Source organism: Rhynchophorus ferrugineus, unplaced genomic scaffold (genome assembly GCF_030347505.1).
Source record: "Rhynchophorus ferrugineus isolate W39M unplaced genomic scaffold, kcgeb_rfMv2 rfM8, whole genome shotgun sequence".
Classification (NCBI taxonomy): Eukaryota; Metazoa; Arthropoda; class Insecta; order Coleoptera; family Curculionidae; genus Rhynchophorus; species Rhynchophorus ferrugineus.
The window spans coordinates 427,213-571,391 of NW_027472587.1; the positions used below are offsets into that span (position 1 = coordinate 427,213).

At 31.5% G+C, this 144,179-nt stretch overlaps 3 protein-coding genes and 1 long non-coding RNA gene across 17 annotated transcripts; 1 reads left to right on the top strand and 3 right to left on the bottom strand.

The window, feature by feature from the left end:
• Positions 1-1,445: 1,445 nt before the first annotated feature.
• On the bottom strand, positions 1,446-109,468 carry LOC143201430 (uncharacterized). 14 transcript variants are annotated; one of them, XM_076412502.1, is made up of 4 exons: positions 62,924-63,042; positions 61,670-61,892; positions 7,137-7,274; positions 1,446-2,121 (listed from the first exon to the last, which is right to left on the bottom strand). In XM_076412502.1, the coding sequence occupies exons 2-4, from the start codon at positions 61,770-61,772 to the stop codon at positions 1,946-1,948; spliced, it is 417 nt and encodes a 138-aa protein (XP_076268617.1). In that variant the 5' UTR covers positions 61,773-61,892; positions 62,924-63,042; the 3' UTR covers positions 1,446-1,945. The 14 variants fall into 14 exon arrangements, with proteins under 14 accessions (XP_076268617.1, XP_076268613.1, XP_076268608.1 ...); XM_076412498.1 differs by lacking the exons at positions 61,670-61,892; positions 62,924-63,042 and adding an exon at positions 109,290-109,468; XM_076412493.1 differs by lacking the exons at positions 61,670-61,892; positions 62,924-63,042 and adding an exon at positions 95,785-95,962.
• On the top strand, positions 42,545-43,697 carry LOC143201445 (uncharacterized). Its single transcript, XR_013006950.1, has 2 exons — positions 42,545-42,651; positions 43,507-43,697. It is a non-coding gene; the product is annotated as an uncharacterized LOC143201445 (long non-coding RNA).
• Positions 109,469-112,450: 2,982 nt separating the features above from the next.
• LOC143201393 (juvenile hormone epoxide hydrolase 1) lies at positions 112,451-120,053 on the bottom strand. Its single transcript, XM_076412410.1, has 5 exons — positions 119,826-120,053; positions 116,084-116,570; positions 114,283-114,537; positions 113,990-114,224; positions 112,451-112,772 (listed from the first exon to the last, which is right to left on the bottom strand). The coding sequence occupies exons 1-5, from the start codon at positions 120,012-120,014 to the stop codon at positions 112,550-112,552; spliced, it is 1,389 nt and encodes a 462-aa protein (XP_076268525.1). The 5' UTR covers positions 120,015-120,053; the 3' UTR covers positions 112,451-112,549.
• Positions 120,054-125,185: 5,132 nt separating this feature from the next.
• On the bottom strand, positions 125,186-139,229 carry LOC143201417 (juvenile hormone epoxide hydrolase). Its single transcript, XM_076412460.1, has 5 exons — positions 139,025-139,229; positions 134,435-134,918; positions 131,735-131,989; positions 129,341-129,581; positions 125,186-125,601 (listed from the first exon to the last, which is right to left on the bottom strand). Exons 1-5 carry the CDS (start codon positions 139,205-139,207, stop codon positions 125,388-125,390), a joined length of 1,377 nt encoding a protein of 458 aa, XP_076268575.1. The 5' UTR covers positions 139,208-139,229; the 3' UTR covers positions 125,186-125,387.
• Positions 139,230-144,179: the final 4,950 nt, after the last annotated feature.

Consider the following 144,179-nt stretch of genomic DNA (forward strand, 5'->3'; position numbering starts at 1 on the left):
GAATATCAGTAATTTATTCACAGCAATAAGATCATTTTAATGTAAGTATTTACTATTTTATGTGCCTTTAATTTTGTCTAGTGCAATTAACGTAATATCGAGGTAAATAATTATTTGATTTGTTTATTGTATACATGAATCCCCATTAATTTTTCTTTTTTCAGTTACCAAATAATGTATAAAATTCTATTTAATATAATGGGACTGATTTAACCATACAGGTGTGCATTAAGTCAATATATGATACTACAAGATTCGAATGCCAACCAGACAGAAGAAATAGGCTTCTAACTGAAATCTCAGAACATTCCCTGCTGTTTACTACTGAATGACCATATATTCTCCCAACAAAGATAAATATTAATTAAATTGCAGCCTTCAACAAGTATCAATCAAATCACATCATGGTTAGATTTCGAAAAGCCAATATAAAATATCTGCTTTCTTGTGTATCGAATAGTTCGATGGGCTATACTTACTAGGTTAAGGATAAGACACATATTTGATTGAACAATGTGATTTTAAGTTTTTACAGCTTGGTATGTGTGTTATAGTAATCAGAAATTTTAATAATTACGAACAATAGTTACGTACAGACAATGTATGAACCATATAGAAGAAGTAAGTAAAGCTGAAGTCAAGTAAAAGAAACTATGCAGAGATCTAGTTTAATAATTCATAGGAAAACTTGATATGCTAAAGCATGTCTAAATACAAATTCTGTAAATTACTTGATGACGTATTGTAGTTACACATGTTTAAAAAATTGTAAGGCTATTATTAAGATGAACTTTAAAATTGTAATTTGTACATTTTATTTACCCAAATATGACAAGGTAATTAATTTGATACCATACAGAACTGCTAAAAGTTTTAAATCATCAAACGTCCATAATGAAATATATATAAATTAAACTTTCTGTTGTGTTTTAGTTACTATCAACTATATAGTGTAGATAAGTATTTTGGTAGCCCTGTTAAATAAATTCGCATCTATACCGTGTGTGTCTAGAATACTCAGTCCCTTCAATTGTATAAAAGTTTTAATATACTTTTTATAATTATTATTTCAGTTTGGGTCACACAATATAGTCACGACGAATCGATATTTGCCTTGAGAAATCATAATTAAATTTTCTTACCTTATCTCGCCGTTGTGTGCATAAAACAATTCTTTTAACTGTGAAAATAACTCTAAATTGCTGAAATGTTGGAATGCGAAAATGATGGTTAGAAGACGGCAAGTGACGTCAATGTTTCGTAGCGTTTCTGATTGCTGTTTGACTTGACATGGCGAATTTTGAAATGTTTTGTTGTTATTTCTGGTATAATCTTACTAATCCCACTTTTAATTTTAAAATATAGATATTTTTAATAATCTCCCTATTACATCGTCATCTAGCCTATTCTATATAATAAATTAAGGTAGAAAAAAAGACGGTATAATCACTTTAACTTTTAATTAACAGTAAATGAGATTTTTATTTACATTTCATAAAATAAACTAACGTCCTCTTATAACAGTTTAATACTATTCCATTTTTTGTAAGTAATAATAAAAAAATACTTATAAATATTATTTACAATCACAGTGACATCTCGTGTGACGTACGCTCGTGATATGGCGGATTCGTTAAAGTCACATTCTTGAATACATTCTTGCTCACAAATATTCAAATGTAATTATCATTAATTAAATCGAGGTAGTAACATATATATTGTTGCATGTCCATTGAACAGAGATCGCCCTTTTTCCATTTTTAATCTCCTTTGACGTGAAACAATATACTATCCCACCCAATATCTAACGATCGCTATCTATAAATAATACTATATTGTAGGCACCTTAACAGCCTTCACAGTTCCTGTTCCGACTAAATAATTTATGATAATGTCGGAACAGTTGTTTTTGGATCACAACTAAACTACACTTATAAGTTACAAGCTATTCAGTTCGGTTTGGTATCGCTGGCTGTATTTGCGGAGTTGCTGCTGACGATGTTGCAGCTGCTGAAGACGAACTGCTTGTGCCCTGCGAAGCAGCTACTTCTGTTTGAAAAGTTTTCAAAGAATTATCTTGCGCCATGGCTATTTTTATAGCTTCTTCGTATGATGGTGGAGCTGTAAAAATGATAAACATTAATTTCAGGAAGTAACAACAACAAAAAGGAAGGACAAAAATAAGGAATAAGTAATCGTAGTAACATCATTAGTTTTTCTGCAACATATTTTGCAGGATACAATATTTAAATTTATAGATTTTATTAAATACCAACAAGGTGCTGGAATTTTTCCTTGACATTGACATTTAAAAATATTGGTGTAGGTTAGGATTATTCAGCTATAATGCTTTAAATTTTAATAATATATAATATGTTATAGGCATAGAGAAACAGGGATTTAACTTCATAGGAAATTTTGGAGAATGTCGCTACTTTTAACTTATTACTTGCTTTAATCGCTAAGCTATAAGCCCCGATGGGATCTGATTGGCTCACTTCATTTCTATGGTACGTTTGTTGTTTATGTATTTTGAGCGCCATTTTCAGTATGGCTGACTTATGGCATAATGCGTTTAGAGATTAAATTATTAGTTCATTAGTATATATAAGTAGGTAGTACACATTAAAGTGAATTATCGGTCTAGGAAGTGTGGATGCACAGATAGTAAAGAAATGCAGAATCGTTTTCGTTCGAAGAAGTATTCGGCTGTCATTAAAAAATGGTTGATAATGTTAAAAATCCCAAAACGATTGGATTAAGTATCGAAGAAAATTTATGATCATTACAGTATGTTTTGTTGTTGTAAGTTGGGGTAAATTTATTGCCCACGTAAGAACAAATTTGTTAAAGTGTCATCAATTTAATAACTACCTTGAGGGGTTTATTTGATTAAAGAAAAAAAAAGTGCAATTATCCAATAAATATATTGGTTTAAGGCTACTTAACCGACATGGTTTGTTCTGAATCTAGTATGTTTTAGAAATCATTTGAAGAGCTCAACATAAGTTAATTTTTTTCATCTCATTGGCTTTTAGGTAATTGTAAAGAGGATGAACATGATGAGGGCTGTAAATATTTACATTCTATACTAACAGGGATGAAATGAAAATACTATCAGCAGGTCTTGAGCTATCTTCTATTTTATTCAGAGATTTTTCCACGCCGATAACACGTTATATCAATTTTTTTTGAAAGCCACAATGTTTTTTTGAAAAAAAGTAAATTAAAATTTTTCAATTGTACATTCCATAATAATATTTCAAATAAATTGTTAAAAATAATAACAAGGTGCGCAATATACTTTTGAGTAAAACAGGTCAACAGAATTTTAATAGTGAAATACTCAAAGTTTGCGTTCAGTATAAGAAAACAAAACGACGTAACATAAATATTTATATTTTCTATATATATTTATTTTTATAATATATTTATATTTATTTATTATTATAGATTATATTTATATGACAATTAAACATTTTGTCAAGGCTGTCACGTGCCAAACATTACTAATGAGCCAATCAAATGTCTTCACAGTTAAATATTTCTCTTACAGGTGCCTATAATGGAGATTTAAATTGGCCAATCAAATTATTTGAACGGCCAATTATGACGCGCTCTGGATGTTGGGCCAAGCAAACTACGCCAGAGTCCCCTATTGACTTACATCTCTATTACTCTACGGTTATATGTTCTCTAAATTACAATAACCTCTCAATGTTTTTTAATTACTATTCATTACATTACATATGCTTAGTAGAAACATAATTTACAAATGAATGTATTTAGCATTGTTCTATTGTACTTGCATCAATACACAAATGAGATAAGATGAATACTCGCCAAACAAAAATTAAGCTAGAATTAAGAGTAACACTTATACAAGTTCGTGTGGTTTGGTTCTCTTTAAACTTCTGATTTTGCTGTTGTTGTAATTTAGTATCCTTAATTCATATTTTAAGACCAAATCTTGGATAACCTCCTAGATCCCTTTCATTTTGAGGTCTTCTTCTGCTTCTTCTTCTTCGTCAATTAATTGAAGAATTTTTCGTGTATTATTCCAACGCCATAAGTTCAAATAGGCTCTATAATTGACCGATTGACCGATTGACCGAAGACTGGGCAACACACTGTTACACGCCTGGTGATTTTATAAGAATCAGGAAACTTTGTTTAAAAATGCTATCAAAAAGAAGTGAAAGGAATTAAAAATGAAAAAATAAATGAGAGAAGAATTAACTGGGCAGTCGACAGCCTGTATTAGTTTCCAGTTGAGTTTTAATAAGTAAAGTATTCATCAACAACGCTGAGTCCATTGAATAATTAAGTGAAAACATATGAAATAAAATATTTTATTAACTAATTGTCAGGGAAAGTTTCCTCTGTAGGTACAAAAAGTAATCATTTCATTTGTACAGTGTAATACAGTACGTTGAACTATGTAGGGTGTTTTATTTTTTAATATACTTTGAAACTATATTTAGAGAGCGCTTGGACCATTCTCTTAATGTTTATGGATTAAAGTGACACGAACAACTTAACTACGGGTAACACTAACTTCTACTAAAAAAATTATTAGTATGTAGAATCATTAAACTACATAGCAATATGTAATGTGCCAAAAGCACCTTTAAAGTTCAATAATATGTAGAAAAATAAGTAGAAGAAAATTCGAATGATAACATACATTTTGTAGAAATATATTTGCTAAATGTGACAAAAAGAGCCAAAAAGTTAATTTAGATGGTTACTAATATGGTTATTAGAAGAAATAACACTAAAATTATTCGATGATAGTGAATAAAAAATGGATATAAAAATGTTTTTAAACACTTTATCTAAATTTTATGTATTTTTAGTTTTGAAACTGTATTGGATATCACAATTATCTCACAATAAAACCTTCATTATATATTATAAAAAATAAATTCTTCAAAAATTAAGCCATATTTGCTTAAAATAATATTAAATTACTACAGTGTGAATATCAAATATATATTTCATTTTCCCATTTCTCCGTAAAGTATCTGGTGTAGCTTGTTTTCCGGTTTGATCTATTTTGTTGTTTTATGTGAAGTGACCGACAGTAATTGCCCATCATCTTGATACTCCATTATCTTTAGGTCGTCTTCATCTGTCGTCCTAATCAAATATTGCTCTTCTTATTCCTTGTTCTCCTCAATCACATCACGTAAGTTTTCAGGAAAAACGTTAAAATGGTTTTGCATGAACCGAACTTTAAGACTCATGAGATTAAAAGTTTTGAACTAGTTTATAATATAGTTAACATAGGTTTATAGTCAAGGGGTGCACAATGCACAAAGAATCTCAAAAGCTTAATCACACAGCTTCATTAAATTATACCCAAACTTCCTTTGCCTATATATTAGTCGTTGCTTCGAAGTTGGAATCGAACATCGATTTTAAAAACTATTACGTCAGTTTAGATTCTAACCATAAATATTTAAATCATTCACCATATTTAGGGAAAGCTTTTGCAGTTTTTTCGTTAGGCCCAACTTTATAGTAAGTTTTGTTCATGAAGCTTATATATTTTCATTATGTTAAAATACCCAGTTTTTGGTATTGATCTGTTAAAATATAAGAAATTGCTGGATGAAAATATTTTTTTTATTGCTTTCGGAAATTATACACCAAATAATTTAGAAATTAATTAAGTTCATTGAAAAAATGATTAGTGCTTTATAAATTATACAAATGAAATATATTAACATGTAGCAACTCACACATGTTGTGTGGATATAATATATCACGGTTCTTAAAGGAATACTAAATGAAGTAGCAGTGACTTTTTAGTAATATAAAGGGAATTTCTTCATATGCAAATCACCATCACAATAAAACATCTTTCTATTATTTAAAAGGATTATATCGATTATATCGGTTATTGAAATATATCGATTACGTTCAAGATTAGTTAGAGAGAAATGGAGATTTAACTTTATAGGAAATTTTGGGAAAATGCTTCGCCACGTCGAACATGTAGATTTTGCTACTTTTAACTTTTATTTGTTTTAAGCGCTATGCTAACAGCCGTAACGGGATCTGATTGGCTCACTTCCTCTCTATAGCGCTTTTATTTTTTATTTGTTTCGGGCGAAATTTTCAGTGCGTCTAACCTAAGAATTCTCGATCTAGAAAGTGTTGTGTACCCGGATGCACAGATAGCAAAGAAATGCAAAATGAAATGTCTGTCTTTAAAAAATGGTTGATTGCGTTAAAAATCCCAATCATGAAGGATCAACCATCAAAGAAATTTATAATCGTTACAGCGTGTTTTGTTATTGTAAGTTGAGATACGTTTATTCATTTTAGTAATCATATAAAATATCAAATATTTATTTTTTAATTTTAGAAATTAATCCCTTTCCGAAAGAATCTACACAAACAGCCATATGCTTTTATTCTTGGAAATATATTTGAAAGATTATCGTTGAAACTCCACTAAAATAATAGCTCCTGAATGCAAACCTTTTAAGGAAGGATTAACCAAAGTTCTATACACCAGGAATATTGATGTAAAGCGATTCAAGAATTAAATAGTGCTTACATTCTTTGCCCAAATGAGCACAAATTTCTTAAAGTGAATTAAAAATGTAATAATTACTTTGAGGGGTTAATTACATTAAAGAAAAAAAATGTGTAATTATCCGAATAAATAAATTAGTTTATTTTTTACAGATTATATTTATTTCATTCGTTGAATTTTATTTAATAAATTTATTTCAGAAATTAAATTGTTTTTTATTTAAATTTTATTGGTCAGTTAACCGTGACGTGCCAAACTTTATCAAAAAACCAATCAATTGTCTTTACAGCAAAATATTTTCCTTACAGGTGCCTATAATGGAGATTTAAATTGACCAATCAAATTACTTGATTGTCCGACTTAATCCCATCTGAATGTTGGGCAAAGCAGAAAGTTTTTCCAGAGCCTCCTATTTAGTTTTCTATCTATTACTCTATGGTTAGCATTACCATTTGATGCATTTTTCTTTGCAAAATTTTACCTTCAGGACAGTCAATGATTTAAACACTAATTATAAGTTATAGCATTTTTTAAATTATTTTTTTTAGAACTTTTACAATACATTTACAATAGATCAGAAACCTACCATCATCATATTTTGGTGGCTTGTTTAATTCATTCATTATAGTGATGTGCTCTAGTGAAACGAAGGCATCAGGATGTCGTTGTTCCTGGCCTTGAACTCTGCTACTAATATTGAAGACATTTTGGTCCTGCGGTTGGGCTGAAATAAAAAAAAATTGTTAAATACAGTCAAATCTCAAGAGTTTATAAAATTAAGCGAACTTGTGACTTGTAAATAGGAAAATCTTTCTTATCTCTCTTATTCTCTTTATCTATATCACGTGAAGTTTGATATTCATAATAATGGAATTGTTTCAACTCAGTTGTCTTTATAGTTTATAAGCATGATAATATAATAATTGGAAATCATTTAGTAATTTTGTGAAAAGTGCGTGGAATATCCCAAATAAATAAAACACTTATTGAATACCTTAATATATACAGTAGATATTTAAATATTTTAAAGTTTTATTTATAATTAAATGAATATATATATATATATATATATATATATAATTAGATGAGGACTTTCAGGTTGGGGTGACATTACTGACCGTTAACTTTCAGGTTAAAAATACAGAAAATGTATTGATTTATTGGAAGAAAATCACAATTATCATTACTTTTATATATACCTAGATTTAAGCTATTATAATGAAAAATTATAGGTTAGTCGAAAAGGGTCAGTAACAATGTAATAACTAAAAGAATATATTTCTAAAATTTTTGGCGTCAATGTATATCTAGAGACTGATTTTCTGGCTTGCAAGTTGCAACTATGAATGTTTATAGTTTGGACCACTTGTGTATAAAAGCTAAAACAGCCAGCTTTTCAATGTCATTTGTATTGCCGTCAATTGCATCAACATCCAAAAAATAAGGTACTCTGCAGAATGAAGCTATAAAATATATCATATTCATCAGTTACATTCTACGATATGTTTGGATATCAGAATTTCTGTTAATTCCCATTCATCAATTAATGAACAACATTGACCTTCGACAATTTTGGAATATTTGTCATGTATAGAGGTGTATTGACACACATTCACACACACACACATTCTACAACAGGTTCTTTATTAATATGAATAACAGGTGATAGTACGTCAGTTACTATTTTTAACAAACACACTAATTTATTTTGTATCATTATAAACTCTAGATATCTGGATATTCGATGAATGTGTACAGGCAGTAAAAGAATTACATCAAGCGAAACTGATCGGTCTCGAGTAATACCGCAATGTTAGGAAAAACCTAAAACTAGAAAGATAAACTTACTGGAATGGCATAGGGCAGATTTGGAAGTAGCTGTTTCTAAAAGTGAATATCAGAAGTTATAAAAACACTTACGACATTGATGTATGATAAACCAACAATAAAAATATATCTCTTCATAAAATCATTTCGCACACAAACAGTTCACTTTGAAACAGACACGTCTCAAGATTGGAATGGTCTATCTCTGTACTGGATATGTCTATCGAAGAATAAGTGAACGAATTCCTCACAGACGTATGTCAGTGAGGCAAATTGGTTGAGAAGTAGATTACCTGGGCGCCGGCTATGGATTAATGATGAGATTCATTGAATTCATCTGTAAGTTGACCATTTGTAGCTGTGTTTAAGCTAGGTAAACCTTGTTGAGATATCTTTTAGTTATCCTTGGAGCCTTTCACTTTGTCGAAAGCGAAACATTTAGTAAATATATATATATATATATATATATATATATATATATATATATATATATATATATATATTAATTAAAGTAAATATATATATATATATATATATATATATATATATATATATATATATATATAATTATATATAATTAATTATATATAATTAATTAATCTTATTAATTAATACATAATTATATATATAATTAATCCTAATTAAATTGAAAAATCATGTGGTTTGTTTATGTCTCAGTGCAATATTATGTTTACATTTAAAGCAAACGGTGAAGATCTTTAAAGTTTTCTGATATTTTGCAAACGAATATTTACGTATTTTTATAATATTATATCTAGATAAATACAAACATATTTCGTTAGCTGTTAAATAGTAGTTAATAACCAGAGCTAATATCTAATAAACAACTTTAAAACGTGCGTACATAAGGTCACGCCATTTCTTATTGAATTTTATTATTAACTGGTAAATTATGTTCAAATAAAAAGTCACATGCTCTGTACAGAACAGTTGGTGTTAATAACCAGTCCGATCCATCGAATTTTCACTATCACAAATTACAATTTTTTTAAACTTTGTTTTGAAAATCATAGCCTCATCTTTTATTTAATATTATTATCTTTACATTATTGTTAGAGTACAAACATTATTTCGTTCGCTTTACTATTACATACTCCATAACCGAAATAATGATAAGGATAAGTAAATATTTTGTTTGTCAATTATTTGGTTCCATGAAAGACAAATATTAATATCAGAAAATAAATATTTCCTATACTGACGATTTAGAACATGTTTTAGTATGAATACATAACTTATTATTTAATTTTTAATTGCTAATTTTTAAGTTTCCGTTAATATCTTAATAATACTAATGTTGTCTGACTCAAAGTATCATATCTTTTCCTATTCAAATTTTGAACTTCGATTTGAAAAAATTACAAATAGGTCACATAATTTGCTTTTAGGAACATATAGATTATATTAATATTGAACTATGCATTTATTTTAAAGGATTTGGAACATATTGTGTTACTCTGTATTGAAATGAATCGGGTACATTTGTAACTAGCTTCATGTTGAAGCCTCATCCACTTTTCAGCTTTCCAGTGTGTGTCATTTCGTCAAATTAATGCTTGATTTATTGTGAAAAGTCGGTACAGTGTATTTTATTCAAAATATTGTCTATGTATAGCCACATCTCGAAAGAACGAACATATCATAAGAACTGAAGCACTGCTCAGATAGGTCACCACTCATATGTGGGAATAAGTTTTAACAGAAGGAGTAGGTTTGGAGAATACCCATTTTAATGTTTCCACATATATTTTCACCGGTTTCTCAATAAGTGATCGAGAAATCGTTCTAATAATAACGTTCTTGCTCGGATCAAACGCATCAATTGTTGTCGATAGCTGATTCCCATTAAATGTTTAATGAAGTAATGCCTTCATATCCTTGTCTTCAATTTTTTTTCTGTCCAAAACGGTCTTCGTCTTCGGTGTCTAATTCACCATTTTTAAAACGTCAGAACCAGTATATACGTGTTGAAATGGATGGAGCATAGTTGACATAAGCTTCACACAGCACAGTTCGATAACCTTCAGCTGCCTTTTTGTTTAAAATTGAAGTAAAAATGTAAAACTTCCCACAAATTCGATTTACTCGGTACAAATTTAAATATTTTCAACGCACTGAAAGTATTTTGTTCACACTTCGACGAAATGACATATACTGAAGAATAAAATCTGTTAGTGTGGCTTTATATAAAAGTTGGTTCCAATGTACCCAATGCGACTTTGTGGCGGCTTAGACAACCAGACATACTGCACAACGCGCAAAGCCCAAAAATAAAACCGACAACAGCGAAGGGTATTTCTTCTTCTTATACTTTACACTGGCCGATTGCCAACTGGTGTAATTGGCACCATCGCATTCGGCCAGGTATAAATCCAAATTGCAACCCTCGAAAAACTCTCTTTCTCATTTTTCCGCTGTCAGAAGAAGTGCCCCTTGTGTCGTGCCGGACCATTGTCTGTAAACAAAGAATTCCACGTGGTCCTTGTTTTTACTAAGTTATTGTGTGGGTTGCATCGCATAGAACCCACAAATTGGTGACCCCGACGTGATTGGAAAGCAAGGTAGGAGCATTTTTCGGCAAAACATTTTTCTGTTTTTCTGAGCACTGTGCTAGTCCACGTGATTACCGACACGACGCCAAACCGGCTACATTATTACACAAGAAAAGTCACAACAGCCTAAGAAGAGAACATGGAGAAAGAAGCAGCAACATCCGCAAAATACCGATACGTGCTATCAAATTTAGAACCTGATTTGGTGGACCTCGTGGGAGATATTCTGGATGACCCACCCAAGACCGGGAAATACGAGGCCCTGAAAGATAGACTGATCAGCCTCCATTCGGACTCCGAAGACATGCGAATTAAGAAATTACTACGCGGGCTACCCATGGATGACATGAAACCGTCGGCTTACCTACAACGGATACGCAGTCTAGGCGGGAAACAATTCCCAGATGCAATAGTCAAACGCATTTTTCTGGAGCAATTGCCCGAACAAGTGAAGACAATTTTGGCGATAAACGATGGGACCAGTCTGATCGCGCTTGCTGCAATGGCCGACCGCATAATGGAATCGTTGGAACCGACTATATCCCAAGTACGAGCAACGCCGGCGACGATGCCAACACCGCAAGCGTATTCACAACCGGATAACAATAGCCAACAAATAAATGAACTCACGAGAATGGTGCAAGAACTACGGCAGGAAGTGAAGGAAATGAAAGCACGACCACAACAGCGTCAACACAATCCACGACAATATCAGAACAGACGCAGGACCAGTAGTCGAGAATGGACACCACGACGAAACGCGGATCAAACGATATGTTTCTACCATCAAAGATTTGGTTCCGAAGCGTATCGTTGCACACTCCCATGCAGCTGGAAACCACCGCAGAAGCAGTCGGAAAACTAAATACTCCAGCGCGTGTCGAGGCAGCCGCTGGGGTTTCCGCTACGAAACGCCTCCTAATCAAGGACATCAAAACTGGCACGCGATTCCTTATAGACACTGGTGCCGACATTTCAGTGCTCCCCAAATCGTATTCGAGTTACGCGAGCCCAACGAAAAAAACTCTATGCTGCCAACAAAACTGTGATTAAAACATATGGAGAAAAACGGATGACGTTGGATTTCAATCTAAGAAGACCATTCCTTTGAACGTTCGTTATAGCTGACGTGGCCCAACCGATCGTGGGAAGCGATTTTCTTCACGAATTCGACCTATTACCCGATCTGCGAAACCAGCGACTCATCGACCGTAAAACCAGCCTCACCTCCATCGGACAAATCTCGCAAGATGCACGGACGCCGACCATTAAAACCGTGAATGGCGAAGCCGATTTTCATAAAGTTCTCGAACAACACGTGGAAGTAACGCGACCAGCCAAGATCCGGGAACCGAAGCACAGTGTCAAGCACCACATTATAACACGCGGGCCCCCATGCACCGCTAAAGCACGACGGTTGTCACCCGGAAGATACAAAGCAGCTAAAAAGGAAATCGAAGAATGGATCGAAGATGGGATTGTCAGTCCATCCAAGAGCCCATATTCCAGCGCAATTCTGTTACGGAAAAAGAAGGACGGTAGCTGGCGAATATGTGGTGATTACAGAAACTTGAATAATACAACGATTCCGGATAAGTACCCAGTTCCTAATATTCAAGATTTTGCACACAAACTCCACGGCTGTACAGTTTTTTCGACGTTGGACCTTCAAAGAGCCTATTTTAACATTCCAATGGCCAAAGAGGACCGTGAGAAGACTGCTATAATCACGCCGTTCGGCCTTTTCGAATTCAACGTGATGCCATTCGGTCTAACAAATGCAGGACAGTCCTTTCAACGATTTATGGACAACATACTCCGGGGACTGGATTTTGCGTTTTGTTATATAGACGACATACTTGTGGCATCCAAGACCGAAGAAGAACATCGAGACCACCTGAACCAGTTGCTGGATAGGCTGAAGCTCCACGGTTTGACGCTGAAGACCGAAAAATGCGTCCTAGGTAAACTATCAGTAGAATATCTTGGACACGAAGTGAACGCCAGCGGTACCAAACCATTGAAGGATAGAGTCAGGTCAATCCAGGATTTCCCGAAGCCCCAAACAGTCACAGAACTCCGACGGTTCCTGGGTATGATCAATTATTATAGAAGATTCATCCCACATGCAGCAGAACCGCAAGCATCACTTCACGGGCTCACGGCAGGCGCAAAAAAGAAAGACAAAAGACCCGTAAAATGGACCCCGCAAACAGAAGCCGCATTTGCAGAATGCAAACAACAACTCACCAAGGCAACCTTACTGGCACACCCAATGGAACAAAGTAAACTTTTCCTCATCACCGACGCATCTGATTCAGCGATGGGCGCCGCACTAGAACAAATATCAAATGGTAACAGACAACCACTTGGTTTTTTTTCTAGAAAGTTCTCGCAGACACAAGCGAGATACAGCACCTACGACCGAGAACTACTGGCGATATACGACTCCATCAAATTCTTCAAACACATGATCGAAGGCAGGGAGACGGTGATATTCACAGGTCACAAACCGTTAACCTACGCTTTCGACCAAAATCCAGACAAGGCATCACCACGGCAGCAGAGACATTTAGATTTGATCGGACAATTCACAACAGACATCCGACACATCGAGGGACTTAAGAATAATGTCGCCGACACATTGTCCCGTATTAACGACATCACCATGCCCGTCATAGTTTCTACTGCAGATATCGCACGTGAACAAGAACGAGATCCCGAATTACACAAACTGTTGCGAGAACGGATGTCGTTGACGTTGAAATCAATCCGATTGGACAATACAGAAGCAACAATATATTGCGACGTGTCGAATGCCACCATTAGACCATATATCCCGCAGACTCTCCGGAAGAAAATATTCGACGTCGTCCATAACACCGCACACGGAAGTAGCCGCGCAACCCTGAAGAGCATTGCCGACAAATTCATATGGCCCGGTATGAACAAGCAAATCAAGCACTGGTCTCGCACTTGTCTGCCGTGCCAGCGATCGAAGATTGGCAGACACGTACGCAGAGAGCCTCTTCATATTGCCATACCGGACGAGAGATTCAGCCACATTAACATCGACATTGTAGGACCGATGCCGACATCTCAAGGTTATCGATACTGTCTTACAATGATCGACAGACTAACACGGTGGCCTGAAGCAACACCAATTAAGGACATATCTGCAAGCACCATAGTCGACGCATTCTTTGGAACATGGGTAGCCAGATTTGGAACGCCAAAGAAGATAACTACAGATCGAGGATCGCAGTTCGATTCTCAATTGTTCGATGCACTTGCTAAAATGATAGGAACTCAGACCATCAGGACAACAAGCTACCATCCGGAGGGAAACGGACTGATCGAACGCTGGCATCGCACATTCAAATCAGCTATAAAAGCCCATCAAACAAATGATTGGGTCAAGGTACTTCCCGTGATAATGTTGGGACTGAGAAACAGTTTCAAGGAAGATTTGCAAACGTCAGCAGCAGAAATGACATACGGGACCACGTTACGATTACCCGGTGAATATTTCACCGAGGAGGAACCACATCAAGATCCCAGAGTTTTCCTCGAGCATCTTCGGACCACCATGCGAAAAATCAGACCTCAAGGCACAGCACACCATATCAAGCCGCGAATTTTCACACACAAGGCGCTCCACGAATGCACTCACGTTTTTGTTCGAGTCGACCGTGTCAAGAAACCCTTAGAACAGCCATATGAAGGGCCGTATAAGATAATAAACAGAATTAATGAACATTGTTATAGGTTAAACATCAACGGCAAAGACACAGAGATCAACATAGACCGACTGAAACCTGCATTCATAGAGGCTGAAGAAACGAACAACAAAGAATCGGAATCATCTATTAGAACGTATCCAGGACCCAAAACAAAGCGCGTCACATTCGCTCCCAATCTAGGTCGCTAGGGGGGGAGTGATGTGGCGGCTTAGACAACCAGACATACTGCACAACGCGCAAAGCCCAAAAATAAAACCGACAACAGCGAAGGGTATTTCTTCTTCTTATACTTTACACTGGCCGATTGCCAACTGGTGTAATTGGCACCATCGCATTCGGCCAGGTATAAATCCAAATTGCAACCCTCGAAAAACTCTCTTTCTCATTTTTCCGCTGTCAGAAGAAGTGCCCCTTGTGTCGTGCCGGACCATTGTCTGTAAACAAAGAATTCCACGTGGTCCTTGTTTTTACTAAGTTATTGTGTGGGTTGCATCGCATAGAACCCACAACTTAATATACAGTAGCACCATCTGTTGAAAATTAATTAATATACCTATCGCTTAGTTTCGAGTCATTTTTTATTCACGGCACATTAATTATATCAAAAATGGACATAAGAATTGTGTTTACAAGATTCGCTGACCTTTGACAACGTTAAAACTGCGTATCATTTAATAAGGATTCCAAAATACTCATATTTATAAATTGAAATCTTTCTATGTAGTTATTTATTAATAACGTTGGTTTATTTGTTATTAAATTAAAGTTCATTAACCACAAATGTTTATTAAGAGGCCATTGTAATTTACGATCTTGAGTGAGGTAAACAAGTGGATGCATGGATGAAATAAATTACGAAAATCTAGTAGATGCCGGTTTTTCAGACAAACGGTGATCGAACAATCATGTGATACGCGTGATGTAATGCATTTCCATATTTTAAACATATTTTTCAAGGATTTCATTATTCTTCGTCAATAGTAGTTTACTATGGATGTATGAAAATTAATTAAAATCTGTAGTTTTGTTTTGCTTTGTTATGGAAAATCCAGCATTGTCAGTTTACATATAATTAAGTTAAGTTAAGTTTAAATTCCCTGTCTGCTCATCTTTAAAATTACGTCGATTCAGTTCTACGATGCTAATCTTAAGAACCTGATTCATGGCGTAGTGGTTAAAGCAATTTCACGGCCGTTTCACTAAAGTCATTGGAATCTCGTTACAACTGGGTGTATTTTTAGTTTATGCTTCTTATTGTTTATGGGCAAGAATTTATAATGAAAGAGCAACCATCACCAGTCATGTCAGTAATCAGGCTAGGTAAGACCAGATGTATTCTCCAACGAAGTCCTAAGGTAAGACCACCAAACAAACACTTGGGATCATTTTTGGCGTCAATGCGATATATATAATAATATGATGTATGTAATAGTAATGTTTCTCCGGATTTTTACTTGATCCAATTTTCATTGCACATAGTCATTCCTTTAAAAAATAACGCTTTTCAGGGGATTTATCTGTAAAATTTAAATATCCGGAATAAGAGCACGAAAAGCACTTCTGGCCTCCGTACCTCAATACCATAAACACAATTTTAGATTTTTGGAATATGTATTTTCAAGACGCAATAACTTGACGAATATTGAATGACGCTGCCCTTTATTCAGTACCTTTTAGCCACGCTATAATATGGTTTTATCGGATAAGTATTACTAGAGATAGGCGATTTTAAATATCACTATTAGAAAAAATCTAAATTACTTTTTCCCAAACTTATATTCAAATTAATTCGAATTTTTAATCCTTTTGTTGACAAATAAATTATCAGTACTTGAAAATCAATTTACGCATTTGTTCAGTTTAGATATTTTCGTTGATCGTTGATAATTATTAATGACGGAAAATCCTGTTATTTAAAAATTAATCAGAATTTATACAATTTAATAACACATTCTCATGTTTGCCAGTTAATATTATTTTTCAATACATTATTCAATATTAAAGAACTTTAAAACCATAAATTCAAATAAAAAAAATTAGTTGGCCTTGGATGAACTTATAAACTATGAGTGCACGAAACAAATGCATACATTTCATATCTGAAACGGTATTAGAGGCATCGTCCTTAATTTAATGAATCGAGCAGTGTTGTCACGTTGACATTAAAATCGCCAAAAAAACTACTTGTTTGTTTGCATACGACTATTGTATAAATCGATATATCGCGTAGTATCTATTGTAAATTAAAGGTCAATAAAAATATAACAATAAAATGACTTCCGTAAGAATGAATAATGGGTTAATTTGAATACGGAAGATAAATATGTAATATTTTCAATTCCGAGAATAATCTCGTATATATGTATAATATATAATGTATATAAATAGATTGTTGATAAATATACTGCAATTTTAACCACAAATATTCAGTAAACATATAAAACAATATTAAGTAAATTAAACGGTTAACTGAGTTAACCACTCAGAAAAATTAGTTTTATTGAAAACAGTCTTTTATATACCGCAAACTGCGAATCCTTAGAAAGGTGTTTAATGGCGATGCTATTTAAGAGCAAATAGATTGCAATGATTATTTATTTTAGAGTAAAGTAACCAAAAATCTAAATAGATCAAAGTTATATGGATTATATAAGTCTATAAAAGGCTAGAATGTGTTACAATGAATGAGGGTGGAGACACTCATAACGAAAATCTTAAATGATGACAATATTAGCCTTATTACTGCAAAAGGTATTTCAACAAAATGAAAAGAAAAGATTAACACAAAAATTCTCTAGGAGTTTATTTAGTTACAGGACAGATTTTAAACCACATTCCATATAAAGCAATCGTAAAACTTACACATTTAATTAATACTCTTTTTTGGATTGAATCATGTACCTAAGATATGGAATAGTGGAAGCAATAATGATACCTAAACCACCCAAAAAAAGTAATCCAATCGAATGGATCTGTTCTATTTATCTCCAATAATTACAAACCATTTTAAAAATTCCACTTAAAAGATAAAGTATAACGGAGAATTACTCAACAATATACCGAACTCAAAGAATTATAAACATTATTGAATATGAAGAAAAAATAGTCTGTTTTGGGATTTTTCTTGATATGGTACAGCCTTTTGATAAATTATTGCATAAGAGAGTTTAATAAAGTAAAGAAAATGTTGCTCAAACAATTAATTAGCAGAATAATTAAAGCCTTAGTATAAATCTCGGAGTTAAACACGTGAGACTTCTCCTAGAAGGAAATAGCTCTTGGGACAGGTTATTGTGTCAAATACACCGCTGGTGTCTCAGTTCAACATAATAAATAGCTACTTTTGCTAATTATACTGAATGTAATATGAAGAAGAAGAAGTTACAATATTAAAAACATCATTAAACATAATTCGCATTGGGGTAAAGTAAGGACGAATTAAATTGAATGAGAAATAATATATAATATAATATAATATAAAATAAAATCTGTCATTTCAATTTCACAAATAAATGAAACCAACTTTAGAACCAACCTCTTTTAGAATAAATAATAAGTAGAGGAATTTGAAGCTGGTTTCAGAACAAAGTGCTGAAGAATACTTCAGAAATAATATCCGTAGAGCCTTAGCCAATGGTCATGAATAAAGACTTTTCATCACCCTAAGAAGATTAAACCAATGATACCCATACTGGCGTCAACAAGTTACAAAAGAAAGATTCAAATGTAGAAATCTATTTTTTTAATTTGTATTAATTAAAATTATTTATTTAAAAATATATTTATATTTTTAACTCACACATTATTACGGAAATGTTCGTTTATTTGTCTACTTTTCTAAAAAGATTTAAGCTTTATTGATAATAGACCGTGCTATAAAATATGTGTGTATGAAAAATGTATAAATTGGGACTGGTTGTTTCTAGTGAAAACAAACTAGTGGGTGATATGGTGATTCATATTTTTTTGGCAAAAACAACCGCGTTTTGAATGCGAGCTATATAACGAACAAATAATTTCTGTTAATATAAACTTGTTCAAAATCATCCTGTATACATAAATATAAATTTGTCTTTTTACAAATTAAACAATTTATAGTAACACAAGATATAATTAATTATTAATTCTTGAGATTGTGGGAAGATGCAAAGTATTTTAAAATTAAGTACATGAAACAACAGTTTATCATTTAATGTTCCTGAATTATATTCAGTGTATGCAGACGGTAATCATGGAACGCTCAAAATTCTATTTTCGATATTCAATACTTTTTGTTATTTGATTTGAAGAAACCTGTTGTCGAAATCTATGAAATAATTTTATGATTATGGTGTTGGTAATGTCGATTCTGTTGTAGTCGGTTATAACAATTTCAAAGTGGTTATTTTGATGTCAATAACAAAGAACGGTCTGGAGGAACAAAAATATTTAAAACCAATGAATTGCAAGACTTATAGAAAGAACCCCCAGCTCGAACACTCAAAAAGCCTTCAGATAGCTTAGCAGTAAATCAATCAACAGTTTTTATACGCTAACATGCACCGAAAAAGACCTAAAGGAGGGAAAGTAGCTACTATATGACTTCAATGAAAATTATGTTTCAGTTTATTTATTTCAAAATTATTCAATTATTATTTCATTATTATTTCAAAATTACGTCAAATATTTATTTATATATGACGGAGTCAGCAAGGTAATGTAATATGAGCTACTAAAACCGATTTAAACTACTGAAGCAAATGTCTATCGATGCAATTTGAATAAGTAGAACTATATATTGTTGAAAAGAAGATCAGTAATAGCGATTAACAGACGCAAGGTCATTTAAGACCGCAAGAAGGATGCACCTGGAAGTTCTGCTGCAGCCAATGTTTTCCCAGACATTGCACCTTCTGATTGCAACTTGTTCAGAGAGTGGCACACCGTTTCGAATGCCAATAAAGTGCAAAAATTGATCGCTGTCACACCAACATCATACCTGTAACACGTTATCGCCATGTTGCTAAAAAAATGGGAAAATGTTATAGTAAACGATGGAAAATATTTTAATTAATATATTTTCCGCTAATTTTTCCCAATAACAGCCTATTAAAAGCGAAAAATGATCAGAGAGCCATCCACATTTATGTTGGCAAGGTTAATCAACAGTAATACAACACAAAAACATGAGAAGATAATTAAGTTAATACACAATAATATATAATAATACACAGTAATTTATTAAAGAATTTATAGTCATAAAATGTGGATGAAATAGATAATGTTTTTTCTTTAAATTATCGTTCGATGCACACCCAAGAATATTGAATTAAATATTAATTTAGAGTATATTTTAATTATTAAATCACAAAAACATCTAGAATTGTATAATCAAAAGGACGTTTCATCTTCATTTTAAAACAAATCATGAAACGTGAATGAAATAACAGGTCAATTGAAAAGTACCCGTGTATAAAAAATTTGACATCTGTCGGATCATTTGTTTGTGAATTATATCATTTTGAGTGAAGCATCTTTTGTTATTGTGGCAAAAATGGATAAAAAGAAATTTCGCTTGTTGATAAAATATTGCTTTTTGAAGGGATAAAATACAATTGAAACAAACAATTGGCATAATGCCGAGTTTCTGGACACTGCCCCAGGAAAATCAACCATCAAGGATTAGGTTAGACGTGCTGAAATGAGCACCGAAGATGGTGAACGCAGTTGACGCCCAAAAGAGGTTGTTACCGTCGAAAACATTTAAAACATCCACAAAGTGATTTTAAATTACCGTAAATTGAAATTGAATGAAATAACAGACACTCTAAAGATATCATCTGAACGTGTAAATCATATCATTCACGAATATTTGAAGGTTATGGCGTCTGTATTTTGGGATGCGCATGGAATAATTTTCATTGACTACTTTTAAAAAGGAAGGACCATCAACAGCGACTATTACATAGCGTTATTGTACCGTTTGAAGGACGAAAATGCCGCATATGAAGAAAAAGTGCTGCTTCACCAAAACAATGCACCATGTCACAAGTTAGTGAAAAACCATAGAAAAAATCCATGAATTGGGCTTCGATTTGCTTCCTCATCCACCGTATTCTCCATATCTGGCCCCCATCGACTATTTTCTGTTCTCAGATTTCAAAAGAATCTGTGAACTGAAGAGGTGTTCGCCGAAATTGAGGCCTATTTTGAAGCAAAGGACAAATCGTAGTCCAAAAATGGTATCGAAAAGTTGGAGGGTCGCTATAATCAGTGTATCACCCTTGAAGGGAATTATGTTGAATTAAAAAAAAATAATTTTGCTAAAAAATGGGATTTACTATGGTAGGCCGGGGACTTTTCAATTGACCTGTTAGATAATGTTTTTTCTTTAAACTATTATTAAATTTGCATCCATAAATATTGAATGAAGTATTAATATAAAGCTTAATTTAATTTTTAAATAACAAAAACATACCTAGAATTATGCAATCCAGAAGAGGATTCATTAACTAATTCGAAATCATGAAATATGGATGAAGTAGATAATGTTTTTTCTTTAAAGTATCAGTAAATTTACGCCCAAGAATATTGAATGAAGTATTAATTTAAAGTCTAATTTAGTTATTAAATCACAAAAAAATACCTAGAATTATGAAATACGAGGTTTTGTATTCATTTTAATATAAATTATAAAACGTGGATGAAGTAGATAATGTTTTTTGTTTAAAGGATCATTAAATATACACCCAAAAATATTGAACTAAATATTGCTATAAAGTTTAATTTAATTATTAAATCACTAAAACCTACTTAGAATTACATAATAGAGAAGATCTTTTATACTCATTTTAAAACAAATCATAAGACGTAGATGAACTATCATTAAATGCACCGCCAAGAATTAAGTGCTAATTTAAGATTTAATTTAATTATTATATTACCAGAACATACCTAGAATTACATAATCGGGAAGACACTGGTACTGACCATAAGCTTTCTCGTTTTTCTTCAGGCGACACTGTATGCAGACGTAGAACAAAAACGCGAATGTCAATCCCACAAAGACCCAAAACATAATCATCTCGAACCGAGCGCGAAACCGAGAAAAACTGACGTTTCCTGACGAAATCGGTACCGATCCGCGCCAACTTTGTTTTTGTAAACAGTTCTCGCGCTAATTAACGTGAATGACTTTAATAAATAAGAGATATCCAAGAGGCGGAATGTGATTACGTTTCCCGAATCGCCTAATATCTTTACGACGAAAGATAACGGCTGAGTATCGCGACATAAAGTTCTCAAATAAACATCAACCGAGAGAAAAAAATGAATGGCGCGCTTGTTTTCATGCAAAACGCATAGTCAACTTGATCGAGCGAAGACCGTATGTTATCACGGCGTGAGTGCGGTGATTTATTCTTCAATCGGCGCTAACTATTAAATGGGACGAAACTATCAAGCGATGGAGAGCACATACGGCCAGGTCCCCGAATTTGTCGCCGCAGACAACGTTGTTGTGCCTCCTTTAAAGCAATATATTTCACTCCTACTATGATAAACAAACAGCTATCATTTTTCTTTGTCCGGACCACTTGATTAACCTTTATAGTTTAATTAGTATGTTACAGACAACCGTGTTATTAGTATACGGATTGGTCGAGTGGAATATCCGTTATATTCTATTTATAATTTTTTTTTCAATAAGGGCGGATTGATAATAAACAAGTCCCATATTCGAAATATATTAGGATTTGTGTGTATTTTGATTAACGATATAGGTGAAAATGCGAAATATTAATTAAACCAATTGTTAAACAACATTTCTCTATATAAAACAACAGTTTGTATTTGGTATTATTGATTTAGGATATGCAGACGCAAATCATGGAACGCTCAAAATTGCATTTTCGATAATCATTATTTTTGTTGGTTAATTTGAAGAAACTCCATCATGTTCCGATTGTTTAGAGGTGGTGATTTTGATGTGAATAGAAAAAACGGTCTGGAGCAAGACTGATTGGACGAGAATCTAGCTTAAACTTTCAAAGAAGTTTCAGACAACTTAGTACTTAATGAATGAATTCTTTGCAGACTGTACTACTTGGTAGACATGATCCAAAAGGACGCTATCGTACGAATTGACTAAAAATGTAATTTTAAACTGTTTTAACCAAAAAAATTTTTTTTTCGTCACATTGTATTGAAACTGATGAACATTTTTTACTATGACCATCCCAAGCGCAAGAGTCATGGGTCCAGGAGAGGTATTCACATGAACACCTAAGCAGAGTAATCATTTCCATAAAATCTTGACGTGCATATAGTGACATCAACAACTTGTAGTGTAATATTAGTTACTAAAACTGAATGAAACTGTTACTGCAGATGTCTGCCAACGTCAATTAAGCAAACCAAATGGCGTATTTTCAAAAAAAATACCAGAAATAGCAACTGTAACTGACGTAAAGTCATCCTCTTGCATGACAACGCTCAGCTACAAGTAGCAAGAGCTATGAACGATACTCTGTTGTAGTTCGAATGGGAAGTTATAACGCACCACCTAGTTTACTCACCTGGTGTAGTACCTCCTGAGTACCACTTATTCAGATCGATGATACATGAGAATGGTTCCGAGATTCAATATCTTCCAATCTAACATCATACAATCGGAAATGTGAGAAAAAGTTAGAAATAGTAGAAAACTATGAAAAATGTTATGAACAATATGTATTGTACCAAAATTGAAGCATCCGAGTGGCTGAGTTCTTGTATAATAATTTTAATATATATTATTGACAACGTCTTCTTCTACCCAACAGTGCAAATGTATTTGTGATCTTAACACGCTCTAAAATACGGTTGCTATGACTTCCAAGTTACTATGATTTAATTTTACCATTATCAAAGTATACTCAATTGAGAGTTAAAATATTCTACACCCTTTAAATTGAAATATTTACAGCCTCTTTGGCTTCAATTGCTTATCGTGGTACCATGCATATATTACACCCTTTAAACAACAATAGATTATTTCATCAAAAATTATTTATTCAATATTTTGCGGATCATACATATTTTTATACATTTTCTTTAGTTTCATTTTAAACTAATTATTTTTAATCAAAAAATTTAAGTTTCTTGATTATTAAACTTGATTGATTCGTTATATTTATCAAACTATATTATTTTATTGTTTAATATATTATTTATTATTTTTATTATTTAGTTAGTTTAAAATTGTCATGGATTGTGAATTATCTGTTGAAAAATATAAAATATTTTAGGTTGAGTAATAAATAATAATCAATTTAATCTGGTGGTTCATTCAATACTCTTAACATAAACAATTATTAAACTATATTTTCAAAGATTTAGGGAAATTTTTTTATTTATTTTAGATTCAAAATGATTACTAGAATGTAATGTATTGAAACAAACAATTAAAATAGCTCAATCAATCAGTAATAACCAAAAAGTAAATTGACAAGAAACTTAGAAACGCCTACCGACTGGCGAGTGACCAACTTTAGAAATCATCCCAGACACACAAATCACAAACATAAATTTACGACCATGCCCCAGCAGGATTCGAACCCGCGGCTATCTCAACAGTAGGAGGAACGTCCTATCGCCTTTACTACTGCGCCACAAAGCCGGCTTATTATTATTATTAGAAAATATACACCTTCCACCACATGTATATTTTGTTATATTTATTTATGCGAAAGCGTCAATTGAAATTAACGATGATAATAACAAAACCACAGTAGAGTTACTGTACGCATATAAAATATTGTTTATTTTAACAGAGTTTTTATATATTTTGTTATTATTATAACCATTTAGTCTGAATGTAAAACACTTAAAATAGTTATGCGCATATAGATAATATCGTATTCATTTCCTAAGTATAATGCGACCAGATAAGTGAAATTAGTACCAACGTTTCATGATACATAATAAAACTAAAGCGACAAAAATAGATCATGACGTTTAGGTATCAAAAAGCGGAGAAAAATTGTAACACATTTTGAGCAATTTTGTCCACAGTATTTCTAAATGCGTATTTCGATGTGATTAAGTGTGTGAGGTCTATGGTTAGCCAATCTTCGAAAATAAGGATGTATAAAAAGCAATACGTGACAATTTGTTGACAAAACCAGCAAAAACGCAAAGCAATATATATTTAATATAATGAGCTTCTTGTTACTAATAAGGTTGTTAAATGTTGCTAACTAAGATTTTCACAAGAGTTATCTTGTTTATAGTCTTAGTTATTAGTATTGTTTGATAAAGTAATTCATCAAATTTAATAAGCGGAATTGTCATATATAATACCACCAAAATTAAAAACAAATTTATGGTGAGATCTGATATATACTACTATACATATTATTTGTTCTATATTTGTTACACTATTATATTAACAAAAGTATTTCTAAATAAACACTCTATGGACTATTTCCAATAAAACAATTTAGACACCCACAGAGAAACTGATGGAATATGATATTAGGAGAATATGGAATGTTAATAAATAAAAACAAAACGAAAATACCTCAATATGAAATCAGTAGAAGAATATATAGAAATAAGACAACCAGTGGGTGGGAACCTTTAGAGCACATGGAGGAGGCAAGAAGGCAAGAAGTACAGAAAATGAAAAGGCGACTTAAACGAACCTGATATAAATGTATCAGAGAAAAATACTTTAGAAGAAGAAAAAACTTCGTTGCAGCAAAAAACAAGATACAAAAATAGAAGGAATTTGTACGTGAGAAAGAGATACAGGCAATAGACATATAATACACCAACAGTATTAAATGGCAACAGAAGAAGCTTTTGATTACATAATATAATAAAATTAAGTATCATAAAACAAAAACAGATCTCAGCATCAGAAAATTGCTTAATTATCTCTTTTAACTAAATGACAGTTAAAATCATTACAGTTCGCAAATTAAGATATATTAAATTTAGAAACCTATCTTGTTCCTTTTAATTTAAATGATCATATATGTTTTCGATTAATACAAATAATATAATTGATGTAAATAATGATTTATTGTATATTTATATTAGATATCCAATCATATCAAATCTGTTATGTATCCGAAAATACAGAAAGATTTTAAATGAAAATTGAGAAGCTGAATGAAAAATCAAGAAAACTTTTCCTTCATATCGAAAGTCACTGAGTGTTCATTTCAATTGTTGACTAAGAAGATAAAAATACGGTATTTTACACTTTATATTGAGTTTATACGGTTGTAAAATCGTATTAAAATAGTATTATGACAAAAATAGTATTGACTTATTATTTCAAGTTAATTTGTTGTCTTATTTTACACTAGCAGCTTGCTGTGGTGTTCTTGATGCCAAAGTTTTGCCTTGGACGATCTCGTTTGAACAACAAATTTGAAGATGCTGATATTGCAATTCCGTTAGATTGTGACTCAATTTCAATGAACAAGAACTTGCGGCCCATCTAAAAGTCACGTAAAAAGCTATTTTCAAGTTTTTTCTTCAAATAAGAGCTAACCGAAAACTGAGGGAATTTATTATGCCCTATTTTTTATTTGAAGCAAATGACCAATTAGCTCATATGATTAATACATTATGAGTAAGTCCAGGAAAAGCTAATCACTATAACGCAATAGGAAACGGATAATTGAAAACAGGTAGTTTTTCACTAATTCATCGCGCGTTACCACCGACTATTTTCGTGTGTGCGAACCTTGAGCGGAGCGTTGCTCTTTCTTTGTTGGTTGGCTGTAAAGGACGAAGAGAATAATCAGCGTGAAACCAGCGAGGAGTTTTTAGTAGAACATCTTTGTTTGGGGCGACTTCTTTTGTTTGGTGTCAGGTGTCCTGTTAGAACGATTGAATTATTAATACCTGATTACTTTTAATTGCGACATATTTATTAATAAACCAAACTGTAAATGAAAGTGACGCCGTCCAACCATAATTTTGTTGAAATTCATGTGTTGACTTAAATGTTTGAATTAACAATAAAAATTGCAACTTTACCTGCTAGAAAAACATATTTGTATGTGCATGGTTTTGCTTAAATTATATACTGATTTTTTACATCTATATATGTATATTTTAAATAAGTTCATATTAACTGATAATTAACTGAAGTTTTATTAATTTGACAATATAGTGAATATTCTTGCCGAAAAAGGTTCCCATTTATGAAACAGATCATTATAATTATTAATTAATGAACAATGTGGGGTAAAATCAAAATTCTTGTGGATTTATTTTCAATATATGTCGTCGAAGTGTGAATAAAAATGTTTTTCAGTACATTAAAGATGCCTGAAAACAAACAGACGAAGATTTGAAAGCATTACTTAATTACGATGAACCCATTAATGGGGATCGCTATCGACTAGAATTGATGCGTTTGAGTCGAACTCTAAGCGAAAAACGGCCGGAATACGAGCAAAGACACAAGTATGTTATTCTTCAGCATGCTAATGCTCGACCGAATATGGGAAAATGGCGGCTATCTAGCCATGGACAATACTTTGAATAGAATACATTGTACCGATTTTTCACAATAAAGATTCAAATTTTATAATATCCCTTAAAACTTAAACTTATACGTTTTGTGATGAATTTATTTAAATTATATATATGAAATGGTAATTAACAGAAAAAGTACAAAAAAGTTAAAATAAACCAAAGGCCCATTAATTTAGCAATATGCATTGGCGAATATTCTTGTTGAAAAAGGTTCCCAATATTGGAACAGGTTATTAGAATTTTAAATAATTAATAGTGATGGGCGTAATCGAATTTGTTGGGGATATTTGGCTACTTTACAGTCTCCTTGTTTGAATAAAACAATATTTTAGTTTTTTATATAATAAAAATTTTATACACTGTAGATCTTTTGAGGTTTTTGGTAGAAAATCTTAACTAAATGATTTTGTATCCAAGAGAAATCACAAGCCAACTTTTTATCATTAAGAATAGTAGTCAGATGGGGAGTAGTCTGGGCTGTACGGAGGATGCATCAAACTTATCACTCAATATCTCATATTGCCAGTAAATAATATTGGAGTAATGGAAGATAACGACTTTTTTATTAATAAACTTTGCCATTTTTTGCTTTACTGTTGGTTGTAAAGGGTTGAATTAATGCTTTGGATCTTCTTTAGTGTCAATGTGGTTCTGCAACCGTTTCTATCGGTTTAATCGCGATCTTTTTTGCGTATTGTTATCGTATATGAGCTACTTTTAATTGCCTTTAATTGAGAGTTTCAATAATTCGTTGATTGATGAATTTTGTTTTGTTTCAGTTCTGATTCACAAATGGAAATTCGGCATGTTACCTTTTAGTTGGTACCCTGTTTTATGAAAGTGATTAAAACCTCGCTATTTTAAAAAAAATCATGGCTTTTTTTCCATGATTGATAGACTGACATTGAATAAGTGTTACTAGAGATATTTTTTAACAATTTTAAGGCCATCTATCAGGAAAAACCGAAACTGATTTTTTTCCCAGTCTAATCTACAATAAGATAATCTAAATATACGCACTAAAGTTGTTGTAGTATTATCTATACTATCTATATTTTATGGACTTTTAAGAGTATATAAAATCGATTTTGTGTTTTAAGTATTTCTAATATTTTTAAAATATTTTTAAAGAAATAATTTAGAACATTGTCATTTCCTATACATAATATTAGATATTGTGATTATGAATTTTATTTTATTATTGTGAAAATTATTTAGTTTAGGTCAATTAGGATCGAGATCAGATTTTATTACATTACTTAACATGGTATGCTATTATTACCCAAACCCTAATATTGCTTAATAGTCAATTAATCCCAATAATAATTTACACAGTGACTTTTTAAGATTTTTATACAGTAATAAAACGTAATTGGTAATTTAAAATTTCAAATTAAAAAATAGTTCGGCAATGTTCACATATATATATTTTATTGTGATTAAAACTATTTCCACAAAACACCAGTTCTAATATCTGCATATAGAATGTTCATTGAGCAAAGAAATATTGAGTATTGGCCTACATTCTTCACCTAGTTTAAAATTCTAATCCTATTTAATTTAATAACAAGATCTTACAGTAATAGTGATTGTCATAACATAACAATGCTATTAGAGGTACAATAAAACAATGAAAAAAATAATCTGCAATAAAGTGTCCAATTTGCGGACATATTTACACATAGTGAATTATTTCTATATTATTGTTGTTAAATATCCGTTATATAACCCGTTATTAAAAGTTTCCCAACTAGAACTAGGAAGCTTTTTTATTTGACACATTTTATAAATAAATCAAATCTTACCAGTTTTTTAATCGATGAGAAAAAAGTTAATATTTTACGAATCATTCTTCAATTTACGTGGATTAAAATGCAAATCATGGATGTTTTTAATAATTTAAATGACTTAATAATACTGTTTGTTTTTCTATAGAGAATGATTATTAAGTATTCGCTATATCTGAAAATTATTATTTTTTTGAGATATAAAATACTTTGACTAAAATAGATATGTTTTTGTATTTATTTATTAATAGCACACCATTCAGCATAGTTCAGCGGATATGATGTTCCATTTATTTGATGTATATTCATAGTACCAGGGTTGTTATTTATAATCCATTACTTGAGATGATATGTGAACGCTTGTATTGTCGTCGTGGAGAATGATTTGCCTTTTCTTAAGCCTTTTCCGAAATTCCGAGAATATATTTAATAAAAAATTGTTGCATATCATACATCTGCCAAAACAAAATTCTTCTGTTAATTACCAATGCCTATCGGTACGTAACCAACGAAAAACTGCACGATGACCTGGATATCAAATGAATTTGCGAAGTTACTCAAGATTTCGCCTTGAAACACGAAAGAAGACTACTAAATCATACCAACGTGAAAGCAATACAACTACTGGACAACGCGCAGGAAATCAGAAGACTGAAGCGAACCAAACCATATGAACTTATATAAAGTGTATACCTTTAGTGTAAATTAAAGCTTAAGTTATTAAAATTTTATAACTGAGAAATACATATTGATGTATTTATCTCGCACTCGTCTTGCTTGTGAATTAATACGAGTACAAATGAAATGTAGTAATAAATTAATTTATAATTAAGATACCCTCATAGTCATTTATCCAGGATATGTCACCACGTGTTTTTAAACATTTTTTTGTACCAATCGGTACGTTGAAATAATATAAATAGCAACTGTAGTACTAACTTTCAAAAGTTGTGAGTCCAATTTCATTTTCAAAACAGTTGATAATTATTTTATGAGGAATTTGAAATATACTGTTGTGAATACTGGGCTTTGCTAGTGGTTACTTACTGTTTCGTAAAACAATTAAGAAATTCACAATATAGTTAAAAACAGTTTTGAGCGGCTTTTAAAGTAGCTAATATGTTTAACAAATCCGAGGGTAGTGTATTTGCAATTCTATGGCACACTGCTATTTACACGAAATTAATCGAATTTAATACATCAGTACGTAACACTGTATTTAGGGAATCTAGAACAAAAAAATTGTCAGCTGAGTGGAGAACAGTGGGTTAAAGTCATCCAAAACCACCAAGTCTAATAATAATCCTTTAAAATTCAGAATTTATAACATATTATGTTATTTTATTACATAATTATATTTACTATAAAATCATTCATTAAATAATTTTATTATCTATATTTTATATTTTTTACCTGGGTACAAAAATATAATAACTTTTTAATTACAGAACACATAAAGCAAATTGACATTGCCTTGAAACTGTTATAATTGTTGTTCTAACTGATAAACAAATGAGGGAATAGAAAAGGTCGTTTCATATATATAGTAAAATTACTTGACTTAATTATTGTCCTATTTTTTGTTAATTATATTCATTTAATTAAAATACACCGACTTATTTCTAATAATATTTTTTCAGTATTTCCAGATAATCAAAATATAGTAAGTTTAGTATACATGTTTAAATCGACCAAAGAGACGTGAAAACATAGGATAAGTGATTGGTATTTAATAATTAACGACACAACAAGCCCTAGCGCTTTTTTAAAGTCGAGAAAACAGAGCATATTAAGATAAAAAACTACGATAACGATTGATTAAGATAAACTAAATGGACATTATATTTCTATTATCAAGGATTGTCAATATTTTGTATTACTTAACATAAGCATTGTATTTTAGGAACAAATTATCTATAAATAGAAACTAATAACAGAAAATAACTGGATTTAAGGAACTGGACTAAAAATTTGGAGAAAATACTGCGCGCTCTATGAATTTTGCTCAGAGAAAATGACGATAAATATTAACAGCCTTTTCTTCGATATTTCTCTATATTTGACAATGGCGTTCCTATTTATATTTTTGGCCTACCATTGAAAAGACTTGAATCTTCATTTGAACACTTTTAGCACTTATATGCGAGAGTAAAAAAAATAGTGCCAAATCAGTGCTCACAGAGGATTTCATCAATTCGACCTTTTGGACAGTCAAATAGGTGGTTCCTTCAGCCGATGCGTAAGAGCTTACATTGCCAATGATCCTTCATTCTTTTTATGCATTTCACAAAGCAGTGCTGGCAAACAAATAATTTTGCACCGTTCAGAATTCGTAATTTTATGTTCTATGGCACGGTTGCCACATGTCTAGTTATTTGGAATACAGTGAATTGTTGTTTCATTTGAAGCTCAAACTCATATATTTATTTCATAGATTGTATACACAGTTTTTGATGCATCACTATTGTATTTCTTCACCGTTTCTTTGCACAATTCACACGAGCACCTTTTGAGTGTTTGTGAAATTATACGGGATCCAATGTGAACGAATCTTCTTCATAGCGAAATGTTAATAATTTTCACCAGTTAACTTAATTTTTTCGCCAAGGTAACATTTTCAAGTCACTTGAAATAAACAAGTTGTGCTCAAATAACAAAACGTTCTGTCTTCAGTTCTAACATTCTTACGTTATGGTTATAAAAGTCAAACTTAGTCAATTTGCAAGCGTCAAATGGATTTTAACAACACCTAGGATTGCCAAAGCTCAAAATATAAATATAGTCCTTCCAATAAAACAGTTATAAAAAAGTTAAATTAGTTTTAAACTCGGAGCGGATTGTGTAGACGAAGAGGTCTAATGGAACTTTAAGATATTATTTTTAAGAGAATACCAATTTTTAAGAGAAAAGGACTATTTGTTATTTCAATTTATGTATCTGGACGAGACATGGATATTTCAAAATGAAACATATGAACCAATAAAGAGTGTAAAGATTTGCAATAACAGTTGATGCAAAAAGGTAAAAGTTAAAATGACATAGGTTTTGTTATTTAGAATGTTTTTTTAAAAATTCATTGCTGATATATGTTTGTTTTTGTATTTCTGGTCTGTCGTTTTCGTCGCTTTGGTGGTGGAATTGTTAATAACTATCTGATAAATTAGAAATTAACTATTTGGTAATTCACATGTATAGTGACTCTGTTAGTGAAAGAGATTGAATGAAAATTTTGTTGTGGGCTTATAGCGGAATGCTGATAATTACCAACATAGAGCAATAAGAGCAGAAACAACTAAAGATGAATTTATAATTAATATAGGATAACCGTAGAATATTACACTGTGGAGTGTGAAATATTTATGTGCATAAATATGTGTGTAATTATTTAAAATATCATGAGCATTAGGTTAGAATTTATGAGGAGAAAATTAATACTAACTATTTTGCAGTTATGGTAAATACGTTAGAGAGAATGTAGTGATTATATACATAGGCAGTAACTGAAGAAACTCAGGAGAAATTCAGAGATATCAAAATGACTTAATAAGGAAACACAGGAATGGATTAAATATGCTCTCTAATGAAATTAAAATACATACACAAAACAATACTAAGCTACAAACTATTATGAATCTTAAATTATATGCAGTTTAAGTCCTTAGGAAATATATGCATTGGATGTACCACAATGTTAAAATAAATTAAGTTTGATAACGTTATTTGGTTACATTATTTTATTTACATCTGTATTCTGTTATGTCAGTGTCAAAATAAACCAAAACTTAAATTTGATGCGGCAATGTTGCATTATACATTTTGATGCCGTGCATTGGTTGTTTTATTGGAAGGGCTGTAGCAATCTTCGTAACCATACCGTCAAATTGTTCACTTACGGGTAGCTAATATTTTTATTAAAAATGCCAAATCAAATGCTTATTTTGAGAACAAAAATGGGAGAATGACGGGCAGTGGAAATAGCTTTACTAACGATTGTAATAATTCTAATTGTTCGAAAAGAACGTGTTAAATAACAGTGACAACAAACAGTGAAACAAACTTACCGAAAGGTTGCGCTATTCGGCAATAGCCGATCATATTATTTCTCAGTTTAATACGCCATTGCAGAAAAATGTACACCAAAAACATAACAAACAAACAGTACACGCTCCACATAAACTCCATCTCGAATTATATTCCTCGCTACGTAACCGAAAACAATACGGTAAAAACAAAAGTGACATCGATGTTGTGGTTTCGCTCCTCAACAATCATTAGCAACAATCACATTTGCCATCGAACCCAGCCGAGCACTCGTGAGCATTTACTCCAGCACCATTTTATATATAAAACAAACGCGTTATTGAACAATTTTGGAAAAAAAAACGGTTATTTGATATTTTTACGGTTCATTTGTTACCAATGCTACCTTGATATTGGAAAGCTACTTATATAATGACCGGGGGACTGATGGTTACCTTTCTATATTCCGGGAAATTTCAATCTGATTTATTAGTAAAAAAGCGATTAGTGGGTATTCCGGATAGTTTTGTATATTTATAGATTGCTATTGGTTTACTTGATAAATGAAAATTGTTGCGGAATATTCCCCTTCAACTGGTTTTTATTAATAATAATGAATTTTGATCTGTTTCATTATGTTTAGAATTAATTTTTTATTAACAATGGTGTCATATCTATTTTAATATAAAAGTTTGCGCGTATTATCAATTCATTATTCACATACTCGTGAAAAATTATAATATTCATTGAAATGTAATTAAAACTGTTTCAATATTGTATAAAGATTGATTTTTATATTATGAAAATTCTTTTAATGTATTTTACAAGTTGGTATGAAAAGATATCAATTGAAAATATTAAAATCAATTAACAATGATGCGATCCTCAGCACAGTTAATATTTAAAATTAACACTAAATGGATTGAAGTTTATTGACGAAGTTAATTCAAATCTTTTTCTTGGCCCATCACCAAAGACTGCCGTTTAATAATAGCTTCATTTGTGTTTATAGTTATAATAATGATTGTTCCGTATAGGTTATAGTTAAATAATATCGATGCAGTACATGGCCTGATATCGTCAGAACAAGAAACTTTTCACGACAGAAACATTCTTTGACCTTATGTGGTCAATATGCATTCAACATTACTTGAACAATCTCAAAGGTGAAACAGTCTTTTCAAAATTGTCTAAAAAATATGATATGTATTTAAAAAATATATAAATTAACTTCAAGCCACTCAAAATGAATGTATTTCCGTAAAGAAAATATCAAGAAGTAATAAAGTTACCTTGATAAATTATGAATGCTTGATCCTATATCTCGAAACATAAAAGGCAATTCCCATAGATCTGTTACATGCTTCAGTATAATATCATATTTTATCAGTTATATCACTTCCAATTCTCCCAAAATATGACGTCGATTATACATTGAAAAAATATGAATAATTTTATATATAATAATGAAGGAATAAGTTTCCTTATTGTTACTATTTTTACTTACACTAATATTTAATTGCTTAAGTGGGAATTTTAGGTCCTTATTTCTTAGGTCTTATTTGTTTTTCCTTTACGTTTTATCTGCAAGGCCTTTTTTTTAATGTGATGCTTTACCCCTTAATTATATCATTTTTCCATCTCTTTTGTCTCGACGAAACTGTTTCTGTTGTTCGTCACTCATATCACCAAGTTTCCGGTAAAAAATTAAGACGATAATGCAAAAAGTGAACTTTGGTGCTAATTAAATAACCAAGTATTTTGAACTTGTCTGTCGCCATTAGCTGGGATAAGTTTATAGTCGGTTAAGTTAATAAAGTTTTATGAAAAATATTTTAGTTTATGTTTCTTATGTTAGGTCAAGCGCCTTCGTTATTATTATATTTTTTATTTATAATGTAGGGAATCAGCAAACCATATAACACTGGAAATTACTTAATATTATTGAAAAAGTAGAGTAAAAAGTAAAATTTCTCATTATATTGATCAATTGTCACTAAATTACCATGATTTTCGTCCCATTATTTCTGATATTTTCAAAATACTGAAAGTTTTGTATATTTTATTATTTTTATATATTATTAATGGTCAAATATGATTAAAACAAAGGAATCGTAATGTTTAACTGGTATACTCAGCTTGAAATGAATGTAGAAGCAATAACACTCAAAATGATTCCATTGTAGATTTGAGATTTATGTTTGACGAAATTATATTAATGAAAAATTTAGGGTTTTTTATTGCGATTTTAAGCTTTATTGCGAATAAAAACCATACGTTTGATATATTATCATTTTTTCTTGTTTAATATTAATTCATTCCTTAAATATAAATGTATTAACTACAGTAACTGTTAAAAGAACGTTAACTGATAAAAAAATTGTAATGTTAACACAATATTGTGCTGGCAAAAAAAGAGTTTATTTTATATACAATATAATTCAAAATTTAGAATTAGTTATTATACTAAATATAATATGGGTACTGTTATAAACAAATGCTAGCTATACTTATTATTAAATTCAAGAACAACAACAGGCAAGAAAAATGTAAAGTAATAAAATCATATAAAGCATTTGTAGGACAGAATAACAGAGAGTAAAGACGACTTTTTACCTTTCAACAGCCTCTGCAGTTGCCTCTTTTTATACACCGAATAGAACAAGTAACATGTGATGTATATAATCACAGAAATCATACCCACTGTGATGCCGTCCATATTTTTTCTTTGTTCTTAAAATATATTCTGTAACTCTACTACTATATGCAATAAATAATAGCGATTATGTTGATTTATATATATAGTTGAAATATTATCTTATCAGGTAGTCATCGGAATCGAATAATTCGTAAATACTTCAAAGAATTTACTCAAGATCTGTCTGTGGTAAATAGGTAAAAAAATATTCTAGATTAATAATACACCGGACCAAAGAACAATGCTTATACATGCCGAGAATAAATGTCCACCTCCACGTTTAACCTTCGCACCAATTTAGTTGATATATTTCGTTCAAGCAATTTTTCTTTATTGATGTTTTTATTTGAAAAATTTTATTGCGAAAATCAAGGTTAAAGTAGGTGTTAAATAGGTCAAACCAATAGAGATCAATTAAGATGGGGTTTTTCAACAATTTCAAGTAATTAAACATAAAATATATATATATTCCTTAACAGTAATTAGTTATTCATTGATTTCATTATATTGCTTTATCCAATATTAGTTCGGTCCAATAATAAAATCAATAAAATGTTGAGCATTTATTGCGGTTGCATGTTGTCCTGTTGAAAAATAACCTTTCTGTTAATAAAAATGGTTATTAAATCATTCCAATTATGCTTATACAGTCTAAACTTCCAATCATGCATCTCCATTACTCTATTTAACAAATTACTGACAAGTTCTCTTTTTCTACAAGCAGTGAATGTGCTTCAACAATTCTAACGTAATTTATTGGGAGCGGCATTTTTTGCTGAACTGTGAAACTTAATTGTACTATTTGTATTATATTATCCACATATGAAATCAATTCTTAATATTTAAATATTTAATATTAGCCAGTCATTAGTTATTAATACATATTCTTATCATTTTATAAATTATTGTCCATATTTATTTTGTAAATAACGAAAAAACATCAAAACACTTTTAAAACAAATACAAGATTTACTGCGTATATCATTCACTGCATCTATCTATAATCTCTGCAATGAAACTCATTTTACCGTAGCTAAAAAGAAATAGAATGCTGTCCGATTGATCGGAACATGTAACCGAGTCATTCTGTAAAATTCAAAATTCAACTTTTTGTTGGTAGTGGGCAACCCTGTTGTCAAAGGTCTATAAAATTCTTCATTCACAACTTTAGTGATTATAATTAGAGGTTATAAACCGGCAAACTTTGTGAACTAATTTGATGTGGCAACATTGCCACGTCTGTATATATTTGAGCATTAAAAACTGACTTGATAGTAAGCATGATTAACTGTTATTCAAAGAAGGTTGGTCAATTGTGCAGACCAAGATTCATGCTGAAACCTTTCAAACTATTTCTTTTGTATTCTGTAACACAGTGAATTTTAACTATCAAAGCTTCAATGTGTCATTTATTGTTTTATTAATATAACAAAAAAACACTCTTGTTGTACTACTATTACTAAGCTTGACGGTTAAGACAACTTTGAAAGTGATCCCATTAAGAACCAAATATAATTTTGAACAAATTTAGTGCTACATGCACTAATAGAGTTTTTTAATTCACCTCAATGCACTAGCCAAATAGTTAATTGTGTTATATCAATCTGCAATTCTTAAGTTTTTTACATATTTTTTCTTTAAATTTAATGTTTTTAAATGTATAGAATTAAGAAAGCTTTCCGCAATCTTGCAGTTTTGGACGGATTACAGATAATGTGCCTGAAGACCTAATGAGGGGTATATATAAAAAACAATACATTTAGAACCGAATTTTATACGTATTTCAATAAATAAAAATGGTTCTAAAATCCAAGAACCAATTCTTAATGTCTTTAGGCTCGAATATTTTAAGATGCGGAATTACCAGCTAGAGTAAGAAATTGAGCAAAAGGTAGCAGCTCCTTTAGAAGGCATTTTTTTAAGTAAGATTTTTTAAATTGTTTTCTTAACACATTATATGTGATTCAACATGGTGGAACCTTAACCTTGTATGAAGTAAATCTAAAATGGAAGGGTACATAGCAATTTTCAGACCAACCCTAACATTCGTTTGCATTTGTATCGAAAAAAAGAGAGAAAATCACTACAAATAAAATCAGAAAAATCAGGAAGGTGTAACTAAATGGGCAGGATGAGTATAAGAAATAAGAAAATAACTCAATATTGAATCATTGGAAGAGTTTTAGTAGGAAAAGGACACAAATTAGTTGGACACTTACAGCATATAAAGAATACAAGACAGGTAAAGGGAGAAGTAAAGAGAGAAGAGAGGAAAAGACCAGGCCGAAACAAGAAGACCGAGCAGAGATAGAAAACTTTGAGGTACAAAAAGTGTTATTTAATTATATATTTTTTTTAATTATATAATATATAATATGATATGAAGGAGAAAATTATGTCTCTATCATTAGGAATTTGTATTAGTTCTAGAGTACTATGATTTCCACATTATTAACGATATACTCTTCGCAGTACTTGTAACAATTTTACTCATTAAATAATATGTTTACACAACGATGTCTAGATAACGGTTTATTAATAAACTATTGAATAGACCGATTTAACCCCTTGGTAACACAATTGATATATTCTGATTATAAATCCACTCGACCGATGTATATTTTAAAAGATTTATTCATACGTGCCCTAGATATTAAAAAACTACAAATACTACAAATATGTGGTAAAATAGACGGAAAAAATATGAAAAAAAATTAATAGATACTTGACTAACTAATCAGTCTTAATATCGGCAGATGTCTCTAATATAGATAAAATATATCAGTTTAAATATATAAGTGATGTTCAAGGTTTACAGTGTTTTATATAGTTTTATCACTTGATAATTAACAAACTACGTTCAATAAACGAGATAAAATCTGTTAGAATGTGAAACTATTTTTAATTATTAAGATAAGAGATTTTATTAAATTACAGTAAGAAAAAATCTCTCACTTGCATTATTGCGTAAAAAGGGACATAAAATCCTTCTTGGATGCCAATGATTTACAAGCTTCCAGATAAGTGTTAAATTTGATTTGATTCAACTATTGATATTTTAAAACTAACTTTAATGATTATATTATGAAAATTTTGGTTGAATAAAGAGTAAAGATGTATCAAAACTTTATGGTATTCTAAATTAATAAAAGTCGAATTATCATTGAACTTAAAAAAGGGGTGGATCCTATTTACGTCCTGGTTACTATGTTCGGCATTGAAAAGGTGCTGATAAATGTATAGTCTGATGAAAGCTGCCTCAAATGTGCATCTTGGGACGTCAAAATAATTGTTCTGAGAATATTGGAATTTGGAGAACATATCATAATTGATATCGTGATGTTTTATACATTTGACAAGAAAGAAAGTTTCCTTTCGCTATAACAAAATATTGTTAAACTATTATACTACGAAATCTTTTTGTTACAGATTAAAAATTTTATTAAAAACTAGTTATGAAATATGAAAATATAAAAACTATGAAATATACATGAAAAGCTAAACGATGAATGATGACAAGAGGCAAAAAAATATGGAAAGAGTTGAAAAGTCCCCGGCCTACCCGGCCTAAATACATTTTTATTCAAAATAATTCCCTTCAAGTGTGATACACTGATTATAGCGAGCCTCCAATTTATGGATAGAATTTTTGTAGTACGATTTGTCCTTTGCTTCAAAATAGGCCTCAGTCTCGGCGATCACCTCTTCATTCGACGAAAACTTCTTCCCAGCGAGTATTCTTTTGAAATCTGAGAACAGAAAATAGTCGCCGGGGGCCAGATCTGGAGAATACCGTGGATGAGGAAGCAATTCGCCCAATTTATGGATTTTTGCCTTGGATTCAACTTGTGACACGGTGCATTTTCTTGGTGAAGCAGCACTTTCTTTTTCTTCAAATTCGGCCGTTTTTTGGCGATTTCGCCGTGCAAATGGTCCAATAACTTTATGTAATAGTCGCTGTTAATGGTCCTTCCTTTTTCAAGGTAGCCAATGAAAATAATTCCATGCGCATCCCAAAATACGACGCCACAATCTTGCCAGCCGACTGTTGCGTTTTCTCACGCTTTGGAGCGGGTTTATCGTGTGCAGTCCACTCGGATGACTATCGATTGAACTTCGGAGCGAAATGATGGAGCCGTTTCACCCATTGTCACATATCGGCGCAAAAACTCGGGTTTATTACGCTTGATCATCTTCAAACACTGTCTCGAATCATCAACTTGTCGTTGTTTTTGGTCAAAAGTGAGCTCGCGGAGCACCCTCTTTATACAGAGCTTTCTCATACCCAAATAGTCGTGAATGATCTTTAGAATGTCTGCTTTTCATTCAATTTCAATTTACGGTCGATCAAAATTATTTTATGGATTTTTTAAATATTTTCGTCGGTAATAACCTCTTTTGGGCATCCACTGCATTCACCGCCTTCGGTGATCATTTCACCACGTCTAAACTTAGTATTCCAATCCTTGATGGTTGATTTTCCTGGGACAGAGTCCGGAAACTCGACATCAAGCTAAGTTTTTGCTTCAACTTTATTCTTTGCCTTCAAAAACCAATATTTTATCAACACGCAAGATTCCTTTTTATCCACTTTTTTCACAATAACAAAAGTTGCTTCACTCAAAATGCTATAATTCACAAACTAATGATCCGACAGCTGTCAAATTTATACACGTATCTTACGAGCATCGGGGCTAACTAAAAACATATGGATTTAATTCTACTAGCGCCATCTATGTCTCAGGCCGGGGACTTTTCAATTGGCCTGTTAATTTCTTTGTAGGTAGGACTCGACATACTAGTATAGCGACCTTGATGCATGTTTAATTTTACATCTTATAATAGCAGCCCACAAAATACTTAGAAAATATTATACCAAATATTGAACACGTGTAGTAAACGATAACGAAGATCTGCAATCCCGAGACGTTGATCTAGAATTTTATTGAAGGGTACTTTAGATCATTCAGCTATCATCGTTCAGTTCAGACGTGCCACCCTCTACATTGCCAGTGTCTAAGCGTCACTTTAAGTAAAACTACGCCGTTCCCTTTTATCTATTTTCATTTCGTGAGACTTTATATAACATCAATAAATCATATTCACATTATGTAAACCATTACTGTATATTTTCATCTTACATCGAGCAGAATAATCGCTAGTATACACTAGAATAATACCTAAATTAGTACATGTATAACCCAATAAGAAGGCAAAATGAGAGTATAAAAGATATAAAGAAATTTCATGTCAAGAAGATATAACTATATGAAAAAATGTTAATATCAGAAGGAGCTTTTGCTGATCGGGTACTGTACATGCGTACGGAGAACTGATATGATAGTCCAGACTAAGGCAATATGGAATGTTTGAATAAAAACACAACAAAAATATATCACTTTAGATACCTGTGAATAGAAGGAATTTAATGAAAGAATTGGAAAGTTTAAATTAATAGTTTTAGTATGAATGTTTCCTACTTTGCCATGAATATAACATTTATTAAGAAATAAAAGAGATCGAACGATTAATATATAAACCAAACTAGAGGTGTCGGCCTGCGAGAAAAATATCGATATTTAAAAAATATCGATATATCGTTTTCGATATTTTTACAAAAATATCAACAACGATATTTTTAAAATTTCTTTGAATTCCAATTTCACAATGTTTTTTATAAAGTTAAAAAAATATCGAAAAATATCGGCTGAAGAAAATACCGATATATTGGTCAAAAAAATATCGGCCAAAAATATCGATATTTTTTTCGCCATCCCTAAACCAATCTTAACGTTTGACTCTGGGTCATGTCGCAACTTGGTTGGTAAGGTCACTATGAGTGGATGATAGAGAAATAGAATTCTCAAACACAAAATGTAAACTAACACAATAACAAATCAATTAGTTTTTAAATTAACGTATCTATTTTATGTGTTACAATGCTCTTTTAGTATTGTGACTGTCAATATCCCTAATTAATAGGAAGTGAAGTTTGAAATTGTTTCCCTTATAGTATTTTTATGACAGTAATTATTAATTCTAACCCGTAACAATTATCAATCATTCCGAAGCATCCAAAACTAACTCCGAAAAAAAGATGCGACACACTGCACAGATTTAAAAGAAAGTAAGCTATTCATCGATTCCAAAAAATTTCTTTGATCATTAAAATACAAAATTTGATAATTTACTTCTTAAAATATGCCACACAAATATAAACATCATTCACAAACCTCTTCAAAAATATAAGGACCGATAATTTCTAGAGACATCTTAGTCCATACAATCGATGTAAGATCATGAATGGATTTCCAATGACATTTTATGATTTTATTCTTAAAGTTTGAAAGATTTAGATAATTACGATTGGAACTGATTCTCCAATATTCTGTCGGTCTCTGCTTCAATTTGACGTTTCATTTACATAACAAAAACATCGAATATTCTACCTCCATAGAGTAAGCCAAATGAACTTTAACTTTATTTTAAAATACCTTGTACAAAAGTCATGACAAAGTTTAAAGAGTCCATATATTGACTAATACGTTTAAGAAATATCTTTTATTAGTTAGATCGGAGTCCAGCCAATGTGTTATTTAAACAAACATATTCAAATGTTGGCAATTATTTTTATTTTAAGAGATGATTCAAAAGTTAATTGGAGCACCAATTTTAATATGTTTATGTATCATTTAAATTCTTGACAGTGCATGACCAAATATCTATGTGAAATAGTACGAATTATTTAACTGATAACATTTTTACAAACTAGGTGTTTGTCTGTTAAAATTTTTATTTGATAAGAAGATAAACAGCTACCTGTAGGTAATTCATGGTTATAGTTTAAGGTATTTGTGAGAAAATATAATCAGAAATGGGTTATTTACACCGTGGAAGTCCAATCGAATACTTTAGCCATTTAACATTAGAGTGAGTAAGTAAAATATGTAATATAATAAGATAAGAATTAATGAATAATATTTTGATCATTGATATCCATTAGTCACAATGCGAAGCACCAGCGTGAATAACTGCTAAACATTCTAAACTAAGTGTAAAATTCGATGGTTTTGATATTTATTTACTACAAAACTTTTTTACGAACAACTGCTTTACAAAATGTTGCCATTTATTATTACTCAGTTATTCAGCCAGATATTTATACGCCCGATCATGGAATGCTCAAAACTGCATTTTCGACATTTGTTACTTTCGTTGATCAACTTGAAAATATCTATTGTCAAAGCCCATCAAACACCTTTAGAAGCTTATAGTGATGTTGCTCCAGCATGCTTCAATTTTTGGGGTTTCGTTTCAATTCTTTAAAAATGGCGATTTTGATGTCAATTAAGAGGACGGCCAGGAAGACCAACAGTTCGGAAACAATGAATCTTGCTTAAACTCTCAAACAAATTTCATACTCATTTCCACGATACGATATCACTGCACTGTCATAAAGATGGAATGGACTTATGGATGGAAAATAATGGAAAATATTTTAATACTAAATTTTCTTATTAAATAATTTTAATATGAAATGTTTTGTGTGGTCCAACTAATGATAGTTCTGAGACCACTTTTTTATTGGATTGTTTGGATTGCCTTACAAAAGCATTTGATTGGCTAATTTCTATAACCCGACTGTTTGTTTCTATGGTTTGTTTGTGACGCCATTTTTGTGTGTCTGACATTGAGTACGATCAGCATTTTTGTGCCTTAATTATAATCACAATTATTTAATTATTATGTATCTCATTGTGTTCATATATATGTATATTGTTTTTTACAGGAATACAACAGAAGAAATCATGAAAATGTTACCTATATTTTAAACCTAAATTGTGATCAAATGGGGCGATGGCAAAATTATATTGAAGGCAAATACATATACAATATGAAATGTTTTAATAGAGAAGCTCTTGTTACCTTTTAAAAAGTTGTTTGTAAAGTACCATTAATTAAAAACTTAATTATTTCGAAGGAGTTCGTTTGCTTGAAACAAATGTATATCGGTTAAGATACTTATAATTAATATTTTTGGCTTAAGGATCCTTAACCGATATAGGTGGGATTTTTTTGTTTTATTTTTCAACAAGCATGTTAAAAAATACAATAAAACAAAATAAAATAATGTAATTTTTAGACTAACAAGATATGCCTGATTTTATAGACAAGATAGTATTGCACGATTGTTTTATTATATTTTTAATAGATCCTTAAGTTGTCCCTTTAAGTCGTCGAACTTGCTTTGATATTTTTTTTTGTTTTAAACAAGTAAGTGAAATATTAAGAGGCAACTTTCAGCCGTGCTGTTCTGGTTTCATTATGAGGGAACAAAAATATAGAAACTGTTATCTTATTAATCTTATTAATAAGTAAAGTAAAATCTTATTTAAAAAGTAAAAAGCGCTATAGATAATTTGGATTATATTTGCCAGCAGATATGTTGTGTTCTCAATTAGATTGCAGCCTTCTTTATATTTATCTCTAATTATTTTTTATTTATATATTTTTATTTCAATTTTGGTCAATAGAATGTGACGTCAGAAGTTAGTCACGTGATGTGTATGAAATCCCCAACTAATGAAATACCTTCCTATATAAAAATAAACAATTTTCGTTACAGTTACCTCTAATGGTAATTTAAACTAACCAGTGAAATACAGCAAGACGACGTTCTCAACGCCTTCCTGCTGAGCCAATACCAAAACAATCAGTAATTATATGTATTTATTTAGTACTCTATATAACATATCACCTATGGTCTTGACATATCCATACATTGACATGTCATATTGTAAAAGATTAAAAAAACTGATATAAAATATAGTCCAGGATCTAAGAATGCTTAACATTTAAGTAAATTGGTTTAAAAACGTTTTAGAAACATATTTTATTCTAATATGTTATGATTCGATTTCAATGAATTCACCAGTTGACAAAACAAGCTACCACTGACATAAGGCTTTAAAGAATTTTTAGCAAATAAATAGATAATAGCTTCTGTAGGGAGCGATTTTTCAAGGAAAGCTCCTATAATGAGTCGATACATAAAGTAAAGAATTTTGAACTTGACTGAATACTCTACAAAAATTAAATGAATAAAATATGATTTAAAATATATCAGTTATATTTAACGTTTTAACCATCGAAACATTCAACTGACATGTTTAAAATAATACACTCGTCATCCAAAGATAAGACAAGATTTTTTATTACATTTATTTTTAATCACATTATCGTTCAAGCGTAATTATATTATCATGAAATTATGATTTCCAGTTTCGGGTAACAATTTTATTAATAAACTGAAAATGAAGAGTTGAAAAACTCCTCATATATGTGCCGACATATTATAATAAATACGAGGTTTGATCAGCAGTCATCAGTTGATACTGGGTTGAAATGATAAGTTAAATAGAAAGTTGTATCGAAAATTATTTTTTTTTACATACCTTGTTAGATTTATAATTAAATTAACTGATGAGTTTTTTATTTTAACATTTATATGATAACTTTACCAAGTGTTAGATAATAATTAAAACTTGTTAAATAAAAATAAACAATTCTATTTTATTATGTTAACAAAAACAATTTTATTTAGTTAATAAAAAGTAATACATTATGTTGTTAAACTGAACCTCATAAAATCGAATAATTGGAAATACCAATCAATCATTGATAATTCGAACGATCTGATTGACGTGTTTTTTTTCATTCGATCACGAATACGTGCATTTGGTTATTTAAAAATGATTCAGACTGGTATTAACTTAACATTAGTATTTAAAAAAAAGTTCAAATAAAATATGTTTCATTAAATCTTTTTCAAGGAATATTAGGAATTATATGAATTTTTCTACAAATTAATATTATTCTTACCACGGGGAATTTTATGGAACCTACGGCAGCAGGTACAGCAAAGAGTTAAAATAGCCGCCGATATTATTATGGCAAACGTCACTAACAACAATTCACTGGATTGACTTTCATTATTCATTTCGACCGCGTTTTGGCAAAACATTAAATCATAAATAAAGCGTCTCGACAGATAAATATTTATTTAAAGAAAACCGTATGATATTTATCTTATCAGTACTTCGAAGAACATCCCCAACGTGTCAATCAACGTTCTTACGACGAATTGGCGGAGGAGCTCGTTTTAGCAAATTACGTGTTTTGTAGTTTCAGTGTTTCGTGTCAGATGACGCCTCGAGACGATGAAAGAATGATTTACGTTTGTATGTTGTACCGTTATTAACAATCTCAACTATTTAGTGGTCTAAGTATCTTTACGTACTTTTATATTCTAATGATATATCTATATTAACCTTGACAAGTTAAATAAAAATATCCTTTATAGTATCGTTGGTATAAACAACATACCATAAAACAAGAGAATATGTAAATAGAGTAATGGTAATGCTCTAGGAAAGATATAATTAAAATTAAATATAAATTTTTGTTAAACTCCTTAGAAACAGATAACTTTAAAGTCTCATACTGGATAAAGGTATTGTGCTTCGAAAATAGATATTCCAGAAGGCCATTTTGTTTACTAATGATGAAAGAATGTTTACGAGTAATGAGAAATGGACCCCATACGACAATAATGTGGCAAAAAATCAATAAATGCAGCATCAATAAATTCACAAACGACTGAAAAACCCACGCCAAAAAATGGTAATAAAGGATGTTTGGTGGGTTTGGAAAGGAATTGTTGATCATGACCTCGTACCTGCTTAAACCATTAATTCATCTCACTGATGTCAACAACTAAAGCGATTTTAGCAAGTGATTTAAAATAAACAGACAGATTTGTTCAATAGGAGAGGCATTGTCTTCTATCAGGATAATACTGCATCGCATATCTTTAGTAACTTAGTATAAATTGAGAGAGAGGTAAATATTTAGTTGATATTGGAGTTCAGACCTTGGTAATACCTTTTGTTCTAGTCACAATAAAATTTTCTTAAGGTGTAGAGTTATACTCAAGGCGTAGGAAACTTACTTGGTTAAGTATTTCGTTCAAAAAACTCATAAGTTTAACAATGGCGGTTTCATCAAAAAAATGATATGAGGTCATAGAACAAAACGCAACATATATTATTGATTTATGTTTGAAAATGAGATAAAATTATTGCAGTTTTATTTTATTATATTAGTTTATTTTCAAACTGCGTGTGTAATAGTGTAATAAGACTTGGATAATATTAATTACTCAAAATTGATTCCACTCTTGTTACTTTATTTTTAAACCAGATATATCTAATCATATTTTTTTGCATTTGATATATGTTGCAATTTGATATATATTACCGCATTCTTTTAATTTATAATATGTATTACACGCAACGAAATATTGTTAAAGTCTATTCAAAGTTGTTTTAGTAATGCGTCATGGATATTTTTTTCAGTTTTAATTCAGTTTGGCTTTGACATACAAAAAAAATCTAATCTATATAAAATAAGTGAACAAAAATGTTACCAAATATAATTTATTTTAACATTATACTATATCTAAAAACTACAGTTAATTATAGAGCCCCAATAATTTATAGATAAGAGTTAAAACACTATTGCTTCCAAGAATTTTGCATACGTCTGACAGCTGGTTGCCGTCCGGTTGTCAGATGTACACTAAATTATTCAAAATATTAGTTGTAATAATTATAGGTTATAAACCGGCATTTATTTTAGCACTTTATTTTGATAAATTTTAAGTCACTCCTTATTATATCATATTACTTTCTTTGAAAATGCCTAAAACAATAGATATTCAGGATAATAAACATAATTCACATAAGTCACATAATTTAATGATATTATTTTATATAAAATTGTCTCTCTGGAAAGTATACATAAAGGAATTAGGGACATGCAGCTTTTTGAGGGATGTAAGACATCCTTTCATACACTCTTACAGGGCATAGAGTTTAAATGGTGTAAAGATAACCCTCGGAGAGGTTTAATGGAACTTCCAGACATTATCTTAACTTTGAATATTTCAAAATGGTTCATTGTGGCACTCTTGGCAAGACAGTAACAAAAAAGTGTAAAGACAATAAAAATTGATGGAAAAAGGTAACAAATACAATATCATTCAATTGAGTTTTGTTGGTCATTATATTTATTGATAGTTAATTGCAGACATATTTCTGGTTGAGAATGATATTTAATTCTTCGGTTTGGATGAACTCGATAAAATTCATTCAAAGGAACTAATTGATAAGTGGTGGAATCGTGAACATGTTTTAGACAGATTAGAAATTAACAGTTTAGTTATTGAATTGGACAGTGAGTCGTAAAGTGAAAGTGACTGAAGGAAACTTTCAGGATATATGATAATGCTGTGCAATGTTGCAAATTCCAGACACAGAGTGATGAGAGTGGAAACAATTAAAGGTATGTGCATAATTAATTGAGTATAACTGTAGATAATGGTATTATAGGGCGTGAAAGATTTGTGATTTCTGCACATATATGATTGTAATTGTTCAAAATTAAACATAAGTATTAGGTTAGAACGTATGAGGAAAGAATTAATACTAACGCTTTTTTAGATATGGTAAATGCATTTGACAGAATTCACTGATTAATTTTCTCAAGAATGATGTACACAGGTAGTAGCAGAAGAAATAAAAATACAGTGATACCAAGATGACTTGCCAAGTAAACACACCATCGAAGGAAATAAGAACTAAACGTAAAAAGTAAATATGCCCTCGAATGAAAGTAAAATACGTTTCTCAGATATACAATTGTTAATTAGGTGGATTGGGCCTCCAGGGGATAACACTACATAAAAAAACGCGACTAGAAACTCTACCTCATGGATGGTGTGGCATAGAGTTAAATGTAAACAAAACAAATATAACCTACAAACTATTATACCGGTGTTCTTAATTGTAGTTTTAAGTCCTTCGATAATATATGTATTAGATGTACTATAATGTTAAAATAAATTATATTTGATAACATTTTTGTTCAATTATTTTATTTAGATTAGAATTTTCTTGTATGTCAAAGCCAAACTGAACTAAAACTAAAAGTTGATGCGGCAAAATTGTAATGTGTCGATGTCACAATATCATTATCCACGACGCAAAACTTTGAATAGACTATAAGTTTTCTACTACGTTAAAAGAATAAAGTTAAAAGTTAAAGTATGAAGTTAACTTCATACTCTTTACGGAATATTTAGTGTTACATGATATCATTGTCAAAAAAGCATAATGGAAATATATCGAATTATTCCATTCATTACGGTAAGCACGCTTCATCACAGCTTGAGGTATTTCTTTAAACAAGTTTGTAGTTTAGTGTATAGGCAAACAAACTTCCTATTATTTATTTTAAAAGGTTCGGCCACAAATCATGTTTAGCCGCATCTAGGCACTAGCACCTGGCAGATGAATCAATGAGATCTCGTTTTGATAGTTCTGTCAATTTCCCGTTGTTAAATAACTATGTAAACCGACAAAATTGCAGAATTGGAAGCAATCTTAGTTACTCTCAAGAAGTGTACAATGCATCAATCGATTCTTAAAAATATTCCTCTATTCCATAACTCTGATGCTATTTAATGGAATTTTTTTAAACCTAAATATATTAAAAATGTATCCAAATTCCCAATTTTTTATATATTGACTAAAGCTAGACTAAAGCTAAAGTTGAAGTAATTAATTAATCTTCTATTAACCTTCCAACCATATTTTCCTCCTATGCCCAAGCACATCAATTTTAGTCGGAAGCTTTGTACAGTTACATTTTTATCTGATGACTAACAGTTTTCAGTCAACTTTTCCAATGGTTGGTCAGACTTAACCCAAGACTTTTTATGTTTAGAATTGCTACAATAGAACCATTTATCATCAATGATGATAATCCAATTCATTCCTGAGATTTTGTACGTAATGAAGCTATTTTATTATCCTTCTTTCATTATTTAATCTTAATTATTCTTGAAATGATGTTTGGTACGAATCTTCATTGAGAAATGCATTCAAATTGTTATCACTTTGTTGATTGGCTATTTCTGTCTTGCCAATAAATATTCTCAATTTCTAATACGCGTACGTGACTTTCAATATATTTGTGTTATTCTATAACACTTTATTCTGCGCGAAATGTGATATATTTGATAATTTATTCAGGCTCTACATACATGAAATTGGTGTTTGATATAGTGCAATGGTGGGGAATAGCTGTCAGAAAAAAATATGAGTTCTATTTTAATTTGTGTTTCTATAAAAAAACAGTTTCCAAAAATGAGTACTATTTTACCTTCCTCTTATTTTATATATCATATCAGTTTCAGTATCAGTCATTTTTTTTATTCAAGTTTATTCGATTCAAAATATTGTAAGCCGGCTTGGTGGCGCAGTGGTAAAGGCCATAGGACGGTCCTCATATTCTTGCGATAGCTGCGGGTTCTAATATTGCTGGGGCATGATTGTAAATTTATGTTTGTGATTTTTTAAAATTAGTGATTGTTTTAGGCAAGAGTGTAAAATATGACAAAGAAAATGATCCAGGTCACGCCAGTAACCAGTCTGGGTAAGACCGGATGTCTTCTGGGAGGACTTCTAAAGTTTGTCACTCGCAGTCGGTAGGCTTAATGCTGAAGACCGTGGTTCCGAGTCCACGTTAAACTTTAGGTCCAGATAAACCCAAAGTTGGTAAAAGGAGACTTTAAAATATATTTTTTTAATTTTTCAAAAAATATTGTAATATGAATTATATAAAAAATTAATTGCTCTTTCAGGTCATTGAAGAATCAAGATGAAGAATGTCCTGGTATGTCGAAAACGTTTGAAGATCCGGAACTGCATAAGTTATTGAATGAAGACTCAACACTAATTCATAAACAATTTGCAGAAAAGTTGAATGTGAGTCACAATTTGTGAGCGATCTACTGCTTCAAAGGTATGAAAGGAAATCATTTGTACATAGAATAGTAACGGGTAATGAAAAATTGATTGATTTTGAACATACCAAGTGAAACAAACCGCGGTTATCGCCTGGTAAAAGGGCTCATCGGCAGCAGGTCCAAATCGCTTTGGTCGCAAGACCATACTCTGTGTCTGGTGGGACCAGGTTGGTGTTGAGTATTATAAATTGTTGAATTTGAACTGTGCATTGACCGAAAAACGTCCACAATACGCTCAAAGCATAATTAATAAAGTGATTTTGCAGCATGAAATACAGAAAAACCAGTGAAAGAAGTCTGGAAATCACTTGGATGCGACATTTTATCGGACGCAGAGTAGGGATGTCGACCAAGGAAAAAAATTTCGATATTTTGTTAAAATTTTAAAGAAATATCTATATATCGGCGAACACAAAATATCGATAACACACGCACAATTCACTTGATGTCCAACTGGAAGAAATGTCAAAACAAATGCTCAGGGACAAAATACCAAGAGGAGAAATCCAGAATTTTGCATATCGACATTTTACTTTAGAACTCAAAGTTCGATACTCTCATTTAGAATTATCGATACGATAAAAAAATTATCGAAAAATATCGGCCCAAAAATATATCGATATATCGATCCAAAACTATCGATAGTTTTCGGTATTATTCTCCAGACCTGGCTCCATTCGACTACCACCTTTTCGCATCGACAAGGCACTTGTTTTTGAATGCCATAATCAAGTAGCCAATAGTCCGAATAAATACATTTTAATATATCGATATATCGATCCAAAACTATCGATAGTTTTCGGTATTATTCTCCAGACCTGGCTCCATTCGACTACCACCTTTTCGCATCGACAAGGCACTTGTTTTGGAATGCCATAATCAAGTGGCCAATAGTCCGAATAAATACATTTTAATTAGCTATCCTGTTTTCTTTGGAAAATAAAACGGAAAGGAATTACCAGTACTACTGGTATTATCTTGCAAAATCATTTGATCGATTTTTATTTATATAAAGACGCACAACTGTCTTAGTTGTTTGACTCAATGGTATTAATTTCACCTTAATGGCAATTTTCTAAGATATAATATAACTTTAACGTATTAGAAACGTACTGATTTCAATTTATAGTGATTTTCCATAATACTTGGTTCGGATAGAACTGCCAAATCCGTGTCTTAATTTTTTCTAGTTCCTGCTACGTTAATTGTATAACATAACAATATTATCATACTTAAGCTCTCTAAAGCACTCTTGACAACTTCTTTCATTTATGATAGTGTTATCATGTGCTTCTAAATACACGATTTTGCTCAAAACTCAAATAAATGAATGGAAATAAATACTAAATAACTGTTACATTATTCTTTATTTTGAAGTCAAGAGACCCATTAATAACAAATATCTAATATAATACAACATTTAACAGAAGAAAGAAGAGCATCTAAATTGTTTGAGTGTTAAAATAATATATCTATATAAAGTTGGTTCGGAGAATATTACCTATATATATATTTTTGTTATTTTATCAGTCGAAATAACTTGAATGAGACGTTTTTCTTTTATAAAAAACGATGTGGAGATATCAATAAATGAGTAAATTTAATTTAGTAGCACTTAATAATAATAACAATAATACCGACAACAATAGTGAAATAACCTTACTTATTGTCAATCTCCTAGCTATCTGTCTTTGTCTAGTGTTTCGTCTACTAATCTGCCGTTTCGTTCTAGTTAACCATATCAAACATGACGATATTATCAGACAAATCAAAACACTACACACGCCACCTACGATTACTATTTCCGAATCCATGTTATTTTTAATTTCGTGTTAGTCGTCAGTGATCGAGAGAGAATCGTCCATGTATTCATCTCAGATCGCGTACATTACTATCGAACGCTCAAGAAAACATTTCGATCATTAGTAGTTATCTTATCACAATTCATTACTTATTCCACCACCTTGAACTGGGCATATTTAATATCTCATCACTTTAGAATACAGATTGTTGCATGTATATAGATAATAGCCCTAATGATTGTAAGATAACGTTGATTGAATTTCTGATACTATGTTGGATACATAATATTGTATATAACATATCGATATATCGGTCTAGAATATTAATATATCTATATTTCTATTAAAGCGCAATTAAATGCTAAAATCATTTTAGTCGTAAGCATTTATCAATTATTATAACATCTTTTCTATAAATGATCAATCAATAGCAGTATAAAATAAAAAAATCATTTATTATTGTTGTGTCACAAATTTACAAAAAGAATTTTAAGCCCAGTAGTTCGTATCATCCATTGAACATAAAAGCAATGATGTTGATGGTCTATTCTCATATAGCTGATTTCTGATTTAGTTTTAGTAGTCCCTGTCTTTCAGAAAGGTCCTTGAAAGGCATGCTTGTGGCCTCGATTTTTGGCCATTTTAAACTCATGGGTATATACACTTGCATTTCTCGCTACGTTTCGAGGACATTTACTTTTGTGTGTAAGCAAGACATTTATGGTGGTTCTAGATGTCCAATTTATCTTTAACTTTATCCTCTAAAGAGATAGATGAAATTGATGCCGAATAGCAGTTATATTCTGAAACATATTTTCTAATTCTTGACATCGGCTTAGCACAGGCATAAAGTTGCTTAAAATGCAGGTTTTTGAAACAAGGGTCTAGCAATGTCAAAAGTGCTTAATACATGCATGCAATGTATTAAAACTAGGCAGAACCTTTTCCTGTTCCAAATGTAACATCTTCAAATCATCGGAATTGCTAGAAGTGATCCTAAGTTTGTTTTATTTGGTCAAACGTACAACTCACCACAGGCACAACCAGCGTTAGTAACTATCGACTAAAAGCGACTTTAGTAATTTACTATTTTTTTACTATCGACTATTTCAGTAGTTATTTTCGTTCAGACCGATTTTACCAATTTTACTATCGGCTGTTTCAGTAGTGTACTTTCAATTACTATTTTCGGTTATACCAGTTTCATTAGACTATGTTAAATGTTGTTAAAAATCATATGCCAAATTAATACTATATATCTATACATAGTATATATAGTTTTATGTTTTGTTTGTAGTAATTTTGTCTTGCTTTTAAATAACAACATATTGCACATTAATATAACAGCATTTTGAAACTCTAGTTTTCAAGATGATCTAGTAATGTAATAGGCAAAACGAATAAAACTATGAATAATGAATAGTAAAATATTTTGATCCATGCAGCACAGAGAATCAACCAATTATCTTCGTCCTTTTCTCTTTGAAAATTAATATTGGAAAGAATTCGTACATCTCCATCTGTTATCACGAATAGTTCAACAATTTTGCCACTATCTGTTTCACTATTTCTACTATTTTCAGTCAATAGTTCCCAGCGATAGAAACAAATATTTTCCAGGTGAACATAAACCATATTTTTGATAAATATCGAGAAATAGTCGAGAATTAGGTCGGTATATCGATAATTATAGGTTTTTCGAAATATCATTTCATCATTAATTGTGCATGTTAAAAATAATGCACGAAGACAAGCAGTAGTTCACTTTAATTCTTCCTAATATTGTGTAATGAAAAATTACAAAATGAAAGAATATGGAGATGCGGCTGGAGAATTTTAACAAATTTTTGAATTTTTTTCATGTTTCATTAAAAATCTGATGAGCTTGTACTTTGTACTAAGAACACTAAAAGTGAACTGAAGTTGCTATGAACAAACCAAGTTTATAGGAATTTGAACAGAAGCGAAAAGAGAGAAAGTGAGAATAAAAAACAGAATTTAGAGGCACCAAAAGGTAGGATACCATTCCATACCCACTATAGCATTGATATTTACGTAAAAATAATGCTATTCAGGAGATTTTCAAAGGCAAACTGGCGACCGAATATACGGAACATTGCATTTTTATTCTAGCTCTAACATGTGATGAATGGATTATATAGAATTAAGGGTTTCGTTTATATTAAAATGGGATTGGATCGGCAGTATTACTTGCACAGTTGTTTCAACAAGTCGCCAGTTCTCAATTTTTTTTTTCGTTTTAAATCCTACTCGTTTCATAACTTATATACAGTGCTATATAAATTAATATATCAAAGTCACATAACGCAGAATCAGTGAAATAAAACGAATTATTTGAAAATTTAAATTACATGTTGTGCAAATATTTGGAATTATATTAGGTTATAAGAATATATCACAACAAAATAATTAATTGAATGTTATTGTGATCATGTATATAGCCCCTCCAATAAAACAATCGATGCAAGTCACAGATGACGTCGAATATACTGCCAAAATACTGCCAAAATACTGAAAAAATATGAATTTCTTTTTAAACTAGGACCGGATATATCCGTCTCATTTTATCCTTGTTAGAAAGGACAGAATGCTGTACGATGCGTTGTACTGGACCATGTCGCCAAATCTCTACAATATTATTTAAAATATTTGTGGTAATAATTAGAGATTATAATTTGACAAACATTGTAAATCAAAATTCTGTCAAAATAAATAAATACTATACTATGGATGTTTACACAAGGAACAGTAGTCTGTAGCAAGCATTCACAGCATCATTTTCCTTATTGTATCAACAATATCATTATTTTATATCCAAATTCTTTTATATGGTACATGGTTCATATGGTTCACTCTTATACAATTTTAACGCATTTAGAAGGTAGTAGAATGCATATTTATCGGTTAATTAATAAATGTTAAATTACACTGATATATATTTAATTAATTGTTATTGGTACTGATACGGTGATTCATTTAAAATCAATTTACCTGTATAAATTAAACAACAATAAAACCACTTCACAACGCACGTTAGAACTAAACAAATTTTAATTGGTTTAATCTGGTTTGGTTCTGTTTGGATACGTGAGCTTTTGGATTTTGATAGATTTTCCATATTTTGCTTTGTTATGAAGCAGCGTGTTCGTTGATTTTAAGATAGTATAAAGTAAATTTGTGATAAAAATTAATAATTTAATTTAACAAATATATTTTTAGAATTTGAACCACTTTTTAAATTGTTTTTTCATTAGAATTACTGAGTTGTTTGGATTTTTAAATTTAAAATATAAAATGAGGATAAACGGTTATAATAAAATTAAGAAATATATATTTTTCGACAGTTCAGTTAGTTTTTTACTTGCTTAGTTAAATTAATAATAATGTAACCAATTAAAACTGAAAAATAGTTCTATATCTTTATGTACATAATCCTTCTCTACGTTTCTCTGCCATAGGGGTGTTGGCCATTGAAAAAAACATCGATATTTTTAAGAAAAAACAAAAATGGCGAAATACTAGCCTAAAAAATATATGTTATTTCTAAATTTCATAAAAAGTAGTAATATTTTATATAAAGCTTTAAAATTTATTATTTAAGTACCAAAATTGATACTAATTTTAAGAATTGTTAAAAATTACATAAAAATATCGATATATCGATATATCGGACAAGAAAATATCGGCCAAAAATATCGATATTTTTTTCAGACTTTTGAAGTGAAATAAAAAAATTAAAGAATTTGTATGTTATTGAAATGAGCCGGATGGTTCGGATTCACAATTGAACTTGGAAATATTGCCGTGATAGTGTTCTGGAGTATTTTTTGATTTTGACATGGAAGAAATAAATAGGATTGTTTTTTTCTTTATTATACATTTACTCGTGAATCTTGTATTTTTATGTAGTCAAGTAGTTAAAGTTAGTAAGAGTTAAAACCTCTTATCACTATTGCTTTTAAGAATTTTGCATACGTCTGACAGCTGATCGCCGTCTGGTTGTCAGATGTACGCTAAATTATTCAAAATATTAGTTACAATTATTACAGGTTATAAACCGGCAAACATTATTTTAACACTTTATTTTGATAAATTTTAAGTCGCTCCGTAATGTACTTTGTAATAATATTACTATTTTTGAAAATGCCGAAAACAATTCAGGTTCACAAATTGATTGCGGATTTAACAGGTTATTTTGAAAAGGAACGAGATAACGGAGACAGTGATGAGAGTGGAAATAACTAAAGGTATGCACATATTAATTGAATATAACTGTAAAAAATAGTATTGTAGTGCGTGAAAGATTTGTGTGCACAGATATTATTGTAATTGTTCAAAATTAAACATAAGCATTAGCTTAGAATATATGCGAAAAGAATGAATACTAACTGTTTTGTAGATATGGTAAAAGCATTAGACATAATTCAGTGATTAATTTTATGAAGAATGGTATACACAGATAGTAGCAGGATAAATAAAAATACAATGATACCAAGATGATTTGCCAAGTAAACACACCATCGAAGGAAACAAGAAATAAACGTAAAAAGTAAATATGCTCTCGGATGAAAGTAAAATAGGTTTCTCAGATATACAATTGTTAATTAGGTAGATTAAGCCTCCAGGGGGATAACACTACATAAAAAACGCGCCTAGAAGCTCTATCTCATGGTTGGTGTAGAAAAGAGATCAGTGTAAATCAAACAAACCAAACCTACAAACTCTTTTACCTGTGTTCTTAATTGCAGTTTTAAGCCTTTCGATAATATATGTATTAAATGTACTATAATGTTAAAATAAATTATATTTTATAACATTTTTTCCAATTATTTTATTTTGATTAGAATTTTCTTGTATGTCAAAGTCAAACTGAGCAAAATCAGCAACATTGTAATGTTTTGACGTCACAAATATCCATGACGGTTTACTAAAAAAACTTTCAATAGACTATAGTGATCATTACAATCATTTAGCAAGATCTTCAGCAATCATAAAGGGACAATATGATATTTACAAAGAACAAGAAGAACACTGGTTCAGGATTAGTGGAGCGGAGTTAGTTAACTAAATTATGAAAAAATGATTAAATCTGTTAAAGTAACCTTACTTGCTATGCGAGCAATACGCCGTTGTCTCGCTTGCACCTGATAATATGTCTTTTCGTGCGAGAAAACCATATCAAACAGCACGAAAGTGCCATGCAAAAAAAATGCGTTAAAAACACCACTTATTATAGCTACATCAGACACCATGTTTACTATTTACGTGTACATTTAGTAAATATATGTTTCTCTACATTTGATCGCATTCATTGATTGCCGACCAATAGTTCAAGCAAATGTCAATCACTATTGGTTATCTTATCGTAAAAGAAAATTTATATCAGTATTTTATTATATTAGAGTCAGTGTGACGAGAAAATACGATATTTACTTGTCAACCACAGTCATTGTTACGGAATTATTTAAGTATTGAAAACAATAAAAGTTTCCGTTGAAAACAGAAACCTGACCGGTTTGTTTTTATTCTTAATGTTATATGTGTTTATTTATCGCTGCATTTACAAAACTATATGGTAGAGGAACGTTACCTAACAATACACCACGTATAATAAATATATTATCTCGTTCTTATCGCACCTAAAAGTTATCAATATCAATATTACATGTGTACCGGAAAATTTACAGAAACGATGTATAAAGAATTGTTTTTTCACCATGAACATATCAACATATCTACTTAATTTATGGAAAACATAGATCCAATAAATAAATATTAGGTGATCATAAAGTGTTTTTGTGCATATGGTGAGACCAACAAATTATAAAGTATTACTAACCGCCAAAACTGTTAGAATGAATCTGTTACTGCAGATGTGTTAGATGAATAAATAAAACGACGTATTGGTGCTAGAAAGATCAGCAGTAGTGAATAGCGACTGTCAAGTCATCTTCTTGCATGATAACACTCGTCCACACTCTCTAAGGATTCGTTGGGCCTTCTTGTTACAGTTCACATCGATGAATTATATTTATAGGAGGGATACTAACGTCATTCAGTTCAACATTCAGTTCAATACATGCAAGATTCTTTTAACAATCTCTGAAATAACAAGACCTATAAGACAAGCACGGTCTGGCGTACTAACGTCAAGATTATCACCTAGAGGTCTCACCTAGGCTTTTCTAGAAAAACACCGTTTCTGTTGATTCTTGGCATTTTATAAAATAGGATAATATAAATAGGACAGTGTCTGATAGATTAAATTATTGATTAAATTAAACAGAAATTAATAAGCTGAGCATTATGATTATAAAACTAACAAAAGGAAGTCAAACATAATACTTCTTCTCAGCAACATGGCAATCTGTTTCAAAACAATAAACCACTATTTTGTCCATCTACTAGACTATTATTATATTCTTATGTATGAGAGAGCTTCCACCAGTGAACGCAGCTCCCATCCCTCTACACGAATCTGTTGCTGAAACGGGGGATATCGCATCTCTTAAGCCTCAAGTCCTGTTCCACTCAGCGCCACTTGTCAGTTCATTTATATGTTACGCTGGTTTTCTGTGATATTTTTGCTATACCTAGATTCAGATACATATACTTGCTACTCATGCTTTGAGAAATATTGAGCATTTTCCTCAAAGCCTTTCTCTGAAAGCTTTCCTTTCCATTTGCTGTTGCTTATTGGGCCCCATAATCGAATACCGTATATCGAGATTGACTTGAAGATGAATTTGTATATCATCATTTTACTCTCGTTGTATAAATGGGATTGTCGACCCGTTAACCAATACAGACTACGGAGCCTACTGTCAAATTGTTTACGCTTGGACCAGATGTGCTTCTGCCAAGTTAACCTAGGATCCAAGTAAAGGCCGAAGTATTTTGTATGTTCCTTCTGCGGAATGTTTCCATTGAATAATTTTACCGACGGGCAGGTTTTCCTTCTCAGAGTATAAGTGACCGGTGTGGACTTGGTTTAGTTGCCTTTATTCTCCGTTAGTCAATCCATTTCTCGATTTTATTCAGATGACAGGACAACAGTGTCGTCAGCGTAGGTCATTATACTTCATCATGAAGCTTCTTCGATTAAGTTAAGATGAAAATGTAGAATAATATGAATATGGAAGTATCTTTTTGTTTTGTATGCCGGTCCATCATGTCACATTTTGTCAATTGCTTGAGTTATGCCCAAAAAGACAGCAGAGCATTATAGTCCCTTTTCCAGTTATCTACTGATAACGTCTACAATGTACGGATTACTTTCGCGACCGTTCCATGATCCTCACGAGATCCAAATTGATGACTGGGAATTATGTTATTTAGGTGCTCCTTCATTCTCTTTGGAATAAGTGTTTCCATTATTTTGCAAATTATTGGGAGGAAGATTATAGGTCTTTGCCAGATCTTATCCTGTGGTGGTTTTCCTGGTTTGGGACCATTACGACTTGGGCAATTCTCCATTGTCGTGGGGAACGCTCAGTAGTAAAGCAGGCACTAAATTGTTTTGACGAGGCACATGGTTCCCTTGTGCGGCAGATTTTTCAAGAGAGCTGCGCCGACAAGATGGTAGCCTGATGATTTTCAGTAGCCTAATAGGCGTTATTTGAGCTTTAGGCTTTATGGTTATAGATATTGCTGTCTAAGAAGCATATAACATGTGCAATGTTCATTTAATAAATTCTTCCTCTATAATGTTCAAATGATTCCTGCCCTATTTGATTGATTTTAGCTGTGGTTCTTCGATCTTTGTCTATAGATAAAGCTGTCTTCTGGTAAAATGAATAATTTTCGCAAATTTTATCTTTACATCTTGATGTGCACAATTTTGAAATTAAGTTCAATAATGAATTCAATAGGTCACTAATAGAAATTATGTAAACCCCAACCCTAAAAAGTCCGAGAGGCTGTTGGATCGTTAATTAATAATAAATAAAATAAATAATAATTCACTAATAACATATTTGTATTTTTTCTTGTAAAAGATGAAACGTTAAAGAGGCAGACTTAAATTGTTAATCACATTGTTGACGCATAGATGGCGATCCTTATAACAAAAATGTGGCGACTGCCACGACCCTTTAGGACACCACGCATTCGCCAACAAGTTCAAAGTTTGGCAACGCCGGCGGATTGGTACCATGTGGTTCCAGACTATAAAAGACCATCACGACGACGCCTCGCTCTCGATCCCGAACTTGAAGCGACATCAGCCGAAGACCATTTGGTTCTAGCTGGTCAATTTAGTAAACTAAAAAAACGTCTCGCTCTCTTTTCTTTTCTCCATCCCCTTGTAACAGTACCACTTCCACAGCGCTACCGTACTTCCTTCACCTTAACCTAATATCCTGTCAATTATGTATTTCTTCAACCAGTGTTTTCAGTTCTCGTGCAGATGCATTCCGAAAGTAGTAGTGAGTGATCGGACAAACAATCGCATTGACAACCACACATTTCGACCGACCGACCAGACGAACATTCCTACAAATACGTGGCTTTTGATGCAATGAAACTAACAATAACTTGGTACAGGAATTATAGTAGAAACAGGAATAACGTTTTATTTTCTGATTACAAAATCTGGTCCAATACGACAGAAGGGTAGTTCTTCTAACGGCGGGAAAAAGAGGAAAGAGGGTTTTCCGAGTTACATTTGAATTTATACCTAGCTGAACGCGATGGTGCCAATTACATCACTTGACACTCGGCCAGTATAAGGCATAAGAAGAAGAAATACCCTTCGGTGTTGTCGGTTTTATTTTTGGGCTTTACGCGTTGTAGTGTATGGTAGGTTGTCTAAGCTGCCACAAATATTCAAGTGGTTATTATTAGTTTTGAATTCGAAAATTGGCAAATAGTCCGTAGCCATTTATAGTATTTTTAGGATGCTTGTAATCAAATCTACAAATCACAGATTTTTATGTTTCAGTGTTGAATTGCCGACAAATTATATTATTAAAAGTTAACAGTTTATTAGATAAAAACATATTTATTGATAGTTCAATTCAATTAAATAGATAAAATTTATGAGTTGAACTTATATCTTTGTTTTTAAATATATATTTTAAATGTAAATATAATAGATTTTATAGCAGAGGTTTAACTCTAATATATCTGTCTGATATAAATGTCGAACAAACAAATATTTAATTTAGAATGGCGAGATCATTAATAATATAACTTACCACAACAATTTGTCTTGATATACTTGCGAACTTTATAAATGAGAGCTAAACACAATACACCAACGGATATTCCTACACCAATTCCAGGGTAATTTACAACCATTCCGATATGTTTCACTACAACAATACTTGGTGAAGATTTGATTGCTTCTATTTATCAACCTGGTCTTTCTCTATTTAATTTATTATCTAAATGTATTATACTTTGATTAAACCAAGATTCCTAAAAACAAAATGAATCACAAAAACTGACTTACATTGTCTATAAATAGAGAATCTAGTTATTTATATCAGTTGAATTGAGATAATAAACTCATAAACTCAAGTGTGTTCTTTCGATTACTTGGTTCTACAAACGGAAATTGGGTACCGTAAACTTAACGCAAATAACTATAGAGAATTTAATAAATTTGACGTTTAACTAAAGAAGGCGATGAAGTATTTTTTTAATGATGCGTGTGAAGTTTCATAGAGTTCTACCAATTTTCTTAGTTTACTTCTTTCGACCACTGGTTCCGGTCAATGATTCAAGAACATATGTAATTAACTTCATTTGAAGAAGCCAAGGATATGAACATGAACGTACATAATAAAGAATCATTACTTTATCGCCCAATACCTTATTGTTTCACAATACGTTATTTCTCTCTGCTAATACGACGTTTTTTAATTATGATTTTGAGATACTCAGGCATGACGATAAAAGAAATAATTATCGATCTTGACCTAAATATCCTAACACCAAAGTTCTCGTTGGAAATCAACTTAAGAAGACCCTGTATTCTGCTTCATCGATACTATAATAACATTGTTTCCTCATACAAGAATCTGTCACGTTAGTATGAAGGAATTAATATTTTTCAGCGACCTTTGATCACATATCGTTATTAATTTAATATGACCTCATGTTCTTGTTTATTCTATATACTTCAGCATCGCAACAGATCTCAGTAGTAGTTTAAATTAAACATTGTCGATGATGCTTTTCGATATTTCTTCTAACCTGACGTCTTACTCATTTTAAAATAAATAACAAGAATTAAGTAATAAAGTTTTAAGAATGTTAACTACTTCAATAAACTTTGTATGGTCTTACATGCCCTATGCGAGTCCATAAAATGATTACAATAAATATTTAAAAATAACGAAAGATATAATTTGACTGTACTTACATTACAGTGAATTTTAAGGTGATTTTATTGGAATAATCCTCGTAATCGGATACATACATAATTTGTATTAAATCGCACTCACCACAGCTATAATTACGGTTCTGCCTCAGCCTCTCCTGCACTAACACACTGATACCACTAAAGTTATGATTGCTGAGCATATCCTCTTGTATCTTGATGCGCTTTTGAAAGAATCCGTATAGCAGGAACATGATGATGATGAAAAACAGGAACAATATGTACACTTCTGCGGTGGCCGACATGACTAACTGGACGAATAAATACAATAAAGTTTGCCCACGCACACTTAGATCCCGTCCGGTGTTTAAGAGCAATTTAAAAGGTAGGAAAAGCCTTATGGAGAGTCGACCGACGGTTTCGTTCGATGTACTTGGTGGAACTTGATAACCTTATAATCTTCCTCCTCTTAATTATTAACTTTCACTGATAACTATGAGGAACGCGTAAACTGATAGATCCTAATGCAGCTATGTCCGATCTGATTTACAGAGTGCGATAGTAAAGAGTGACTGGTGATGTTATTATTAGCGTATAAAGATGTGTGGTACTGCTGAATGAAAAAGTAACGGGAACGATCTTAATTATTTTAATGTAATTTATAAGTTTTCGAATGATGATGGTTTGTTGAAGGATATTCGATTGACCTTAGGTAATACTAATTAATTTTGTACGGTATTGGTTTTTAGTGCATAATGGTTTTATATTATATTGTTAATTCTATTTTAATCTTTTCAAATAAATAATTGTGAGTTTAGAAAATACTATTCAGTCACTGTTTTCGTTTTTAATTATTATTTCTAATGTCGAAAACATTTTTCCTTCACTTTCGAAAACATTTTGCTAAGTTTAACTTTTTCAATATGGTTCATATAAGATCCCAAGTCTTTTTAAATTAAATTTTCGAGTCTCCTTTTTTACTGGCTAACAGAAGAAAATATAAAACTACAAAAGACACATCGGCAATTCACTCTTTAGGAATGCTCCATTTTCCAGAAATTAAGAAATCTTAGCGAAGACGAACAAAATTCAGCTGAAATATTAACTAAAATCAAAATATGAATATAAATTATAGTACAGGATGTGACCGAGATTTCACAATATCAACAAAATTACCAGGATAGGGTAAGTTTCAAAGCTCACACAAATGCTGAGAATGTAAAATGTAACCAGTTATCTAACGTGGTTTGGTAGGGTATATTATATTTGTATATATCAATATTAATGTATGTACATTTGATAAGAATATGTAAAGAATACTGATACTATTGAAGAAAATATTGTATATATTTGGGGTATGTAGATGCTACTATGATTATAAATACATATATGCTACTAGATGAAAATTACAGTTACAAAAGAAGAATCCAGAAACACAAGGTTTATTTAGTTAACACATTGATAGTGTGAAAAAACCAAAATGCACGAAAATACATCAATATTATGTGAATATACATAATTAAATATATGGACGCTGTTACTTCGATAATGAAATATACCTTATTTGACAAGTTTGTTTGGTTTGTTTATATTTTTTCAATACCGCAGATAAAAGCTTTTTATATTGATTATATTAAGTTAATATTAGTTATTTTAAGATAATTAGCGCGGAAAAAATATATATTAGCAAATTTAACCAAAAATAATATGTATCTACTGATGTGAGTTCATTTTTATTTTCCATCAAGTTTTTCAACTTTTAATTCCACTAATTGTCCCAAAGTACTGAAAGCACTGAATATTATAGTAGTATTGTGATGACTTTTTCTTCAAACAGAAACAATATCCTTAGCTAAATTTACTTCTCAGCGAAATACGAGCTTATAAGCATTAAAGGCGTCATATATAACCAAACTAAATTCAAATGCAAATTCCAAAAATTCAAATTTTATTATCACATGCGCTCAATGCTTGAATTGTATAGATATGAATAGGGTATAGAATTTACATCAACTTCTAGTTTAAACCCAAATATATAAAAATGCTAAAAAATCTAATAATATTTTATTTTTGCTGTTTTGTGAAAGAATATCAATATTTTCTTAAATCAGGGTCTTAATAACATTTTTACAGATTATCAATGTTTGATTTTTTGTGTGACCTAAAGTTTTTTTAATCGTGTTGATACACTCATATTCCTTTTTGCAACATTGACTTTTTATTTTTGATAACAATAAATTAACCAACATATTTTAAATGATATTAACAAATATGACCATCATGCATGCCTTCAAACCTTTAAAATATATCCTTGAAAGATAATAAACAATACAATAAACCTTAAGAAAAGCAAATTGTTTTGAAAAAGTTTAATTATATTTTAGTAATCTAAAGCAAGCGTATTATATTTTTCACAAGTTATAGTACTGTCATAATTATAATCCCAAAATTATTTTTTATGACACACCCCGATAAACAATGTTATTGCCATTGCATTATTAATCGTTAACGTTTGTTTGCTAAATGATAACGCCTAACTCTGAGCTGGGAATATTTCATACATGTTATTGTCTATATATTATTAATAACTAATACAATTTGGAGAATACGAGGGTTTTGTAACTGATGTAATACTTTTCTCATTAAATTTTGTGTTTGATAAGAGATGGCGCTATAGATTAAATTCATTGTTTTGTTTTTTAGTTAACTGTCAATGTGAACAATTGTTTGGCTAACGATTGATTGATAAAATAGGCGTCTTTTAATTTTAATGGATGGCACTTGAGTATATTCTATAATAATATATATCAAATGGGCTGAAAAGCCCCGGACCTAATACACAGATGGGGCTAATTTAATTGAATTCACCGCTTTTTTAGTTAGTACCAGCCTTGAAAAGAAAGCTGCCAAATTTTGTGATATTCTACTCATAAGTTTGTGAGTTATTATGCTAAGAGTGCCTCTACTTTTGTTATTTTCAAAACAATGGATCAAAAATAATTTCGAGTTTTAATATTACACTGCTTCCTGATGAGAAGAAATACCGTCTAAGCGAAGGAATGGCTTGAAAAGTATTATAAGGACTCCGCTCCATCAGAAACAACAGTAAAACATTTCTGACTTCACATGTGGTAGTAGAGACACCGATGATGCAGACCGCAGTGGTCGTCCAAATAATGTGGTAACACCCGAAAACATCAAGAAATCCACAAAATGGTTTTGAATAATCGAAAAGCTCTGCTCAAAGTGGATTCCGCGTTTGCTCACTGTTGATCAAAAACAAAAACGAATTGAATTTCGAATCGCTGCCACATCCACCGTTTTCATCAGATTTGACTCCCAGCGACTACTGGCTTTTCGCAGACATCAAAAAGATACTCATCGGTAAGAAATTTCGCTCGAATGAAGAAGTTATCGCTGAAACTGAGGTCTATTTGGAGGCAAAAGATAATTGTTTCTACAAATGTGATATTGAAATGTTAAAGCGGCGCTGGAATCATTGTGTGGCTCTCGATGGAGATTATATTGATGAATAAAGCCAATTAAGAATAAAAAGAAAACGCATTTTCTTTGATACGCCCGGGACCTTTCAGCCAATATGTTATTAGTAGTGCATTTCAAAGCTTAAAATTGAACTTTTCTAATAAAACGACAAATTTTATTAAATATCCAGACAATAGTTGTGCATCGTCTATGTTTTGTGACTTATGAAAATAATTAACAAGACAAAATTTTATTGTTTGATTTAATTAGACTCTTGGCGACAAATAATCAAAATACAATACTGGTTGTTGATGGTTTAGTAGTGAGAAGTGACTTCATTGGTATATAATATTTGATGCTAAACCAGTTATTTTTTGGTATAGAATTATCTTTGTGTGTTAATATTTCGAGTCAATGTTCACTATTGCGTAAACATGTGTAAGTTAAAATGGCCATTTTTTATTATATTACTACTTCTAATTTGACACTCACTATCCGTTAACAACCTAACAATTGGCAAACAGAAAACAGGCGGCGGTCGCGTTCAAAAATAATATTTTTGGAGATCCCGCTTTGTCACTGAAAACACAGTGTTATAAAAAACTTACACAATGGTAACATAAAAAATATAATATAAAATACAGCCCCCGTAAAGAAATCAAAATGGAATTTCCTTAATCAATGATATAATTAAAGAAGTTGTGAGTGACCTCAAGCAGTTTAATATGGTTTAACAATAATGTTTAATGAAAGATCCCTAGTATACCATTCTGTTGTGTTGATTAATTGTTATGAAAATCACTCATTTGTTCTGTTGCTAGTGAATGCGAACATAAAAGAGACGCTATTGATAATATATTGCAATTATGACAAGAATATAACATAACAGGGTCATGCACATAGATAGGGGCACTTTCGACAAATGTATAATTAAAACCGTCCTCATACAAAGCGGATGACAAATCAGAATCAGCTTGATATTAGCTCTATCAGGGAGTGAATATGAAATGTATAAAAACAGTTAGTAGTTTTTTAATACAAACATAATTTGTTACAATTATTTCAAATGAAACTATTAGTCTGAAAAGTACCGAAGAGGTCTAATGGAACTTCCGGATATTGTTTTTAAAAATATACAATTTTTAAAAACATTTAATAAAATGAAGGAAGAGTTATTTCAATTTGTGTATTTAGATGACACGTGGATATTTCAGAACGGGACCAATATACCCAATGGTTACTCATGACAAGATAGTAACGGAAATAGTGTTATGACATCAAAAGTTGATGCAAAAAGGTAAACGATGGAATAACAATTGATTAGGTTTTAATAACAATTCATTGCAAATATATTGTACTTCAACAGGAATGGTTAATAATACCTTCGGTTTGGATGAACTTAATCAGACACATTGAAGAAGAAATTGACAAATGATGGAATTGTGAACAAATGTTAGTTATTCGCTTGAATGAAACTTTTTGAATATAATATGATGCTGCGAATTTCTAAGATAGGGTGATGAGAGTGGAAACAAGTAAAGGTGAGTATACAAGTGTAATTGTTCAGAATATACATGAGCGTTTGGTTAAAATGTGTCAGGAGAGAAAGAGTAGTACCTATTCTGCAGGTATAGCAAATGTATTAAGGAGAATGCAGTGATTACATATATTTTTATGAAGAAAGATGTATCGGAATGCCTCTACAAGGAAAGACTGTACCGAAGGACATAAGAACTAAGCGTAAAAGGGAAATATGTTTTCTAATGAAAGTAAAATATATTACTTAGATATTCAAATGTTAATTAGGTAGATTGAGCCTCCAGAGGATACAACTACAAACGCGCCTAGAACTCTAACCCATAGGTGGTATAGACAAGAGTTCAATGAAAATATAATCAAACACAAACCTAACCTACAAACTATCAAAACTGTTTACTTTGGACAGACTGTTAATACTGGATAGATATGTTTAAATTTAATGCCATTTTACCAATAAATTTTTAAATTATAATGGTTTTAATAAAAAACTACTGCTATTTTCAAAATAATGGATAAAAAATTATTTCGTACATTGACAAATTCATTTAGATATTGATTTCTAACAGGAAAAATATTATTTAATCCTAATAGAGAAGTGAAGAGAAAATAATGATATTAATATAGTGTAATAATAATAGTCACCTACGGGAGAGGTAATAAACTAAAAATGCTTTCATGCACTTTTGCTTTAGAAGAGTTTGAATAAAATTTATCGCTCATTCCTAAACTAATTCCTAGTGTGATGGTATTTGTTGATTGTTATGCTGATACTGAATGCTCGAATGCTTTGATTCCTGTTATTTCGGAAAACACAAAAAAGACTACAACAAACTTTTTACCAAAACAAATTGAAATTGCTCGTGGTTGCTCACTTTTTAAGATATCAGAAGGTAAGAAAAATTTTCATAATTTTCCCATTTCTTTCGAAGGAGGTTTACTCTAACCTCACTGGAAACAACGCTTCTAAAATTTGGTGGGCTATTTGGGATAAAGATTGAGATAAATGAGAAAAAAATATTTCTTACCATTAGTACATACCAAAATCAAAAATATTTAAGCCAAAAGAAGAGATTATTTTATCGGAATGTTGGAGAAACTATGAATGCAGAAAGTTTCACTCTTGCAATAAGGGGTATTTGAGCAAAACTTAATTGTTATTGTTATTTAAACGTGTTATATATATTGAGAAATATGTCATTTATAACATAAAAATTATTAAAAAAATATTTTCGAAATTATTTTAATTGTATAATCTTTGTGCGAAAATGTTATTTAATCAACTTTATATATGCATTTCAAATTAAAATTTTAAACTAATACTGAATATATAAGTCAATTACATGAACGTTTGTCAGAGACACAAAAATTGCCATTTTTAGGGATCTACTTCTACACCTATGATAATGTTAATTAGAAATCAATATCAATGGATTAATCAGTATTAATCTCAAAGGATTGTTAAAAGAGTTGTTGGTTGTGTAATAGATAACATATTTCGGATTTTATTCTTTCACTTGCTCCGTTGTTTCTTTGTTGTTACTGTCACATCTTTCTTTGAATTTCTTCATTTGAATGTTGTATTTAATATTTAACTGTTCGTGTGAAAATAAATATTTTGAAATTTGTTTTAGCTTAAGCCCTTTTATTTATCTTTGTTCTTTGCTTATTTTAGTTATACAGGCGTCCATACAACATATATCTTTGTCACTGTATCCAGAGTTTTCTTTAATATTATATCCTATATATCATGTTTCATAGATTGGACCAAGATAAATTCCGAAGCTTCTTTCATAATTATCAGTGTGCATTTGTGTTAAATATTGAATGAAACAACTATTTTTTGACCTGGTTTAACCACATTGACCATAAGGATATTTAAATGGGACATTGAATTCTATCTGCCATATTCGCCAATTACTCAATAACCTGAATAGTATCTCATATCACAAGAAAATACCAGAAAATGGATTGATGTGTGGATAGTCTCAAAAGATCATACTCACTCTAGAAGCTTATTGTTAAAATTGTAACACAACAGTAAATTATAAGGAAATAGTCTCTTAAAAGTATATTTATATTTAATATATACCTATGTCTATAAAATTGCGTAGAAACACCACAGAAATCCCTCTCAAACTTTATACGGTAAGATATTCCACGTATTTTGACATGTTAAATGATAAATTATTTTTATTGTTAATGTATAGAAATAGATAACGCATGTGATCATCAATCAATTCGCGTGATAGTTGATGCCTCGTAAACAGTAAATTTATCTTAATAAACCGAATAAGCCATTATAATTAATAGAATTATATACACCATATAGTTTTCTGTTATTTTGGATAAAGACTCCTCAATGCTAAGCTATCAATTCACTAAATGAACAATATATTATAGGTAAGATAGTTAATAATTTTTGATCTTAAGTTTGCTCTAGGAAGCTTAAGCTATATATTGCTTAAGTTATATATAATTGAATAATCTTAAAGTTCAGAAAATATTTGGCCTGATAGATAAAAATATTGTAAATCAGCCGATATATTTGATGACGAAATTATCAGATGTATATCAGTAAAAAGTTGAGATATTTTGAAGGCCAATTGATTTATTTTTATATATAGATGCAATTTTTGTCTTGAGTACTGGGAATTCCATACAAATACTTATAATAACTTTGCAACTTACTTATTTTCAATTAATTTGTCTTATCAAACACATATATTATATGCATGTATTTTGACGATCATAGCGATATGTATTGGTAAAAACGAGTATCAATGTAAACAAATATTAAATTTGATAGTTTTAATAATAGTTGTTAATTTAGTATTATTGAGTTATTCAGTATAAACAAACGCTAATCTTGGTACGCTCCGAATTCATCCAACACTTTTTAGAGAATAGGTGATACTTCATATCCCAGTTGTCGTTTTTGGTTCTGATAGAGTTAGAATACAATAAACTGCAAGACTTATTGGACGAGAATTGGAAAAAAAATGAAGGTATCGACAAAACCTAAAAGGAGGGAAAACAGCTATTACATGAAATGACTGAAAATGTCATTTCGAACCGTTTTAAAATGCTGATTCTTTACTTGCCCGACAACAAGAGGAGTTTTCTATATCATATTGTAACTTGCAAAGATGGAAAAATTTCTACGACAAACCCAAGTGCAAAAAGTTATGGGTTGGTCTAAGAGAAGCGTCCATATGGTTTCGAAATGGTAAAGAAGTGTGAAAATGGATTAGTTATAGGATTTAGACATGTAGCCATAAAATGCCATAAAAATTTATCATGAGTACATGCAGGCACCTAATATTTGTTAAAAATCAACATAATACTACCACAATAAAATAATGTATCACCCGATACATTCAAGATTATGCATTAAAAACCAATTCAAATTAGTACCTCACCATATTCAAGGAATTTCGATCGATAGTCTTGTCGTGAGTGGTATTTTACGTTATGCTAATGAATCACGATAAAAACACGCGGCACATACTGGTCTTTAATAATCTAATGCTATCATAAGATGTATAAAACTTCACCAAACACAATGCACAATTGTTACTGACAAATCGAATGTTGTTTATTGTGATAAAGTCGAAGTAGAGGTCACCAACAACACAACCGCTTGACTTAAAACGAGTAAAAGTGAACGAGACAAATTATGTAAATTATACAGGAACAGGTAGGAAAAGCTCCAATGCAAATTAGCACCGATACACACGTACATACGTACATAAATGGTTAAAAATAGATACGTCAGTTTTTTTTTATTGTTCACTATATACTGAATAATATTTGTTTTACTAATACTACTATAAATTTTCGACATTATAAACTTAACGTCATTGACGAGTTAGTCGAGATCACTATACAGGTTGGTGTTAAAGTTCATATGTTTTTCATTTTTGAAAAGTGCCTATGTGTACGTTTTTTTAAAGCGAATTTATTCATGTAAATGTTATAACAACAATAACCATTATTTATAAAATTCATTTAATATCCGAGCTCTACTTATTTTCAACAGATTAATGGATGCAATTATGCGAAGAGATTAGTGTTCAATATTATGCTTCAAACTCCTTGGCTAATTTGAGGTTCGCTGATGATGGCGCTATATTTTCTGATACGACAGGTCAATTGAAAAGTCCCCGACCTACCATAGTAAAATACATTTTTTTTGTCAAACTTAGTTTTATTATTCAACATAATTCCATTAAAAGGTGATACACTGATTATAGCGACCCTCGAACTTTTCGATACCATTTTTTTAGTACGATTTGTCCCTTGCTTCAAAATAGGCCTCAGTCTCGGCGATCACCTCTTCATTCAACGAACATTTCTTCCCAGCGAGCATTCTTTTCAAATATCAGAACAGAACATAGTCGCTGGGGGCCAGATCTGCAGAATGCGGTGGTTGAGGAAGCAATTCAAAGCCCAATTCATGGACTTTTGCCATCGTGCATTGTCTTGGTGAAGCAGCACTTTCTTTTTCTTCAAATGCGGCTGTTTTCGACGATTTCGTTCTTCAAACGATCCAATAACGTTTTTGTTTTTGTTTTAACAATAACAAAAGTGGCTTCACTCAAAATGCTATAATTCGTAAACTAATGATCCGACAGCTGTTAAATGCATACACGCATCTTTTGAGGTCTCAGGCAGGGAACTTTTCAATTGACAAATAAAAAAAATAGACTCAAAAGTAGAAGGTAACATTATGCGACATTTAGTGAATAATATTCGATGATCAATGATGTAGGTTTAACGGGATTCTTTCGTGGTAAAGCCATCACTCCATAAGACTACTGCGATTTCTGGATGAAAATTTGAACTAATTTTGACAAGCTTTTTGTGAATCCACCTTTACTTCAGCACGACGAGTCTTGCAGATGCGATCAAATGATAGTCGGATATGACATGTCCAGATTATGCAATAGTCGAAGCGTCAAACCTGCTTGCGTCCTTAATATTACGAAGTTTCTAAAACATCTATAGTTTAATGCCTTTTTAAAAGACAACGTCTTTTCCATTGACCAAATCTGTCTCATTTTGATTTTAATAATGTAATTAATTAGTAAAATTATTTATCACAATATAATTAATTGTTTCCATTACAGACACTATTTCCATTACGTCACACTTTTATCTCAATTTTGTAGAAATTTTAATTCATGTAAAACTTATGTTCTGTCTATATCTTTTTCGTTTAGATCTTTGTTAATGAAAGCTTAATGAAGCTTTCCAAACAAATTAAATTGGATTTTGTCAGAATACAGAATACTACAAAATATTCAATATACCACAAAAATGTAAAAACATTTGAATGAGAAAAAACTCAAATCTTTCAGTAATAGATGAAGAGTAATGTCTAACATTGCAAGGAAGTTTTAATTGTCACTTTAAATTTTAATTCTCGGTTTTTAGTTGGCTGGTCTTTACTTTCATTATTTCTTTTTACTATTTGTGGTTTTAAAATTTCTGAATATTTGAATATCTTAAATAAACTCATAGTTTGTAACTTTTCCAACAAGAACAATAATTGCATTGTAATGCTAAAATTATGAACTACGTATTCGACAAAGGTTTTACCATTAAATTTCAAATTAACTGACTTTTCATAAGAAAGCACCCATTGAGTGAGTCAAAAAAATTATATATATTACATATATTTTATAAAATTTACCAAGTATAAACGCTCTATAGTATGGTATCATTGAATAAGTATGACCAGGGATATAAAACTTTAGAGCTATCTGTTAAACAAAATTGAAATTACTTTTATCTCAACCTTATATACTATAGTATTATATTGTGCCATATAATTAATTATTGCTTTAATCTGCCAGTATGAATCAAGTATTTTATGTCGTATTTTATAATTATGTGCCAATATAATTATTTGCGTAATGCTCCAATATAAAATGAGTTAAAAACATAGTCCTGAATTGACGTCAATATATATGCATACAAATATTTTACAATGATCGAAATGTCAATCATTGTGTTGATAACTATTAATTTCTTTCACTAAGCTAAACCGTCAATGAGAAATATTATTTTAGTGTCATACATTGTTTGTGTGAAGCTATTAAACTTGAGGGACCACCATCGCTGATACACACCAAAACATTGATTCGTTGCTCCTTTTTAATCAAAATTGAACCAACATAAACACCTTATGCTATTATTTTGTAAACGCTCTATTCGCTTGCTTTGGTTCCGTCAGATTTCTGGACATTTCTAAATCAGGAAAACTGCTTCGGGGCCAGAATCGAAGCAAAAAAGACTTTTATTTAAAAAATAGAGTTTAGTAACTGTTGGAAAAACCGTATCATAAAAGCACGTCTTGATATAAAGAACAAAAGCCTCCTATTCGCAATTATATTATAACTTTTATAATTATCGTAAACCCAATATTATTTGTCACCTAAAGACCGCTATAAATTTTATCACGAATCTTATATTCATAAAACTATATCAGGTTTTTATTTCAAAATTCCCAAATAATTATCATTTAAATGCTTGCAACAAGAAAACAATCAATAGACGTATATTGTTATTCCTTTAGAGTATATTGTTATTAAAACTCATTGTTTTTTTACTTGATACTTGGTAACAGTATTAATGTATGCCAACTGTCTTGAATTATGAAACATGATGTCTGACTGCTTTTATCAGAAAAACAAATAATATAAAAATACCAATTAAAATAAAACGATTGTTAAATTCATCACGCTGATTAGAATTAAAGTTCACAGAAACTCACACATATTTTTCTCGTTTATTCAACATTTAAGTTCATATTAAATATACATTAATAATATGGAACATCATATTGCGTTGAATTCAAAATTGTATTTATATTAATTCGAAAAATCGGAAAAGTATGGCTATAAAACAATAGCAGATAAAATAGAAGATATTATTCTAGTGATATAATTTAAATACTGTCTATATCATTGATAAACTATAAAATAAAAATTAATTATGTGGGACATCGTATGATAATGAGTTCATCGAATGTTTTTATTTCTAAATTTTATGTTACACATAAATAATTTTTAATATAATAATATACTGTTTTCTTAGTTATTTTTAATTTTTTTGCTGGATCACTAAACGATCATATCGAGCAAAATTATTAATAACAATTACTGGTGACATAAATATACAAAGGAGTGTAAATATGAATTAAAATAATGAATAAAACCATTTAAAATATAAATAAATACTTACAATCATCTGTCAAGCCGTTGATTAATTTCCTATTTCGCAAATCTCGTTTGCACATTCTTACCGCGACGCTCAAGATGAATAACACCAAAATGGCTAAGGGCAAGAAGTAGATGACTTCCATTTTTTCGAGCTGGTGCTGTAGCCATCGGAAAAGTACGAATAAACGGCCGGGAAGCCTTTGCGTTTGCAGCACACAGCGAATGATCAATGCGACGCCATACAATGGTGCGGAGAAACGATAAGATAATGCTAAATTATTTGAATAATAAAACTCTAAAGTTCCATCATATTTACCAGAAGATAAGGTAACAATAAAATACCTTGCTGTTTGTTATTTTGCCGCATGTCGGATTTTTCAGAAATGTTGAATTCGCGAACGCTTATGTAATTAAGGGTGTGTCAATTAAATATTTTCGGTTTTCCCTTATAGAACTCTTTAAAATCAAATACACTTATTTAATGAAGCTTTATTATATTGCTCTTGTTATAGTGTAACATAATATGGGTTAGTATTATAGTGTAACAGTCTGTGGAACAATCTAGATATGAATATAGATGCCTATAAATTAGTTTTAAACGATTTTTTTTTAATTTGAAGCTTTATTGTGAAAAATCGGTACAGTGTATTTTATTTAAAATATTATACATCGGTACCCGCTACTTTTTCTCATTTTTCAGGCAATTTATGGATTCTATATAGAAAGAACGATATATCTTTTGAGGAAATCTACGAGTCGACCCATTTTTTGGTATCTTCACGACTCATATGTTGGAAGAAGTAGTAATCAGAAAGGACAAGTTATAGAGAATACGGCGGGTTAGGCAGCACTTTCCATTTCCATAATTTCAAATATGTTTTCACCGGTTCTGCATTATGTGGTCGAACGTTGTCATGCTGAAGAGTAATATTGTTGTGTCTTTGTTCGTATTCCGGTCATTTTTCCAGGAGTGCTCGGTTCAAACGAATCAATTGTAGTCGATAACGATCCCATTGATGGTTTAATTAGGTTTTAGCAGCTCATAATATTCACCACACCAACCTGATTCAATCAAATACAGGACATTAGCTTGAGGCCACGGATATTCGGCTTTGCCATTGATGTTGATGCATGACCAGATGGTCCCCATAATTTTTTTTGCTTTTGATCATCGTGGACCCGCTTTGCATCACTAGTAACAAAGCGATGTCATAAACTTTTCCGATTTTGCCGTTGATTCTGCATTTCACACATAACCAAAGCCAAAAAAATTATAAATATCCAAGCTTTTGAATCATTCTCAAGTTCTTGAAGTGATTTAAAATAGTTTATTATATTTCTTTCAACAATTTTGCATATTATTATTGCATTTTACAGGGATCATCATTGAGTAATGCTTTCAAATCCTCGTTTTCAAATTTTTTAGCTGTCCAGAATGCTCTTGGTTTTCGGTGTCAAAATCACAACTTTTAAAAGGTTAAAATCAGTATTCACATATTAAAACCGATGGAGCATGGTTGTCATAAGCTTGACGCAGAATTCGATAACTTAATTTACTTAATTAATTCAATAACACTAATTCGGAACTAGCTACAACTAATTTAAAGCAAATCAGGTGCAAAAACAGGAGTAACATATAATATTAAAAAGAGAGATACAATTTAATCACGTATGAAAAGAGTCTATAGAATATTAACTAGACGCTGGCTATACATAGAAAAAATTAAAACTGGTCTGGTTACTGGCGTGACTGCGATCGACAAATTTCCTTGTTGAACTTTGCACTCCTGCCTTTTGGTCAAACATAATTATAACCAATCACAAACATAAATTTAAAACACCATACCCCAGCAGGACTGTTACCCGCAACAGTAGGAGGACCGTCCGGTAGCTTTGACCACTGCGCTAACCACCCTGTCAAGAAATTTATCAGTAAAAATTCTGACAAAAGACATATAATCGGTAGCTAGGCACAGAGGAAAAGGCTCTAGAATCAACGATAAATATTGACACTGAGAATCTGTTATAACTTTTTATAAAATGTCATTTTCTAATTTAATAATTAAAATTTTTAGTTCTACCTGTTTAAAGGAAATCCTAAGGTTTTTTCAAGACATTCTGAATTTAACACATGGGCTTAAAAGTTTTTTTTTGTTTTAAGTTGACTTTATTCATCAATTTAATCTCCAATAAGAGCCACATAATCGCTTGCTTTCCACTCAGAAGACAATCCTTTTGATTCCGGAGTGAAGTAATGGATCCATTATTCATCCATTGTCTCCTATCGACTTCAAAATTCCGGCCTGTTGCGTTTAAATATGGCCAAACACTGTTCAGTATAATCAACACATTCTTGTTTTTGGTCAACAATGAGCAAGAGCGGCACCCACTTTGAACAGAACTTTGCCATAGTCAAATGCTCATGCAATATAAAACCAACACGTTCTTTTGATATATTTACGATATTATCTAATTCACGCAACTTCACTATTCGATTATTCAAACGATTTTCTGGGTTTTTTGATGTTTTCTGGCGTTACTATCTCATTTGGTCGTCCACTGCGTTCTGAATTATCGGTGTCTCTACGACCACGTTTGAAGCCAGCAAATCAACATTTTATAGTTGTTTCTGATGGAGCGGAGTATTTATAACACTTTTAAAGCTATTGCTTCGCTTGAACTTTATTTTTCCCTTCAATAAGAAGTGTAAAATTAAAACGCATAATTGCTTTTGATCCATTGTTTTGAAATTAACAAAAGTAGTGTCATGAAATTTTGACATTAATTTACTAATTGAGAAAATTGTTAATGCAATAAAACTAGCGCCAGTTATGTGTTAGGCTCTGTACTTTTCAGCAAATGTGTTACATCTACCTAAGATTTTTTCAGTACAATTGACATCAAAATTCGGAATATTGCAATTATATTCAAATATAATAAAGTAATAATTAGTTATAAAATTATTAAATACACAATACTTCATTAATTACAATTCAGATAGGTTAATTCATATAGGTCAACTTATTTATAAATACAATTATAAACATTCAGAAATACTAAATAAACTATATCAGGAAATTATGATAGATATAAAAAATTTTAACCTGTGGGACTTTTCAATAATCAGTCACGCTAAGTTATGCATGAAATAAAAGCCAGAATATTATATAAGAACAACATAAATATAAGCCACAACAAATTATGGATAAACATTAATATATTCTTTTATCACTAGATAAACCCCAACAAATAACGTGATGTACAAAAACTCACTGCATCAATTTTTAGATAATGTATATTATTTTATTTAAAAATGTATATTATTTTATATAATATTATTAGATATAAAATAATTTAGGACTGTTAACTTTTAGCTTACACACCTTAGTTGAATGCTTATGTAGATGAATAATAGCAGAAATGTCACGTATTATTCCCTGATAAAATACGTTTAATTCTTTAAAATACAATAACTATTGTTAGTTTTAATTGCTATTGTTTAAAACAGGAATAATGAAGATAAGGCCTTTCTGACACAGTTTCGTAATCATGTTTATAGAATATTTCGCAGATAGTGAAATGCGTTTGAATAATGTGAAACTACCAGTGTTATAGGATCATTAGTTGACCAAGGCATTTATTAGGTGCTTGCATGTATTGCGATTTTTTTTTGCCTTGGAAAGACATTTAACGAGAAAAATTGGTACATTATATATTTATATATTTATCGCCTAAAACTTTTCCTCATCTTTCTGGCAACATGAGGAAATCACCTCCAAAGAACGATGTTCATACATTGATTCATTTTCGCACTTGTTCACATCTCAAAACCGTGTGGTCGCCAAGATATTCTGCATCAATCTGAATGAGTAGCTATCAGAAGGCACAGTGCCTGATGAGTACGCTGGGTGCGATTCATTCGAGCAGTAATAATGTATCATTTACAATACTTGCAACATATGGCCAAGCCGTGCTTTGTAAGAGAATGACTTAGCGTCTGTTACTCACTACAACTGGTATTTTTCACAACCGTACGTCTTTGAGGTTACTCCATTGACATCGATAGACATCTGCATTAACAGTTTAATCTTTCACATCATATGTAAACGTCTATAAACAGTTAATTTATGAACTGCTAATCTGTCTGAAAATTATTTGAGAGGTTGAACTGAGTTTTCTGCTATAATATTCATTGTTTTTGAATTCTTTTGAACCTCCAGTTCATTTTTTGTCATAATACATGTCATATAGTCATGATACCAAAATCACCATTTTTAAATTATTAAAACCATAGTCGACAATTGCGATATCGCGAACCAGCATCTTCACAACTTTCTAAAAGTATTTTAATGGCTTCTAAACATTTTCAGAACTTATTTGTATATGAAGAAGCTTACCACAAGTTTAAAATTGCAACAACTGTCAACTTTAAAAAAAAGTGTAGCAATATTAAAATGCAATTGGGCTAAATTTTGATGACCGTTCTTATATTTGGAAATGCAATAAATCCAAAAACCAATCTATATCAGGGGGTTTCCGAGAAGAAACTGCATCAAAATATATTAAGACAAATTTATAACATAATAAACCTAAACCTTAAAACTCCATCTGCTGGATGTGGTTGTATGGACAGTCTGTGCTTTTGTATTGCTCTTTCTCCATTCATAAAATAAATTTAGAAAAATTTTGGATCGGTATCAGGTATTGTAAACAAAGAATCAATTTGATGGAACACTAAGCTCTAAATCTGCAATGTTGGTTCAAAACTACGACCATTCTCATTTTAAACGATTTTAGTAGCTCCAAATAATGTCATTTAGTAGAAAGGACTGAGTTTACGTTTCACCTTTGTGCTTAAATACCTGACAACTTTTACATTTTTCCATATTGCCGATGACGACTTACGTATATGTGAAGAATAGTTCTATTTCAGCGTCATATTTGAATGTGGCATGTCTCTCGTTGTCTGAATCTATTAACTCGAAGACGTTCATTGTCTTGCTCTCGACTTTCATTTACACGTGTGCTTTCAACTTGGTCTCTTATATATTATTATTCGTAAAGAGTTCTTCCGTAGTTCTGGTTAACCGATAGTTACGGACTATTTCTCCATTATGTATACGTCGACCTATATTTTCTGTTCGGCCTCGAAGACATGGAATTTTGTTTTAATAAATACACAACAGATAAATATAGTTAACATTTCAAGTTAGCAATGAAAAGACTAAGTCAGCGAGGCCGGATGAGTATAATAGTGTTTATGGAAATTATGTTCCGTTTAGCTTGATGTGTCAAAGACAGCATGTTTCAATTTCAAGAGTCTTGATTTTTTACATAATAAAATATTGAATAAGCATATAGTAACCGCCATTATTGCGGCGGTTATCATGAAAATATCACATATATACGCTAGTTGAAATCAAATATAGGTAAATCCATTCCTGGAACCTTATCGCAGCCACCTACTGGGTCTAATTGTAGTTCTAAATCATTCTTGAATCCATATAAATGCACACAAAAAATTTAATCAAACTCGGTCCAACCGTTTAGGAGGAGCTCAATTACATACACACACACACACACACATATATACATATATATATATATATATATATATATATATATATATATATATATATGTATATATATATATATATATATATATATATATATATATATATATATATATTATTTTCAAGGTCACCGGTAAGACGGCAAAGTCAGAATGTTATAACCAGTGTAAGGCTGGTAACAAATGTTTCATTCAATTGAATTTGTCAGTCAATACTATAATAAACAGTTCTTAACTCTAGATTAACTGAATCTTTGACATTTTGGAAGTACTGAAAAATTAACAGCGGTGTTGTTATACTTACAGCAATCAACAAATTCTAGCCTACCTCTTGAACGATTATTATTGGCCCTTCGAGTGGTCTCTTTTGCACCTTTACAAGATAAACGCAGCAAGACACCGATAAATATCAGTATTACGAACACAGCTCCAATAGACACGTAAACTTCTGGTCCCATCGGTCTCATTGTATGTCCTTTTTACTGTTCGTTAAGCAATGTAAATACCGTAACAGAACGAACCATCTATTGATTCCGAACTAACTACCTCAAATGCCAAACGTGGATGTTATTTTTGGGAAATGATAACACGTATCGGCAGATTATAACATGGATTAATAGATGAATAATGTATCGAACGATAGGCCAATTTATTGCTGCTTTTGTAATAAGATAAATTTATTTTACGAATGCTTGTCGGTAAAATTATATTGTAAATCTTACTGAACGTTGATGGATAAAGATCTGACGATTCGTAATCCAATAAATACAGGAGATATGCGTTATTTTGAAAACAAGAACCGCATTTTCTAACACTATATATAAAACATTTAAAATTGATATTAAATACTAATCATAACTAATCAAAATTTGATGTGCAAAATTAAGTTTGTATGAAAGTAAATTGACATCTTGTTATAGTTACATATAAGCTAATAATATTTTTGATAATTTTGATCGAATAAGTAATATTTTCGGGGAAATAAAACAGTAGTAAAAAATAGAGATTGATTTGGAAAAAGTAATTTTAATAGTAGAGACAAGATATGCCTTAATCGAAACTAAAACTGTGTATTTATCTAACAAAATATGATTAATAGTGTAATTACTTTGAGGTATGTCGAATTATATATCTTAGAATAACGGCGTACAAAATACCCGGAAAATTATTTCAGAAGTTGAACATTGACCGGCACCTTAATTTTTTTTGCTATATTTGGTTATACGATAACGAAAATCTGGCAACCTCGAGGTTTCCGAGGTTTGGACTCGTAAATGGAGATTTCGTGCAACATGGCGTGTTTTAAGTGACGGTTAATTTTTTTCCTGTGATCCAAAATTTTCTCGCATTTTCATACATCTTGTCTTTCATTTTATTTTTTCTTCAACGGTTACGTTCTCAGAACATTTCGACCCTCATAAAATTCAGTTTTAGTGCTGGAAGAAATTTTCATACATTTCCTTCCATTTGTTTAATTAATTTCCCTAATTTTATTTTTTCGACAATTTTCTGAATACTCAGAACTCTTATCATCCAATTCTCACTATCTAATCAACAGCATTTCGACTAGATATTTCTTTCGGCGCTATATTTAAATCAAAATGTCTTCCTTCGCTCCCAGTTTCAATTTTATTGGCAGGCATTTTAATTTGAGAAGCTTCGGGCAGCTCCGGTCGGATACCGTCGTTACTTGTTTTCCTCGAATGCCGTATTATCTGTAGCTACAGATTAGTCACAGAGCAACCCCAGAAGCTAGGTACCGATTGCAGTCATCAGGTTTTCGCCGCGGCAGCAGAAATGTCAATGTCTCGCCATCGAAAAAAATGAGCTATCGCATGAGCGATACACCGAATCCTGCACTATGACTATGCAGTACTGTTCAAAACGTAATTTGTTTTCAACGTCGTCCGTAGACCACATTCAAGTGTCAGAGCTTATATCATTTTGTTTTTTGCTCACAAATCTGTTCAAGGCTTTCAACAGGCGAATATTGTAGCGACCTGGAGGCATGTCGATTTTTACATCTTATAATAGCGGCCTACAAGTTACCTAGAAATATCATTGCAGGTGTGGAGCACGTGCGGTGTAGCAGTAGTGACGACCGGTATACGATAACGATGATTTGGCAACGGCAACCCCGAGAATATCTGAGATTCATTGAAGGGTTTTTTGGTCATTCGGATCATCTTTGGATCATTCGGTCACTGACCATCATTCATTTCAGATGTGTTACCATCGATTTCCCAAGCGTCTCCCAGGTAACACTGCGCCGCTGCCCTTTTATCTATCGTATTTTTTATTTTTATTCAACGTTAATAAATAATGGTCATATCATGTGACTATCACTGTTTTATCTTGTCCTACCTCTATTCACCGAGCCATAACACCACCAAAATAGATTTCTCAAATATTTTTTTTTATATTTAGAGTAGGAATTGGTAATTTATTATTTATGATAAAAATGAGAAAATGAAATTAACAATTATAACTATTGGTGGAGTATGAAAGAATTCCTTGTCTATGTAGACTAATGCAAATAGCATATTATTTCGTGTTAATTTCGAAAATCTGCGTTTTTTACCATTGAAATCTCTTTTCTGTTTTCAAGGAAGGTTTCTATTGGGAAAAATTATACCGATAAATACTCAGAAGGCTTTATTTTTAGTCTTCATATTTGAGCTATAGCAGCGTATCTTTAACAACTCTTGCACACGTTACCGAACATTATAATGGGAAAGCTAATAATAGCTTAGCTTCTCTGCTAATACTTCCTATTGCTGGTGTTTTTTGCAATTTTTCTTTTAACATCCGCACATATTTGCTGTAACAGTTTCATTCGGGTTTTAACAACTCACAATACAGTACACATTGTTGATCGCACCATATGCTCAGCACCATATACAATAAATATTATTTTCTTGTCTGTCAATAAATCTAATTGGTAAAACGTGTAGTACAAAAGAATTTTCCTGCATATCTGTTGCTGCTGAATGCTGCTGTATCAAATTCAAATTATCCAGTGTTGGGCTCTAAATTACCCTCACAGAAATAAATTGGAAAATGTAAACATTATTTCATCCCATCTTAATCTTATGGTGAATTTTGGTGAAGCTAAAACCAATGATTTTCGCAAGTTTTTATAGAAGTATTTGTTTGTTACAATTTGGTATTCATAATTAACACGCAATAAATAATTTTTGATGCATGGTTTCTTAATATTTATGGTTACTTATAATCTATTTTTAGAAATAATAGACAATATTAGATAATATAATAAAAGATAATATCATAAAATATATGGAGGTATTAAAAATCATTCAAATACAATAATATTGAGATCTGTTTAAATTGAAGCTGGAAATCCATCTCCTCGTCATTTCAGGCATAAATTTACACAGGGTGTAACAAAGCTAACTTTTGCTTTCTGAAACGTTACATTACTATGAATAAAGTTGTCTATTTTAATAGTTATATGTGATATAACCTCGAATGATAATTCGAATTCAACATTTATCATATCGTTTTTTATTATCACGGTCTTCATTTTTTTAGACATATATTTGTTTACTACATTCAAAAGATCGTTTTTGCATGCTATATAAATCTATAAGGATTGAAGCATGAATATTTTGAGCTTATAATATCATGAGTAAAACCAGTACATGCATCAACACTATAGGTAAACCAAAATATCAATGGATTGAAAGCTCGTCTTGAGTCAATTTATAATAGCTTAACATGAGCTATTAACACGACACGACAACTAACATGACAATGTTTAAGTTTGTAGTATCAGTCCTGTTGTACATGAAAATATACTGAACAACACTTCTTGTATATATATTCTTGTATATAATACGCTAACGTCTATAACTAACTAGCTAAAGAGCTCAAAATGATATGGGTATCGCAATGCTCTATTTTCATGTATTAAATTAATATTCAGTAATATTAATATTGCTATTATTGTTAATATTGCTATATTTCCAAAAAAGCAACGCGCTAAGTGTGAAAGTAATAATAATTATACTATTTACAGATATCATAAAAATAATCTGTACAACGCAAATGTGGATTGAGTTTTATTGTAGTCTATGAATTTTTTCACAGAATATTTTATCAGAAATTCAGAAAATGTCGAATATTTGGAACAAACAAACAAGAGAAGGAAAGCTGTGAATCCTTAAGGAAACATGTGATGGAAATTTCAAAGCAGATAGTTGTGGAGGAAAAAAGATAGTTGGTATGAGAAAGAATAAAATTGATATTGCGATGAGAATAGAGAATCAGATAAATAAAAACGACATTTTAGTCAAGATAACGTTGAGAACACAAAACAATGAATTGAAATAGTTAAGAAAAATAAAATTTTAATTAGAATGGAATTTGAAATTTTAGAGGACCCAAAAAAAAGAAATTATAGAAATTAAGAAATTACTAAAACCATATCTAATAGATAAATAAAAACGACATTTTAGTCAAGATAACGTTGAGAACACAAAACAATGAATTGAAATAGTTAAGAAAAATAAAATTTTAATTAGAATGGAATTTAAAATTTTAGAGGACCCAAAAAAAAGAAATTACAGAAATTAAGAAATTACTAAAACCATATCTAATAGATAAATAAAAACGACATTTTAGTCAAGATAACGTTGAGAACACAAAACAATTAATTGAAATAGTTAAGAAAAATAAAATTTTAATTAGAATGGAATTTAAAATTTTAGAGGACCCAAAAAAAGAAACTAGAGAAATTAAGAAATTATTAAAACCATATCTAATATAGGACATGGACATTAAACAGTAACTATAGATAAAGAATGGATAACAAATAAACAAAAATTAAAGTTAGAAATTTTGAGTTGAAATAAGGAAGAACGTTAAAGATATGAAGACGCGGGGAAAGTGCGGCACTTCAAAGCAAAAGTAGCTTTATAAATATATATATATATATATATATATATATATATATATATATATATATATATATATATATATGTATATAAATATATATGTATATATATATATATATATATATATATATATATATATATATATATATATGTATATAAATATATATGTATATATATATATATATATATATATATTCATATATATATATATATATATATATATATATATATATATATATATATATATATATATATGGGGTATTAAACCATTCATTCATATACAAGTATATATTACCTCTAAATAAACTGCTACCAAACGGTGCCAGCCACATAAAAGCCCAGGTTGTACAACGATATAGGCAGTTCAAAAATAAAACACAAATGATGGTGAAGAAACATATCAAGGTGGCGATGGCGCTAATGGTCAACAGAAAGGACTCCATTATTTCTAACGGGAATGACTACGTGACTGGACGAAAACTGTTGCAGATTTTTTGAAGCAGTGTTTTATGGACCACCGCAGTTTACCACCTGATAAGATAATTTTTAATCAAACATCACGAATACGTGTCTTATTTTCGCTGGATTATATTGCGCAGATATAAAAAACTTTAATTAGTGATTATATTTAGAATTTAATAACCCGTAACTCTGTCGCGATATGCGTTAATTTAGAATATTTATTGGTATCATTTAACTCTTTTGTTACGTAATTATCAAGAGGAGAAATCTAGCAAAAACAACAAAATATAGCGGTTTGAAAATATGATTAGTTCAAAACTGGTTAGCCAAATGAAGCATTAAAATATCTTGGTTGATTTGATATTTAATTTAGTCTCTCCAAAGGTTTAGTTTTGAGGACCATCAACACAGACCAAAAAGTATTAACTAAAACTGAGAAAACCCTTTCGTCAGTAAAGCATTCCAAGGAACCCCAAAACAATAATGCAGAGTCAATTAGTAGTAAATACTTTTAAAATATAATGCTTATAATTTAAAAGTAGTTCAATAAAAACCTTAATAAAACTTACACAATAAGCATCGAAAGAAAACAAATATCTGGATAAACAAATAAATAATAATATTTTGTATAGATACAAGTCATGTACAAAGTAAAATTATATTTTAAAATAAAGACCGACCTCCTTGCGGAAATCTAATAATTTGGACAGGTTTCAGTAGTCTGTTTAATTTAACTTATAAATCTCTGTTTTCTGAGGACATAGCAGGGAAATATTGGTTCCTCTTAATGTGTCAAAATTTGTTTTCCTCCTCCAGCTGGGACCTGCTGAAGCTGCACCATACTATTACATATGTTACTACGTATGAAGAAAGATCTTTATAATACAATGTATTTATAATTAGTCGTCTATTTGTAAGAGCACATTTGTTCCCAGATAAAGTATATCTGTGGATGGGGATCCAAACAAATGTGTTTTGTAGTTCAAGAATTTGCACCATTAACGCATTTGAAGAAATACATTAGCGATAATTTGCAGTGAGTTTCGTCAGTTAGAGCATATATGGCAGGTCTTGCATATATGCTTGATTGCATGATTATTAAGTGAGATTATAAAGTTTAAGGTATCCTTCAGGTAGTCAGTAGAAGTGTAAGAATAGCAGAAATAGATGCAGAAAATATTTAGAGCTATCCGTAAAAACAATCTCACGATTTGGGTACGAATGTATTTGAAGGAATAATTTCTGAAATGTTAGTGAACTTAAATTTTGATTATTATATGATGCTAACATTCAATTTAATTTAATAATGGGCAAAGCACACGGTGGCTCAGATGTAAAACATATTGAATCTGGATGATAGGAGATTATCAATTTTTTAAGTTTTCGAAGCAAAGCTCAAATGGATTTTACGTCTTACTAAATTTGATTGTGTAAATAAAAAATTGTTCCATAACTGTATTTGTGATTTCTGTGGATGAAATTTTTCAATAACATCGATCCAAAAGTTTCTAGGTTTTCAGTTCTAAAATTATAGCTTCTTTAATCAGGCTTTGTTTTCTAAGGCATCGCACAATCCAGATTGTATAGATAATTGTACTTTTTGCATACAAGGCTGCGAAAAATCAAAACTTATATTTTTTCAAATCCGTAAATTATTCAATCATAAATTAGTCTCTTAATCACGTATTAGTTGTTTTTTGTATTAAAGACATACTCACTTTTTGACACTTTGAATGGCAATTGTATAATTTTTTCCTGTTTATATATTACTATTTTTAAACAAAATGACTGATTTTTATAAATATGAAATATCTTTCCGAAAAAAAAACCTTTAGGACCTAAAATGAGTGTACAGTAATGTACTTATGTATTACGGGCATTATGTCAAAAATTACGGGAAATTAATCTGAAAATAAATTGAAAAAAAATTGTCGTTAAGTTGACATAACTGTCACTTATACTGACGCACTTCATCTTGTGTCAGATGGTTTGAAATTTTTTTAGATAAAATTATTGACTGAGAAAATGTGTGTTGTCTTGCAAGTGGAATTGCTCGATGATGTGATGGCTCGCTGAAACTACTGGAGAATAAAGACTTAAAACTAATAAAACTAATGATTGCCAAAGTGTATTTAAATATGGCCAAGATACATCGGTAGATTTAACTCTCTCTAGTAGATCGACTTCTTTAATAAATGGTGTGTGAAATTCATTTTTTAATTTATGTCCAATAAATTCAATTTTTTATAAAACAAATCTTGCTGGTTTTTGCTTCATAACAACGCATCATCCGACAAGGCTATCATTGTGAACAGGTTTAATTGAACAACTATAAGGCCAAGCGCAAAATGGGAAGCCGCTTGGTGAGGTGACGCAGCGTGAGTCACTGCGAGATTTTGTAGGTTTAAAGAATGATAACCACCACGCAATATTGCTTCGCAGCATGTCGTGACGCAGTTTTGGCTGACGTGATCCTGTGGAACGCTGTGTTCTTGTTTTTTTTTTCGTCTAAAGCCAAGGTCAGTGTTTAAAAATGGAAGAAGAATTAATCGAAGCTGTGCCGATTCTTTAATTAAAATACTTCACTAAATTATTTAATTAAAGTAAATTCTCCATGAGTCGTTCTTCATTTTAAGCACAACTTCTCAGTTACCTTTTACTAGCCATCTAGGAGATAAACATTACCATTTCAGTTTTGAATTCGTCTTCCGAATCAGATTCAGAAATACATTCCAGTTCATTCGTTACTAGTGCAGCATAGGAGTATCGGTCGCTGAGAAAAATATTGATATTTTTTCGGCATCCCTAGTGCAGCATCAATTGCCATTGTACCAAGTCTACTACTGTGTACAGCTTTATTGCGAAGCGAGAACTCTTATCATATTTGCGCCGTTTCGGCATCTGACAATTTTATCCCGCGTACACTCGCCATGACCCTTACTGGGTCGCCTCACCAAGCTGCGTCCCATTTTGCGCCCGGCCTAATATTCCCCTGATTCTTCACTTCGAGGTGTTCGTTTTACGCTGATAGAGGACATAAAAGAACGGAAACTGACATCGATTTTGATGAAACTGTATGACAATATAGAATAAATAATAAATAATTGATATTTTATTGATCTACACACGGTACTATGCTGACAGAAAGTATATTGGAAATATTTGAGTAACTCAATATCATTGCTAAGCTAGTTGAATGTTATTTCTTTCAAGCCACCTTTCCCAAGCCTTCTTTCAAAACTAAATTATGAACCAAGAATAATCAAGCAATTATCTTCCTTTGGGCAATGCATGGACAAGTTCTTGAGAAGTAGAAATATCTAAATGTGGTTGGCAGGTGTGAGTTATAAAAAATAAACCTAATTTTTTGTGACCATCCTTGTTTTTTTGTTATAAAATAATGAATAATTACAGCAAATGTTACTAGAGTAATATTGATGATCTATGAAATACTTTGAAAAATAAAAATTATATTAAACAATGTAAAATTAAATAACAATTATTACACTTGATATGACCTAAAATAATCCTTTATCAATAACGAACTCGACAAAAATCAACAATTTGAAATGACAATCAGCAACAATAAAAGTCAACAAAACATGAAACTATATGATATGATCAGAACAATATTATTGAGTTAGTTGTCTTGAGATATTAGTTGGTTCAACATAGTAATTAAGTATTATGGTATCATATAATGTTGCTGTTTGAAAACTGGTTTTTATTTACTCCACATCGGTTTGTTTGCTTTCCGTCTGAGAACCAGCAAAGGTCATTGATTTCATTAATATTCGACACGGTTTCGTTCCTTTGCTATTAATAAAACTGTGCGACAATTTCTTTTGTTCTATAACAATAAATAAAATGACTTTTTTGTCAAATTGTACATGCTGAACGGATTTATTGTAACACGTACCATTTTAGAGTTATGATAAATTTAAGTACTAAACAAAGAAAGTATGAAAATTTTAAATCATATTTATGTTTTCAAATTATTAATTTTATAAAAAAATAGTAATGTATATTTACAAATACACAATGAATCAAAACAGCTCAGGTTAAAGTCATCAATAGAAAAAGTTAGCCATATATTCTGAAAGAAAATGACGAAACTTTTTCTCCTTTGTACACTAGAATACTCTTTCATTACAAACCAGCAGTGATCTGCTGGACATAACGTTCTTCTATATGTTTTAAACCCAAGTGAAATCGTTCATCTTGTTCGTCACTCACCATTCCAAGATTATACAAGAAATGTATTTTTGAAGACATTCTGCACGTTTTTTAAATCTTTTAATAGTCATTCAATAAAAACTCCGCAGTTTAGAGTTTAAGATTACCTAAAAATCCATGAGTTGCTTTCTTTTGAGATAACCAAGCCGCTAACTCTTTCGCAGTAAGATTTTCATAGAATTCATTGTTTTCTTTAAACCAAGTTTTATATGTAAAGGTGGAATAATCACATTTTCTTGTGGAATAAGAGGTTCATATTTAATGTGATCTTTAACTTTATAGTGGTTTTTGGTGTATTTACTGTCATAGAAACATAAACACAGAAAACGACAATATTTTGTGAAGGTTTCAAGGTTTTCCTGTAGTCGAATCAGCAAAAACTTTCTGGTTGAATTCTTTATATTTGATTAAGTCTAAAATTAATTTCATATTTTCAAATATTTCTTTTAAAATCACTGAATACGCAATAAACATGGAAGGATATCGGCTGCCATTGTGGTGTAATACACCTTTTAAGCGTAAATAATATTCACGCCATTACTAAGGAGCGGGACGTGTTAGATAACCATATCAATAGATAGTGTCTCTAACAATAGAATAAGGAATTCAAAACACATAATATTATTTATGTTAAGAAAATTCTATCTCACAGTACAATTACTATAGATTATTCGATTTCAATAGAGAAATATTGGATAAAGCATGTTTTAAATTTATAGTAAGACAAATCTAACAGTATGTATTATGTTTTGAGGCTATCCACGAATTGGGATATTCATAAGTGAAGCGCTCAGACATGTCACGACTCATATGTTGGAACAAGTAGTAATCAGAAGGAACAACGTCTGGAGAATACGGTGCGATATCCCTTCACATTTTAATATTTCCAAGTATGTTTTCACGGTTTTGCATGTGGTCGAGCGATATCATGCTGAAGAATAACATTGTTGTGCTTTTGCTGGTATTCCGGCCGTTTTTCGCGTAGTGCTTGACGCAAACGCTTAAAAATATGAAAATATATAAATAAAACAAATAAATTTGTTGGATTAGATAATATTTTATGGTTGATGTTCATAATAGTAATGTTGCAAAACCACTTGTGTTTCACCTAAGAAAGATAAACATAGGAATTCATTATAAGGAAAGATCTAATTGCAATTTTTTTTATAACATCTTTATTAGATACGCTTAGTGCAATCTTAATTTACAATTAATTTTGTAGTGACCTTGAGGCATATCGAATTTTACATAGTGGAATAACGGTCTACAAAATACCCAGAAATATAATCCCACATGTTGAACACGGGCGGGGTGCCAGCAGCGCCAACTAGAACGCGATAGCGAATAGCTGGTAATCCCGAGACGTTTATCTGGAATGTTATTGAAGGGTATTTCCATTCATTCAGTACTCGACCATCGTTTGGTTTAGACGTGCCACCATCGACTGCCCAAGCCTCGTCTCCAGGTAACACCGCTGCCATCCGTTTTATTTATTTTGTATTTTCCACATTTTTATATTACATCAATAAATAACGGTCACATAATGTAAACACCACTGTTTCATTACGTTTTACCTCCATTCACCGAGCCATCTAATTTACCCCAAAATGTATTATTACTTTTCATTTGTACTTGGATTAATTCACAAGCAAGACGAGGCAGAGACGAGAAGAATTAATTAAAAGTTATAGTAATGGTATCCATCTGTTTTACAGCTTTGGAACTAAGTGCGTGGTATTTAATAATCGGGCATACATTGGTCTATTAAGGCAACATCTTCACTAGGTTTTGGCGATATGATTCGTTAAATGGCCCAATTGAGACACAAGAGAATGATTTTTGCACAATAAAATTTTCACCGATATTGTAATTTTTTTATTATGACTAGCTCAATTACAACCAGTATAAATCTTCTGAATTTTACAAATATGGCTTCTACAACATAGCTATGTACAACATGCTCTGACACAGCTATGTTAAAGTTTAAGAGTCTCTGAAAAAATCCTTAAAAATAAATAAAAAAACTGACTGACCCCGAAAACACATTACACAAAGAAGAATATTTTTAAAATAAAATGTATCATTAAAGTGGCTTCATTAAAATCATTGTAATTTTTAAATGAAATAATATTGGCATTGATATCGTAACATTCTCTTAAATTGTTCCGTATAGTTCCGTATTGAAAATAACGTGTAATTTATAAAATATATACTTGACAAGGTAACCCTACTGTTAACCTTTAGTTAGTTCTTGGACTGACCTTTTAAATTCTCCTTTGGCGTGCAATGTCAAGTAGTTTATAATTGGTTAACCAGGCAGTTTTTTTTCTTAAATACAAATATTTTGAATAAATAACATAACACCTTATTGTCATGATAAATATAATTATATGGATAATAATTTATTTTCCTATTTAGGCAATAACATATAAATGATAGCAAATTAACTAAATGATTAAATTAATTACCATGATACTCAAAACATAATATAATATTTCTCTATAAAACTCTCATGAATGAACCAACCACTATAAAAACATGCATAATTGGTATTAAAATGCTTTTAAATTCCTTTTCATTTCACTTTTTCACCATTTCATCATCTATCTTTAATTTGTTCTTTTGTCATTGGAATAGCAATCCTAATATTACAGAATATTATTAGTATAAATCTATATCACTCTCCTGTATTTTGAAAAGAGGCACAGGACGAAAATTCTTGTATCAATAGTGAAAATTGATCGGTGAGTGTGAGAAACCGGGACAACTGTTACCAAAAGGTAGAAAATGATGTACTAGCACGACAGTTCAAATATTTAGTTCTGAAACTAAATTACATTGATAGTATCATTAAATGTAAGCAAAAATCAGATCAGAAAATGACTTGACAACTTTTATTTGAAGCATAAACAGGTGAATGCGCAAATATTTACTTGATAAGATATTTAAACCCAATACCACTGACGAAAACCGTAATTTTTAGGCATAATTAATATAATTAATTGTTAAGTTCTCGATAATGGTTTTAAATGAAACTGAGTAGATTTCTATATGCATTAATTATTTCTTATTTAAATAAAACGACATGCAACCTTGATTATTTTGTTTCAATAAAAGAAGTCCCCAACCAGCATATGGAAGCTATCGCAAGGAACTTCTTTAAAGTGGAAACAACTGAGCTGGTTAAATCATCCGGTCGGCAATAAAAGAGCTTTTGAATTCACATATCAAGTTTCTAATATCAACCTACCTCTTGTTAACCTTCCTTGTTAAAGAAACTAGCATGGTGTGTTAACACTATCACAGAAACTTAAAATACATACTTATTACTTACGTTCTAAAGTCCAGAAACAATAGGCGTGAGTGAGAAGCCTCAAGATCAATATTAGCCCACAACATCCCAGTATATAGAAGAAAGCTGAGAGGAGGTACGTCAGAAATCTGTCATCAGACATTTTTGCTCTCACTTCACCCAACCGCTTCAATCTAACCGATGTAATTATATGATGAGGCGTCTTTTGTGGTAATTTTCGACGTTTCAGAGATAAAGGTGTTTGAAATTGTAAAAGGATTTGTGTTGTTTGCTTTTACGTTCAAATAAACCAGATCCTGCTGGCGATATTAAAATAGAAATATAGCAAGTTGTTGTTTGATAAAAAAAAACTCATTTAGAACACTATGTATATTCTATTCTCAACGATTAAATTTGGTCGCAGTATATACAGGAGATAGACAAAATAATATGAACAGGACGCAATATAATAAATCTTGTATACTGGAAATAGTGTAGTTATAAGTGCAAATATTTATAATAATAAATTTTAATAAACGTTTCTCGGATTTTTAATTAACGTTAAACGGACCCTTTACAATCTTTTTTACAAAAAAAACTTAAAGTATTAAGATAGTTTCACTTAAATGTTTTTCACGATTAACAAATATAAAAGGTATAAAATATAAAAAATGTACAATAAGAATTTTATTACAGTAATAAGTAATTCTCCTCTATTTCTCACATCTTCAATCGGATATCTTCAATCATTTATCTGAAGTTTGAGAATGTTTATTTAATATAAACATTTATTTAACATGTCAGCTTTTTGTTATAAATATGTGTCAGGGATTTTTATGCTTTTTTAATTTACAATGCTACTTGGAACATATTCTCTTTAATGTGTAGGATATTGATAATCTGTTAACATTAATATGTAGTTGAATGTTTTTGTAGGTGATATTGTATATTTTAAGATTACACTGTTCTGCATTGTTTTGTTGCAGAATATTTATTTTATAATTATAATGTAAAATAATATCAAAATAACCATCAATCATAATAATGAAGTCAATTTCTACCTATTACGATCATGAAGGTTTTTGTCGAATTTATAAGAATTGCGTAGTTAATATAATATTCTAGTATTTTATATACATTCCCGTTTGTTTAAATTTTATTATACATTTTTATATACATTTCAAATATATTTCCGACAATATCATATTTTCCCAAATTTATCATATTTTATTTAAAGAAACATATGGGGTAAAGCAAACACTTTAAATATAGTTTGTGTTGCGTCTTTGTATATAAAACCTTTGTATATATTATTTATAATTTATAGTATAGTATTCAATGTAGTTCAAAAGCCCTTGGTATAATTAGATGTAGGATTTGCCATGTACATAAGAAGTTAGGTTAAGATGGAATTAAGGAGCGTACAATCAACTATGTGTGCAGATAGAAAATAAGTCGTCTAGCATACTATGTGTATTGTGTTACAATTAAATTGGTAAATAAAATCTATAAACTGTTGAGAAAATAGTTTAATATTTAGTGAACCAAAATCCCAGGTTAAAAACCTCAGCAGTGTGTATTATATAAATGGCGATTTTGAGCTACAAAAGAAATTTTTCGATAAAAAATAGCGTTAAATACTTTTAAAAATATCTAAATCATTCGATTATAGGGATTTAAGAGTGACACTGAGAATTGAGGTGACGAAACATCGATATATCACAACAAACCCAAGAGTAAGCATGTGTAGATTAAGCCTGTTGACTTATAAGTTATAAATGCAAAGCGAAATATATAGGAATCCAAATATATGTTTCGTGTTTTGGTGGAATTAGATGGACATACTTATTTATTCCACATTTTTCGAATTTCTTTTGCTGCATATGGAACGACTTCTTCCTCTTCTTCTTCTCTTAACAACGAGTAATATATTTCATAATAAATGTTTGCAATTTTAATTCAGATAAATTAAATAAAACATAGCTATTTAGCAAAATATATTTCACAACAAAATACTTGATAATTTAAGTGAGCTTATATGATAAACATATGAAAATGAAACCAATAAATATAATAAAATATCAATCAATCAGTGTTTTACACCTTAATTAATGATTGTTATATAATAAATATAATACATTATATTATTATTATGACAATTTAAGCTATAATAAATAACTGTATTGTTAACAGTTGATACTTATCATATATTCACACAAAAAAATCTAAAATCATGTTACAAAACAATAGCATACATACATTGATTCCTATGTCTGTTTCTTTGTCTTGGTCTGCGATGTCCTTGCCTTGTTGATGACTCTTCTTTTCTTGCACACAAATTTCTCAGTATCAAAATACCGTTCAAAACGATCAAAAATATCGCAACGAATACAAAAACACTACCGAAATCCATTTCGAGCGGATGAATTGAACTTTTTTTCCTTTATATTATATACGGAAAAATGAAATAAATATTATAGCTTATCGTGAGTAAAGGTAAAATCGTAATGCAAATTCCAGATAAGATTACACCGATAGTATATTGAATTATGATATGGATTAATTGTATGTGATATTGGATTAATGTAGTTTTAAAATACGGTATGTGCACAAAGTTGGTGATCAGTTATTAGATGTACAAATAAATTTCTTACAATTAACAACAAAAGATACCACTTTTTTGATTTACTACGTCATGTCTTAAGATCGGTCATCAATCGTGTATTAGTGATTTTACATTAACATTAGTGATTTTGTACAACACACGTTAGTTCTTTTTTATTCGGGATTTTACTGAATTAGCATAATTTGTACAGCCATAATTTTAGTTTCATTTTTAAATTTGAGCTCACTATCGAAACCCGCTGAGAGGTTAAATCTTAGCTCTCTCATTCAAGCGACGAAAATTAAGAACATTATCCAAGATGAGCAGTAACTGTTTGAATTTTAGCCGTTTTTAGTGATTTTTTTGTATTCATAAACCGTCACTAACGAATCTTGTATAACATGAATAACAAAAATGCTATCAAATACACTGTAAGATGAAATACGCGCTAAATATACAATATGCAAACTGTTGAGTTGTTAGAGAGAAACTAATGTTGTAAGTAAAATACTATTATTTAGGAATAATAATTTAATAACACTTTTTTTCTCACTCCTTTGCGTAAATTAGTACGCAAAGACAAGTTGTTTATATATATATATATATATATATATATATATATATATATATATATATATATATATATATATGATTAAAGATTATGATATTATGATGGAACTGACTTACTGATTGTTTAGAGTTGCTGAAACTGCAGTGGCACTCTTATGAAGACAAACAAACCAGAGACATCAAAGTTATGGTAAGAGGGCTTCCATCAATAGCAAAATGTGAAAAAATTATCGCAGAACTATACCAAAATAGGCTTAAATGCTTAAATGCGACAAATATTTAAAAAAAAGAAAAGACCAAAAGCCATTACCTCTATTTATGTTAGCCTTTGAACATAATATGATACACAAAAACCATTTTTGGTATTAACAAATTTTAGGGGTCCAAATAAAAATGGAAGCTCTAAAAAATCGAACTTAATACCGCTATGCAAAAGATGCCAATTGCATGGACACACACAGAAATTCTGCAGAAGAGAACCTAGATGTGCAAAAAGTTCAGGTAAACATATCACCACAGAGTGTAGAGAACCCAAAGAAGCTAAGCCGAAATGTGCAAACTGCAATGAAGCGCATCCGGCAAATTATAGAGGATGTGTAGTTGCTAAAACACTACAAGAGAGGAGAAATAAAGTAGCTCAAGTTAAACCTCAAGAAACAATGAGTGTAAAGAAACCGAAAAGATATAACAACGTTAATGGTGAAATGACTTATGACGAAAGTATCAGTGAAAATAACCAAAGAGACATCCAAGAAGCAACCACTAACGAATTGCTACTTATACTATTAGGAATGCTGGACAGACAAGAAAAAATGATCGAACATTTTTCCGAAAGGATTGAAAAACTAGAAATGAAAGACATTAGGCCTGTGGCCCCCAAAATTCGAGATCGCAAATAAAGATATCCGAATAGCAATTTGCAATCCTAATGGAATCCAGCAACATCACGCTACCCTAAAATTATTCCTAGATATCCAAAAAATAGATATTTTCCGAATATCAGAAATCTATTTAACAAAAGAATCCTTATAAACTTTAGAGGATATACATTTTATCATACCATACATCCAGCAGACACCGTAAGAGGAGGAAGAGCAATAATAACAAAAAAGAACATTTCCTACCATCAAGAACCCGGGCTCAGTACAGCAGAAAATCAGGTAACAGCAGTAACTATTAGATCAAGCAGATACATGGTCACAATAGCTGCAATTTATTGTCCTCCAAGAAACAATCAAAGAAAGGAACATTATTTGAATGTCCTAAGCAACCTGGGAGAAAATTTTATAATTGGAGGTGATTTCAATGCAAAAAATACAAGATGGGGATCCGTAATAACAACAACTAAAGGCAATGAACTGCATAAAGCAGTTGCTGAACTAAGATGTAGTTTAATGTCAACTGGAAAACCAACTTATTGGCCCACTGATCAAGAGAAAACCCCGGACCTGTTAGATATTTTCATAGTAAGAAACACAACATCCAACTATATAAAAGTCGTAAAATATTTTGAGCTAAGTTCAGATCATATGCCAGTGATTTTGATTTTGAACGAAAATATAATAAAAAAAGAAAGAAACCCAATGTTAACAAACAAGAGAACAGACTGGGAAGGATTTTCGGAAGAATTGAACAAACGAATTCAACTAAACGTACCCCTCAAGACTACTGAACAACTAAATTTTGAACCACAAAAATTTGTAATAGATATTCAACAAGTTGTTTGGAATAATATTCCAGAAATTAAAAGTACAACTAAAGGAATTAATTATCCAAAAGAAGTGAAGGAAATGGTAACTGAAGAACGCAAATTACAAAAAAAATGGCAACAAAACAGAACACCTGAAAATAACAATAGTTTAAACAATATAACCCAAACAGTGAAAAGAGAAATACTGGAAATAAAAAACAAAACAATAAATGACTATCTGAGAAATTTAACACATGACAAAGAAACTGATTACTCACTCTGGAAAGCCATAAAATATTTAAAGCGCTCATGTCTACACAGTCCACCTATAAGAGACCTATGTGGGAATTGGGCAAGTGGCAATCATAAAAAAGCAGAAGCATTTGCCGAATCTCTAGAAAAAATGTTCAAACCAAACGAAATTAATATTGAACATAATTTGCCGGACATAAAAGCTGAAAATTCGATGATTGAATTAGTCACGCCCAAACCTTTAACCAAAGTTATTAAGACTGACATTAACCCCAAGAAATCACCAGGCTACGATTTAATAACAGGAGAATTACTGCAAAAACTACCAAGAAAGGGAATTATAAAACACACCAATTTGATCAATGCAGCACTTACATGACATTTGGAAGATGGCGGAAATTATAATGATCCCAAAACCTGGGAAGTCAGCAAACGAAATAAAGGCCTATATACCTATATCATTGCTACCAGAAATATCTAAGGTTTTTGAAAAACTTCTGTTGAAAAGAATAAAACCGATCATAGAGAGAAAAAACCTAATACCAACACACCAGTTTGGGTTTATTAACAAGCACTCAACAATTGACCAGGTCCACAGAATAACAGATGTTATTGATAAAGCCTACGAAAGTTAAAAAAGTATGTTCAGCTATATTTTTAGATGTACCACAAGCTTTCGATTAGGTTTGGTATGAAGGCCTTATTCATAAACTACAGAAAATTTTACCAAAACAACACACCGAACTATTAAAATCATACATTGCAACCAGAATGTTTAGAGTCAAACAAGAATAGTGTGATATACCACAAACGATTATAGCTGTCGGAGACAATGGTGAAGAAGCTTGGAAAATAAGAATTAATGAACCAATTAGAATTCACCTATAAACAGACCGTACAAGCACCCATAACATTAAATGATGCTATCATTCCATATAGCAACAACGCTAAGTATCTCGGAATGAATCTCGATGCAAAACTTCGCTGGAATGGACATATAAAGAAGAAAAGAAAAGAACTGGAATTGAAATATAGGAAAATGTACTTTCTAATTGGAAGAAAATCACAATTATCAGTACATAATAAATTGCTATAATATAAACAAATATTGAAACCTATATGGACATACGGAGTTCAATTATGGGGATGTTCTGCAAAGAGTAACATACATAAAATACAAATTTCAGAACAAAGTCCTGAGAGGTATTTTGGGTGCACCCAAATACTATAGGACTGATTATCTACATCGAGACCTTCAGATACCCACAGTCAGTCGAGAAATCAAGAGAATTGCAAGGGGGCATGAGGAGAGACTCCATTCTCATATGAATATTGAAATATTACAACTATTGGACACCACCAGAACAGGACACAGACTCAAAAGAATTAAGCCATCGGATCTTGTGTAGTGTTGTGTAGTGAAGTGCATATATAAAAAAATTCAGCAGTGACATGTATAAACATTATTTCACCAGAGACTGAGATAGGGCTGATGGCTCCTCCTAATTATATATCTAGATTTAAGTTATCATAAAGACAAATTGTAGGTTAGCTGGAAACGACTAGTGATAATATATTAATTAAATAAAAAAATTATTTCTTTTTAATTCTGACTAATCCTGGGGTTCTCAGTTGCAAATCTTTAGTCATTTCTGATTCCCGTTTTTTTTTTGGCCTGATTTACCAGCTGAAAAGCTTTCCTTGCTTATTATAACTCAATTTATAAGAGAGGATTGCCCGTGAGATTTATGATCGATAGTCTTAGGGGTTACCGGATTGGGAACGCTTCTGACAGGGATCTGATGTGGGAATTTTTGGAGAGAGCTGAGGTTGCATGGAATTTCTTGTATAAGGAGAATACGAACCGTCTTATTTCTGGTGTGTCAGTGTCCCGATTAATTTGGATATTTCTGACAAACAATGGCGCGTTCAGAGCTTGTCTGAGAACTTTATTTTGCATTACCTGAAGCTTTTCCACTAGTTCCAGCCAGACAAACCGATCTCAGGTGTTAGATCTAGATAACATGACGGATCTGATAAACAAGTTGTAAAGCGAAACTATAATCATTGGAGACAATTTACTTTTTGTGCATATTATAGGGTTAAACACTGTGGCGACACCGTAGCCCTTGGAAATTGCTTTATATATCTGTCTTGACCATAGGAATATACGGTCAAAGATGAGACCGAGATATGTCGCTTTTCGTCGCCACGGAATTGAGATTCTTTCCACTCTCAGCTGGTAGGCGCGGATGTCTCTCTGATTGTGAAAGATTATGTATTTAGGGGTTGATTTGTAACCTCCAGAAATTTAAACATTGGACCGTGACAATTAATTGAATTAGAAGTTTTCTTTGAGCGGCATCAACAGAACGAGAACTGGTGAAGAAAGCTCTGTCATCCGTGTATTGGGCGGTTTCAGCATATTTCGTCATTGCAATGTGTGATATGAAGAGGTTGAATAATGTTGGGACTAATGGGGAACCTTGGGTGACACCTGCTTTGACTAATTTAGTACTGGAGTGTGTATTACCGATCTTTACCTGAAAGGACCTCTCCGACAAAAAGGAACTTGGACATTGAACTAAGCAGGCTGATGGGCCTGTAGTCTGAAGGCGAAAAATCTTTTGTCGGAATCACGACTACGTGTTCCAAATTTTTGGGAAGTGTTGCGGCCGCATGACGGATTTTATGACGTTGGTTAAATCCGAGAGCTGCTTTTGTGGGAGCCTTTTGAGTTGGAACACTGAAATTTCATCGTATCCTGGCTCGGTAGATGATGCTGGGGATTTTGAAGACTTCGTTCCTGATGTCGTGTTTGCAGGTCTGCAGGTAGAGCCAGAAAAGTATATGCATATGGTTCGCCGCAATTGCTGCATTTGGCTGGAGATGTTTTTTCTTTTTCGCAGACTCTCGTCTGGTGTTCTTGAGGCACCTGGGGTTTGCGTGACTGTGGTTTGTGGAGTGGCCGTAACTTTGGCAGTTAAAACATTGAATTGGTTTTCCTTAGCTGCGTTGGACTTAAACCTTGATTGATTTACAATACGAATTGGGTTGCCTGATTCGGTTTGCCAACGTTGGATAAATTTGGGGTGAAACCCCAGAGCTTCGAGCTGAAATTTTATTTCATCTGTCGCTACAAAGACTGCCAGTCTCCTGAAGATTGTCCAGAGGCATCTTTCCTCCAGGGGCCAGAGCATCATTCGTTCTTTATTAATATTTCCGCCATGTTAAAATTTTAGCCAATGCACGAAAATCCTTTTCTAATGGGGGGTAAAAGAAGACTTTTGTCCGTGTAATGCTACTTCCGACAAGCCTGTTTGGATTGCCATCATCTACCGGTGTCTTTACTAAGTTTTTTGTTTTTTTTTTGTTTCCTTTCGAGTATTTTTCCACTCGAAGGACTGAACTATGCTCGACCTGGGTAGGATAAATAGGCAGCTCGAGGATCGGAACGTGTTCACGAACCGACGGTTACTCAGGTATGTTTCTGGCTCTGATTCTCGTTGTCGATGCACCGTGTTTTACCGTCTAACCTCTCCCCTAGGGTTCTTGTGATGGTGGTGGACAAGGCTTTACCAAGAAGACCCTTTCTGTACCTCGATTAGTTCAGAATTAGTCAGAATATCGGGTTCGGAACGACTCTGCCATCTAGATACTTCTCACGCCAATAAAGCACGTGAGTTTTTTACTCTTAAGGAAATCTCGAGAATTCCACGAACTCAAATCTTCTTGCTGTTTATGTTTATAGGCACCATAAGATATACATTCTGGCACGCTTCGTCTAGCAGCCTCGGTACTTGTAGCACCATTATTGGAAACACTCAACAACGAGCCAATGGAATACCCTTTTTGTTGGGCACGTTTATTCTGTTAACTCGGTGCTTTAATTCAATTATTTTCCCATGTCACAAATATTACGAAAAACTATTAAATGGTCTAATACATTAACAATTATAAAACTTGTAGAATTAACAACTTTGTTATATATAAATAACTAAAATTGCGTCGCAAAACAAACGCTTACTTAGAGATTGCAAAATATAAATAAAATATATAAAAATATACATGGAAATGAATAAATGGACATTAGGCCACCTGCCATGACTTGCCAACTTGTTCGCTCTACTCACTACTTACGAAGAAATCAAAATTGCATCTATTCTTGCATCGACTCAATATTATATACAATGAAATAGGTAAACGAACTACTTGAGTAAAATAGTGAAAACCTAGATATAATAAAATATTATTAACCTCAATATCAGGGGTTAGAAATACCCAACAAATATTAATTATACTCTTTAGCAAAAGCTCTAAATACTAATTCTTATCCAAACGAAGTAATGCAAAATGCCATATAACATAGTTTACAATCATAGGAAAAATGATTTTTAGATCGCTAAGATACGAAGGTAAAATAAAGATTAAGATTTCTCATTATATAATTGTGTATATAAATGACGTTACGTCGAGACGAGCCGCCATTTTTATTTATCTGATAAGTCTGGTTCCATATTCTCATTCATATCATGTTATTTTCCACGGTAATGGTCTCAATAACATAACGCTGCTTCGTATTGTAATTATTTAGAAAAAATTTGAATAAAATATAAATAATAGCGTTTAAAATATGAATAGGTTTGGTAAAAAAAGGGCATCAGAAATCATGAGAGGAAAGATTGTTCAATAAATTCCGGGAGCAACATCTATTTGTCAACAATAGAGTTAAACATAAAATTATATCATTTTATCTACTTTTCCTTTCGTTAAACTGTTTCACTCTGTACCTTCTTTTAGTTATACCTGTGAATATTTGCAGAAGCAACATTAAAATTAAGAATGGATTATTCACTATATAAGGAAATCCACAATGTCTGATTTTTTAAATTTTATATTGTTAGCTTTGTAACCGTAAACTGGTAGTTTTGTTATTGCATATACTTTATAGCGCATTACTAGTGCCACTTCGTTTCACATGAAAATACCAGAAATTGTTTTAGTATTTTGAAGTGGGTGAAGTCGGTGCCGCGCGATCTCACTTTTGACCAAAAACAACGACGAGTTGATGATTCAGAGCGGTGTTTGAAGATGATCAAGCCTAATAAACCCGAGTTTTTGCGTCGACATGTGACAATGGATGAAACATGGCTCCATAATTTCACTCCGAAGTCCAATCGATAGTCATCCGAGTAGACTGCACATGATGAACCCACTCCAAAGCGTGGGAAAACACAACAGTCTACCTTGAAATAGAAAGAACCATCAATAGCGACTATTATATAGCGTTATTGGACCGTTTGAAGGACGAAATCGCCGAAAAACGGCCGCATTTGAAGAAAAAAAAAGTGCTGCTTCACCAAGACAATGCACCGTGTCACAAGTCAGAGAAAACGTTGGCAAAAATCCATGATTTGGGTTTCGAGTTGCTTCCTCATCCTGATCTGGCCCCAGCGACTATTTACTGTTCTCAGATCTCAAGAGAATGCTGGCAGGGAAGAAATTTTCGTCGAATGAAGAGGTGATCGCCGAAACTTACTCCTATTTTGAAGTAAAGAACAAATCGTATTACAAAAATTGTATCGAAAAGTTAGAGGGTCGCTATATCAGTATATAACCCTTGAAGGGAATTATATTGAATAAAAAAAATAATTTTGCCAGAAAAAGATGTGTTGTCTTCTTGTATTAGAAAACCTACATTGAATAGAATTTTGTCCATCAATTCGTTTGTAAACTGAACAATTCTAATATAAAATTTTATTTCATTTCGTAAATAAAGACAGCAATGTATCAAATTATATTGTAAATAAGTTCCAAAACAGTAGTGTCAATAGAGATTATCAGGAATATTAAAAATTAACAAGAACAAATATCATAAACGAATGTTATTTATCAATTTATATCAATACGGGTTATAAATTGTTAGATGTAGATTCGCATTACAGTAAAATATTTCATATTACCATACCAAAAGTTTATAACATATCAAGTACAATTACGTCTTTTTACCACTTATGAGATTTAACAAGTAATTAGTTTAGTTGTGTATCGGTATAACAAGAGCCACTTGAATAGTTATGTAGTAGGTTTCATAGGTCTGCATTAAAGAATGCTTACTGTTTATAACGTGGAAGCCAAACAAAATCACTTTAAAGATATGGATGCAAAAAATAAATATTAATTCATCTCTTAAGGTTAATGGAACAAAGTAGATGTGCTTAGCCTATTTGACCTGTTGTTTATTGTCCAGTTACTGATGTCAAATTACCAGGGCATATAGGGCGATTAAACATCACCTCCAACTTTTTTGATACCAGAAAACTTCATTATCAAAATGAGTGTTTGTTAAGACTCCTATTTTGACACAGCGCATTTTTTGTTGAATAAATTTGTCAACAAAAATAACAAAAACGAGTTTTTGCGTCGATGTGTGACACTGGATGGCCCCATCATTTCACTTCGAAGTCCAATCAATAGTCATCTGAGTGGACTGCACACGATGAACCCGCTCCAAAACGTGGGGAAACGCAGCAGTCAGGTGGCAAGGTTATGCCGTCTGTATTTTGGGATGCGCATGGAATCATTTTCATTGACTACCTTGAAAGAGAATGGACCATCAACAGCGACTATTATATGGCGTTATTGGACCGTTTGAAGGACGAAATCGCCGAAAACGGCCACATTTGAAGAAAAAGAAAGTGCTGCTTCACCCCAAGTGTGTTGTAAAATTTTTTCTGTTGGGATTTTAAGAAATCAGCAATATTGCATTGCTCTTAAAGTCAACTTACTCGCAATTCAGGGCATCGCATATATTCAGCTTAAGCTATGTGATTTGTTAGACCAACAGGATCCGTGTCACCATAGATGGATCAGGATTTTTCTCAATAAATTATTTTTAATGTGAAAAAATTATCAGTACCATAGTTCCATACAATAACCCGCCATCGGTAAATTATATTGAAATTGTTAAACGTAATGAAATTGTTAACATCTGTCAGCAATATGACCTTCAAATATTATCGATATGGTTTTAGCTTAACATATTTTTTTTCTTTTTATCTTTTCGAATTTTTAAATAATTATCATTTAAAGTATATTTTATATCACTTATTTCAATGGTGATTTAAACTCTGATAAATTTTATGGACGAACGGAAACCACAGAATTAAAAACCATAAATGGAACCATATTATCTTGAGGGATTGTTATTAAATGAAATTAATATGCTTTATTGAAATACTGTCGAAAACTCGTACATGGAAAGATCACAATGCAATTTTCTGCAAATTTTCAGTATGAACACGTTTGAGATCTAAATCGAAATTCCTTTTCCATATTTTCCAGACATTAGATGATTATTACGTATCTCGATTCATGGCATTTATGATGCCTACGGACCAATAAGTATTTCATATTATATGAAGATATAAAAAATTGGATTTGTTCGTAGATGAACCCAAAGGATCAAACATATATACAAATTTTTACAATATTTTTAACAAGAAATATCATACATTTTTATAAATACGGAGCCTATTTCTTATTCGTACCCTCAATAATGAAGTAAGATAACTAAAGTGATATTTCCTATACAAAATAGTTTAGTAGACGCCTAAAACCAATTTATTAATGTTTCTGGAGTTAATTTATGTATTAATAAATGAATAAAAGTTGAAAAACATTTTTTTACATTATTTGGGAAACAAATATACTCGAAAAACATATGCATTTTATTTTAAAAGCAGATTATTTGTTAAAAACTAAAATTATGGCACAAAGAGAAGAAAAACACATGACACATTAGAAACCAGGCCAACCAGAAACATTTAGTTCGGAACATTTAGATATGTAATTGATGAGCCTATAAAATGTGTAAAAATTAAGTTCCAAGAGGCGCATTTCAGACAGAACACGACACTGGATATAATGATAGTGTATACGGCAAGAACCCGATTGAGCATTTTGGTCTTGGAAACTCAGGGATAAAGGTGAAGGATGACTCAAGGAAGGAGTTACGGGGATAAAATGTTATGTATCTACCTAATCAGCACGAGTCCTCAAGAATATTTTGATAGAAATATATCTAGTCACAAGAGTGTACAATTGGTGCCACTTTGATAGTATAGGAAATTGTTGTCGTTAACCCATTTAATATAGGTCGTCTATTTTTGTAATTTAAGTTTAGCTAAATAAAGTAGTTTTTATTTTGCCAGTTTTTCTCTTTACATTAGGCAGGAAATAGTCGCGCAACACTTACTGTTTCTATATATTAATCGGCTTAGTGAAAATTTTGCCTCCCTTTTAATTTGGTTAATACTTATATCGAGGAATGATTTTTAGGCCAAAAATCCTAATATTGTAGCGACCTTGAGGCATGCCGAATTTTACATCGTGGAATAACTGTCTACAAAGTACCCAGAAATATAATCCCAGATGTTGAACACGGGCGGGGTGCCTGCAGCGCCAACTGGCACACGACAACGAATGGCTGGCAATCCCGAGACGTTTATCTGGGAAATTATTGAAGGATACTTTGGATCATTCAGTAACCTACCATCGTTTGGTTTAGACGTGCCACCATCAACTTTCCAGCTAAAATATTATAGCGTAGTATACGCTACAAATTCCAAAAAAAAACGAAATACACACAAAGCGAGCAACCAGGAATAGCCGTCGGATCGGTGACAAAATATATTTTAAAAAAATATTTAGACGTTGTCAGTTCCAACTCTTATATCAACTCTTCTCAAATCTACCACAGACGAGTCATCAAAGAATAGTATGATCACGTAAAGTTATATTTAATATTTTTTGTAGACAGAATCTTTAATGCGTCCGCTTTGTCGGAAGTTGTCCCAATATACAGCATTCGAGAATAACAAGAATCGTCTGTCCTATTTGTTTACAAGATATTTAGATTTTCGCAATCGGTTTTGATTAAAAAGGCTTGCTTGCTTAAGGACTGCTAATAACTGATATGGTTTTAGAGAGATAATATATCATTGTATTAGAGGTAATTCTAAAGGTTATTAAGATTTTTGTGAAAATTTTAGTGGTATTATTCTGATTCATTTCGGATTTCATTAGTAAACACATTTCTTAACAATGCACTAACCGAATATTAGCAAGTAAATAAATACATTAATTTATGCATCAAGAGTTAAAATGAATGTTGCAATTATAATAAAATTAATATTAACAATTATAACTCATTTGTTGGTGGGTTGTTACTTTTCACGTGGGACATTCGGCAAAGTAGAAAGCAGTAAATAAACAAAAGCCATCGAAGGCAAATTAAAGATGATCTGTAAGGGCGAGATCGAAGAGTGCAATATATAAAGAACGATGCAATTTTATTTAAAAATTTTCATAAATAAATTGTTGATCTATTTATTGTTTTTACAGGATATATTTTAGCTGAGAAAAATGGATAAAAGATAAAAACTGTAAGAACACATAAATGAAGTAATGAATATATGCGGCAGTTAAAATGAAACTAACTATATAATTTACATAGATGGAATATATAGGACAAATAGAAGAAATTATGAACACTCAATTTGTAAAAATTTTAAAGCATTGATAAATATTAAGTCGTTTAATGACTAATACAATAATATAATCTTGCATCAATTATTTTGATTATCTACTTTATATATATATATATATATATATATATATATATATATATATCAAAATAATTGATTTTGAAAAATTAATAGTTCATTTAATTATTCTAAATACATTCCATTAATATACATTTCTAAATTATAAAAAATAAATTACCTAATTGTGTACGTTATTGTTTTAATATACCTACTAAACTCAAATATCAATTTCGAAATAATTTTATTTATATATTCTACTTTATATATATATATATATATATATATATATATATATATATATATATATATATCAAAATAATTGATTTTGAAAAATTAATAGTTCATTTAATTATTCTAAATACATTCCATTAATATACATTTCTAAATTATAAAAAATAAATTACCTAATTGTGTACGTTATTGTTTTAATATACCTACTAAACTCAAATATCAATTTCGAAATAATTTTATTTATATATTCTCTGTTTACATACAAACATATATTGCTTCATTTATTACTATATTTACAACTTAAAAGTAAAGAAAGGTCATGTGTACTTATATTTGATGCACTGCAGTTTTGTTACAAATTTTATTACAATGTTCAGTGATGTAGTAATTTAAACTTATCAATATTTTGTTGATTGTTGGAGGTTAATGGAAATTACGTTAAATTAAATGTCTTTTAAAAAATGTTAGTGAGCGTCAGTTATTGAGATAGTGTGCATATATTTCAATATATATTAATAATAATACAATACTAATACTAATATAATATGTAGACATGTATTATTTTTATTAGTGTTATTTATAAAATACATTTCTGATATTACATGGGAAATACTGTGGAAATATGCTTTAGTTACATATAATTTTTAAATTATTCCCTTTACTCGATTTTGAGGGAAATACGATTAACTTAATAAATAGTGGTCGAATTTCACCCACGGGGATAGAGAAATAGACAGATTAAATAGAGAAATTTGTTGGTTATACTGAGACAAATAATATCATTATACACAAATATTGTTTCTCATACCTGTTGATTCAGTTTCTCGCATTCGTTTCATCTGCAACCTCTTATTTCTCACGACATTCCGTATCACTATGGCTAAAATGATCACCACCATCACCAAAACAAGGAAACCAAGCTCGTCCCTCCGACTAAACATCTTGAGCGATGACGCCTGTCACTTTTTTTGGCTTGTGAACCAGCTTGCGACTCGAAAAAGCTTAACTTCTGCTTCGCAGATACCGTGTTTAGAATATTTTATATTACCATTAGATTAGATAAAGCATCGGAAAACAATATGTAGAACGAGCATACTACCTTTGTGTACAGACAGATTTCCTTCTAAAATCTACGATTATTTTTAAGTCACCGTTATCTGTTTCATCTGGTCTGAAAGTTTACAAATGCTATATTTTGATATTTTTGTAGTCAAGTCATTACTATAGTCAAATGCGAAAGCATCATGTGACGTGAAAGTATTGTGAAATTCATATATATCATATCATGCCATAGTAAACCTACTAGGATGGTTGATTTATTTTGAAATGTTTGTTTTGCAAATCTATCGTGTCGACGTTGCTATTTGGTGCTGATTTGGAATGGACGGTGTCATTTGTGCATTCTTTTTCGAAATGTACGTTGGTGAAACCGTGGACGTCAATGAGCACTAATTGGTTATAATTGCACACTATGCTTGGTCCATGTCATTTCAATATCGAACCGTTCGCAATGAAAGATTCTATAGTTTTAAACTTTTCTAGCAATTTTCTTTCTTGGAAATCGCTGAATTCTGAATTGTCGTCCAACTACATTACAGCTTGATCTAATCAGGAGATATACACAATAATATGAACACAAGTCAATGTGGTCATCCTGTTACATTTTGGAAAATGATAGGCAGTTTACATGCAAATCTGTAGGTTGATTTTCAGTGTATTATATATTCTGTTCTGTGACGATTAAAACATGCGATCGATGAAATATGTAACCTCTCAGAGTTCGAAGTTCGAGTCATTGGTCGTCGGTTAGCGGGGGCATCTATAACGATAATACACGTTTCTTGACGACGAAAGTGAATGAAGTTTTTATAATTTTACCTATTACGAGCGCTAGTACCAACTGTATATTCAAAACAGTATATTCAACAGTATATTCAAAAAATAGTAAAATATTATCGGCATTAAAAATATTGTGGTCATAAAATAAGAGGCTATCTTGGCGAAAGTAGCAGCAGAACTCAACACTCGCCTAAGTAATGTAGTTTCGAAAAAAAAAACAGTATGACAGGAGCTTCACCAAGCTAACCATCATCGAAGAGCTACGATTGCGAAACGCATAGTGCAGCAATTATATAACCTAGACATTTGATGATTGCAATATTCTCATTTCTCTCACTTACATCACTGATTGGATTACCGCAAATGAATATCTCAACATCATCAATGATAAAGTTCATAGTACGATTAGCATCTTGCTGCAAAACACTGGCATATTCCAAGATGATATACATATAGCCAAAAAGTTTGAGTTTTGATTTAAAAAGCATCAGAATATAATCCTCCTAAATATAAACATCCTCCCAGGCCAGCACAGTCACCAGTGCTCAACATAATTCTACCGCCTTTCCATCTCCAAAATCAGTGAATTAATTGGCGGTACATTCCGTTCATACAAACCATTCAGATACTCTATAAATCTTTTTCCCGAAAGATTGCAGCTGTTTTAAGAACAAATGATTGCTTAAAACTTTATTAATAAATAAATATTGTGTACATACTAAGTGTTCATATTATTTTGTCCATCACCTGCATATAGTTAGGTTGTTCCAAATATATCCTTCCTAATACGAGCTTCGAAACATGAATAACCTGTTTTGTAAACTTCTTAATCTCGCTATTTCTTGATCGCAGTAATGCATTTGTATGTAATAATACTGTATCACACTGTTTCAACTTTAGCATTGACTTGAGGATGAGATAATATAATTTCAGTGGATCAAATTTTCAAATCCAAATCCAAATAACAGAAAGGAAATGACTAAAAACTACAATCTGAACAACAGTTGTTCAATAACTAATGGAATGTAGTCCTAAATTAATAAAATAAAGCTAAAGATGTTTGCATTAAATTCTCTGAATTTCAATCAACTTGTTTTCACTAATCACACGTAAACTGCACTATGCTCTGCTTTTACACTAACACCACACTACACCAGCTCAAAAGACTTAGTCCTCTTGAGTCATCTTACCTTAGAGATATTTCTTTAATAATATAGAATTTCTTCCCAGTAGCCAATATATTCTTCTAAATATAATAACTATTCTGTCTTCTTTACGTGAGCCTTCCAGCTTCGTGGCCAGTGTCATTCCTAAATATTTTATGTATTTGGCACTTCAATGTGATTTATTCTGTTATAGATGTGTTGAAATATCTCAGAATTGATGAAAGTATAATATAAATTAAAACATATGTAAGGTTTTTAGTAAATATATTGGAATTATCGTACCTTCACAATTTCGTAATTAATTAATCTCATAATTTTCTCTATAGTTACTTAAATATATTATGTATATTTTGTTCAAATGAATCTCGCTAAACCTTAGATATATCCTGTAATTACAGATGTATGTGAGCATCCATCCTGTATCAGAACAATTAGCGCTAAAAACAATCTGAATTGGTCTTTGTACATAGTATGGTATTCTCCAGGAGACAAAAGGATTTTACAGAATTATGGAATTCCCAACAAAACAAAAGAGAAAAGACACCCAAGTCCCGCCCCGACCTATGAAAACCCTGACACAGATTTAGACGGTTTCTATTTCTCCGGACTCCCTCGAGTAGCTATGTTGTCAACTGTAAATTGTCAATCACACTAATAAACCATAAATAATCCCGTTAGTTTCTATTATTTTACCACATGCCCATCATCAATTCTTATATACATCATTCCTAATAATAATTTATTAGTCCAACTAATTTATTTTGAGTATAATTACTAACTTTATTGAACAAAGAATCAACGTACGAATCTTGCTATGTCTAAATATACAAACACAGTTAAATATATTAAAAAACGAAAAGGCTCAATCTTGTTCTGAAATCGGGTTTTTGAGTTTAGGGAGAAGGCAGAAAATAATATATTGATGCCCATTTGGTGGGAGAGATTTAATAAATAATTACATTAGTATTTTTTACAAAAAATATATTTCAACAAATGATAACATCTTACAAATTTTTTTTATTTATTATACTTCTAACAATTAATTTATAAATAACGTAAAAAACTACGCAAACTTCTTTTCCATTTTTTTATTATAATCTTCAAATTTCTCGACAGCAGCAATCACATCGTTGGCAAAAACTTCGGGTAGCTCGAAAGCTGCAAAATGTCCTCCCTCGAAGTCGGACAGTTGAATTAGTTTTGGATAGATCTCTCCCAAAATACCGTCGGCCATGTAGAAATCATTTCTATATCTGGCTATTGCTGTTGGTACTTCTAATGGAAACCTAAAATTAGTTTAGTAAACGTTTATTAAACAGGATAATTGTCAGATTAAATAATGTTATGGTTAGAAAATATTTCAGTATTCATCAATTTAACAGCTAAATAAAATAATGTACTTAAATCCTTTTTTCAATTTCCTTCAATGTGTTATAACGGGCCAGAGTAAGGAAAATTTGTATTCGAAAACAAGATGGGGTGCTTATATTAAGACTGAATAGTTGTGATAAGTGGACATCAAGCCAGAGGCAGTTTAGATTATGTTCGAATATATTTAAATCATCAGTGGCATTCAACAAACCGCCTCTTCCTTTTCTTGAATAAATAGTATTTTAATGTAAATTAACAGTTTTATTGTTTTAAACCCCTTTAATATGTCATAACTGGCGCAGTAGTTAAGATTCAGGGGAAACCACAAGGCTGTTCTCTATTGAATTCACTCAATTATCCCGAACAATCTGCTGTCGTTGGAATGGTAATCATTCCGCATTTACTCGAAGGATTCGTTAGTGTAGTTAAGTTGAATTCCGATAAAATAGCAGCTGTAGCTGTAAGGTCACAAAAGGTGGATTGAAGGTGCTCAAAGAGCCCTAGTTATAAACTATTCCAATTAGGAAACATTCAATATTTGAAAACCACTCCTAGTCCATGGATTCCCGGCATATGAATTTCAGTTCCTGATGTAAGGCCATCAAAGGCGCACTGAAGTTGCTCTAAATTAACATAGTCTACAAGAATTTGCACACAAGCTTGCAGTTCAGGGTGATTGGCTACCAAAAGCGGATTGTAGTAGCTCTTAGCCGCCGACTATTGCCACATCCACAAACTATCCAGACGGGACAACTTTATTTTGGACGTTTTTTGAGGATGGAGGTGTTAACGGACCTGACTACAAAAACTGATTATTCAAAGATGAAGCTTTTCTTAAGACTGAACGATGTAACAAGTGAGATGTTTAAAACAATAGACGTCGAGAGGGGTTTGGTCTGTTTTCTAGTAGATAGAGCTCATCAATGTCATTTTGTATCGCCACTCAATAAATTGTCTCTTATTTCCGTAGAAATTTAAATTTTCCTTCAAATTTCAGAACATATATATACCGCTTGGTGCGCCATCTTGTGACGTAAAACTTGGTTCCAACTGTATATGGAAGATCATATTTTACGTCTCTTCTTGCAACGCAATAGTCGTAATTACTGACCCTACAAATGCCTGCACTTACCATGAAGTTTTCATCGCTCTACTTTTGTTGCTGAAGGTTTCTGCGTATAATCTGAACGAGGACGTTGCCGTGCCAGACCACCAATAAATCATTATATTATCCAGGAGATCGGTATAAGTAAATTTCTCCAATAATCCACCGTCTGGTCTCTGTTGCCAAGACCGATCTGTTCCCGTTGTGAATTTTTCCAAGATATAAGCGGCCAGACCAGCAGGAGAATCCGTCATACCGACTCCTTAAACAAAATATTAAATATGTTACAATAAACCAAACGCAAGTTGTTTACGATTTACCAAGACTGTCAGGTTTGGTTGCTTGAAGATGGAGATATCCAGTTTCCCTAATGCGGTGTTCTATTTTCTCGAGGAGTGGATAAACTCTATCCTTATGTTCCGCTCTTACAATCAATTCGGGCCACAAGGTACACACTACGTATTTTATGTAGGACAATGGGGTAGATACATAAGCCATGTTGGTATGGTAACCTAGAATACATTCTGGGTGAAGGACGCACAAATTTTGAAGGATTATGGCACCAAAATCGCCTCCTAAAAAACAAATTCTACATAAATATTTACTAATTTTACAAAAAATATAGGAGGATGGTCATTCTTTTCACATGACTTCGTCAGAATTTTGGCTAAATCCTAAACTTTTGAGGCTATTAGGATATTAATTGAATAGAACAAGGTTGTAAGGACCATTCTGGAGACAGAACTTCAAACCTTTTCAAAGGAAGGATATTACAAGTAAATTTGCATTGTATTCTGAAAAGCTTTGTCACAGTGAAAAGTATGGAGCAAACAAGGGATATAGGGAACAAGTGTTTCCCACCACTTTTCTAATGTTCATAGCTCAAGTTATTGTGCAAATGTATCATGTAAAAGAAGCCTGATTTTATGATTTCCATAGATATTTAATTAGTTTATTTTTAATTGATTTCATTAAGAGTTCAATAGTTTTGTGTTCCTTATCTTTAACACATTATATTACTACACTTTTAGATACCTGGTACACTTTAAATAATTTTCAAAATGTCTCTGTGCTGGTAATATTAGATGATTACATGTATTTTAATAAGCGATATGTATTAGTGAAAATGTATGAAGTAAGTATGAATCTAAACAACTTAACCTAACTTTTAAATTCATACAGACTGTCTTCTATTTAATATTATTCAGTTTTTCACTATACAGTGCCACTGATCATGAAATGTTTATAATTTCATTTTCGACATTCATTACTGTATTACTCTTATTACATGATTTCTTTATTATGTGAAACTAATATTCAGAAGCTCATAGTAATACTGCTTCGTCATATCTCATTTTGACGTTTGTAACATTGTAGATTTCTTGCTTTCCGCGCAAATAGAGGCCTTTTCTGTGATGGACTCTACTACGACAACCTCAAGTTTAAAAAGTCCTGAGTTAGTTCAGGAAAAGTATCCAAATCGCCACTAAAGCAGAATATTCAAGGACATAAAGTAAGCGTAGTATATTACTATTATTATTAGTCTTGCTGTAGATGCTTGCCGACGTCAACTGAACCATTTGAATAATATATTGTTACAGAAAAGACTAGCAATAGCTAGTGACCGATGTAAAGCCATCCTCTTATATGACAGTGCTCGGTCACTACGACGACAAGTTGCAGGAATTGTTAATGATCCTTGTTAATGAGAGTTGCAGCTCGAATTGGAAGTGGAGGTTCTAGAGACATAGCTTTTCTTTCTATAGTCTCTAGGGTCTAGAAAATACATTTTGACTTGGTAGGTACACAACGTCGAAATTCTCAAGAAGTGTGATAATGATGGGGTCGCTACCAACTCAACATAGTTCTTTCAATACCAGTATTGCTATACAATACCCGCTGGTACCCGCTGAAGTTTTGATTTAAATACTTGTATTTAAAGCCCTTCTATAAGAGTGCATAAAGGAAAAATGCTATCAATGTTGCGTGTAAAAGTGTATTAATCTTTATCAAAAATTTAGGTACTAAAAGAAACCAATTATTTTCCATAAGTAGTTCGTTTTTGAAAAAAATCTAACGATATACCTCGTAAGTCAATACAAACATAAAATGATTAATTACCTTGACAATAAAAGCTTGCGAATCCAAGCCTTTTCATCAGATTATTCATGATTATAGCCACATGAGCTGCACTCAAACCAGGTTTAGATGCAGCCTGCGAAAACCCATATCCCGGAATAGATGGGGCTATTACTTCGAACACAAAATCCCTATCATCTTTAGCTGTGGTAAAAATCGGGATAACGTCATAAAACTCCCGTACGCTTCCAGGCCAGCCGTGGATGATTAGCAGAGGTAACACCTTTTTATTACCGGGATTTTCAGGTTTCACGTGTATATAGTGAATGTCCAGACCCTGGATTTTCGTTTTGTATTGAGGATATTTGTTCAAGAATGTTTCGCGCTCCTTCCAATTGTATTCCGTCTTCCAGAATTCTATGACCTTCTTCAAGAGGTTGGTGTTCATACCATACTCTTGAGCTATTCCTTCCAGGGGTGGTTGAAGCGGTCTGGTATGTTCCAAGCGCCATTTGAGGTCATCTATGTCCTGTTGACGAAATTTAAATTTTAGATCGTTCAGTGTAAGATTCCAGAATATGGATCGACAAGTTAAAGTGAGTTATATTCCTTTTACCCTTTACCCCTGTATAGCTTACGCTAATAAGTGGTAGTAAACAACTTCAGTTGGAACTGAATTTTATGCAAATTTTCAACAGAAAAATGCTTGTAATATTCTCTTGTAAAGAAGAATGCGTACCTCATTGATGATATAAAACCAAATGAAATAATAGCCAATAGGCCTATCTCACTGGTACTAAGGTGTTCGAAAAATACCCGTTGAAAACAATAAAACCGAGAAAAATCTTATTACCAACGCATCAGTTTGGGTTTGTTAAAAAAATACTCAGCAATTGACCAGGTGCATGGGATGACAAATTTAAATGAAAAAGCCTATGAAGGTAAAAGTTATGTTCAGCTATGTTCTTAACTAGAGGTTGAACAAGTCTTTGATAAGGTATGGGATGACGGTCTTATTCACAAACTACTAAATATGTTACCGAAACAACACACTAAACAGAGAATATATATTATATATTACATTACAGGCAAAATGTTTAGATCCAAAGAAGAGGGAGTCTACTCTACAATAAAAAAGCTAAAGCGGGTGTACCACAAGGAAGTCTATTGGAATCAGACCATCACGATGGCTACATTTGCTGATAACACTGCTATTATTGCTGTCAGAGACTAGAGCGAAGAAGCCAGGCGAAAATTACAACAGATAAGCGACCGTATAAATAATTGGAACCAAATAAGAAAAGAAAAGTTAACAGTTTAGGTATAATCAAATCGCACAGGCACGAAAAACAATGAATAACCATATCATTTCATATAACAACAACGCTAGCTAAGAATCTCAGAATGAATCATCTTAAAAGAGAAAATGAAAGAACTGGAGTTAAATTATAAGAAAATGTAGTGGTTAATTGGACTAAAATCACAATTATTAAGGGGATGTTCCGCAAAAACTAAATACAATACAAGTTCTGCCTTTTCCATTTCTCCAGACTTTCAAATACCGACTGTGATACACGAAATCAAGAGAATTGCAAGGACTCATGATGACAGACTCCATTCTCATGTCAATATCGAAGTAATAAGAATTTCTCGATAACACCAGAATAAGGGACAGACCCAAAATAATTAAAATAACTAAATCGTGTGTAGTGTAGTAGAGTGAGGTGCATTTAATATAAAAACGTCAATGTTAATTCATAAACATTATTACAGAAGTGACTAAGATAGGTCCTCCTAGATATATACCTAGATTTAAGTTATTATAAAGACAAATTGTAAGTTGGTTGGCAACGACTAGTAAATGTAATAAATAAATTTTTCAAAAAATGATCTTAATGGCCGTCCCTATTTAGCAACAAAAATTTGAAGATGCAGTTATAAATTCTGCTGAATGAGAATGCAATCCGAATGAAATGATAGCTCGTGACTCAGCTAGACGTTATCCAAGCAGCTATTTCCAAGTTTCTGTACAAACAGAACTTGTGTTATTATAATTGCGAATATACATTTTTCACTGCTTTCATTTACTGAAAAATTGGACAAAGCCACAAGAAACAATTTACAATATGAAAAGTCCTGCTAATATATTTAATATGAAATAAATTCTCTGAAAAAATAAGAAAAAAAGGCATTGGGACGATCCAGGCATTCAGATCATCTCCCAATGCTTCATGTTTCACAAACCACAAATAATCTTGTTGACCACTATAATATCAATTTCCTAGGTACCACTTGAAATATTGGAATTGGGATTTGTCTAGAATGTGTTATGTATTTTATCTAGCCCGACTGATACAGATATGATTATTCGAAAAAAAACGTACTTATGTTTAGTCTAACAGTGATATAATGAGTGAACTATCTAAAATTAACGATAATTTTTTTTTATTAAAGTCAAATAGTTTTTGGTATAATAAAAATATTTGTTTAATATACCATTCATAACTGGCACAATCATTACAATTCCGGTGAGATCGTAAGGCCGTTCTCTTTTGAATTCAATCAATTAATTGAAATTACTTCATTTGCGAAGAAAAGAGACAGTTTATCAAGAAAGGAACCCAGGTTGACATTGTACTGGCAATCGTTCCGCAATTACCTGAAGCATCTCTTGACATAGTTCAATGGAGTTTAGCCCAAAGTAAAGACGGTACAACGCTGCTAAGATCATCAAAGGTGTATTGGAGGAGCCACGTGAAATGCTCTAACTATGAAATATTGAAATTAGTAAATAAAAACATTTCCTAAAAAACATCCCTAGTCCTGGATTTCTGGCATAAGTATAGCAGTTCATGAAGTAAGACCATCAAAGGCAGACTTAAGAGACGGTAAATGAAGAAGCCTACAGTCCATGGTCACCAACTCAGTTGCTTAGCCGTAAACTATTGTAATAAAGAGACACCAAAACTTGGAAATCTATTCTAGGCTATACCAAGTTATTCCAGGCACCCTATACCAGCTTTTACTAAATTTAGGTAACACAGCGCAAAGAAGAACGTCCGAAGAAAGTGGTCACGTACATCCCTTGGGTTATTTCTTCAAGAGAGACGTATATGGTTATAGTTATTTGAAAAAAGATATATTTAGTCTACCAATGATATTTGATGAGTCAGTTGTTTAGAATTTTCGGGATTACGTTTATACTAAGAAAAAAGTAACATAAAAGTTTTGATTTTAAAATCTACAAGTTTCATAATTTATATAAATAATAGTAATTGTATGGTGTTAATAATGTTTAATAAAAGCAAAGCGCAGCCTAAAGATGTCATAAACAATCCTCAGATGTCCGAATACATAGTTAGTATATATATATTACCGTTTTATTCACCGTATATAGTTCCTTTTAAATATTTCTTGTTTTGGCCTATACATCAAAAATTTACAAACAGAATTTCAAAATCTATAAAGCTAGATACTTTTAATACAAATAACGTGTAGTAGAAGGCCAATCTAGTCAAATATATAGTTAATATTTAATAAAAAAACTCGAGAAAATCAATGGTGCTGTGGCTTATCTTATTAAGTTTATTATATTTTTATTAGTTTCTTATATTTTTATGATTATTATAAATCATATAATTTCACGATATTTCTTTATCGTTTATAAAAATCCACAGTTTCAATAGAATACAAGAATTAATAATTAATAACTGCATCTTCGGTTATGGCTTATATTATTCTATATGAATTTTCTAAAATACAATTAATTTTATGAAAAATATACCTGCTGGGAAATTTGTATTTTAAAATCCTTAATGGTAAGATCGTTTTGATTAGGTTTTTCTCCAGGTCCCCAGTACTCTTCGGGGTCAAGAACAGGTACGGACTGTTTAGCTTTCAGCTTAAAGATGATCAGACCTACTATAGTCACCAAAACACTGATGATGGCAAATGCACAGGCACAGAAAGCCATTTTGGACCCGCCACGTTATAATAAGACAATTGACTATTTTTACACCGATTCTATACATCGGCTAGGTAGCAAAATAAATAATAGGGGTCTAGTGTCGCATATAAATTAGGTACCGTAATTTTAATAACGTTAAAGCTAACACTTCCGAATACTTACGAAAATAAAAATAAAAAAAGGATTTTGAAGTACGGGTAGTTGTAATAATTACTTGGTAATAATTATAATTTCCCTCAACCTTAACAGACTTACATGAAAGTCTACAAAATATTCCTCTATGCCACCTATTACGTCTTGGTTTGATATACCTCTTTATAAAAATACATGAGGTGTGGCGAAATATAGAGATCAACGGAATCTAAATATGAAGAATAATTTGTAACTAAATTTTGTATTAAAACTATTATTAATTTATTTTTAATACGTTTAAATGATATTGTTAATAAATGCGGCTATTCGTTATCAAAGAAATTAAACTGATTTAATTATATTAATAAAACTTTGATTACAATATTAAAATGACGTCTACGTTTTAGTTCTACTGTTAAAAGAAAGCTTATTAAGCGAGTGAAGAAAGCTTATTGAATAACTAACTATTAGTAGCAAACACTTAAAATCACATAGTGTTCCATAAATAACGTTTTTAAATTATAAAAATAAATAAAGCCTTAAAATTATCTCAAAGTTATTTAAGACAATTGTCATTTTACTACAAACTAGTACCTGATATTTAGCAATGATATTTGTCTGAAGAAGAATGTTCAGCTATGAAACCTTGGTTGTTGTAAAACTAGGCTTTCTTGTAAGTAGAAACCAATGGTCGTATATTTAACAGATTTATATAGTTAAATAACTATAGTTAAATTTAATAGTATTCACAAGAAGCAATCCATACGAAATATGTTAACAGTATAATATTTATTTATAAAAGCAAAACTGTAAATATGTCTAGGCAATTTTTTCGCCCTGTTCAAGTAACTAAGTCTTGGTGGAAATAGTTATTAGAGCAGAGGAAGTTGAAAAAATATGACTTTCTTATAGTCACTGTGGTTTTGCATTGCACTTTTCAAATAAGTTTTCATAACACAACAGTATTAAAAAAGTAAGAGCCAATATCACTTTGACTTGATATGGAGGTATAAACAACCACCTTAGAGGGGTGTAATGCAGCTCCAATGTTTTCAGAACAGTATCTACAGTTTTAATTATTAACATACTTCTGGGTGTTGGTAGAATTATTTCCAAACTTATAGGAAACGCGACATGCGAACAATACTTAAAATTTACGAGTTTACATCTGATACTCCCTTTATTGATTTTAATATTTTCACACCTCCAATAGATGACTTTATTAATAAATTATATTACAGATGTCTAATACAAACCGCCTTATCGTAAGAACACCTGTCAAAAGCATAACCTTGAAATAGTCGTGATTTTGTATCGATTTTATTTATAATGTGTACCGGATATTATGACAAGGGAATTTTCAAGAGCTCCCTATTTATAATCACTAAATTGATAAATCCACAAACTTTGGCCTTGAGTTTTTAATACATAGATACTGCGAGTACACTTGAATTTTTCCTAAATCATGCAGTTTTTCGACAAATATGTTTTTAATACAGGTGAAATAGCAACGACTTTAAAATTTAATATGTAATTATAGTAGGTACTCAGAAAATTGCCTGAATATGTTTTTAAATTCATTGGCGACGCTGGTAGCCAAGAGTATTTTATTTCAGACGTTCAATGCTATTGAATCAAAGCTGCTTTTCTTCAAAATATTGATACCATGACCTGTATTTTGTATCAATAATATTAGCAAGGATCTAATGATAATATTTTAAAAATATTAAATGATGATAGTCAGTCAATTATAAAGCCAATTTGCACTAATGAGGTGGAAGTATGGGACTAAACTAAAACATCAAACCTAGTCGTAATCCGACACCATCAAAACAATGCATGCTGATTACGTAGTCATTCGCCAAATTGAATTATTTATTATAGTTTCCGAGATATAGGATATCGAAATTTTACATATATCAACTGTAGGCTATGTATTTCCATATACCATAAAATTTTTCGATTAATTACCAATGATTATCGCTCCGTAACCAACGAATAACTACACAATCATCTGGAAATCAAATTAATCAACGAAGTTATCAAAGATTTCGGCTTAAAAATTAAATAAGGTTAATAAATCGCAGCAACATGAAATGAAAACAGCGACTGGAAGATTCTTAAAAAATTGATTGACAGAAGATTGAAGAACTTAGATAGTGCCTAAGTATTACTCTTAACTTTAGCTTAAGTATAACGAAATATACAGTATAATGAAACATACACTGGCTTATTTATCCCACACTGGTCTTGCTTCTATATTGATGCAACTACAAGAGAACAATAGTATTAAATTAATTTGAAAATTAAGATTGAATTAAGTATTTTTAATGTAAGGTGAAATTAAAAAAAGTCCATGCAGTTAAGAAACTATAAAAAACATCCCTTTGAATCGGTAATTGTGGAGAAGCTTACCTGGATGAACAACAAATTCGAATTTCCCTTGTGGTTACCATTACATTTAAACTGCCTTGCCATTTAAGATGGAATGTATTTCAGAAAAATTATTAGTCGGACGTCAAGAAATCATTTTATATGAAAAATAACTAATAATTTATAAAAATTTTAGAATCGTAAAAATTATATGTTTTTAAAAGTTATTCCAATGATTGTCTAGTTTTTCAATCAATTTCAATGACTGTAGTAGTTTTACGGAAGATCTGCAAAATATCCTAGCTAGTACTTCTTGGTTTCGTGATAATACAACGCTGGGAAGAATATAATTAAGTTTAAAATTTAAAAAAAAATAAGAAAATTTAATAGATAGATTTCTAGTAGCATATCTCTGGTAATACTTGAAAGGTAACAGTCTATAAAACATTTCAAATATACAGGTGGTGTTATATGCGCTCAGTGTGGTGTTCATGGTGATGAGTGCTTACGTGAACGCCAATATCAGAATTGCTCTCATTTTGGCTCCGAAAACTTCGACGTTAAAGATGAATATCGCCATGGCCTGTTAATTATTGAAAAAACCAATGAAAATATCACGATGGCTACATTTGCTAATGATGCTGCGATTCTTGTTGTCTGATACAATAGCGAAAAAGCCATATGAAAAATGTAAGCAAACCTGAAAAAAATTAATGAAAGTAAATTTCTGCATGAGCAGTTCACGTACAATCAGATCGCATAGGCACCAATAACAATAAAAAATCATTCTTTATAGCAACAACGCTAAGTATATCAGAATGAATCTTGATATAAAACTTCCTTGGAAGGAGCATGTAAAAAATAAAAGAAAGTAACCGGAGTTAAAATGTAGGAAAATGTATTAGTTAACTGGAGGAAAATCAAATTATCAGTACATAATAAATTGCTATAATATATGCAAATAATGAAAATGGTATGGTATATCCGATATGGACATACGGAATGGAATACAAACACAAGTTTTTCAATACAAAGTCCTCAGAGATATTGTAGGTGCTGCCAGACACTACAGAATGATTATTTGCCACCTTCAGATATCGACTGTCACTCAGGACGGAGAAACTCCATTATCATGTCAATATTGAAGTAATAAAACTCTTGAATAACACCATAATACAGCACAGACTTTAAAGAACCAAACCATTTGATCTTGTGAAGTGTGGTATAGCGAGGTGTATTTAGTAAAAAAACCAGTAGTATTAATACACAAGCATTATTAGATACTAAGATAGGGCCGATGGGTCCTCTTAGATGTAAACCTAGATTTGAGATATTTTAAAGATATATTTTAGGTTAGTCGGCAACGACTAGTAACAATGTCACTACATAGTATAAAACAAAGTCGCCTTTTCTGTCCCTATATCCCTATGTGCGCTTAAATCTTTAAAACTACGCAACGGATTTTGATGCGGTTTTTTTCAATAGATAGAGTGATTCAAGAGGAAGGTTTATATGTATAATACATGCATAATATACTAAGGCAACATTGCTAATTTTAAAGGTTTCTAACGTGATGTCGTAAATTAACCTATTTTTTTAGGCTTATTTAGCAATTAGCAAAAACGCTGCCTAACCCTACGAGTTAGATCAAATTAATGTACTACAGTATTGTACACCATAAAAAGGTCTACAAAAAAGTCCACGATGGTATATGTTTATCTTTTAGGGATAACCCACATTAACCATTTTTATTGTTTACTTTTTACGTGAGAAAATGGCTTATTTACGAAGCTATTTTAAGCAATACGGCATTAATCCTTATCGAATTAAGTACCTTAAATACAGTGTGCAATTAATATAGATCAATATGGTTCCTTACAGCATGCAAATTAAACAAATATTTTCGGAGATATTACAAATTTAAAATTTGCATTTAAAAATGTGTAATGTAACAAAAATTGTATGAATTTAGATATTCCAAAGATAGCAGGAAATCTTCATAGTAAGTATAGGGGAAGAGGAATTGTTTTACTCCAAATTTAATGCGTGCAGGCCAAGGGCAGTAATGAATGAACCAAAAATACTGGATCGATTTTAATCATGTTTTCATTGAGTGACATAGGCATATATATTTTATGCCCGTGCAAAATCGGAGCGGGCCGCTATGTTTTTATATACAACGTTCATATTTTTTCTGTAGTGTATTTAATTTAGTATCAGCATTGCACCCGTGCGAAGCCGGGGCGGGTCGCTAGTAATTAATAAATTAAAAAAAGTAATAGGTAACCAATTAATTGTAATGTAGCAATAAATGCACCTCTAGTGTCACAGTGCATTTTCATTTTCTCAGCTCTAAAACTCTAGAATTCTGGAAGTTTTAATATAAAAATATAATTTTTAAATCTATGGCGTCTTTGTTAGAAATTTTAAAGCAGTGGCTATTAGATAATTTATATATCCGCACTATTATATTTTTTTAATATTCATTTCGGAAGTGTATTACTTTCAGTGTTGTAAATAGATTATCTCAATATACCCTATACAAATATTCCTTGTTTAAATGACAGTTTTGACGCTATGTTACCAATTATTCATTAAACCTTTTACGTGTCTGAGATATTTAAGCTGTAATAATATTTAATAATTAGTTTAAAATAGTAATAAAGCATATGTAATAAAATTAGTTAATTATTTATTTTAAAAAAATTAAACTTATTAACATATTTAGCAGAAAATTTTTGATATAAGAATGATAATAAAAATAAAAATAATAAAAATATAATATATAACTATAATAATAATTTCAATAATAATAATAATAATTAAGGTAAATATAAATAATATTGATGCAAGTTAGTTAATCTTAATAGCTTGCTAATTCTTCTTGACGGCCTTGTTAGCTTCGAATTTCTCGAGTGAATCCATCACATCGTCGGTAAATCTCGCAGGTCTTTCTAAAGCAACGAAATGTCCAGAGTCATAATCAGTGAAGGAAACCATATTACGGAGGACCTCCTTGACGAAATTACCACTGGCAATTAATTCATTGGTGGCACGAAATATTGCAACTGGACTCTCTAGAGGCACTCTGAAAATGAATTATTATATTTATTATACATTTGAAAGTTCGATAAGCTAAAATTAGTGATTCATATCAAACTTGAAAAATAAAAGAATACGAATTATAAAATAAGTAAATACATGGCAATTAATCAATACGAGGGTCACCATTTATATTTCGGGAATGGAAAAATAAACAGATAGTTATGCTGCGAATATATTTTTATTGTTTTTCAAAGTACTCGCCACGATGATTGATACACTTTTGCATACGCTTAAACCAATTTTTAAAACATTTATTCCGTTCCGAATGGGGTATCTTCAAAACATGATTTTTGAACGCTTCAATAGCTCTTTCGGGCCATGAAAATCGTTAACTACGCTGTGTATTCTTCACGCATGGGAACAAAAAGAAATCATTGGGTGCCATATCAAGGCTGTACGGCCGATGACCTATCAATTCAATGTTTTGAGTGCTCAAATAGTCTCTTGTTTGAGCCGATGTGTTGAGCTCCCATTGTCATGACGAAGAACAATCCGGCGTCTCTTATTTGTTTTTTTCTTATTTTATCGAAGGCTTCTGGCAAACAAATGGTTCTGTACCAATCGGAATTTACTGTTCTACGATCCTCTAAAGGCACTGTTGCAATATGTCCAGTTTTTCGAAAGAAAGAGGCTACGATTTTCTTTGGAGTGCACCGTGCGTGAACAACTTTTGTTGTATTTTGTTCATATTGGACCACCCATACAGTCGACTGCTGCTTATTTCGGGCTCATACGAATATATCCATGATTCGTCACCTGTCACGATTTTATAAACGCCTTTCGAAACACTGCGATTGAATTTCTTAAGCATTCCTTTACACCAATCGACACGTGCCTTTTTTTGAGCGATTGTCAAATTGTGTGGGATCCAGCGCGAACATAACTTTCACACAGATAAGTGTTTATGTTAAATAGAATATATGCGGATGGAGCTAATGCTTAGGGTTGCCTCAATCTCACAATAGGTGACATAACGATCTTGCTTCATCATTACGCACACAGCATCGATGTTTTCTGGCACAACGACCGATTTTGGACGACCCTCACGAAACTCGTCGGATAGCGAACTACGACCACAATTGAATGCACTAAACCAGCGATACATTGTGTTTTCTGATGGACCTTCATCGCCAAAAGTCAAATTAAGTTGATTGATGCACTCTTGTCGTGATAATCTACGTCGAAAATAGTAAAAAATAATCGCACGGAAATGTTCACGATTCAGTTCAATTTGCCGAGACGAAACCTTTATCTAAATATAAAATAAATAAATAGCGTCCATGCGACAAAATGTTCTCAGTACGTATATCGGCAAAAATGTCAAATTTTACGATGCAACGTCAGATGGACTCACATGACAACAGTGTTGCCAATTCCCGAAATATAAATGATGATCCTCGTATAAAATATCTGACTGCAGACCCTCTTTTTGATTTATTGTAGGCATGTTAATTTAATTGACTCGCTTTTCTGGCTTGGTTGGCGGCAAGACGCAACAGGACGGACCTCCTACTGTTGCGATAGTCGTGGGTTGGAATCCTGCTGGGGCATGGACGAACTTAATGTTTGTGATTATAATTGTAAGTGTCTTTATAGGCAATAGTGTTTCCACTACATTTCGACCAGGAATAATCATCCCAGTCACGCCAGTAACCAGTGCGGTTAAGACCGGATGTCTTCTGAGATGGTCTCTAAGTTGGTCACTGGCCAGTCGGTAGGCTTAATATGTAGTAGTTCGGAGCATACATTAAACTGTAGGACCTGTCCAGATAAAAATTCGTTGGTATAATGGAGACTTTCAAATATTTCAAAAAAAATTATCACATAACTCTCATATTTTAATTAGGTTCTCGCATGTAACTTGATAATTTCTCATATTGTCGTCAGTAGATATCTGCAGTCTTAATACAATACACCTTAGTATTTCCACGATATCACAACAAGACTTTATTTATTTATCTTAATCGCCAATCAGAACACGCCACAGAAAGAGTCTTTTTTTAGATAGCATGATATTGCAACGATTGGAAATGGCATTTTCCGCCAATTCCTGTGGTAATCACTTCGTCCACTCTTAAATCATTCCCAACCCACATAAACATCTAGCCAATTGGTTTATGAACCGCTAAGTTTTCTGAGAGTTATTTGAGACTTTGTTATTGTCTTGGGTTTGGTGTCTATGGTTTTGTTATTGGGTTATTGTCGAATGATTCTTGCAGCAATTTATTGATATGGAACATTTTAGTCCTCCAGTTTATTTGATATCAAAAGCACCAGCTATAAATCGTTGAAACCAAAACCCACAATTGGGATATGTCTGAGCAGCATTACCATAAATTTCTGAAAATGCTTGATGGGCTTCACCGGCATATTTCTTCAAATCAAAAATATTATTAATGAATAAAAAATACAATTTATATATTATAATATAGAATTCTATATTATTACATAAAAATAGATATTTTACGCAGAGAAATGTCAAAATAATCTAATTTTATTATAAAAATTATGAAATTCATAGACCTGGTGCTAAACAGATGCAACCAAGATCGGTTGACTATTGTGATCTTCAAATTTCTGCTACTCTACTACTAAAAAAGCTAATATAGCTTTCTTAGTTGAAAACTTGAAACACGGAGTGGATTAGGGACCGCCAATTAACCAAATGTAACTATTTATTATTAACCACATGACATTATATTTCCTCTAGCTATTATAGCTTTAGAGTACCGACCTATAAAGTAATTTTAAAGGATATATAACACATGGTACTACTATTACTTTGTGTTAAACCGCATCGGGTGCATTTGTAAACAATTTCATGTTGAAGCATCACTGACAGGTTTCACTTTTCAGTAGGTGTCATTTCATCGAAAACTGTGAAAAACATTCCGTCAGTGCTTCTAGCATCGCATTTGCGTAAAGTTTTACTTTTTTTGCATAAAAGCTGGTATCGAATTCTGTGTGAAGCTTATGATAACCATTCTCCTGCAACCACGGTTTTTAAAAGGGGCGCTTTTGACACCGAAGACAAAGAGCATTCTAAACAGCCAAAACATTCTAAGGATTAGGATTTTGAGACATTACTCGATGATGATTCATGTAAAACGCAAGAGTAATATGCACAATTGTTGATAGTAATACAAGAAATCATTTCCAATTGTCTGAAGAGCATTGGAATTATTCAAAAGCTTGGATATTTTGTGCTGTATGAATTGATGCCGAGAGAAAATGAAAGATGTTTGGTCTTGCTGAAAGATTTTTTTGCTTCGCATCTAATGTTCACTAGTAAAACCTAATGAAACCATCATTGGAGACTGCTATCGACTGCAATTGATGCGTTTGAGGCCAAAACTGTGAGAAAAATGGCTGGAGCAATTTGAGGAAATACACAACAATATTATTCTTCAGTATATCAACCCTCGACCCTATGCTGCAAAACTGGTGAAAACATTCTTGGAAATATTAAAATTGGTGTGCTGCCCCATCCGTCATTTTCTCCAAACCTTGATCCTTTTGATTACTACTTATTCTGACATATGCGCCGTTACCTGTTTTCTTAATAAAGCCTCAAATTAAACAAGAAATCCTTTAAAACTAATTTATATGTATTTTAATACATTTGAATAAATTAAATGTAGACGTACGTATATTATTAAATAAATATTTGCATATAGTGTGGTTAGTTAAAAGTTTGTTAGTCACTCAGATATTTAAAGTACCTTAGAGCATTGAAGACATCACCGAAGAAGTTCTCGAACGACTCGTAATACATTCTGAAAGCTGTTGTAGCTGATGAAGTCATCCAGTAGTACATGAGGTTGTCGGAAAGTTTATCTAAACCAATCCTCTCAACGAATTCCTTTATCTTCAGTTTTTTCAGCCATGTCATGTCTGTTCCCGTCATATATTTTTCGGCTATATATAGACCAAGAGCCACCGGTGAATCATCCATAGCAGCGCCTAAAACACACATTAAAATACTATAAAATAAATTGTACGGATATAACAAATATAATAAAAAACTAATCACAACTACTTATTATTATTGAAAACCAAAACACTGGACATGAATTGTATCAATCCATTAATACAAAAGGGAAGAAACACATACGAAACATAATTTATATAATAATTATATTCTATTTTATTACATATTTGTTTTACATATTTTACACTTCTGTGCTTTAACTTAACATCTTCATAGATCAATTATTCTCTTTCACTTTCACGGTACTTTTATTATTGCTGCCAAATATTGAAATTATTAAAAATGTATTAGTGCAAAAAAAATGTTTGACAATCATAATAAGAATCATATAATATTATATTAATAACACATAAGGCCAAATATTGAAATTATTAAAAATGTATCAGTACAAAAAAAATGTTTGAGAATCATAATAAGACTCATATAATATTATATTAATAACAAATAAGGTCAAACATAATATTAACAATGTAAAATTATATCATATGGTAAGTCTCTAGTCTCATACATTGGTAGAATCATTTACAGGCTCTTAGATTTTCTGGATAGTATTAAGCTTTATATAATATCTTTCAAGTTCCATGCTATTTCACTATTAGTTTTTACATTACAAAATATCAGTGGAAAGGAAATAAACGTTTAAACTCAAAACAATTGATTAAAAGTAACTTCGGGGTTTGATTGATAATGGCTATTAATAGGGAAATGTATTTTTAATTCCTACAGTGATTTTGGACCAATAAAATCTACTACTATTATTAACTGATATTTTTAATTTAAACATGGTCCTACAAACAAATGATTCGAAGGACTGTTTGAAACTGTTAACAGATATGAAAATGTATTCTTACTTCGGTATATAAAGCATGGCTTTAACATTACGTACCAAAAACATAAATGGCTTTTTTGTTGAGAAAAAAACGAAATCAGTGAGCAGTGGTAAGGGCAATGGGACGGTCCTCCTACTGTTGCGATAGCCGCGGGTTCGAATCCTGCTGGGGTATAGTCGTAAATTTATGTTTGTGATTGTTTAAAATTTGTGAATATCCTAGGAAAGACTGTAAAATCCCACAAGGAAAATGATCCCAGTCACGCTAGTAACCAGGCTGGGTAAGACCGGATGTCTTCTGGGATGTTTTCTAAAGTTGGTCACTCGCCACTCGGTAGGCTTAATGCTGAGGACCGTGGTTCGGAGCCCACGTTAAAATTTGGGCCCAGTCCATATAAACACATGGTTGGTAAAAGGAGACTTTACCAACCATGTGTTATATATAATATATATATATATAAATATATATAAATATATATATATATATATATAAAATTCGTAAAATGAAGAACATTTCAATTTAAATTAAGAAGTTATTACTGAAACTGGGTTACATAGAAGATTGATTGAATAAATATTGCAAATTTGGAGGAGTGTTTATTGATTATAATAATGAATAAAGTTGAATTTCTATATTATGTTGTATTTAATTATGCTGGAAATTTATTGCGGGATTTGATTTATTAGATATATTTATATATGACAGACATCACAAAAGTGCTCAAAAAATTCTTAAAACTGAATAAAAAAACTGAAACAAGCTCTAGCTTCAGTTCATATTTTTGTATATTTTTGGCAGATTTCAAAATTATGAATAGGATTAATAAAACACCATTATCTTTCGCTTTTCTTGTTTTATTTAAAGAAACGCCATCAGAGAATGTGGGAAATTTATTGTTTAAATACTTGGAGGTATCAGTGACTGTATTCAAGTCGAAGAATAAACTTCTCGTGGATCATTGTAAATATATGGTCCAGCTAAGTGTCTTCCGAGAACCATTTATATAAAAATAATATACAAATTAACGGACTTTGGAAATAAACGTTATTGTTTTATATTATTGCAACAGATGCAACACGATTTGACAACCAATAACAATGATGAAAGTAATAATTCAATAATTGAAATTCGAAAATTACATGAATTACATTCAACAAGTCAACCTAACTCATTTGTACTCTTAAAATATTTATTCAAAAGTTTCTAATATATAAGAATCGTCTAAAAATTAATTGACGTGTCAAAACTACTTCACAAAAAATTATAATAATAATAATAATAATATGTTAACATACCTATTGTATCTGGCTTTGTGCTCTGTATGTGGAAATAACCCGATTCTTGATATATGAGCTGTGCTCTGGCCTTCACTGGATACAGATGCTTTATAATCTCTGGCTTATCAACCCAAGGTGGATAAATAGACCCCAAAAGGTATAAAAAGTAACTTCTAGGCGTGTAAATCACTGGCAAGTTCGTATGATATCCCAACACTGAATCTGGGTATAGTACCGCTAAAATCTGTAGCGCGATTGCACCTAAATCACCACCTGAAACGACCAGTCGACATTTGCGTCTTAAATCGAAAACATCTCTCTTTTTTTCTGAAGCTATTGGTATTGAAAGAATGCTCAAAACAAATTTACCATTTGCGCAGTTTATAAAATTTATTTACCAAACGTATTTACGGATATAATTTCGAGAAACCATATATGGGTTAATATTTAACAGTTTATATTATGTGTTTACACTTTTTTAGAAATATTTTTGTTTTCATTATGTTACGGTCTTTTACACTCCATGATTCATTCATTGGTTTGTGACTCAGACAATAATACATACAAAAATATTAGCTTTACCAAAAGAATTTAAAATATCATTAATTTTTTTAATAATATGAAACGAGTAAATTATGTTGTTATTACAAACACTGGTTTCTTCATATATAATTTAGTTTGATGAACTCTTTGGATTATCTTGATAGTTGATTAGTTTTCTTTAATTTATGTTAGACTAAGAATTGTAGATATTATATTGACTTTAATATTGAACAATTCTTGAAGCCTCCATATTTTCGAGTGAACTACGTAAGGATCTGACCTTACCGAGCTTAATTTTTTTGATTATTCTACGTGAGATTAGTAATATTGCCAATTATTCTATAAACAATCAATGCCATTAATTATATTTTAAATATTTCTGAGTGATAAATACATTTAAAACACTTTTTAGTAATGACAACAAACTTCACAATTTCATATTAGTTTTAGATCAACCGTGAATGTTATTTAAACAATCCTGTTAATCAACAAATATTACAGAAAAATACTTGGAGGAAATGAATAAAAAATTAAACAATCCTGTAACCGCACTTTTTCATCCCGTCAATAGGAAGTACTACAAAAAAGTGATAACCAGTTTTTTTGCCTAAATTGACCTAAGATGACATGGGTAATAAGCAGCTCAAGCAGAATGCTATAGGCTGCACAGCATCATCGATAAAATTCGAACGATTCGAAGGGTTCAAGCAAATTGGCATCCAAGATCGTTCGATTTCACTCCGCTAGACTTTTTATTGCTTTTTCTAAAGTTGCAGGTTTATGCCAATTTAAATCTGCCAACATGTCATATAATGTCATTATACCAACCAATCGGCCAATGTTGAACTGACTTGGATGCGTCCACTGTATATAATGACCTTTCAATTAAAAAATAATTTTGCTTAATAATGCCCCACTTTGCTGTATACATGGCAATAATGTAGATGACATCAAATTAGCTATATACTATAATCGAAAATATCAGAAAAGGAATAAACAACGAAACAACTGAAAATTTGCCTTTATTAAGTTATAAAATAGTTTCATAAAATTTTAATTGGGACCCATGAGATATAAGACAAAGTAGAAAGCAATAGATAAATGAAAGCAAAAAACAAAGCAATTTTATTTAAAAATTTATTTTTAGAAATTATTCTTTCACCCAGGTTTATTTATTGTTTTTGTATTATTGTATGTATATTATATGTGCGAAATATGGACAAAAGATAAGAAATATATGACTATATAAATGAACTAAAAAAATATGCAGGATTTAAAATTGTCGTGTGATAAAAGAAATTATGAATTATTAACAGTACATTTATAAACCTTTTATAGCATTAATACATATTAAAGTGTTTAATAATTAATGCAATAGGATTTTTAACTATATAACATCTCATTCTTTGAACCTTCCATGAATTATTTTGATTATTTAGTTTATTAAGTTTTGGAAAATCAATTGTTAATTTAATGTACATTTTAATGTTAATATACATTACTAAATTGTAAAAATAAATTACCTAATTGTGTCCGTTAATATTTTAATATATTGTTTTACTCATATATTCTCTGTTTTAATTTACAAACATGTATTACTTCATTTATTATTCCATACTTATATTTATAACATAAAAGTAAAGAAAGATCATGTACACTTATATTTGATACTCTGAAGTTATTAGAGTTCTGAAAATAATTATATCTTACTTATGATACTTTTTTATATTAAGTGGTGTAGTAATTTACACTTATAAATACTTTGTTAATTATTGAGTTATATAGTTATTGAGGTTTAAGTTAATGGAAATTGAATTTAACTAAATGCAATTCTTAAAATGTTATTGAGTGTTAGTTCTTGTGATAGTTTGCATATATTTTAATATGTTTTAATATACAAACATTTATTATTTCAACTAATGTTATATAAAAAAAAAATTCTGATCTTATATTAAAAATACAGTGAAAAAAAAATGGTAACATATAATTTTTATATTAGTTCATTGACTCTATTATGAGAAAAACATCATTAATTTAATATATTGTGATCGAAATTCGTCCACAGGGCGATCACTAGATTTTAGAGAAATACTTCAATTCCGAAAAACCGAAATTACTTCTTTCCAACATATTTAATGAAGGATTGCAGTTATTTCATTAAGTAAATATTATTACCTTGCATATAAAATTGCTGATGTCCCAATCTATTCATTAACTTTTTTAACAATACAGCTGTTTGCAATAGACCCAGTCCAGGTTTAGTTGTAGCGTCAGAGAATCCAAAACCCGGCAAACTGGGTACCACCATCTCCACCACGAAATCTTTATCCTTTCGATCGCTCATCAGCTCGATGACCTCGTAAAATTCCCTAACGGATCCAGGCCATCCGTGAACCATAATTAAAGGTAAGACTTTCTTATTTTCCGGATTAGGCGGTTTCACGTGGATGAAGTGTAAGTGCAAGCCTTGAATTTCAGTACGGAACTGCGGATATTTGTTAAGGAATGGTTCTCGCTCCGTCCAGTTGTACTCATTCAACCAATAATCGAGCAAGACTTCCGAAAACTCTGAATTCAATCCATATTGATTGGCTGATCCTTCAATAGAAGGTCTTATTGGTCGGCGATTTTTTAAACGCCAACGAAGATCCGAAATTACCTTAAATATAAATATATAAGATAAATGTTATCGGTACGATTACCATGCCATTCCAAGATATTAATTTAATTAGCTGGTTATGGACCCAGATATGAGCTCGTAAGAGACGGTAATATGCAAACATGAACTGTGGTTTTCCTTAGCACAAGCCATCACCAAGTGAACACTTAATTGTTGATAGGGTTGAATTGAATGGAGAACATGTAGTCTATTCAAAATAACAGTGAACTTACGTCATAAATATGTGTCTGTCGCAAATTGTAAATCCGTTTTAGAGTCAAACAATATTTTAACTCTCATTTTATTCTATTTAAAAAAAGATCGAAAGCTAACCAAATGAGCCTGTCAAAGTCGTCCGGTTTTCAAACGTGTGCAAACGTTATCTGAACGCTTGTTTTGATAAATTTAAAATGCCTACCTATTATTACTCCAAATGCCGAATCCAAGACAGAACAGATGGCGTGTCTAATAAGTTACTTCGAAAAGGAACGAGATAGTGGAGTAAAAATTTTTTTTAGGGTTTTTAAAAGCATATAATAAAATCAAGAAAGTTGATGGAAAAAGGTAAATGTTGGAATGTAATGAAACTTTCTGCATATGGGATTATGATTCCGTGCTGAAAATTTCGAAGACAGCGTGGTGAGAGTGGAAACAACTAAAGGTGAGATATAATTAATATAAGATAACTGTACGAAATTTTATTTTAGAAGGTGAAAATTTTATGTGTGAGAAATACAGTGATATCAAAATGTTTTTGCAAGGAAACGAGACCAAGGATACAAGAACTAAGCGTAAATAGGAAATATGCCCTCCAATGAAAGTAAAATACATTATTTAGATATATTTATATTTAGATATAATTGTTAATTAGGTGGATTAGGCCTTCCGAGGGATACCATTAAATAAAAAATGCGCTTTAACTCTATCTCACAAGTGATATGGAAAAAACAATGTAAATATAATAAAACACAACCCTAATCTCTAAAATAATATAACTTTTAAAAACTATTATAATAAATATATAAACTATTATAACTGTATAATTAATCGTAGTTTTAAGTCCATTAATAATATATGCATTAGATATACTGCAATTTTAAAATAAATTATATTTTATGACAGTATTCTTTAATTAAAAAATATAATTTAGTATTTTAGACACTTTAATTATTTTTTTATATTAGAATTTTGTTGTATGTCAAAGCCAAAATGAACTAAAACTCAGAGTTGACGCGGCAACATTGCAACATTTTGGCGTCATCAATTCAGATGACGTGAGTTCATTGTTTTATTGAACGGACTATATATGTATTGGATATGTTAAACTTTCTCAATATTTTGATTGTTGTAAATAATATCTATATGAATACAACACGAATGAAAAATATTCAAAACATTGTTAATCGGGAATTATAAATTATTTCTGTCAATATTTTTTTTCATAAGCTCTTTTTCTGTCTGTCTTAAACATCATGCTAATGTTTGAATATTAATAAGTGGATTTGTTTTAATCTAATTGCTTAATGGGGTAATATTCCTTAATCGCTATATCGCAAATAGTTTTTAACTAGTTTCAGAATGTTCAAGTATTATAACGGTGGAAAAAAAGTATATATGTCCACAATCTAACTTCTGTTATAGTAAATAAGTTGTTATCGGGCCACTTCTCATTTAGTTTTAGTAGATCATAATTTAACACACCCTTTTAATCACTAGATCACTCACTATAACAGTTAGTTAAAATAGATTTTCACCCACTAATAACTTTTTTCGCATGACTTCCATGTCAAATTTGAAACATTGAAAGCCGATGTATTATAAGAATAGAATTTTGGCAGATGCATGAATAATGATCAAAGAAGCAAAATATAAATCTGATTGAAAAAAAGAAATAACGCTTAATCAATAAGAAAAACACAACACCAATAGAGTAAAAAGTAAAAATACAGGAATTGAATGAAAATCGAGGAAACAACTGAAAATTAATATTTTATGCGAAGATAATAATAATAACATTCGTTAGAGTTTACGTTTATTTGATACAATTTTACTTTTGTAACAACCTAAACCTAACCTAACTGTCCAACTCGATGTATTATTAGACTCCAATTAGTATTATTAAGTTATTCTGTGTAGATGCATGTTAATCATATAACATTCATTACATTTGTTGTTTGATTCAAGAAAACGTCTGCCCGTCTATTCAACACTTAAATTATGTTTCTCCCTCTATCCCAAATGTCGGATTGGACTTTCGTGATTTTTATGTCATGAACAAAGAACAACCAGGAGAACTTTTAAAATCCTATATGTCAGCCCGGATCTAAATAAAACGAAGCTTACTTAACAATGGAAGTAACAGAAGCAGATGTACCGCAAGGCAGTGTTCTGGGTTATAGTCTTTCTTAGCGCAAAACTTCATTGAAAGCAGCAGTTCAATAAATAAAAGAAAATAACTTAACCTTAACAAAATGTAAATATAAAATTAACCCTCAAAATGACTTCTAACCACAACTCTCGTAAACAATAAGGCGTATATAGAAAAGAATGCGTAGCTGTGCAATCTGTCTAGATTAGCAAATGCGCATATGCAGTTCTAGTGGATCAAGATTCGGTGCAGTCTTTTTACTGTCGTCTTTAGTTAAATTTTCAAAGCTCTGAAACCGTATTGTCAAAACACATAAACCAGTATGAATATATTGTTTCAAATTTTTTAAAAATGAATTAAAAGTAATAACTAAAACTGATATAATATGATATAATACAATAGTATAACATTTTCCTTAGAATTATAAAATTTCTTAAATTGTGGTTAATTTATTTGCTAAATTATTGAACCAGGCAACGCCTGAGCAATCCAAAATTTGTGGAAGATTAGTGTTTCAGTTCGAATAAATAAGTTCAGGCCTATGCTAAATTTATAATTTCTTACTGTGCATGATTTCATATGTGCTATGCAGTTTTAGAATTTATTATTGCGTTTTGCATTTTTACCGAATCATAGTAAACATGTTTACTTATAAAACAACCTTCATCAATATCTTAATATTATTTTGAATTATTTTAACATAATGAGCCAAGAATAAATATTGTTGATTTATCTGTAAAATTGTTATGGTTCTTTATATTTACGTTTAAGGTTGGTAAAAAAAGATATTACTATACGTGGAACAGCAACTGCTTTTACTGAACATTTTTTTAAAATAGTGAATATTTTTCAAATAAATCATCTCAAAGCTATTTTTCTCTTTGATAGCCTTCATATATGTGATTGTCAGAAAATAAATGTAGCAAGATCATATCAGTATTTGATTCGAATTTTGGACCGGAAGCTTCATTAGACATTTTTTTGCAAAAAAATAGCCTAGTAGAGCAATCACTGTTGCTAGTACTTGATAATTTCGATGTCCTTTGTAACTCAATGATGAAGTGCTTACTATGACCAACATAATGCTATCAAACACAGCCATATTTCAAGATGATAATGCGCCCACATACACAGCCAAAAATATTAATATTATTAAAAATATTAATTAATTAAAATTATTATTATTGGTCTGCGGAATATCAGAATATCATCAAAAATCCTCCCTGGCCAGCGCAGTTGCAAAACCTCAACATAATTGAACCGTTATGTAGAACTTTAGAGTACTGAAAGAGCCGTACATTTCCAACTTCAACATCACTTACACTATTCACCTCAACACCTTATAATTTCAGTGGCTCAATACATTATTAATATATAAATATTCTTTAACATATATATCAGGTGTCGACATTATTTTGTCTATTCCATGTATCTCGATTCGGTAATAAGAATTGGAATTATAAATCATGTGATTTAACGATACTTAACTACTCTATATGAGATTAAAGTGAAAGGGCAACAAGCCAAGAAGCTCCACTGAGTAGAATGAGAAGATTTAGCATTGCATTAGCAAAATTCAGTCACATTTAAACAAAATGGTCATAGAAATTTCGACTGTGCTATTCCATACCCTTTATAAACTAAATTGGAAATGTTGTCATGAAACAATATGTTAAAAGAAACTGTGCTGATGTTATACACAATTATTAATTACTTTTACGATGATTTTGCAATTTACCTCTTCGCTAGCATGTATTTTGAAAGGTTTAATTCGTACATCATCCTCTCTTCGTTCCCCAAGTCCCCACCAAGCATCTTCATCTACTTTCGGAATTTCCGGTGGTTGAATAAATTCGATTACTTTATAAACAACTAAAGCGCTCAATAAGAACAAAACCGCCACAACGTGCCAAAGCGACATTTTCTATGCAATTGTTGTTTTGTAGTCATGATCAGGTTATAATAAAGTTTCACTATTAAAAAGTCAATTATTGGTAATAGTTTAAATTGTATTACAATACCAAGTTAAGTTAAAAAGTTTGGGTTATTTATATATATTCAATAGTTGGTTCAAGAATAAGCTATCTAAAAAATATCAATATGCCAAGACAAGATTCGAAGTTAAATTAAATATCTTTATATTTAAGAACAGAAAACATCGACCTTTCTCCGACGCTCCAGTATTTGAAGGAGAAGCTTAATATCACCACCACTAATTATTGTAACAACGAATCTCTAATTCTAGATTCGCTTATTACAGCGCTTTGTCCATGTCCAGTTATAATACACTTTTTAACTAAAAAACTTTTTGCCGAAGAAAGTCCTTCGGAAGGACAACATTTATAAGAAGATTTTATTTCTAATTTTTGGAAATTAGTATCAACAGAAGATTTTCCAGTCGTAACAAACTTGACGAAGAAGTTTCTAAATATGTTTATGAGAAAGTTTTTTCAGATCTTATTTATGTAAGAAATAAATACCACACCTCACTAACTGAAACCCCTCAGGGGGTTGCGATCCAAGAGTGTTAATTAAAATTGATGCTCTGCGACCCCAATACGGGTGTTACCATTCCGGTGCCCCAGTCTGCCTCAGAGGGTTGTGGTTACGGGGTGTAGACTTTGGTCTGTGGTCCACGGCCATAGAACGGATGTAACGAGGCCCCAGTAGTGTGTAGTCCTGTGATGTCTCCTGCATGTTTTTTGTCTTTTCCCCTTTTTCAATATAGAAGTACACCATAGAGAGAATTTAGTCGCGGTGCAGGAACTCGGAACCCCACCGGTGGAGGGCGCGGGTGATCACGCAGGCCTCGCTTGACCTTTATCCGGTGTTTGCGCAGCACTTCCGGTAGGTGACCAGGCCGGAGTGCAGATAACAGCTACTGGCACCTGTCTTAAAAGATCCAGGACGGAGAAAGTAGAGATTTTGATAAATACTTCATAATCTCAACAACAGACGATTCGCTGATGAGGCTCTCGTCATTTGTAATACACAAATGCTTTGTAGCAGCTATGGGTGAGCTTTCTGTCGAAAAACTGTAGAACGGCACATTATTGGTTGTAACAGTAAATTGCAGACAATCTGATAGGGTTGTTAGAATGAATAGATTATATGATATAGGCATATTTTTGAAAGGGAGTGATTTACAGCTGTGACTTGTCAGGCTACTCTGAGGAGGAAATCTTGCAAAATTGCAAAATTTGAAAAGCCAGGGAGTGCTCTCCGTGATACGTATCATCAAAAGGAAGGATGGTATTTTAACGGTCACTAATAGCTTTTCGTAAAAACTCCCTCCCTGAGGGAATAAGAGCCGGTTATCTTAGCCTAAGGGTTAGGCAATACGTGCCTAACTCCATGCGATGTTATCAGTGTCAAAGATTTAGGACCATTTCTATGAATTACATATTTGAGTCAACCTGTTCTTAATGCGGAAAGAGATCAAACGACGAAACTACCTCTATACCACCACCCATTTGCGTTAATTGAGATCAGGAGCACTCTCCTAGATATAGAGGATGCCCATCTACAAAGAGGAGTTCATGATCCAGAAATTAAAACCAACTGAAGAAATCCCATACATTTCGGCAAAACAAAAAGCCCGAAAACTACTTGGAAATACAGAGTTGAACTATGCGAATGCAGTCAATACGAAGAAGAGTTATGTGTATATCGCAATGCAAAATGAAGAAATATCGGTTAGTGAATCCACATCGCACAATGTTAAATTGAACATCTCCACACATGTTTATGTGTTTATGAGTCCCACAACAAAGGGAGATACCCTTAAAAAAATCCTTTCCCCTAACACAAAAACCAACTACCTCCCTTGCCCAACACCTAAACTCCTCTCAAATCCTTACCACTTCCCAGTCTTCCCAATCATCTCGTTCCTCATCCCTAGATAAAAAGGATGGCCCGTTCTGGTAAACCGCGCCCTGATTATAAGGCAAGTAATAGTGGTCGTTCTAGTAGCCGCCATAGAGGTAGCTCAAAACACTTACCTGGGGATGATATGGACTTAGACATTTTTGATTAAAGCCATGACATAAAATAATAGAATGGAACCTTAACGGTTTCAAATCCATATCTAGAGAACTGAAGCTGATAGCAGGTCTTCATAAACCGTCAGTCCTTGCTCTCCAAGAAAGTAATCTTGGAGAAGAGGACTTCCTTCAGTTTAGAGGTTTTCATGCAATCCGAAAATAGAGAGTCAATACAAACAGATCATCTGGGAGAGTATCTATCCTGATTAAACAGGATTTAATCTGCGAAGTTGATTGAATTACGAACCTGGAAGCAGTAGCCATCAAAATGTATCTCACGGGCAGATGCGTTACAATTTGTAACTTATATTTGGCCCCTTCTGCAGTGGTGACTGAAAAGCAACTGAAAGGGTTATTAACTCAGCTGTCTCAACTGGTTTTGATTGAGTTTTGAGTGGGGTTCTCATTACTACAGTCAAAGAAGTCGACTAATAATGGAAGTAATAAACAATTTTCGACTCCACATATTGAATGACGCGTCGCCGACCTTCATCTCTTCTGTGACTGGAAGCATTGACTTAGGGCTTTGTTCGGCAACCTTGATGGGAAGGACACTTTCGATAACATTAGCTGACTTATATGACAGTGACCACTATCCGACACTCATTGAATTAGAAAGGCTCACATACCATACTATTGAATCAATAAGAGTAAATCTACGCAATATTGATTGGGTTAAATACAGACGACTCATTACACTACCTTCTCTAAATATGGATATAAACTCTATAGTGGAAGAATTCACTAAATCTGTCATCAGAGCCGTCAAACTGTCCGCTTCTGGGATTATACGCAAAAACAGCAAGCCACCTACGCAATGGTGGAACATTGATTGTAAGCGAGCCATAGAAGATAGAAGGCGGGCGCTCAATAGATTCAAAAATCATCCATCTACCACCTATTTTATATAATATAAGAGGCTGAAGGCGTTAACCAGGAAAAAGTCAGATAGTCAAAAGCTAAAAGCTGGTTGGAATTCAATAAAAATTTTAATCCCCAAACCTCAACTCAGGATATATGGATGAGCGTTCGAAAGCCGAAGGGATATCCAATATCTAAACTACCAATGATCATTGAAGGGACAAGCTATATAGAAAACCCACTGGAACTAACAGAACTGTTTGATAAACAGTATCACGCCCTTTTTACAAAACATCACGATGATAAAATTATGCAGAATACTCTGAAATATAGTAACGTTTATGATTGCTTGTAACATACGATGAGCACTCTCAAGCAGTATATAAAGCTAGAGACACTTCTCCTGGTCGAGATTATATTAGTTCAATATACATTAAAAATTTTATTGAAACTCAAAAGCTATATTTGTTGAACATATACAACAGCATCATCTGGAACAATGGGCAGTTACCTACTATGTGGAAGTGTTCAGTATTGGTCCCGATATACAAAACAGGTAAACCCAGACAAGGTGGATGGATACAGGCCAACTTTTTTACTTTTTTATATAATTCAAAACCGTAGTCTGTTGAGTGAACATCAATAGGCTTCGCCAAGGGCAAATAGGTGGTAATGTGTATCAATTTGTTTCATCCTTCCTAAGGGATCGAACTTTCAGGGTTAGAGTCAATGGAAAGCTATCATCATCCTTTCCACAAATAAATGGTGTACCTATTGGATAACACATACCTTAGAAAATTAAAGCACGATTTTTCGCCGATGACATTGTCATTTATCATGCTCATCAAGATCACAAAAGAAGTTAGAACATTCTGCAAAATTAACTCGATACTCTCCATTCTTGGGCAAAAACAAACGGCCTTCGATACTCTCCTGATAAATCTAATAGCGTGCACTACTACAGAATAAGAAATTATCCCCGAATGACTGTTCTGTCTATTGATGCCATTAACATGACTAACAAACTTGAGCATAAATTCCTGGGAATTATATTCGACTCACGTCTCAGCTGGACACACACCAAACATACAAAAAAAACATATGCCTGACTGATATTAGCCTAATTCGATCCCTCGCCAATTTTCACTGGAGTGCCCATAGAACCACTCTCCTGAACATCTATAGAGCACTGACGTTGAGTAAGCTGGACTATGGCTGCCAGGGTTTCATTTCTGCGATCCCCTCATATATAAAAATATTAAATTCAATTCAAAATACAGTACTAAGGATTGCTTTAGGAGAATTCCATACATTTCCAGTTGGCAGTCTACTCTGTGAGGCGCGGCAATTTATTCCCTGGACTCTCGATGAGAACTTTTGCTACTAAAGTAAGCAGGCTCTTTAAAACTCAAGCCGAAACTAATTCAATATGGGTAATTTTTTCCCATCAACAGTAGTATCGAAATAAAAGGGCAAACATACAAAGAGTCTGATTATTGCTTCCAGAAAATCTGTAATCGCTTGTCATTGGAGATACCTACTATCTGTAAATTCATGAATAAAATGCCTCCCTGGCAGAACGCACCTATTGCCATTGATCTCTCAACGAGATTTCTTCCTAAAGATGCTCTTAACACTTAGTGCACGGTCCCTTTTCAAACAATTGATCTTTGAAAAATACCTTAATAATTATTAGATTTACACTGACGGATCTAAAAACAATGAATATACAGGAGCTGTATATACATCAACATTGAAGGAAGACCATAACAAATTGCCCTCTTTAACGAGTGTTTTTATTGCGGAATTGCTGGCCATATACAAGGCCCTTAATCTCGGTGGTAGGTAATCATCACTAACACTATAAACTCTATATCTGAAATCTATATCTACATCTGAAACTATATGACTCTATATCTATATCTGAAAAAAAACAGCCTTGTTATAGATTATGGTATACTAAAGATAATAGAACAAATAAGCTTAATG

Excerpts from the sequence above, each read along its gene's own strand:
- LOC143201430 (XM_076412491.1), bottom strand. The coding sequence starts at position 63,104 with ATGTCGGCCACCGCAGAAGTGTACATATTGTTCCTGTTTTTCATCATC. Across the intron at positions 7,275-62,923 it reads GAACCGTAATTATAGCTGTG|CCCAACCGCAGGACCAAAAT; the intron begins GTGAGTGCGATT and ends TTTTTATTTCAG. Across the intron at positions 2,122-7,136 it reads GCCACCAAAATATGATGATG|CTCCACCATCATACGAAGAA; the intron begins GTAGGTTTCTGA and ends TCATTTTTACAG.
- LOC143201393 (XM_076412410.1), bottom strand. The coding sequence starts at position 120,014 with ATGGCTTTCTGTGCCTGTGCATTTGCCATCATCAGTGTTTTGGTGACT. Across the intron at positions 116,571-119,825 it reads AAATACAAATTTCCCAGCAG|GACATAGATGACCTCAAATG; the intron begins GTATATTTTTCA and ends TTTCGTCAACAG. Across the intron at positions 114,538-116,083 it reads CGCAAGCTTTTATTGTCAAG|GAGGCGATTTTGGTGCCATA; the intron begins GTAATTAATCAT and ends TTTGTTTTTTAG.
- LOC143201417 (XM_076412460.1), bottom strand. The coding sequence starts at position 139,207 with ATGTCGCTTTGGCACGTTGTGGCGGTTTTGTTCTTATTGAGCGCTTTA. Across the intron at positions 129,582-131,734 it reads CACAAAGCCAGATACAATAG|GCGCTGCTATGGATGATTCA; the intron begins GTATGTTAACAT and ends TGTGTGTTTTAG. Across the intron at positions 125,602-129,340 it reads GATGTCTTCAATGCTCTAAG|AGTGCCTCTAGAGAGTCCAG; the intron begins GTACTTTAAATA and ends ATTCATTTTCAG.